Source organism: Salmo salar, chromosome ssa09 (genome assembly GCF_905237065.1).
Source record: "Salmo salar chromosome ssa09, Ssal_v3.1, whole genome shotgun sequence".
In the NCBI taxonomy this organism is placed as follows: Eukaryota; Metazoa; Chordata; class Actinopteri; order Salmoniformes; family Salmonidae; genus Salmo; species Salmo salar.
The window spans coordinates 143,795,892-143,906,451 of record NC_059450.1 but is presented as its reverse complement, the minus strand read 5'-3'; the positions used below and the strand labels follow the sequence as shown (position 1 = coordinate 143,906,451).

The following is a 110,560-nucleotide window of genomic DNA, read 5'->3' as shown; positions in this document are numbered from 1 at the left end:
AACAACCAGGTTCAGAAATAGCTTAGCCTTGAATTCCAGTTCAATCATTCACTATCCATTAGAGAGTTAAAGAGAGGTCCAGCTTGTATTAAAGCATCCATTATATTTCCCTCATTTATAGTATATTGTGGGCCTCCTTAGCCAAATTTGATCAATTTGGCCAAAGTCAACAACATGCGTATTACAACGTACACAAATAGAATGTCAACAGGCTAGATAATATGCTGAAATGTGCTGGATGAAGAATGATATGTTTCGAAACCTCACAACATAATTAAAGTGTCTTGCCTTCTTACCCTGTTGGTAAAGTCACTTCATTTTCTCTAAATGAAAGCAGTCTGTCCTCAAAGGAGACTTCAAAGCTGTTGCTTTTTGCTTAAGCAGCAGGATCTCATGAAAGTTTCAATGGGGTAAAAGTCCTAAGCAATAGCATTACAATCAACACTGCTTGAAACGTATACATTCAGTAGAGAACTATCCCAAAGAGAGAGAGGTCCTCACGTTGCAGAAGTCTTGGATTTGTTTATATAGTGTGTAAATAAACCAACCAAAAACATACCATCCTCTCCCGTAGTTCTGTTAAGTCACCTATTTTTCACACTGTCACTCTAAGTACAGGATTACTACGATCCCCTCAGGGCCAACAGGAAACAGGAGCAGTACATCAGACAACAGGGTTGGTAGTGGAGTCCTGTGGCATGTTGCAGCAGTACATCAGACAACAGGGTTGGTAGTGGAGTCCTGTGGTATGTTGCAGCAGTACATCAGACAACAGGGTTGGTAGTGGAGTCCTGTGGTATGTTGCAGCAGTACATCAGACAACAGGGTTGGTAGTGGAGTCCTGTGGCATGTTGCAGCAGTACATCAGACAACAGGGTTGGTAGTGGAGTCCTGTGGCATGTTGCAGCAGTACCTCAGACAACAGGGTTGGTAGTGGAGTCCTGTGGCATGTTGCAGCAGTACATCAGACAACAGGGTTGATAGTGGAGTCCTGTGGCATGTTGCAGCAGTACATCAGACAACAGGGTTGATAGTGGAGTCCTGTGGCATGTTGCAGCAGTACATCAGACAACAGGGTTGGTAGTGGAGTCCTGTGGCATGTTGCAGCAGTACATCAGACAACAGGGTTGGTAGTGGAGTCCTGTGGCATGTTGCAGCAGGACCTCAGACAACAGGTTTGGTAGTGGAGTCCTGTGGCATGTTGCAGCAGTACATCAGACAACAGGGTTGGTAGTGGGGCCATCTGAAATGTTGCAGCAGTACATCAGACAACAGGGTTGGTAGTGGAGTCCTGTGGCATGTTGCAGCAGGACCTCAGACAACAGGGTTGGTAGTGGAGTCCTGTGGCATGTTGCAGCAGTACATCAGACAACAGGGTTGGTAGTGGGGCCATCTGAAATGTTGCAGCAGTACATCAGACAACAGGGTTGGTAGTGAAGTCCTGTGGCATGTTGCAGCAGTACATCAGACAACAGGGTTGGTAGTGGAGTCCTGTGGCATGTTGCAGCAGTACATCAGACAACAGGGTTGGTAGTGGGGCCATCTGAAATGTTGCAGCAGTACATCAGACAACAGGGTTGGTAGTGGAGTCCTGTGGCGTGTTGCAGCAGTACATCAGACAACAGGGTTGGTAGTGGAGTCCTGTGGCATGTTGCAGCAGTACATCAGACAACAGGGTTGGTAGTGGAGTCCTGTGGCATGTTGCAGCAGTACATCAGACAACAGGGTTGGTAGTGGAGTCCTGTGGTATGTTGCAGCAGTACATCAGACAACAGGGTTGGTAGTGGAGTCCTGTGGCATGTTGCAGCAGTACATCAGACAACAGGTTTTGTAGTGGAGTCCTGTGGCATGTTGCAGCAGTACATCAGACAACAGGGTTGGTAGTGGAGTCCTGTGGCATGTTGCAGCAGTACATCAGACAACAGGGTTGGTAGTGGAGTCCTGTGGCATGTTGCAGCAGTACATCAGACAACAGGGTTGGTAGTGGAGTCCTGTGGCATGTTGCAGCAGTACATCAGACAACAGGGTTGGTAGTGGAGTCCTGTGGCATGTTGCAGCAGTACCTCAGACAACAGGGTTGGTAGTGGAGTCCTGTGGCATGTTGCAGCAGTACATCAGACAACAGGGTTGGTAGTGGAGTTCTGTGGCATGTTGCAGCAGTATATCAGACAACAGGGTTGGTAGTGGAGTCCTGTGGCATGTTGCAGCAGTACATCAGACAACAGGGTTGGTAGTGGAGTCCTGTGGCATGTTGCAGCAGTACATCAGACAACAGGGTTTGTAGTGGAGTCCTGTGGCATGTCTCAGCAGTACATCAGACAACAGGGTTGGTAGTGGAGTCCTGTGGCATGTTGCAGCAGTACCTCAGACAACAGGGTTGGTAGTGGAGTCCTGTGGTATGTTGCAGCAGTACATCAGACAACAGGGTTGGTAGTGGAGTCCTGTGGCATGTTGCAGCAGTACATCAGACAACAGGGTTGATAGTGGAGTCCTGTGACATGTTGCAGCAGTACATCAGACAACAGGGTTGATAGTGGAGTGCTGTGGCATGTTGCAGCAGTACATCAGACAACAGGGTTGATAGTGGAGTCATGTGGCATGTTGCAGCAGTACATCAGACAACAGGGTTGGTAGTGGAGTCCTGTGGCATGTTGCAGCAGTACATCAGACAACAGGGTTGGTAGTGGAGTCCTGTGGCATGTTGCAGCAGTACATCAGACAACAGGGTTGGTAGTGGAGTCCTGTGGCATGTTGCAGCAGTACATCAGACAACAGGGTTGGTAGTGGAGTCCTGTGCCATGTTGCAGCAGTACATCAGACAACAGGGTTGGTAGTGGAGTCCTGTGGCATGTTGCAGCAGTACATCAGACAACAGGGTTGGTAGTGGAGTCCTGTGGTATGTTGCAGCAGTACATCAGACAACAGGGTTGGTAGTGGAGTCCTGTGGCATGTTGCAGCAGTACATCAGACAACAGGATTGGTAGTGGAGTCCTGTGGCATGTTGCAGCAGTACCTCAGACAACAGGGTTGGTAGTGGAGTCCTGTGGAATGTTGCAGCAGTACATCAGACAACAGGGTTGATAGTGGAGTCCTGTGGCGTGTTGCAGCAGTACATCAGACAACAGGGTTGATAGTGGAGTCCTGTGGCATGTTGCAGCAGTACATCAGACAACAGGGTTGATTGTGGAGTCCTGTGGCATGTTGCAGCAGTACATCAGACAACAGGGTTGGTAGTGGAGTCCTGTGGCATGTTGCAGCAGTACCTCAGACAACAGGGTTGGTAGTGGAGTCCTGTGGCATGTTGCAGCAGTACATCAGACAACAGGGTTGGTAGTGGGGCCATCTGAAATGTTGCAGCAGTACATCAGACAACAGGGTTGGTAGTGGAGTCCTGTGGCGTGTTGCAGCAGTACCTCAGACAACAGGGTTGGTAGTGGAGTCCTGTGGCATGTTGCAGCAGTACATCAGACAACTGGGTTGGTAGTGGAGTCCTGTGGCATGTTGCAGCAGTACATCAGACAACAGGGTTGATAGTGGAGTCCTGTGGCATGTTGCAGCAGTACATCAGACAACAGGGTTGATTGTGGAGTCCTGTGGCATGTTGCAGCAGTACATCAGACAACAGGGTTGGTAGTGGAGTCCTGTGGCATGTTGCAGCAGTACCTCAGACAACAGGGTTGGTAGTGGAGTCCTGTGGCATTTTGCAGCAGTACATCAGACAACAGGGTTGGTAGTGGGGTCCTCTGACATGTTGCAGCAGTACATCAGACAACAGGGTTTGTAGTGGAGTCCTGTGGCATGTCGCAGCAGTACCTCAGACAACAGGGTTGGTAGTGGAGTCCTGTGGCATGTTGCAGCAGTACCTCAGACAACAGGGTTGGTAGTGGAGTCCTGTGGTATGTTGCAGCAGTACATCAGACAACAGGGTTGGTAGTGGAGTCCTGTGGCATGTTGCAGCAGTACATCAGACAACAGGGTTGGTAGTGGAGTCCTGTGGCATGTTGCAGCAGTACATCAGACAACAGGGTTGGTAGTGGAGTCCTGTGGCATGTTGCAGCAGTACATCAGACAACAGGGTTGGTAGTGGAGTCCTGTGGCATGTTGCAGCAGTACATCAGACAACAGGGTTGGTAGTGGAGTCCTGTGGCATGTTGCAGCAGTACATCAGACAACAGGGTTGGTAGTGGAGTCCTGTGGCATGTTGCAGCAGTACCACAGGCAACAGAGTTGGTAGTGGAGTCCTGTGGCATGTTGCAGCAGTACATCAGACAACAGGGTTGGTAGTGGAGTCCTTTGGCATGTTGCAGCAGTACCTCAGACAACAGGGTTGGTAGTGGAGTCATGTGGCACGTTGCAGCAGTACATCAGACAACAGGGTTGATAGTGGAGTCCTGTGGCATGTTGCAGCAGTACATCAGACAACAGGGTTGGTAGTGGAGTCCTGTGGCACGTTGCAGCAGTACATCAGACAACAGGGTTGGTAGTGGAGTCCTGTGGCATGTTGCAGCAGTACATCAGACAACAGGATTGGTAGTGGAGTCCTGTGGCGTGTTGCAGCAGTACATCAGACAACAGGGTTGGTAGTGGAGTCCTGTGGCATGTTGCAGCAGTACATCAGACAACAGGGTTGGTAGTGGAGTCCTGTGGCATGTTGATGGCAGGGTGGGTGAGTCGATGGGACAAATAGGGTTGGTAGTGGAGTCCTGTGGCATTTTGATGACAGAGAGGGTGAGTCGATGGGACAACAAGGTTGGTAGTGGAGTCCTGTGGCATGTTGAAGGCAGAGAGGGTGAGTCGATGGGACAACGGGGTTGGTAGTGGAGTCCTGTGGCATGTTGCAGCAGAACCTCACATCATAAAGCAGCACCATCACAATCTAGTTTACCGTTTTCAGATTTTCTTCCCCTTCACCAGCAGACCAGTGAGATGTGTGAATAAACAAGCAATAACTCTGTGACTAGATATCCAATACATATCCATTACACATACACTACACATCCACTACATATTCACTACACATCCACTACATACCCACTACATATCCAATACACATCCACCCATATCCACTACACATCCAGTAGATTTTTTTTATTTATTTTTTTCACCTTTATTTAACCAGGTAGGCAAGTTGAGAATAAGTTCTCATTTGCAATTGCGACCTGGTCAAGATAAAGCAAGCAGTTTGACACATACAACAACACAGAGTTACACATGGAGTAAAACAAACATACAGTCAATAATATAGTAGAAAAATAAGTCTATATACAAAGTGAGCAAATGAGGTGAGATAAGGGAGGTAAAGGCAAAAAAGGCCATGGTGGCGAAGTAAATACAATATAGCAAGTAAAACACTGGAATGGTAGATTTGCAGTGGAAGAAAGTGCGAAGTAGAAATAGAAATAATGGGGTGCAAAGGAGTAAAATAAATAAATAAATACAGTAGGGGAAGAGGTAGTTGTTTGGGCTAAATTATAGATGGGCTATGTACAGGTGCAGTAATCTGTGACCTCTCTGACAGCTGGTGCTTAAAGCTAATGAGGGAGATAAGTATTTCCAGTTTTAGAGATTTTTGTAGTTCGTTCCAATCATTGGCAGCAGAAAACTGGAAGGAGAGGCGACCGAAGGAGGAATTGGCTTTGGGGGTAACCAGTGAGATATACCTGCTGGAGCGCATGCTACAGGTGGGTGCTGCTATGGTGACCAGCGAGCTGAGATAAGGGGGAACTTTACCTAGCAGGGTCTTGTAGATGACCTGGAGCCAGTGGGTTTGGCGACGAGTATGAAGCGAGGGCCAGACAACGAGAGCGTACAGGTCGCAGTGGTGGGTAGTATATTGAGCTTTGGTGACAAAATGAATGGCACTGTGATAGACTGCATCCAATTTATTGAGTAGGGTATTGGAGGCTATTTTGTAAATGACATCGCCGAAGTCGAGAATCGGTAGGATGGTCAGTTTTACGAGGGTATGTTTGGCAGCATGAGTGAAAGATACTTTGTTTTGCGAAATAGGAAGCCAATTCTAGATTTAACTTTGGATTGGAGATGTTTGATGTGAGTCTGGAAGGAGAGTTTACAGTCTAACCAGACACCTAGGTATTTGTAGTTGTCCACATATTCTAAGTCAGAACTGTCCAGAGTAGTGATGCTGGACGGGCGGGCATGTGCAGGCAGCGATCGGTTGAAGAGCATGCATTTAGTTTTACTTGTATTTAAGAGCAGTTAGAGGCTACGGAAGGAGAGTTGTATGGCATTGAAGCTCATCTGGAGAGTAGTTAACTTCTTTGGGATAGGGGGCAGTATTTTCACGGCCGGATAAAAAACGTACCCGATTTAATCTGGTTACTACTCCTGCCCAGAAACTAGAATATGCATATAATTAGTCGATTCGGATAGAAAACACTCTAAAGTTTCTAAAACTGTTTGAATGGTGTCTGTGAGTATAACAGAACTCATATCGCAGGCCAAAACCTGAGAAGATTCCATACAGGAAGTGCCCTGTCTGACAATTTGTTGTCCTTCTGTTGCATCTCTATCAACATTACAGCATCTGTGCTGTAACGTGACGCTTTCTAAGACTTCCATTGGCTCTCTAAAGCCGCCAGAAAGTGGAATGGGGTGTCTGCTGTCTCTGGGCAAAGAACAGCAGCAGAGTTTGTAAGTGGTCAGCCTGGGGACAGTGAGACTGAGATGCGCGTTCACGAGACTTCTCGATTTTTTTCTTTCAGCCTTTGAATGAATACAACGTTGCCCGGTTGGAATATTATCGCTATTTTATGAGAAAAATAGCACAAAAATTGATTTTAAACAGCATTTGACATACTTCTAAGTACGGTAATGGAATATTTTGAAATGTTTTGTCACGAAATGCGCTCGCGCGTCACCCTTCGGATAGTGACCTGAACGCACGAACAAAACGGAGGTATTTGGATATAACTATGGATTATTTGGAACCAAAACAACATTTTGTGTCCATGTACTCTCCTAACATAATCTAATGTTTTGCTTTCAATGTAAAGCCTTTTTGAAATCGGACAATGTGGTTAGATTAACGAGAGTATTATCTTTAAAATGGTGTAAAATAATTGATTGTTTGAGAAAATTGAATTGTGGTATTTTAGTTGGTTTTGTATTTCGCGCCGTGCGATGCATTTGGCTGTTGGCTAGGGGTTCCGCAGGCGGAACGGTGTTCCGCTAGCGGAACGTCTGTCCTCAACAGGTTAACACAGTGTCCAAAGAAGGGCCAGAAGTATACAGAATGGTGTCGTCTGCGTAGAGGTGGATCAGAGACTCACCAGCAGCAAGAGCAACATCATTGATGTATACAGAAAAAAGAGTCGGCCCAAGAATTGAACCCTGTGGCACCCCCATAGAGACTGCCAGAGGCCCGGACAAATGGCTCTCTGATTTGACACACTGAACTCTATCGGAGAAGTAGTTGGTGAACCAGGCGAGGCAATCATTTGAGAAACCTATTGAGTGTGCCGATGAGGATGTGGTGATTGACAGAGTCAAAAGCCTTGGCCAGGTCAATGAATACGCAGCACAGTATTGTTTCTTATCGATGGCGGTTAAGATATCGTTTAGGACCTTGAGCTTGGCTGAGGTGCACCCATGACCAGCTCTGAAACCAGATTGCAAAGCGGAGAAGGTGCGGTGGGAATCAAAATGGTCGGTAATCTGTTTGTTGACTTGGCTTTCGAAGACTTTAAAAAGGCAGGGTAGGATAGATATAGGTCTGTAGCATTTTGGGTCAAGAGTGTCCCCCCTTTGAAGAGGGGGTTGACCGCAGCTGCTTTCCAATCTTTGGGAATCTCAGACGACACGAAAGAGAGGTTGAACAGGCAAGTAATAGGGGTTGCAACAATTTTGGCAGATAATTTTTGAAAGAAAGGGTCCAGATTGTCTAGCCCGGCTGATTTGTAGGGGTCCAGATTTTGCAGCTCTTTCAGAACATCAGCTGACTGGATTTGGGAGAAGGAGAAATGGGGAAGGCTTGGGCGAGTTGCTGTGGTGCAGTGCTGTTGACCGGAGTAGGGGTAGCCAGGTGGAAAGCATGGTCAGCCCTAGAAAAATGCTTATTGAAATTCTCAATTATAGTGGATTTATCAGAGGTGACAGAGTTTCCTATCCTCAGTGCAGTGGGCAGCTGGGAAAAAGTGTTCTTATTCTCCATGGACTTTACAGTGTCCCAGAACTTTTTTGAGTTTGTGTTGCAGGAAGCAAATTTCTGCTTGAAAAAGCTAGCCTTGGCTTTTCTAACTGCCTGTGTATATTGGTTTCTAACTTCCCTGAAAAGTTGCATATCACGGGGGCTGTTCGATGCTAATGCAGAACGCCACCGGATGTTTTTGTGTTGGTTAAGCGCAGTCAGGTCTGGAGAGAACCAAGGGCTATATCTGTTCCTGGTTCTAAATTTCTTGAATGGGGAATGCTTATTTAAGATGTTGAGGAAGGCATTTTTTTTAAATAACCAGGCATCCTCTACTGACGGGATGAGGTGAATATCCTTCCAGGATACCCCGGCCAGGTCGATTAGAAAGGCTTGCTCACTGAAATGTTTCAGGGAGAGTTTGACAGTGATGAGTGGAGGTTGTTTGACCACTGACCCATTACGGATGCAGGCAATGAGGCAGGGATCGCTGAGATCTTGGTTGAAAACAGCAGAGGTGTATTTAGAGGCCAAGTTGGTTAGGATGATATCTATGAGGGTGCCCGTGTTTATGGCTTTGGGGTGGTACCTGGTAGGTTCATTGATAATTAGTGTGAGATTGAGGGCATCAAGCTTAGATTGTAGGTTGGCTGGGGTGTTAAGCATGTCCCAGTTTAGGTCACCTAGCAGCACGAGCTCTGAAGATAGATGGGGGGAAATCAGTTCACATATGGTGTCCAGAGCACAGCTGGGGGCAGAGGGTGGTCTATAGCAGGCGGCAACGGTGAGAGACTTGTTTTTAGAGAGATGGATTTTTAAAAGTAGAAGTTCAAATTGTTTGGGTACAGACCTGGATAGTAGGACAGAACTCTGCAGGCTATCTCTACAGTAGATTGCAACACTGCTCCCTTTGGCCATTCTATCTTGTCTGAAAATGTTGTAGTTAGGGATGAAGATTTCAGAGTTTTTGGTGGACTTCCTAAGCCAGGATTCAGACACGGCTAGGACATCCGGGTTGGCAGAGTGTGCTAAAGCAGTGAATAAAACAAACTTAGGGAGGTGCCTTCTGATGTTAACATGCATGAAACCAAGGCTATTACGGTTACAGAAGTCATCAAAAGAAAGCGCCTGGGGAATAGGAGTGGAGCTAGGCACCGCAGGGCCTGGATTCACCTCTACATCACCAGAGCAACTGAGGAGGAGTAGGATAAGGGTACGGCTAAAAGCTATGAGAATTGGTCGTTTATGACGTCCGGATTAGAGAGTAAAAGGAGCAGGTTTCTGGGGGCGATAAAATAGCTTCAAGTTATAATGTACAGACAAAGGTATTGTAGGATGTGAATACAGTGGAGGTAAACCTAGGCATTGAGTGATGATGAGAGAGATATTGTCTTTAGAAACATCATTGAAACCAGAAGATGTCATGTGGGGGTGGTGGGACTGAAAGGTTGGATAAGGTATAATAGGCAGGGCTAGAGGCTCAACAGTGAAATAAGCCAATAAACACTAACCAGAACAGCAATGGACAAGGCATATTGACATTAAGGAGAGGCATGCTTAGCCGAGTGATCATAAATGTCCAAGTGAGATTCAGACAGCTAGCCGGGCCGTAGGTAGCAAGCTGGCAGAAGATGGAGGGAGGTCTGTTTTTAGCCACCTCGTGCGTTTCCGTCTGTAGATTAGTGGGGTTCCGTGTGGTAGAGGGGACCAGTCCAATTGGCAAAATAGTTATAGTTATCCTGTTAGGGCTAGGGGGCAGTATTTACACGGCCGGATAAAAAACGTACCCGATTTAATCTTATTACTACTGCCCAGAAACTAGAATATGCATATAATTATTGGCTTTGGATAGAAAACACCCTAAAGTTTCTAAAACTGTTTGAATGGTGTCTGTGAGTATAACAGAACTCATATGGCAGGCAAAAACCTGAGAAGATTCTGTACAGGAAGTGCCCTCTCTGACCATTCCTTGAGCTTCTTGACTCTGTTTATTGAAGACTGAGGATCTTTGCTGTAACGTGACACTTCCTACGGCTCCCATAGGCTCTCAGAAGGCGGGAAAAAGCTGAATGATGTAATTCCAGCCACTGGCTGAAAAACATTAGCGCTTTTGGCAAGTGCTCTATCAGAGGACAATGGGCTGAGGCGCGTGCACGAGTCGACCCCATGTTTTTATTTTCTTTCGTCTTTGAACCTAAACACAGATTCCCGGTGGGAATATTATCGCTTTTTTACGAGAAAAATGGCATAAAAATTGATTTTAAACAGCGGTTGACATGCTTCGAAGTACGGTAATGGAATATTTAGAAATGTTTTGTCACAAAACGCGTCGGGCTTTCACCGAAAATGTGCTTTCACCGAAAAGCTATTTTAAAATCGGACATAGCGAGTGCATAGATGAGTTCTGTATCTATAATTCTTAAAATAATTGTTATGTTTTTTGTGAACGTTTATCGTGAGTAATTTAGTAAATTCACCGGAAGTTTGCGGGGGGGTATGCTAGTTCTGAACGTCACATGCTAATGTAAAAAGCTGGTTTTTGATATAAATATGAACTTGATTGAACAAAACATGCATGTATTGTATAACATAATGTCCTAAGATTGTCATCTGATGAAGATCATCAAAGGTTAGTACTGCATTTAGCTGTGATTTGGGTTTATGTGACATTCTATGCTAGCTTGAAAAATGGGTGTCTGATTATTTCTGGCTGGGTACTCTGCTGACATAATCTAATGTTTTGCTTTCGTTGTAAAGCCTTTTTGAAATCGGACAGTGTGGTTAGATTAATGAGAGTCTTGTCTTTAAAATGGTGTAAAATAGTCATATGTTTGAGAAATTGAAGTAATAGCATTTCTAAGGTATTTGAATAACGCGCCACGGGATTCCACTGGCTGTTACGTAGGTGGGACGAAATCGTCCCACTGGCCCTAGAGAAGTTAAAGTGGCCCAAGAAAATTGTCCGATAGACCTATTAAGATAGCAGCCGATAAGACAGCTAACGATTAGCGGGCCGCAGATGGGCGTTCAAATTACGTCGCGACGGAGGGGCCAGTTGGATAACTCCCTCGGGCAGATAACGTCAGTAGTCCAGTCATGAAGGTCCGATGGGGCTCCGCATCGGCAGTAAAATGGGTCCGGATAGGTGATTGTAGCCCAGGAGTGGCTGATGGAACTCTTCAGCTGGCTAGCTCCGGAATAATTGATGTTAGCTCCGGGACCGACGTTAGCCAATAGTCACTCGGGTAGCAGCTAGCTAGCTGCAAGATCCAGGTGTAAATGTCCAGAGCCTGACCTCAATCCTAGAGAACATTTGTGGGCAGAACTGAAAAAGTGTGTGCGAGCAAGGAGGCCTACAAACCTGACTCAGTTACACCAGCTCTGTCAGGAGGAATGGGCCAAAATTCACCCAACTTATCGTGGGAAGCTTGTGGAAGGCTACCCGAAACGTTGGTCCCAAGTTAAACAATTTAAAGGCAATGCTACCAAATACTAATTGAGTGTATGTAAACTTCTGAACCACTGGAAATGTGATGAGAGAAATAAAAGCTGAAAAAATTAATTCTCTCTACTATTATTCTGACATTTCACATTCTTAAAATAAAGTGGGGATCCTAACTGACCTAAGACAGGGAATTTTTACTAGGATTAAATGTCAGGGATTGTGAAAAACTGAGTTTAAATGTATTTGGCTAAGGTGTATGTAAACTTCCGACTTCAACTGTATGTTGTTGCCGTTAGCAAATATGGTGACAACGATGTAGGCTGTGTGTAGAGGTTAGCGTTTATGAAATGTAGGTTTGGCCTGTAAAGATTTTTTTTCCTGGTCACAGACAGCTGATGTGTTGTGCACTGAAGTCTGATGGAAAAAGGTGAGAGAGCACGTAGATGCGAGAAGGAATAATACAACCATCTTGCTGTTATGAAAGTGAAAGTGAATTGTGTTTACGTGCATTCAGGGGTGTATTCATTCCAGCAATTCTGTTGAAAAACTTTTCTTAAACGGAAGCAAACGGGGACAAACATACCTGAATTTGTCCAATAGAAATTCTTGTTTGCAACTGTTGGACTAATGATTACACCCTAGATCAGCTAAATGCAGGCAAGATTGTCCAAGGCAGTATTGAATGTGTCACTGTCACTGTCTTCCTTGATTACTCAAATTTCTCCTGACCGGTAAACTTTTCTTCATAGGATAGGTTGTAGCAAACTCATGATTAATATATGGAAAATGTGAGTATCTGTGAGGTAAGTTGCCTATGTAGCCAAACCTATCCATGTTACATTGAGCTGGGTGAATCAATTATGAATGACAGTCATCCAATATTCTGTAATAGAAATAAGGCCATGCTCATAAAAAAATAATCGTCCTTAAACGGCACCAACCGCCACTAGTGTGTGTGTGTGTGTGTGTGTGTGTGTGTGTGTGTGTGTGTGTGTGTGTGTGTGTGTGTGTGTGTATATGTGTATGCATCTGTGTGTGTAACCGGGGGAAGAGAGGCGGCGGGAAGAGGTGTATGTGTTCCCCATAAATAACTTGACTTTGAAAGGTCAAGCAGAATCCGTCAGCGTAGACTATCACACAGAAATGTGATGTTTAGATGCACATTGGCTATAGGTGAAGTCCTACAATATCTGCACTGAAGGAATCTCCTACAGGAGACTAGGCCTATCCTTTCAGTTTCTGTTCCTTCTCAAATATGACTGAAACAGAAAACTCAGGTACAATACTGCCTATAATCACCATGGCGACATGGAAAGTGATTCCAACACTGGCGAGGACATGTTAGTAAGCCACTGGGAGAACCAGCAGCTGCCAGCACCTTCAGTCTGTGTTTGACCTTTCCTGCCAGGATGGGGGAGTCTTTTAGAGGAGGCTGCCCTGTGTGGCAGGAGCTGATGGAGCGCTGTCTTTAATGAAGTACGCTGGGGATGGGGCCGCAGTCTCTCTCTCCACTTAATTAGACAATTATGCACCCTCCTGGGGGAGCGGGGCCATCTGGGGTCACCAGGGAGGGAGCAGGCGTTGGCTGCCATGGTGCCACCCCGCCTGTCACATAGGTAATGAGATGAAATCACAGGTGAGTCCCTCTGGAGCGGGGAGAGGAGGCCCATCTACTCCCTGTCCTATTGGGAGCCATTATGAGATCATCCCATTGCTGTACAGGTTTAACTGTCTTTGTCTGTCTGGTGGCAGTATATATGTAATGAGATGGGTATAAAACTAATCTGAAGGTACAATAACACCGGTAGAATTATGTTGTTCTATGGATTTTTATTTACCCTTCAGCGACTGACAATAAAGGATATTTCTCCATAGAAGCTGTCTGATTGGTCAACCTTTGGCCAGATAAAAAAATACTTTTGAGAGGGTGCCATTTGACGTGGAGACAAGACTGCATTCCACCAGTCCTCCATTTTCTCACCAGATAATTGTGATTACAGATTCATTGTCATCTGCGCAGCAACTCACTGCCTTCCTGAAGACAAACAATGTATACGAAACGCTTCAGTCTGGTTTTAGACCCCATCATAGCACTGAGACTACTCTTGTGAAGGTGGTCAATGACCTTTTAATGGCATCAGACCGAGGCTCTGCATCTGTCCTCGTGCTCCTTGACCTTAGTGCTTGACCTTAGATTGGAAACCCAAATTGGTCTACACAGAGAAGTTCTGGCCTGGTTTAGATCTTATCTGTCGGAAGGATATCAGTTTGTCTCTGTGGATGGTTTGTCCTCTGACAAATCAACTGTAAATGTCGGTGTTCCTCAAGGTTCCGTTTTAGGACCACTATTGTTTTCACTATATATTTAACCTCTTGGTGATGTCATTCGGAAACATAATGTTAACTTTCACTGCTATGCGGATGACACACAGCTGTACATTTCGATGAAACATGGTGAAGCCCCAAAATTGCCCTCGCTGGAAGCCTGTGTTTCAGACATAAGGAAGTGGATGGCTGCAAATGTTCTACTTTTAAACTCGGATAAAACAGAGATGCTTGTTCTAGGTCCTAAGAAACAAAGAGATCTTCTGTTGAATCTGACAATTAATCTTGATGGTTGTACAGTCGTCTCAAATAAAACTGTAAAGGACCTCGGCATTACTCTGGACCCTGATCTCTCTTTTGACAAACATATCAAGACTGTTTCAAGGACAGCTTTTTTCCATCTACGTAACATTGTAAAAATCAGAAACTTTCTGTCCAAAAATGATGCAGAAAAATTAATCCATGCTTTTGTCACTTCTAGGTTAGACTACTGCAATCAGGGGCGAAAATCTGATATCAACTTTGGAGGGGACAATTACATGAAATTTTCTCAAGAGCAATTCCTGAGGGGGACACCAAAAGTAGTGCTGTAACACTTAGCCTACATTGTAATATGGTAAATGTATATTGAGGAACCAAAGAAATAAGGTGTTTGTCGTACTCCTAACTACTGGTACCCAAAACTACACAACTAATCACAACAGCAATACCATTGCCTTTAACAAATCTTAGTTCAGTCACCAGTTTAAGTTGAGAGTGGGGGTATCCATGGCATTTTCCAATTATGTTCCTATTTTACAAGTCAAAAAAATTGAGAACCTTTCATAATGTTGCCAAACAAAGACTCAACAAACTTACCTGAGACTTCCTGTCTCTGCCAGTCTGTCCCTGCATATCTGTCCCCAACTCTGCTGTCTGTGTGCCATCTGTTGCCTGCTCTGCCCAATGACATCATTGTGAAACATTTCCATTATAATTTAATTTCTTTCTTATGAACATTTTATCAACTAGTCTTTGAGATATTTGGCTACTAGGGTTCTTACTTTGCGTTTTGGTGTACTGAAAAATACTCTGATGTCCGTCTTTTATTTTTCTGCCATTTTTCTACCTGGCTGGCTGGCTGGCTAGCTGGCTACACACACACACACACACAGTGTGTAGGTTATTTACAGTAGGAGATGGGCTTCTATCATCTTATCTTTTATCATTCTATTTGGGCTTCGATCTAAAAGGTAGCTAGCAAATGTGAAACGGATTAAAATTACAAGAGTTGACAGCTGTATGAGTTCACCATTTACACAACATATGCTGCAACCTTTTGTAATTTTAATAGTTTGTTTCATATTGGCTGGCTTCCAACAATAGCTGAATTTGCAAAGCTAGCGAGCACCAATTCCGTTTCAGTGGTGTTTGCTATAATCTTTACGACCCGGGTTAAATAAAATAAATAAATAAAAGTTCCCTTGCGACAATTTAGCTTTTGCAACGAGACCATTAAATATATTTAAGACAATGGTAGAAGAGAGTGTAGTTCTGTTCAGTTTGGACTTCTGTTTATCGCTAACCTTATCACAGGGACTTTGAAGCACTAACTTACATCATCTGCATGCTGATCTTGGAATAAATTGACGATAGCAAAGATTCCATCTTTGACGAGGCCACATAAATGGAATAGGTACTAGCTAGCTTAATAGTTAATATTTGCACGCTAGCTCTGCATATTCAGCTAGTGTGTGTGCGCGATTGACTGGATTAACCTCACGTCAGTTACGTTCGTTGAGTGCCATTCAGACAGTAGATACGACCCCTCTGTTACCTTGCCAACTAAGGAACTGGCCCTGGATCAAACCATTGTGAGGCAAAGGGTGGGGGGGTCGCAATCTTTTGAAACTTAAAAACGCGCTATTAAGTGTCTATAATCAGCACAATTGCTTTCATTGCGTATTATTAATATTATTTAAATTACATAGTTATGTTTCAGTGATATATTGGGGGGGACAAATCATATAAACACGGCTGCTACAATCTTGACTAGAACCAAAATATTGTATCATATTACTCCAGTGCTAGCCTCTCTACACTGGCTTCCTGTTAAGGCAAGGGCTGATTTCAAGGTTTTACTTCTAACCTACCTTTCCGATTTGGTCCTGCCATACATACCTACACGTAGGCTACAGTCACAAGATGCAGGCCTCCTTATTGTCCCTAGAATTTCTAAGCAAACAGCTGGAGGCAGAGCTTTCTCCTATAGAGCTCCATTTTTATGGAATGGTCTGCCTACCCATGTGAGAGACGCAGACTCGGTCTCAACCTTTAAGTCTTTATTGAAGACATCTCTTCAGTAGGTCCTATGATTGAGTGTAGTCTGGCCCAGGAGTGTGAAGGTGAACGGAAAGGCACTGGAGCAATGAACCGCCCTTGCTGTCTCTGCCTGACCGGATTCCCTCTCTCCACTGGGATTCTCTGCCTTTAACCCTATTACAGGGGCTGAGTCACTGGCTTACTGGTGCTCTTCCATGCTGTCCCTAGGAAGGGTGTGTCACTTGAGTAGGTTGAGTCACTGACGTGATCTTCCTGTCTGGGTTGGCCCCCCCTTGGGTTGTGCCGTGGCGGAGATCTTTGTGGGCTATACTCGGCCTTGTCTCAGGATGGTAAGTTGGTGGTTGAAGGTATCCCTTTAGTGGTGTCCGGTCAGGAATCCAGTCAGGCAGAGACAGCAAGGGCGGTTCATTGCTCCAGTGCCTTTCCGTTCACTGTTCAACCTTCCCAAGTTCTCTCACGTCACCCCGCTCCTCCGCTCTCTCCACTGGCTTCCAGTCGAAGCTCGCATCCGCTACAAGACCATGGTGCTTGCCTACGGAGCTGTGAGGGGAACGGCACCTCCGTACCTTCAGGCTCTGATCAGGCCCTACACCCAAACAAGGGCACTCCGTTCATCCACCTCTGGCCTGCTCGCCTCCCTACCTCTGAGGAAGCACAGTTCCCGCTCAGCCCAGTCAAAACTGTTCGCTGCTCTGGCACCCCAATGGTGGGACAAGCTCCCTCACGACGCCAGGACAGCGGAGTCAATCACCACCTTCCGGAGACACCTGAAACCCCACCTCTTCAAGGAATACCTGGGATAGGATAAAGTAATCCTTCTAACCCCCCCCTTAAAAGATTTAGATGCACTATTGTAAAGTGGTTGTTCCACTGGATATTATAGGTGAATGCACCAATTTGTAAGTCGCTCTGGATAAGAGCGTCTGCTAAATGACTAAAATGTAAAAAAAAATGTAAAATGATGGTGTGGGGGCTGTGCTTTGGCAAAGTGGGTGGGGTTATATCCTGCCTGTTTGGCCCTGTCCGGGGGGTATCGTCGGACGGGGCCACAGTGTCTCCTGTCCCCTCCTGTCTCAGCCTTCAGTATTTATGCTGCAGTAGTTTATGTGTCGGGGGGGACTAGGGTCAGTTTGTTATATCTGGAGTATTTCTCTTGTCTTATCCGGTGTCTTGTGTTAATTTAAGTATGCTCTCTCTAACTCTCTCTAGCCCTAGGACCATGCCTCAGGAGTACCTGGCCTGATGACTCCTTGCTGATGACTCCCAGTCCACCTAGCCGTGCTGCTGCTCCAGTTTCAACTGTTCTGCCTGCGGCTATGGAACCCTGACCTGTTCACCGGACGTGTTACCTGTCCCAGACCTGCTGTTTTCAACTCTCTAGAAACAGCAGGAGCGGTAGAGATACTCTGAATGATCGGCTATGAAAAGCCAACTGACATTTACTCCTGAGGTGCTGACCTGTTGCACCTTCGACAACCACTGCAATTATTATTATCTGACCCTGATGGTCATCTATGAACATTTGAACATCTTGGCCATGTTCTGTTACAATCTCCACCCAGCACAGCCAGAAGAGGACTGGCCATCCCTCATAGCCTGGTTCCTCTCTAGGTTTCTTCCTAGGTTCTGGCCTTTCTAGGAAGTGTTTCCTAGCCACCATGCTTCTACACTTGCGTTGCTTGCTGTTTGGGGTTTTAGGCTGGGTTTCTGTACAGCACTTTGAGATATCAGCTGATGTAAGAAGGGCTTTATCAATAAATTTGATTTGAAATTTGATTTAAGTGACTACACATGCTTGTCTCTGCCCATTTCTCGCTGGTCCCAAAGCAGGGGACAAATTCTTCCACACTGCATTACTTTAACCTCGTGCCTGGAGTCCCTATGGGTGTGTACAGTACATGTTCACAAAGCAAGCCGAGAAGAACAGTACGTAAGAGATGTGCAGTTATACTGAGGCTGGAGGCTGAGATAATACAGGTAGATAATACAGCTGGCATGATTCTCTTCCTAAGAGCAACCATAACTCAAATAGATGAATTGTCTGAAATCTAAAGCAACTGATGAAACCAAATTCATTTCAGTGATATATAGAACCTCCCTCTAACCAACTTTATGTGTGTGTCAGAACGACTGGATGCCCTCCATTTCCTTAGTCTGTCTGTTTTTCTTTTCTTTTGTTTTTTGTTCCAAGACCAGATTCACAGGTAAGGTCGAAATAAGTCCACCATGAAATCCTGTAGGAGTAGGTGACTGTAGCGATGCGATCCGTCATTCTCTTCCTACCTTTTATGTGGAGATCACTATATTGGCTCTTTTGGTTATCACTATAATGTTAACAGCCGTTATGGGAATGTGAGTGAAATGTCCTCTTCTCCACACATCACCATTCAGCATCCTCCTAGTGAACCATAAATCATCATCAGACTCCAATCTTTCCTGCACATATTCAAATGCAATCCTGAAGATGAGCAACATGTCCCAGGGAAGCGGTTGCCCAGCAGAGAGCTGTGTATAATCTCTCACCACTGTCTACCTGCCAGTGAGTGGATATAGCTAGGGAGAGACACACAGAACCAAGAGCACTGAATCACTCAATCCCTGTGCATGAAAAAAAAACATCGTCCCCATGACTGAGGAGGGAGGGACACATCCTGGTATATAGAATCCAATCCATCTATCCTTACACCTCTTCCATTCTTAAGACTGACATCAGGGTGAAATGGGGACAGATCCACTCCAAGACTGAACATACATGTGGGCGAAAACGGGAATCCTCAGCATTTGATAGAGTCAGAAAGATACATATTTAAATAGATCCAGCAGTGGGGCATGATGGGGCGATGGAGAGAAAGAGGAGTCTTCAGTAGGCTGCCCTTTTTCTCCACAACACCACAGATACAACAATTCAAATCAAATCACATTTTATTGGTCACATACACGTGTCTAGCAGATGTTATTGCTGGTGTAGTGAAATTCACCTGCAGTACTCCTCTCTGACTCACACACTAACATGCTGTTCACAGTTTACAGAGGCCAACCTGGTATAACTCTCTCTGTTAGCATTCAGGAGAGATAGAGAGGAAAGGTAGAGAGGAGAGATAGAGGGATGGTAGAGAGGAGAGGTAGAGGGGAGAGATAGAGGGAGAGGTAGAGAGGAGAGAGGTAGAGAGGAGAGTTAGAGAGGAGAGAGGTAGAGAGGAGAGATAGAGAGGAGAGATAGAGAGGAGAGATAGAGAGGAGAGGTAGAGGGACTGATTTGCAAACTATATATATTGTCTAAAACTACATGTTTGTAAGTTCAATACAGTTGCACTTCCTTCTGTATAGGGGGAAAGGTAGCCCAGTGGTTAAAAGCATTGGGCCAGTAACCGAAAGGTCGCTGGTTTGAATCCCTGAGCCGACTAGATGAAAAATCTGTTGATGTGCCCTTGAGCAAGGCACTTAACCCTAATTTCTACTGTAAGTCGCTCTGGATAAGAGCTTTTGCTAAATGTCTGAAATGTCAAATAATGGTTAGGACACTATTGTGCAGCTACAGTATACTCTCTTACCTCAGTTAGCTCAGGGGGTAATGTAAACATCCAGAACAACCTCAGCTGCTTTGGAGCAGAACATCTGGACAGAAACCCTTTAAAACAAAGCTGAAAGCTCATTTTCGCACAAAAGCCTCATCCATGAACGGTCCATAAACAAATATACCATGAAACTCATATAATGAACGATGCCTCTCTCTCTCTCTGATCCTGTCGAGTACGGAGTAAAACACAGCCCTGAGAGAAATGTGTCCTGTCTGCAGACATAAAGGCAGAGGGTTTCTTTGTGGGCAGATGGTTGAAATAAACAAACACAAAAGGGAGAGAACCTCGTCCTGCATCCCTACAGAGAGCTTTTCTAATCCCGGTGGCTGGGAGCACCCCTGTGCTATGTGTTTTACATATAAAAGCCCCACAGACAAACCACCACTGGTCCCATTGATAGGGAGGGCTGCAGGGCAAAATTATTCATGTTGAACCTAATTCAGTCAAATGGGCCCAACCAAAGATTTATTTAAATACACACACACACACCAGGAGGCTGGTGAGGGGAGGACGGCTCATAATAATGTCTGGAATGGAGCGAATGGAATGGTATCAAACACAAGGATGTGTTGGATTCAAATCCATTTATTCCCTTCCACCCATTACTATGAGCCTGTCCTCCCTAATTAAGGTACCACCGGCCGCCTATGGCACACTCACACAGACACACAGACACACTCACACCCCCCCCACACACACACACACACACAGACACACTCACACCCCCCCACCACACACACACACACACACACAGACACACTCACTCCACTCACACACACACAGACACACTCACACCCCCACACACACACACACACACACACAGACACACTCACACCCCCCCACACACACACAGACACACTCACATCCCCCCACACACACACACAGACACACTCACCCCGCCCACATACACACACAGACACACTCACACCCCCCCCACACACACACACAGACACACTCACATCCCCCCCCACACACACACACACACAGACACACTCACACCCCCCCCACACACACACACACGGACAGGCAGACACACTGAGCAGTCGCCCCCATTGATTAACAATCTAAATCTAAATATTTTCACTGCACAATACCCTTTGTGGCATATAAGTTACTGCATTCATGAATATCAATTAGGGAAGGATATGAAAAAATCACTAATTTGTTTATCGCTTCTCTCAATGCTGCAGCACAATATCCTGGGCATACACAATAATTCATGAGGGGCTGAATTTAATCCAGTTTGAGCAAAACACCATATGCCAATCAGTGAACACGTACCCTGGGCAGACGGGCCTGGGAGCCCACCTCCACAGTGGGATATGTATTTGAAATGCATTTTTTCTGCTCACGGCTCAAGGTCGTGGTTCTCTCTGCCCTCGGTATTGGAGCTGCACACTGTTCTGTTCCTGTCTGGCCTCTGTATTAGTGCTGCACACTGTTCTGCTCTGTCTGTCCTCGGTATTGTTGCTGCACACTGTTCTGTTCCTGTCTGGCCTCTGTATTAGTGCTGCACACTGTTCTGCTCTGTCTGTCCTCGGTATTGGTGCTGCACACTGTTCTGTTCCTGTCTGGCCTCTGTATTAGTGCTGCATACTGTTCTGCTCTGTCTGTCCTCGGTATTGTTGCTGCACACTGTTCTGTTCCTGTCTGGCCTCTGTATTGGTGCTGCACACTGTTCTGCTCCTGTCTGTCCTCGGTATTGTTGCTGCACCCTGTTCTGTTCCTGTCTGTCCTCGGTATTGGTGCTGCACACTGTTCTGCTCCTGTCTGTCGTCGGTATTATTGCTGCACCCTGTTCTGTTCCTGTCTGTCCTCGGTATTGTTGCTGCACACTGTTCTGTTCCTGTCTGGCCTCTGTATTAGTGTTGCACACTGTTCTGCTCTGTCTGTCCTCGGTATTGTTGCTGCACACTGTTCTGTTCCTGTCTGGCCTCTGTATTGGTGCTGCACACTGTTCTGTTCCTGTCTGGCCTCGGTATTGGTGCTGCACACTGTTCTGTTCCTGTCTGGCCTTGGTATTGGTGTTGCACACTGTTCTGTTCCTGTCTGGCCTCGGTAATAGTGCTGCACACTGTTCTGTTCCTGCCTGGCCTCGGTATTGGTGCTGCACACGGTTCTGTTCCTGTCTGTCCTCTGTATTGGTGCTGCACACTGTTCTGTTCCTGTTTGGCCTCGGTATTGGTGCTGCACACTGTTCTGTTCCTGTCTGTCCTCGGTATTGGTGCTGCACACGGTTCTGTTCCTGCCTGGCCTCGGTATTGGTGCTGCACACTGTTCTGTTCTTGCCTGGCCTCGGTATTGGTGCTGCACACGGTTCTGTTCCTGTCTGTCCTCTGTATTGGTGCTGCACACTGTTCTGTTCCTGTTTGGCCTCGGTATTGGTGCTGCACACTGTGTTCTCAGACAGGGCCGTGCTGTCTCAGCTTTCTGTCTCCAAGTCTGCAAACGCTGCCCTCGCCCTCACGACCTCCCAGAGCTCAGCCTGTCAACACACACACCTCAGTGCCCCAACACTCTGCAGCATTGGGGAATGGAGAGAGAGAGAGAGGATGAATAAAAAGAGAAAGGAGGCGGTAGAAAGAGAGAGATTGAAAGGTCTGCTCCTCTCATTTTCCCCATATACATCAGCTCAGAGGGCAGCCGGCCTCCCATCCCTTCCCATTCACTTCTTCACCATTGGCTGCAGGTGAAAGGAAAAAGGCCATTTGCCCTCAGCCACCTGAACACGCTGCTCCATTCCCCATTGATAAAGTGTACTTTTAAAAGGTGTGGAAGCTAGGGCATTCATCACCAAGGACTCTGGGCTCGTCTGCCTCTCCCCTCTCTGCAGACCAGTACAAGCTGGGAGATGCAAGCACCTCTGATGAATGGTTTTCTCCTTGTGCAGTTAAAGAGTGTGTGGCAGGGCTACTGTCTGTCAGAAAGAGCCAGTGTTAGGCACAGTGCCCACCTAATTTGCTTACTGAGCACCGGGCAGTGTGCCCACCACCCACTGAAGACACAGAGCAGACTGTCTCAGCCTGTCTGACTTTTATCTCTGAGATCCTCCATGCTGGGAATGTTAATGAAGACACCAGGGGTCTGTTCTAAGTCCAACCCACTCTCTCTCTCTCACTCTCTCTCTCCCTCTCCCTCAGAAGTTTAGCCAGAGATGCTGAGGTAAGAGATGGCGTGTGGGAGTCATGGGATGTGAAAGAACGAAAACAAAGTAAGCTGAGGTGTTAGGGTAGTTGTCGATCCAGAAGTGGATTCCTGGATTTAGAATGCAGAGGCCAAACTAGCGTAGCTTCATTATTGTATCAATAATACCTAGAAGCTGCAACAGGAATAAGTACATGATCCCCGTCAAGGTAGCAATACCAAGCCTGCCAACATGCACAGACAAAATATGCATGCTCACACACACGTACACACTTTTATTTCTCTCTCTCTCCCTCTCTAGTTCTCTCACACACATGTTTCCTCTTTCAAACAACACTTCCACTTCAGAGAGATGGAGAGTAGAGAAGGTTCTGGAAGTATAGCTGGATGATTATTCAGGTCCTCTCTCTTCTCTCTCTTCTTCCCATTGATCCCATCAGAGGAGTTATAAATATTCATACCAGGACTTTGTTTTAGAACACTGTGTGAAGATCAGACAGCAGAACAATAGAAATATCTGGACATATATTTTCTGTTGGAAAACCTACAGAGGATCACTGGGGGAGGGGAGTATTGAGGGGGCCCATCCCCAGCCCGTCTCAGGCTCAGTGTGTTAGAGTGAAGGACACCTCAAGGAGACCAGATTCAAATGAGTCACTCACTGGGCTAGCAGACAGACGTGTAGTGAATGTACCCCCACATCACACCATGCACCACACAACACAAGCTTACGCAAACATTACACATAGGTGAATACACACATACAGTACACACTGTATGAATACACACATACAGTACACACTGTATGAATGCACACTTACAGTACACACTGTATGAATACACACATACAGTACACACTGTATGAATACACACTGTATGAATACACACTTACAGTACACACTGTATGAATACACACTTGTACCAAAACAAACACACAGATAAGCAAACATTTGCTCTCTGAACCTTGCACAATAACAAAAAGGGAGAAAAGGAGATAAAAATCAGCACTCAAATTAAAATTGCAATTCTTAGAATAATTCCAATGTAGGTAATAAACCTACATGCACCTTGAGACCAAACTCAATAAGAAGCTAAACACAGCGAGCTGGAAGAGGTCAGAGGTGAGTCCCAGTGGACCTAACCTCCCATTCATCCTGGTGTCATTTAGTCCACAAGCGGTAAAGTGTGTGGCCTCCATTTTCTCCTCATGACCCGGCAAATAAATCCCTGGGTCAAGGTCTGAGGGTGAGGAGCCCTCGGGTCAGCTAAATAATTGAATTCAGCATCTCGCCAGAGATCACACACTAACCACCCTGCCTTGGGTGGAGCCTCTTCACACTACTGAACCAGACCATAATGATGGAGGGTCTGGCCCACTGAGGTTAGGGACAACCAAAGAGAATAGCTTACTAAGACCAAGGCTTTCCACAGCAGCCATTCTATCAAAACACACCTCTGAAGTCTGGTTTCTCTGCTTGATAGGAAATATTATTTACTGCAGGTGTTTCCTCAACCCCTTCTACACTAAGAAATAAGGGTACCAAAAGGGTTGTTCGGCTGTCCCAATAGGCTAACCCTTTTCGATTCCAGGTAGAACCCTTTTTGCTTCCCTTTTGGATTCCAAGAGTTAAACCTGGAACCCATTTAGGTTCTAGACAGCACCTTTTTCTAAGAGTGTAGAAACAATAAGTATGACATGGGGGTGGTTTCTAGAATGGAACAGATCGATGATACAGTAGGGTCCGTGGGATGTTATGCTTGCTCAGCTGTAGAGCATGACTGTTAGGAGTCACATCCACAGGAGCACAGAACCTGTCGGTATGATGTATAGGGGCAGTGAGGGGGGACAGGCGATAGGGAGAGGAGAACAGCTCACAGGAAGGCAATGCTACAGTCAGACAACCCCCCCCCCCTTCACATTTCCCATTTAAAGAGCAAGAGAATAGAACTCCTAAACGGGAATGCATATGGCCTCCCCTCTACTCCACTGTACAGACTGGCAGGTCACGACAAACAGTGATGATTGCCAGAAGGAGATTGACTATGTGGCGATGCATATACACTCCACTGCTCTGACTATATGAGAGGGCTTTTCGGCTGGCTCTGGCTTAAAGGATCAACCCCATTGGGAGAGCCAGGCAAGGTGTGCCACTTGAGAACCCCCAGATAGACCTGAAAACAAGGTTCCCCGCTCCACATCCAGCCCAGGAGTGGGCCAGGCCTCCCATGGCAGCTTGTGACAGTGCCAAGCGGAGCAGAGCGTCACCCATGTCATGCTCCGATGGCTCAATTTAAATGGAAATTGGATGAACTGTTGGAAGTGATCCAGCCATCCAGAACAATTAACCCATATTACTGGCAGAGCCAGTTCTATTTAACACTGGTGGAAACACAATAGCCTGCAGTGCAGAGATTATCTTATTTTCTACTGTCTGCTATGGGATGCTAAACGCAGGCTAACTTTGTTTCTACATCCTCTAAACCTCTCTTTTCAAATGATTTCAGCATTTTGTCTATGTATTGCTACATACCCAACAATATGTATACATGCAGGTACTATCTGTAATGGACTATGTAATGGACGTACACATTCAATCATCCACTTTGAACCAGACCCATTGTACACACATAAACATACTTGGTATATTAACTACACATTATATATATATATATACTAGAGAGAGAAGAAACACTGGCAGTGTATTAACAGCTGTCTCAGAGAAGTCTTCTTATCACTGATTTATAAAAAGCATGCCGGAGTGTGTCAAGAGAAAGTCACCCGCAAATCATCAAGCTCCATCTCGATTTCAGAATCGATAGACATGGTGCAATACACCCGACAGAGAGAAGCCTAATATCACAGAGGTTACAGTTGAGGGCATCCAGACAGACACTGGTCATGTTTTAGAGATGGGAGGAATGAAACATGACATGGAGTCTCACATCAACTCTCTCCATAACAAGAAAATAACTGATAGTGGGTGGCTTCGTGTTCAACCTCTGAACAAAGGAGGCATTTCAAGAACCGAAGACATAAGGGGCCAAATAAAAACAGGATAGACATTGTTCCAACAAAATTGAGTTAGGTGACATTTGTAAAGACCTACACTAAACAGTAAAGACACAAGCACCAAACACAACAGACACTGTAACTTGCATAAACCACAAACTTGCCAGAAATTAAAGATTGGGGAACTTGGTCAGTGCACTAATAGTGTATTCTTTATAGGAAAATTATACGGGTTTAACTTAAGCAACAAAATAATGATTCAATAATCAACAAATGAATAATCCTGTCAAAGCCAACAGTCCAAAGAAAAAATCCACAGTAGAAATGAAAAGCTTAGTCCTACAAGAACCTCTGGTTTGAGTCCTTACGTCCAAATCCAAGGAAGTGTATTGTACATAATCCAAGGAAGTGTCACGTCCTGACCAGTAAAAGGGTCATTTGTCATTGTAGTATGGTCAGGGCGTGGCAAGGGTGTTGTTTCTGTGTGTTTTAGGGTTTGTTTGTTTCCAGGGGATATGTTCTAGTTTTCTTTTTCTATGTGTGGCCAAGTATGGCTTCCAATCAGAGGCAGGTGTCTTTCGTTGTCTCTGATTGGAAGCCATACTTAGGCAGCCTGTTTTTCCTGTGTTTTTGTGGGTGGTTGCTTTCTGTATAGTCTGTGTACCTTGCAGAACTGTTGATTGTTGGTTTGTTGTTTTCGTTTAAGTGTTCACTTTATTAACAATAAAAAAAGATTAGCACTATACCCGCTGCGTTTTGGTCACCTTTCATCGACGCCTGTGAGAGGAAGTGTATTGTATATAATCCAAGGAAATAGATACAATCCAATGATGGCTCTGAACTATTCAATGTTACATTTTTACATAGAGTTAGTTAGAGGACTCATCATGGATATAACCCATTTTTGCATGGACATTGCCATTGAAGGCTTCTACCATTTTAAAGTAGTAAACTGGGTGGCTTGTTTGCCATCAGCCAATCGCCGTTCTCAATGAGTTCAAAGCAAGCAAATGCACTGATCTCATTGGTCCCAGTTTATAAAGTATTATGTTCAGAGTTTCACACTTCTGAACGAGGCCTACTGCTTATTACTTCACAATGTTCACTGGCCAAGTACAAACATTAGCATATTATTTCCATAGTCTCATCATTATATTTATTTTGGAGAATATTTTCTGTTTATGCTTTCATGGTAATGCATGTTACTACACTATCCCACACACCCTAATACATCATCTTTATTATTTCTGAAAGAGAATCAACACTGTGCTCACAGTCTGTTTAGTCTAACATTTCAAATCAGAGCAGGACTGGATCAGCAGGGAGGAGATTGTCATTCTGTGGTGTGGACGAGGGAGAAGAAGGGAGGATAGAGGGAGAAAGGGAGAAGGGAAGAGAGGGTCGGAGAGTCTGTCTGCAGTGGACTCTGTGTAGACCTGTGGGCCTTGTGAACCCAGTCAGGTAATGGGTAAATTCTGTCCGCTGCACAGCTTATAAATCACAGTGCTGGCAGTATTTATCTCTGTCTCAGACATCCTTACTGGGACATGAGGACGGGTGGTGAAATGAGAATCAACAGCCTGGGCCCCCTCCTCTCCAACTTCCCATCAGGTCATTTCATCTCCTTCTGCTACGCCTGACTCTGTATTCCAAAGCCATTCCTCAGGTAAATGTAATGTATTTGGTTTAAACCCAAAAGACCTGGGCTAATGCAGTCTCTGTTGGTGCATTTACATGGAAAGACTTGATTTAAAGGTATTAGTGGATCTTTAGAAAAGTCCCCGCCATGCTCCATCCGCAGCCACGCGCTCCACCCGCTCCGTCCGCAGCCACGCGCTCCGTCCGCAGCCACGCGCTCCGTCCGCAGCCACACTAGGGGCACTCGTCATCAGTTCTAATCCATAGCTACTGTTTTGACTCAGACTTTGCATAGGCCTTTTCCTCATAAAAGTGAAATAAAATTCCCAAACATCACAGATGTTCCTTTCTGCCCATGGCAGGTCTTTACTTGAACAGACCGCTGCTCTGTTCAGTCCCCCAGATCAAAAAGATTACATGCAAGACTGCTTTACTAACACAAAGACCCGATCACAGTGGTGCATGTCAAAATGGTGGTAGTTTGGGTGTGCTAAGACATTGAAATGGAGCAGCATTGGTCTGGTCCTGGTCTGAGGAAGGACGGAGAAAATAAGGAAAGGTGGAAATATAATAAACAATTTCAAGCTTCATTGTCATTCTTCTGTCATTCCTCTCCCCGGAGACAGCCAGTGAGCCGCCCAGGATTATAATCATGCCTGTTGTCAGATTGGTACCCCAAGCGAGATTGAGTTGATTGCTTGAACAAATTTGCAAAGTAACGATGCAATTTGCTGCTGTGTGCCACGAGAGGATTGGGGTCTATGAAACTAGGAGTATCTCTGGAGCAAGATACACCAGAGAATGCGATTGAGAAGACATCTCTTTCTCAAAGAGACTCATGTTTTTACTAGATTCATCTCACTCTTAATGAGTACACCTGTAAACCAATCAACAAGTTCATTTAGGCATGAGCTGAGCTTCACTAGGACTGGAAAGAGATGTGAGGAATCCTGATTTAAATGAAGTATGTGATCTGCAGTACGTCAGTTCTTTGAGCTCACTGACAACAAGGGGTGTTCTCGGGATCCTGTTGTATTTAGAAACGTATCAGACACCGTTTTGAGAGTGTTGCCTTCAAACTAATTAGATGTGTAATTTCTATGAACTATAATCCCTGACCATAACAGACTGACAGTGCTCTCGGAACAGGTTTGATATGGGAATAGGAATTGGTCTGTCATCTTAGTTTAACGATGGAACATTCCAGGGACACAGTGGAACACTAAAGAACAATTAACCGCCATCCACTCATGGACATGAGTTCCTGTTCCCAGAAGTAATTACTCTGCAATAGACTGACCAGTTTTAATACAGAAGAGGTGAAGGAGGTGAGGGAGAGAATAATATTTTCGTCTGGAAACAAAAGGGCGATGTCTGTTGTGAAAGACTTGCGACAGGTTCAGAGGCTGTGTGTGCATACTGGTAGTGGAAAGTAAATGACTATTCATGCATTCTACAGTCACTGTTGTTCACAGCTCATATATATACGCTGTGTCTGAGGCAATACAAGCTGGGTTTTAAGGTAAGAGGCATAGAAATCTAAATCAGAGGGCACATAGATGTCAATTTGTGGCGTGTTTTTCCCAAAATGCATCTTGATTTTCTTCCCCATCTCCACACTTTTCCTCTGACAAAGGATTCAAGGATACATCAATAAGGAGAATTACAGTGCATGCTATGGAGATTTTTTACGTGTCCAGAAAGCATATGCTGTCATTTTGATTCATTCATTTCTATAATGAACACACTGATTGAAGAAAACATTCAGCCTCCATATTAGCGACAACAAATTAAAGTCAGCTTCCTGCAAAGCAGAAGAAAACCAAGGGGGATGTTGATAGTAGGGAAATAATACCTCTACTTAATGGTATGTCACACCCACTAAACTGAATGCCAGAGAGGGTTCAGGAATATGCCCTTTGAACCTTTCACTCAATGCACATGGGACAGGAAACAAAAGACCAAAACCACCAGAGGAACCTTCCACTAATAGGACAAGACACATGCATTTGCATATATTCCTTCATGAACATCCCCAAAATCAAACTGAATCAATCAACCATTTTCAGTCACATTGCATTTTATGTGCTCTGAATATTTGTGACAAAAAAAATCAACCAATGTTATGGGACACATGACAAAGGAAATGTTGACATAAACCCATCAGCCCTGAAGAGAACATTTTAGAGAAAAACTCTGCCATTATATGTAGCCTACATTTATCTTGATTATGTATAGTGCTACCTCAAAATACTAAAAAGCTTTTGACACATAGAATGTCAGAAGATAGAAGTTACATTTTCATTTTGCCATGAAAGGGTAGAAATGTAAACAAAACATCTGAAAGCCAACATCAATACGCCCACATGATGAATTCCTACAAAGCAACAGCTTCTTGTCTATCCCTTTTTCCATCTCTCCAGTACATCCTAGTGTTCTACCTCAGCAGGAGAGAGGCTGCCTGGCGCAGTCCATCCTTTGTTACCTTCCCTCTCTTTCTCTCTCTCCCTCCTGACTCTGTGAAGTTGATCCACCTCTGTGTTGTGCAAATTCCTCTCCTGTGGTTGTGATTGATTCACTGTGACCTGACTGACACTCAGAGCCCAACAGCGTCTTTCCTGACCACCAGAAACTACAGACCTTCAAAAAAAGAGGAAAAACAAAAGTAACCTTCTTAATAAACGCACATTTCCACCGGAAAGCCTCTCAGGGATTTGAGAATCCTCATTCAGTGAAGTGTATATATTCACACCATGAGAACCAAGAGTAGGATGTATCCTACAGGGATTTTGATCATCTCTGTCAGACCTTGATACCAGGTTTAAGATGAAGCTGCTGTTCACTTCCTTTATCCACAATGTTCTACTGTAGATGTGTGATTAGATTAAAGTGCCCAGCAGTGAAGATATGAGCCCACTCCACGGCTCTGAGAGGAGAAGCAATGTTCCACAAGACTACACATTCATTACTCAAAATGAATCTCCATTACACAAATGCTGTATGCATAATTATAAAAATAATTATAATTGTGATTATTTCTCCGTGAGCCGAACTTCTTTAAATTGTGATTGACACAGTGTGAAAGACTACCACAGGCACATGTGAATAAGTAAATCTAGTCAGACACTCACATACACGTGGAATAGCCATCAGAAATGTGTTTCAGCGTGATGGCAAACAGAATAAAGACACACAACAATGGGATTTAAGCATGGACGGTGAAAAACACCACCGCACATTCACAATCATATGGAACAACATGATTACATTTGGGGATATAGGAAAATCAAGAGACAGAAATGATATGTTTTGTTGCTTTTGAAGAGCACATTTTCATGTAAGGATTTATGCAAAATAAATATTATTTTCTAACATAGTACTTAATAATAACCAAGATCAAATCTTTAGCATGTTGTTTGAGCATACAGATGTATAGGCTAAAATAACCTAAAATTAATCAAACTACATCGGAAACATGAGGGACGAGGGAACACAAGCAAAACCCCAAACACACAACCAATCCACAGCGTAAATGGGGCGGGGAGCTGGCCAATCCCTTAAAAAGGACCCAATTACCACCAAGCCCTTGATGTGTCCCACAGCAGTGCAGTCCCGCTGGCAGGGAATAGGAGAGATATCCTCGTACCGACTGAGAGTCCATTATCCGTCTGGGACTGAACCACTTGATGTGCACCTTTCATCCCCAAAATCATCTCCCATGGAAACAATAACCAGCCTATATACAGTATCCTTTCATCCCCAAAATCATCTCCCATGGAAACAATAACCAGCCTATATACAGTATCCTTTCATCCCCAAAATCATCTCCCATGGAAACAATAACCAGCCTATATACAGTATCCTTTCATCCTCAAAATCATCTCCCATGGAAACAATAACCAGCCTATATACAGTATCCTTTCATCCTCAAAATCATCTCCCATGGAAACAATAACCAGCCTATATACAGTATCCTTTCATCCTCAAAATCATCTCCCATGGAAACAATAACCAGCCTATATACAGTATCCTTTCATCCCCAAAATCATCTCCCATGGAAACAATAACCAGCCTATATACAGTATCCTTTCATCCTCAAAATCATCTCCCATGGAAACAATAACCAGCCTATATACAGTATCCTTTCATCCTCAAAATCATCTCCCATGGAAACAATAACCAGCCTATATACAGTATCCTTTCATCCCCAAAATCATCTCCCATGGAAACAATAACCAGCCTATATACAGTATCCTTTCATCCCCAAAATCATCTCCCATGGAAACAATAACCAGCCTATATACAGTATCCTTTCATCCCCAAAATCATCTCCCATGGAAACAATAACCAGCCTATATACATTATCCTTTCAACCCCAAAATCATCTCCCATGGAAACAATAACCAGCCTATATACAGTATCCTTTCATCCCCAAAATCATCTCCCATGGAAACAATAACCAGCCTATATACAGTATCCTTTCATCCCCAAAATCATCTCCCATGGAAACAATAACCAGCCTATATACAGTATCCTTTCATCACCAAAATCATCTCCCATGGAAACAATAACCAGCCTATATACAGCCTCCGTCCCTGGGCATTTTGAACACATCAGGAGGGGGCAGCATACAGTCATGAATAAACAGATGACATGGGGTGACCTCTGCATGTTATTCATGCATGGTAATTGCACCCACAGAGAATGATAGAGGCCTTTATTGGCCAAAAGGCTGTATAAGCATAGGCAGCGCCATTGAGGGCTTCCACAATTTTAATGTAGTCTACTGGGTGGGACTTCCAACTTCATTAACCAATCCATCCTGGTGACCTGTTGGAGTCATGTCCAACTGAGACATAAGCAGGGATCAGCCAATCGTGAAGAAAATGGACTACTTCAAAATGGAGATAGCATGGTCAGCGCCCTTGAGGCTGTCACAGAAGCTATAATGGCACAGATAGAATGAGTCCTCTATCTATCGCTATTCTTGCGCCTCTCACAATACATACGGTAAAACCAGTGTCAGCAGGTTTCATACATATGAAAAGGCTGCCTGGCTTCTCTTCCATTTTAATGGGATTGCAAAGAATTGTCAGATAAAAACCATTGATTGAAAATTTAGGATTTCTGTGGTTCTACCACCGGTTACGAAAGGAGACATAATTTACAGACAGATCTAATCTAATAAACTGCTCTTTGGAATACAATCTCTCCAATCCACATGGCTTCAGTCAGTCACATCACACCAAAACCATGCAAATTGTGCAAAGAAATATGCAACACCAAACATAAGATATGTTGACATTTATTTATTGTGCAGGGACTTTTATATACAGATACATTTTATACACCTAATTTACATACATTGTGAAATAAATGAATAAGCTAGTGTTCCAACACTCATCTTGTTTTTAATGTTGACCTTGGAAGTACTAACATAACAGAATTAGAAAAAGGAGCACAATGATAAGTGAGCGGTGACAAAAGGTACACTATAGTATTATACAATACAATCTAGTCTAATTTCAGATAGTGTTTCTATATTTTACAAGTTTTATTTTGTTATAGGTCAAATAACTATTGCACTAAATACTTCTGACAAACACAATTCATTCATTTTTTAAAACATAAAAACCACAACTATTCTCAGACTTGTGTTCTCTAATACAATCAATAATCAATAATGAGCAACTGCTCCTCAGTAGTGTCCATGACAGTGTATACAAACAATAGATCACATTACTTAAGTGTCCAGGGCCAAACAGAGCAAAAAGTGGAAGAACAGAATCCTAAAAGCACTGGAGTCATCCTCTCTATGTTATCCCTGTCCCAGGGCAGTGACTAAGGGAGACATACTGACCTGCTCTCAGCTACTCAGTGGAAAGGGCCTGACAGTGACAACTAATCTACTACTAGCTAGCTTATATATTGATAGACACTGATACAGGCTAGTGACATGCCTTACAAACACTTAACAGGTACAGAATTCAGCCCTCTTTACCATGAAGTAGCACACGTCTAGTATGTTACAATAACTAAGAGTTCAGCACTAAACCGCTGCAGGCAGATATGACCCTGGTTATTCCTCTAAGCTATTAAAACATGCAGTGTGTGATGAGGTGGTTAAAAGCTGGGGTTGACTAACAGATGGACAACCGAGGCCTTGAGATGCTGTATTTTATAGGTCACTTTTTCATGACCAGAAGTCTATTTTCACCATTGGCTCTTTTTGTTGGCCAAGCACTAGTCAGATATAGCCAGGCCCCTACGTTAAACAACCCACAGCAGTGTGTGCTGCTATATAAGCCTATGGAAGCCATTCTACCAACACCACATACAGGAAAGTCTGATTATTGCACACAAGCACTGAACTTGCAAATGTTCATGAAAATGTATGGGAAACAACTCCAGTATACCCTGAAATCAGTGGTAGTTCACTACGACGTGGCACATGAATCTACACTTATTTAACGGAAGACTACAAAACACTCTACTTGGGCTCTCGGATGGCTAGTGTCAAGAAGCTCATTTGGGCTGGAGTAGAAAGGCTGAGGAGTGTACAGGGTATTGACATGGTAGAAAACAAACATCAGGAGACTACTATACCAGGTTCCCGACAGTGATTTCATGACCTTTAGACACCAGTAGAAAAAGAGGTGTTACTGTTTGGAGGAGCATGGCCCCATGACTCAACCATAATTGCACTGAGGAAGAAATTAGATGTATTTCTGTGTGGAATCGTCCTAACCTCCTACTGTGAAGAAACATGTACTTACATCCCATCATACGAACACTTCCTGCCAGACATGGTTTCTGCTAAAACACAAAAATAGTGACAAACAGATGAAATCCCAGCAACAGAACAAACAATGGGTTGTTGTCAGAGCTCATTCAGTTTGAGTACAAAGCTAAAGGAGAGTTGTACAGTAGAAGTATAGAAAAACACACTTTGCAATCACTAGTAAGTAAGCATTTCCTCAGTTACATAAAACGCCATACACTAATGACAAGACATTCTCTAAGGAAGGCCAAAAAGAGTGCAAGTCCGATAGGAAAGGGAGAATGAGAGTGAGAGAGGAGTAAGCTGGAGCTGCTGTGATGGGTTAGTGTTGGTGGGGAGGAGATCTCAGGGGGACTGGGACCCTGACCTGTACTGCTTGAAGCTTCCCAGCAGACTCTGGACCCCCATCCTGACCCGGCGGGCCACGGAGTCAGCAGGGGGAGTGGGCAGGCAGGAGCCCAGGCTGGGAGGCCTCGCGTCCAGACACTTCTGGTAGCGCAGCTGTGGACAGTACACAGACATACAACAAGACTCCATCAGTAAAGACACTAAAACACATCAATACTATTCAAGGAAACATTGACAGGCATTCATGAAATGTTCTATATTATAGACAACATATCATCCTCCAGGCAGTCTCTCTAGACCACTTGTTAACCTTTTGGGGCTAGGGGGCAGTATTTTCACGGCTGGATAAAAAAACGTACCCGATTTAATCTGGTTACTAATCCTACCCAGTAACTAGAATATGCATATACTTATTATATATGGATAGAAAACACCCTAAAGTTTCTAAAACTGTTTGAATGGTGTCTGTGAGTATAACAGAACTCATTTGGCAGGCAAAACCCTGAGACCTTTTCTGACAGGAAGTGGATACCTGATGTGTTGAATTACCTTTAAGCCAATGCCATTGAAACACACATGGGCTGATTAATGTTTTGGCACTTCCTATTGCTTCCACTAGATGTCACCAGCCTTTACAAAGTGTTTTGAATCTTCTACTATGAGATCTGACCGAACAAGAGCCTTGGAACGGTGATGGCCGATTAGACTCTGGCGCGCGAGGTCATGTTGGGTACCCTCGTTCCAAAACGTTTTAAAAGAGAATGCATTCGTCCACCTTGAATATTATTCATGTTCTGGTTAAAAAAGGCACTAATGATTTATGCTATACAACGTTTGACATGTTTGAACGAACGTAAATATATTTTTTCCCCTCGTTCATGAAGTGAAGTCCGGCGGGCTTAGATCATGTGCTAACAACACGGAGCTTTTTGGACATAAATGATGAGCTTTTTTGAACAAAACTACATTCGTTATGGACCTGGGATTCCTGGAAGTGACATCTGATGAAGAGAATCAAAGGTAATGGATTATTTACATAGTATTTTCGATTTTAGATCTCTCCAACATGGCCGTTTGTCTGTATCGCAAAGCGTATTTTTCTGGGCGCAGTGCTCAGATTATTGCAAAGTGTGATTTCCCAGTAAGGTTATTTTTAAATCTGGCAAGTCGATTGCGTTCAAGAGATGTAAATCTATAATTCTTTAAATGACAATATAATATTTTACCAATGTTTTCTAATTATTTAATTTGTGGTGCTGACTTGACTGCCGGTTATTGAAGGGAAACGATTTCCTGAACATCAACGCCATAGTAAAACGCTGTTTTTGGATATAAATATGAACTTGATAGAACTAAAAATGCATGCATTGTCTAACAATGTCCTAGGAGTGTCATCTGATGGAGATTGTAAAAGGTTAGTGCATCATTTTAGCTGGTTTTATGGTTTTGGTGACGCCTGTCTTTGAATTGACAAAACATTACACACAGCTATTGTCAATGTACTCTCCTAACATAATCTAACTTTATGCTTTCGCCGTAAAACCTTTTTGAAATCGGACAACGTGGTTAGATTAAGGAGATGTTTATCTTTCAAAGGGTGTAAGATAGTTGTATGTTTGAAAAATTTGAATTTTGACATTTATTTGGTTTCAAATTTGCCGCTCTTGAAATGCACCTGCTGTTGATAGGGTGCACCACTGGTGGCACGCTAGCGTCCCACATAGCCCCAAGAGGTTAATCCATAATGGAGTCCACTGTCCAGTCTGGTGACCCACCATGCAGGCGGCCTGCACCGCCTCACTCAGGCTGGCAGCGTTGGGCTCACACCAGAACATGTGACAGATGAAGTCCCCGGGGCCCTCGACCATGATGAAGGCAAAGGTGTGGACGTCCTTCCCCACACCCATGAAAGACAGGAACCGCACCCGGCACTCTGACAAAACCGCCTCAGTCTGGGGAAGACAAGGGGACACATCACGGTCAGGAGAGAGCCATACTGACATGACTCCTACTAACGGTCAGTGTAACGGAGATGACGGTGTGGATGGGTTAGTTAGTAACTACCTCTCTGGTGAGGATGGTGAGAGTGGCAGGGGCCACGTTGACCGAGACGGGGGTCCAATCCTGCTTCCTTGTGCTGTTCATTGCAGCCGCCAAAGCATCATTGATTGTTTCCACACCTAGGAGACGAGAACGTTCTACTGTTAACGGTATCCTCAAGGTAAACTGCATGGGAGGAGCCATCTAGCCATGTATGCAGTGACGCAAAATACAGTCCCACACAGAGCACTGCCAGATGTTTTACTGCACAGATAGACATGACCAAAAGTATGTGGACACCTGCTCATCAAACATCTTATTCCAAAATTATGGACATTAATATGAAGTTGGTGCCCCTTTGCTGCTATAACAGCCTCCACTCTTCTGGGAAGGCTTTCCACTAGATGTTGGAACATTACTACGGGGACTTGCTTCCATCAGGCCTGGCTCGCAGTCAGCGTTCCAATTCATCCCAAAGATGTTCAATGGGGTTGAGGTCAGGGCTCTGTGCAGGCCAGCTAAGTTCTTCCACACTGATCTCGACAAACCATTTCTGTATGGACCTCGCTTTGTGCACGGGTCATTGTCATGTTGAAACAGGGAAGGGCCTTCCCCAAACTGTTGCCACAAAGTTGGAAGCACAGAATCGTCTAGAATGTCATTGTATGCGGTAGCATTAAGATTTCTCTTCACTGGAACTAAGGGGCCTAACCCAAAACATGAAAAACTGCCCCATACCATTATTCCTTCTCCACCCAACTTTACAGGTGGCACTATGCATTGGGGCAGGTAGCGTTCCCCTTGCATTCGCTAAACCCAGATTCGTCCGTCAGACTGCCAGATGGTGAAGAGCGATTCCTCATTCTAGAGAACACGTTTCCACTGCTCCAGAGTCCAATGGCAGCGAGCTTTACACCACTCCAGCCGACGTTTGGCGATCTTAGGATGGTGTGCGGCAGCTCGGCCATGAAAACCCATTTCATTAAGCTCCCGACTAACAGTTACTGCGCTGACGTTGCTTCCAGAGGCAGTTTGGAACTCAGTAGTGAGTGTTGCAACAAAGGACAGATGATTTTTACACGCTTTAGCACTTGGCAGCCATGTTCTGTGAGCTTGTGTGGCCTACCACGTCGCGATTGAGCCGTTGTTGCTCCTAGACGTTTCCACTTCAAAATAAAAGCACTTAAAGCTGACCGGGGCAGCTCTAGCAGGGCAGAAATTTGACAAACTGACTTGTTGGAAAGGTGGCATCCTATGACGGTGCCACGTTGAAAGTCACTGAGTTCTTCAGTAAGGCCATTCTACTGCCAATGTTTGTCTATGGAGATTTCATGGCTGTGTGCTCGATTATATACTCCTATCAGCAACGGGTGTAGCTGGAATCCATACATTTGAAGGGGTGTCCACATACTTTTGTACATATAGTGTATTTACCTAACTACTAAGTAAATAAAAGATTTTCTTACCCATGCGTCCCTTACCTACAGGCTTGGACACAGGTACGTTACCAAGGTAATACACAAGGAAACGTTGGAAATTCTCATTTTTTGGAACGGGAAACTCTGCAGAGGAAGAAGGTGTGCAGGGAGTTAGTGTCTAGTGTTGTACGTCTGTTATAAAATTAACTCTATAACCCTATCACAGGGGTTACCTTGAGCAGGAATCTCCATGGGTTTGCACTGGTCATAATTGTACCTGCTCAGAAATGGCTTGGACAGCTTCCTTTCTGTCATTATCTGAATGTGTGTGTGTGGGGGGGGAGGGGAGAGGGAGAGAGACATGTTCAAGTCATCGTGAAATTAGTCATTCCACAGCAAATAGTATATTAGACACACCTACTCATTCCAGGGTTTTTCTATATTTTTACATCCTGGAATAATAGTGAAGACATCAAAACTATGAAATAACACATACGGAATCATGTAGTAACCAAAAAGTGTTAAATCAAAATAGATGTTATATTTGAGATTCTTCGAATGGCCACCCTTTGCCTTGATGACAGCTGTGCACACTCTTGGCATTCTCTCAACCAGCTTCATAAGGTAGTCACCTGGAATGCATTTCAATTAACAGGTGTGCCTTGTTCAAAGTTAATTTGTGGAATTTCTTTCCTTCTTAATGCGTTTGAGACAATCAGTTGTGTTGTGATTAGGTAGGACTATCTTCCGTATACCACCCCTATCTGGTAAAAGACCAAGTCCATATTATGGCAAGAAAAGCTCAAATAAGCAAAGAGAAACAGTCCATTACTTTAAGACATGAAGGAAGCAAAACACAGTCCCACACAGAGCACTGCCAGATGTTTTACTGCACAGTTTCTTCAAATGCAGTTGCAAAAACCATCAAGCGCTATGGTGAAACTCGCTCTCATTAGGACCGCCACAGGAAAGGAAGACCCAGAGTCACCTCTGCTGCAGAGGATAAGTTCATTAGAGTTACCAGCCTCAGAAATTGCAGCCCAAATAAATGCTTCACAGAGTTCAAATAACAGACATCTCAACATCAAGTGTTCAGAGGAGACTGCGTGAATCAGGCCTTCATGGTCGAATTGCTGCAAAGAAACCACTACTAAAGAACACCAATAAGAGGAAGAGACTTGCTTGGGCCAAGAAACACGAGCAATGGACATTAGACCGGTGGAAATCTGTCCTTTGTTCTGGAATCCAAATTGGAGATTTTTGGTTCCAACCGCCATGTCTTTGAGACGCAATGACCCAACATACCTCCAGGCTGTGTAAGGGCTATTTTACCAAGAAGGGGAGTGATGGAGTGCTGCATCAGATGACCTGGCCTCCACAATCACCTGACCTCAACCCAATTGAGAAGGTTTGGGATGAGTCGGACCGCAGAGTGAAGGGAAAGAAGCCAACAAGTGCTCAGCATATGTGGGAACTCCTTCAAGACTGTTGAAAAAGCATTCCAGGTGAAGCTGGTTGAGAGAAAGCCAAGAGTGTGCAAAGCTGTCATCAAGGCAAAGGGTGGCTATTTGAAGAATGTCAAATATATTTTGATTTTTTAAACACTTTTTTAGTTATTACAGTTATTACATGATAGTTTTGATGTCTTCACTATTATTTTACAATGTAGAAAGTAGTAAAAATAAAGAAAAACCCTTGAATGAGTAGGTGGTTCTAAAACTTTGGACCAGTAGTGTATGTGACATAGAAGTATCACCCTGGAACACATCTCATGCAGACTGGTGGCGATGTTCTTGGCAGGTGAGTCACAGCGAAACACGTGACACTTGAGGACCTGGGTCAGGTTGTCTCGCGCTACATAAGCAAAGTCTCTGTTGTAACAAACACAGAAAAGTACACCATTTACATACTGGTACATGAACCAAATGCATTTCTCTAAATTGAATGATAGCAACAGACAAGAAAAACTTTTTAAAAAACTACAATTATTGCAATGAATCATGTTAGATATGACAACACAATCAATTAAACTATATGTAGGAGAAACACCATGGGACATGAGAGCATAAAGACCAAAGAGAAATGTGTACAATACCTTTCCCTGTATAGGGCAGCAAAATGCAGCATGAAAATAAATAATGATCAGTTAAATCACAGTTATTACAAAAACACTAGTCGAAAATGAAAATCTGATATTAAGTGAATGCCAATGCCTTGAAAGTAAATGTAATTGCAATACCATGGACAACCCACCAGAGGGCAGTAGTGTCTCAGGGTTGCAGTATTTGAGCATGCCATTGGACTAATAGGCTGCATTTACAAAAGCTGCCCCTATTCACACCTGTTTTGAACTAATTGGTCTTTTGACTAATCAGCTCAGCTCTAAAAAGATCTGATGTGATTGGTCAAAAGACCAATTAGTGGAAAAAAGATGAGAACTTGGCTGTCTGTGTACATGCAGCCTTAAATGACTCAGTTTTTAATGGGCAAATACATGGAAAACAGGCCCACATCCAGAGGTCTAGGATGGGAAAACTCGACCCTAAGGCATGAACATTAACATGTTTTAGTAATACTTAAAGTGGCAATATGTAACGTATTTGGTGGATTCAATCAAATTCACATAGAAAAGAGTTATAGATCTCATTCGGATTGAAAGCAAGTCTAAGAAGCAGCAGATCTATTGTATTTGCTAAATTTCTATGCTTCCTGTGCTTCGTTTTTGCATCTTTTACTTTCGGTTTTGTACCCCAGTTTCAAACAGCTGAAAACACAATACTTTTAGTTATGGAAAATATATTTCACTGCGGTTTAGATGGTACAATGATTCTCTACACCAGTGGTTCCCAAACGTTTTATAGTCCCGTACCCCTTCAAACATTCAACCTCCAGCTGCGTACCCCTCTAGCACCAGGGTCAGTGCACTCTTAAATGTTGTTTTTTGCCATCATTGTAAGCCTGCCACACACACACACACACACACACACACACACTATACGACACATTATTAAACATAAGAATGAGTGAGAGTTTTTGTCACAACCCGGCTCGTGGGAAGTGACAAAGAGCTCTTATAGGACCAGGGCACAAACAAAATAATAATCAATAATTTTGCTCTTTATTTAGCCATCTTACATATAAAGTCTTATTTGTGCATTAAAAATGGTGAATAACTCATCACAGGTTAATGAGAATGGTGTGCTTGAAAGGATGCACATAACTCTGCAATGTTGGGTTGTATTGGAGAGAGTCTGTCTGAAATCATTTTCCACACACAGTCTGTGCCTGTATTTAGTTTTCATGCTATTGAGGGCCGAGAATCCACTCTCACATAGGTACGTGGTTACAGAGGGCATCAGTGTCTTAACAGCACAATTTGCCAAGGCAAGAAACTCTGAGCGCAGCCTTATCCAGAAATCTGGCAGTGGCTTCTGATTAAATTACATTTTCACAGAACCGCTTGTTTCAATGAGGCTCTCTTGTTCAGATATCGGTAAGTGGACTGGAGGCAGGGCATGAAGGGGATAATGAATCCAGTAGTTTGTGTCATCCGTTTCAGGAAAGTACCTGAGTAATTGCGCACCCAACTCACTCAGGTGCTTCGCTGTATCACATTTGACATTGTCTGGTAAGCTTGAGTTCATATGATTTTTTGTGTGCAAATAATGATGGAAAGACCTGTGTGATGTCTTTGCTAATGCAGATAGAGAAGAGCTCCAACTTCTTAATCAAAGCCTCAATTTTGTCCCTCACATTGAATATTGTTGCGGAGAGTCCCTGTAAACCTAGATTCAGATCATTCAGACGAGGAAAAACATCACCCAGACAGGCCAGTCATGTGAGAAACTCGTCGTCATGCAAGCGGTCAGACAAGTGAAAATTATGGTCAGTAAAGAAAACTTTAAGCTCACCTCTCAATTCTATTTTTTTTCTCAATACTTTGCCCCTTGATAACCAGCGCACTTCTGTATGGTTTAAAAGCGTTACATGGTCGCTGCCCATATCATTGTATAGCGCAGAAAATACACGAGAGTTCAGGGGCCTTGCTTTAACAAAGTGAACCATTTTCACTGTAGTGTCCAAAACGTCTTTCAAGCTGTCAGGCATTCCCTTGGCAGCAAGAGCCTCTCGGTGGATGCTGCAGTGGACCCAAGTGGCGTCGGGAGCAACTGCTTGCATGCGCGTTACCACTCCACTATGTCTCCCTGTCATGTCTTTTGCGCCTTCAGTACAGATACTAACATGAGCAGCAGCTACGTTTGGCTACATACGGACCGTTAGTGGAAATTCTGCGAGAGAATAACAGTTAATGTGATTGGATGTTAATTATTTGACTAGGCTACCTGTATTTGACATTGTGTTATTTCGCTCAACACTAGATGGTTTACTTTTATTTTTGCCAGTGAAACGAGGCTACTCAGGCAAGATAAAAACCTCACCCAAATGTATAACCCCGTTGGAAAATATAAATGGACCATTTGAAAATATGAAAAAAATTAAATAAAGATATATCTTTAAAAAAAAATGTGAATCACACTTTTATTTGGTGTACCCCGACGGCATTACAATACCTGCTCTACACTATACTTGCTTGTTATGTCACAAACTGAAATTAGGCAAACTATTCGAATTTTAGCAACAATGAGCCATTTCTGAATCTTTAAGAAAATGGAACAAATTACCAGCTATTATGTAATTCCCAGTGCCTAATATATCTTAATTAGGTGTGGATGGTCATGAAGTAATAGTAAGGTGACTGCTAAGACTAGACAGACAATTAACTAATAAAAAGCGCTAAATAAACACTATATAAAATAGTATAATTTCTAGAGTTAAAACAGCATTTTCTGTTCCTGTAAAAGTAGCTACACCACTTAACTGACTGCCACAGTAGTGCAGATGTGGTGCCAAACAGCGCCTGATTGTTCTAGTGGACACTGACCTGCCGTTGTCTCGGCCCACGCCCCACACGCGGATGCTGGCGATGGGTTGGGAGTGCAGCAGAGTCTGTCCCAGTGGGTCGATCAGATTCATAGTGTCATTCTGCAGGACCATCAGCATGTCCTTACCCTGGTAACACAACACAAACATATCACTATCCTCCTGAAGCACCACCATGCACAGCAAATTGAATGGCATAGCGATCAATCAAATTACATTTCAATGTACCCATCTGTGCTACAACTAATAATACTCTAGCAAACAACTGTTAGACTTGATCCTGGTTTAGATGAAGAGACATTCCCAAGCAGTGGTCCATATGGACGACTATAATTACTCTGATATTCAACATTATTCAACACAGAGCAGCTGCAGGGAATGTGAGAGGTAATTGCTTCAGTTGCTGGATAAAAAAAGACAAAGGTAAACAGAGGGTCTCGCCCAGACATCAACCCCACTAGGCTCTTCCCCCAGACAGGAAGAGCCCACCCCAGTCCCTTCCTGTAGTCCTGCTCCTTAGACTAACCTCTCCCCAAATGCCAGCAGTGTCGTGGAGGTTGTGTTTGTGGTAGGACAGCTGTCTGATGCAGTTGTTGACAGCCACGCTGCTCTTTCCCGGTGCCATGTCCTCTTCAGACATCTCCACCCAGCCCAGAGAGCGCACAGCAAAATACTGCCATAGCAATAGAGGCCGGAGAGAACACAGGACGGGCCAGAGAGAGGGAAAGAGCGACAAACGCAGTCCAATTAGGAAAGGGAAGAGCAGTTGTACGTTAACAGGGAAGGGACAGACAGATGACTAGTCTTCCTGCCTCAGCGTTTTAGTGAGAGTAAATGTGAATTTCAAATTTACCTTAGCCTCCAGGTCAGTGCCATGGGGATCAAGTTTCTCTTCTTCCTCGGATTGGGAACAGCTACAAGACAGTTAAAAGACAGTTAGCAGTCCGTTATCATTTGAGAAAGAACGAGAGAGAGAGAGAGAGAGAGAGAGGAGGGTTTAAGAGACTGTTTTGGCTGAGAATGAGATGGCTTATCACATAACTTACTACCACATGACTTACTTGAGGTTGATGGATGCATAGCGCAGGGTTGCCCCTTCAAATTCCTTCAGGCTCTGGTCAGATGCCACCTCTCCCTCCTGCAATCACCAAGACGACAATGAATTAGTCAATTCATCAACACCAAGTTGATCAAAATCCTAATGTGCTGCCTTCTAAACTGTTTCTAAAACTGAAATATTGAGGGTTGAAGCTATGAAATGTCAAGTGCTTCTGCTTCCATGTCAACTATTTCCCACATAATAATGATTTATCCGCAGAGTCTGTTGGGAGGGTTTACATTGAGTATGTTTCAAATTATGTTTTCCAATTAATAATCGGAGACATAAAAAACACTTTCTCCATACACATGAAAATAATGATTCTCTTTTCACTGTGTTGTCAGTGTTAAAGGATATCCTGAATGTGAGGCCTTGGTCATGTCCTGATTCTCATTCGTACTTACTAATATTCATGCTGTCCCTTACCTTCCACAGCTCTCCATCACTAGTCCCTTCATCTGGGTTAGAGAGGTGGCCCCATGTTTCCTAGTAGAGTCAGACAAAAACATGACATTTTTTCTCCAAATATTCTAAATTGGCAGAGCATATATCAAGTCTTCTCAGAACATATACAGTACATTTGGAAAGTATTCAGACCCCTTGACTTTTCCAAATTTTGTTTCGTTACAGCCTTATTCTAAAATTGATTAAATTAATTTGTTTCTTTATCAATCTACACACAATACCCCATAAGACATTTTAGCTAATTTATACAAAATAGAAAACAGAAATACCTTATTTACATAAGTATTCAGGCCCTTCGCTATGATACTCGAAATTGAGCTCAGATCTATCCTGTTTTCATCGATCATCCTTGAGATGTTTCTACAACTTGCTTGGAGTCCACCTGTGGTGAATTCAATTCATTGGACATGATTTGGAAAGGCACACACCTGTATATATATATATAAGGTCCCACAGTTGACAGTGCATGTCAGAGCAAAAACCAAGCCATGAGGTCGAAGGAATTGTCCATATAGCTCCGAGACAGGATTGTGTTGAGGCACAGATCTGGGGAAGGGTACCAAAACATGTCTGCAGCATTGATGGTCCCCAAAAGCACAGTGGCCTCCATCATTCTTAAAACAGAAGAAGTCTGGAACCACCAAGAATCTTTCCAGAGCTGGCCGCCCAGCCAAACTGAGTAATCGGGGGAGAAGGGCCTTGGTCAGTTCCTCTCTGGAGATGGAACACCTTCCAGAAGGACAACCATCTCTGCAGCACTCCACCAATGAGGCCTTTATGGTAAAGCGGCCAGACGGAAGCCACTCCTCAGTAAAAAGGCACATGACAGCCCACTTGGAGTTTGCCAAAAGGCACCTAAAGGACCCTCAGACCATGAGAAACAAGAGTTCTCTGGTCTGATGAAACCAAGATTGAACTCTTTGGCTTGAATACCAAGCATCACATCTGGAGGAAACCTGGCACCATCCCTACTGTGAAGCATGGTGGTAGCAGCATCATGCTGTGGGGATGTTTTTCAGCGCCAGAGACTGGAAGACTAGTCAGGTTTGAGGGAAATATGAACTGAGCAAAGTACTGAGAGATCCTTGATGAAAACCTGCTTCAGAGCGCTCAGGACCTCAAACATGTGCGAAGGTTCACCTTCCAACAGGACAATGACTAAGCACACAACCAAGACAATGCAGGAGGGGCTTGGGGACAAGTCTCTGAATATCCTTGAGTGGCCCAGCCAGAGACCGGACTTGAACCCGATCGAACATCTCTGGAGACCTGAAAATAGCTGTGCAGCGACACTCCCCATCCAACCTGACAGAGCTTGAGAGGATCTGCAGAGATGAATGGGAGAAACTCCCCAAATACAAGTGTGCCAAGCTTGGAGCGGCATACTCAAGACGACTCAAGGCTGTAATCGCTGCCAAAGGTGCTTCAACAAAGTACTGAGTAAAAGGTCTGAAAACTTATGTAAATGTTTCAGTTTTTTATGTATGCATTTGCAAAAAATAATGTTAAAATATTTTTGTTTTGTCATTATGGGGTATTATGTGTAGGTTGAGGAAAATGTAACGTAACAAAATTTGGAAAAAGTCAAGGGGTCTGAATGTTTCCCGAAAGCACCGTATGTCACAAATCATCCCTAAGTCCTATGGGTTAGATCTCACCTCTGGCTCTTCCTCACAGGGTGTTGTCTCCAGGGACATACTGGAGGACATCATGGAGTCTCCCACCTTGTCCAGAGGGGAGGGGGGCTCCCACTGAGTAGTGCCAGTTGGGATGTGCCAGTAATAGGTACCTGAGGTGTCTCGAACCCGCATCCACCCAGAGGGTAGGTCTGTGTCTGCCTCAAAGGCCTCCGAGTCCCAGAAGGACTCTGTGTGGAGAGAAGGGGAGGGTTAGAATGAGGAGTCTTAACGTCACTTGCAACCTGAGAAGCACTTGTTATGTTAGACAATAATCATTATTGTTACAACAAAACAGTCACACAACTGATTTCAACAAACACGCCCTTACCTTTGTTTTCATTTGGAGGGCTTTCAACAGTGCTTTCCTGAGACAGTGCTGACCAGTTGGTTTCTTCATCACTTGGTGTTCCATTCACATTAGAGAACAGCAGACAGGGATTTCTAGCCACCCCACTTCCCTCTCTTTCAGCCTCCGCATTCCTCTGCTCGGACTCCCTCTCTTCCTCTATAAGACTGCAGGCCTCTTCATCTGCCTCAGATGAATCTTCCTTCTCTTTGTTGTCTTCTTCGCCCTCACCATCTTTATCCTCTGCAGACACCAGGGTGTTGATGAGTAGTGGCTCTTTCAGGATGGTATTGGACTCTTCTTCCTTCAGGCCCAGGGTCTTGGCGGTCTTGGGAGATTTGGTCTGCTCCTCCTCGTTGGTGTTATGAGGGGAGAAGTCCTCCTGGTTCCCATTCTGGTCCTGGTCCTGATGTTTCTCAGCTACTTTCCTCAGTTGGTTCTTGCCCTCCTTGACCCACTTAGCATTGTTGCCGTCTGTGGATTCTTGGTCACTCCAAAGGCCGCTGTCATTCAATTTGTTTTTCAGCACTTCATCTTGATGTTGGTTGTTGGCTACATGATAAGATACGTCATCATCATCATGGCCACCCATGGTACTATACAGCAGCTCTGAAGGGAATCGAGGAGGGTATGGTTAGAGAGAAAATGGATAGCTAAGATATGCCTTTGCCCATCTGATCACTCGAATGTTTAGTTACGAGTCAGTTTGAGACAAGTGACCTGGCTGGCTAGCCAACTGTTTGACATTGTAACGTTAACGTTAGTAAGTTAACAAGGTAAAGGTAATGTTAGCAAGCTAGCTCGCTACCCGGCCTAACTAGCGTTGACTCATTAAAGCGAAATTTAAAAAAAATAGCTAGCTAGTAAGCTAGGTAGCTAACGTTCGCTAATGTTAACTGCGCCATTAGCTAGCTACATTGAGATATGACACATCGCTACGCTAGCTAACTTACTGGCTAATATTAGTTGGCTAGGCCTCTAGCTATCTCACTAGTTACTAATTTAGCAAGCAATCAATAACAATGTAAATGACATGATAATATCAAGAGCTAGATACTGCATTATTGCTAATTTAACATACCAGCTGTGGTTTAAGCTAACGTTAAATCAACTAAAAGGTAAGCTAGGAGGCTTCGTTAGCCTCCTTGCTAGCTAGGTGACCATCTGAAATAACAGGCATCATCCGCCATCAACCCATAATAATATGGCCATAATTGGTACACGAGCACAAAGAACAGCAATTCAACATGTGCACCATTAGCTACCAAATCTACTTACTTCTGCTGTATGTGTCCTTCGATAAAAAAAATATATTCTCGTTATTGTTACATATTTACACAATCATTTATGAAGGCGTAGATGGGTCGTTTATCTGGATTCCCAGCAGATGCTGATGCTGCGGTGTTGTGCAGAGTTGTGACAGACGATTTGGTGTTGGGGGGGGGTGTTGCCTCGTACGTATGGATCTCTGACTCAACCAGATTAGGATTATTATGAATTTTTAAAAGTCATTTGACCTTTATTTAACTAGCCAAGTCTGTTAAGAACAAATTCGTATTTACAATGACTTCCAAGCCCGGACGACGCTGGGCCAATTGTGCGCTGCCCTAATAACACTCCCAATCACGACCGGATGTGAAACAGCCTGGATTCGAACCAGGGACTGTAGTGACGCCTCTTGCACTGAGATACAGTGCCTTAGACCGCTTCGCCACTCGGGTGCTATGATCGCTGATCGGAGTTTACAGAATGCATTATCAAAAGAGATTTAAATATGTATTTTAGTACTAAATCAATGACATAGTAGACCTAATAAAAAGTCATGTTGGACAGAACACTAGTAAATGCTGGTAATTCTGCAATAAACACTTCGCTTGTCTGCACCAAGCTGCATGAATGAACCTCCACTATCACTCACCAGATTGAGAAACACACCAATAGAAGATCTTTCAGACTAGATAAATTATTTTTGTTTGTTTTTAATATACTTATATATAAATTACATAGTATTGTATAAGACATGCTCGTTCTTGGCTTTTACCCCGGTGATTCAGCACAAATAAGCAAGCTGGTGGACAGACAGAACAAATGCATATGAAAAAAACAAATAAGTATTACATAGGTCAATAAAGGAGGAAATAACTCATGAGGCTACAACAACGCAGAATGTTAATGTTATCCCCTTATTGTCCACTTCATCTTCACTCTCCTGTGAAATGTTGGGAATTGCCTCTGGCATAAACAAAGCCACAGAATTCAACAAAGCTGGGAGTTGAAGAAAACAAATCCCAATGATCTGAGGGCAGAATATACAGTGGATGAAACGTTAAAAATTATCAATGTTATTTAAGCATGTCAGATTTCTTTAGTTCGTTTTGGTGTTCGGCAGCATTCTGCAGGTTTTTTCCCGGCTGTTCGGCACACATTTTTGTCAAGGCAAGTTTGGTAGCTGAAGTCTACGTCCTTTCATTGGTGATTGGTCAACAGTAGGGATTCTTCACTGACTTGTCGTTCAACAAGATGACACATTTTCAGGCAAAAACATTTTACTTGAGAAATACTGCACAAAACATCTTAGATGTAAAATTGAGCGACTAAGACCTCTGCAAAAAGGTCAACAAACATATTTCTTGATTTATCTTATATTAATTCAGAATATTTTGAGGAAGTGTTATGGATATGTTGTTGTACGGCTTCTGAAGAGGGACAAATAGTAATATTGCTGCTTTTTTCTTGTTTTTCAAGCAAATGTCTTAAGGGTGTATGAGGCACAGATGGTCGCCTAGCCGAGTTCTGCTAGGAGCAACAAGAACCTAGTATGCGGACGCCTAAGCACGTGTAAAAAGTGGTTCTGCTCACTCCCCTGCACTTACTGAAGAATACTGGACATTGAAATGCTTGGTTGGATAAATAGTCTAAGCAGGAGCAGTCCTATAATCCTGTTTGCATACATACAATTTGCCCTTGAAACAAAGGAAACCAGCCATACAGTACACACTCAGTTCCACAAGACAAGCTTCAGGCTAATATAGCAACATACTGTTTTCATAAGAGCTTTCATTAATCAGTAATAACAGGTTACAGGTCACTTTACAGTGTCTGACCCCTAGATAGTGAGACCCCCTCCAGAGGTAAAGAAAGGAAGCAGTGCAACAGACAGATTGTCATCCTGACCTCCACAGGTTATTCAGTCAAAGATAGAGGCTTGTACTCAGTCCACATGATTAGAGCACAACAGTCGGAACAGTCAATTCTTAGCTCCTGCATGGACACGATGAGACAGTGACGTAGATTAAAGTACTGATAACTCATCTTGATAAGTAAAAAAAAAGAAAAGAAAATCAATCATAATCAAGAATAAAACAAGTGACTGTCGCCATTTTAGTTTTCAGAGGCTTAAGTTACAGTGGCACTGAGGGCAGCGGTAAGTAGTGAGAGTAGGTCTAAGGCAATACTGGTAAGCACCACATATCTGGGGCAAGATATCTAGGACAAGATATCTGGGGGTTTAGGAGGGTAATTCAAGGCAGAGCAAAAAAGCAGTTTTCACTTGTCCTGCATTTTCTCCAGGATGGGCACGATCATGTCAAATTTAGGCCTCTTGGCTGGATCTTCGTTCATACAGATCTTCATGAGCTTGCAGATGTGGGGTGAGATGCCGGGAGGGATGGTGGGTCGTAGGCCTTCCAGGGCCACCTGAGGGCAGAACAGAGAGAGGGAACTATGTCAGAGACACTCTGGGAAGAACAAGACTAAACTGAGACTTGTGTTTTGAGATTCCGATGTTGTAATGAATCCTATAACTTCTAGCACCCTGAACTGAAGCGGTCTCACCTTCATGCCTATCTCCATGTTGGAGAGGTCAGCGAAGGGCACCTCCCTGGTCACCAGCTCCCATAGCAACACAGCAAAGCTCCACATGTCTGCTGACCGCCGGTTGATCTCCTCAGGCTTCTTCTGCAGGGCTGCATTGGCACAGGACAGACAGGGGCAGAATCACACATAGGTTCATAGCTGTAGGAGTTCCATACATTATATAGTTAGATAAAGCAAATATTTACATTCTCAAAAAGGTGAAAAGCGGTAAGCAACAGAGAGAAAATGGCTGAGTGTGTGATGTACCTTCAGGGGCTACCCATGCTGGGGAGTACATCCTGCCTGGACACTGGAAGGAGAACTTGACGTCTGACATGCTGATCCTGGCTGTCATGTCCTCGTCAATCTGTCAAGGAATATCAGGTCATTATAACAGTTGGTTTCAAACACAAGGAAGTCATCCACCAAGCCATAAGAAGCATGAGTGAAACACATGACAACTATATCACTGTAGTGCATATGTAATGTTAATGTGAGTCCTTCTCTCACCATGACGCTCTTGCTGTTGAGAGAGTGTCGAGAGATCATGGGCTCGAGCGTGTGTAGGAAGGCCATCCCACAGGCAATGTCCAAAGCAAACTTCACCGCCTGTGTCTGGTCAACCACAAAGTCTGACAGACAGATCCATGGCAGTCATTTTCACACATTAGCAACAGCTGTAACATTGTACTCCTTCTCCAGTCACTAGTACAGTAATATGATTAGCTAGATCTTTTCCAATTCTTAAGCCTGAACTTTAAAAACAGACGTCCAGGCATATTCGATGAATCAAATCAAAACTTTATTTGTCACATACGCTGAATACAACATGTAGACCTTACTGTGAAATGCTTACTTACAAGCCCTTTAACCAACAGTGCAGTTCAAGAAAGAGTTCAGAAAACATTTAGCAAATAAACTAAAGTAAAAAAATGTTTTAAAAGTAACACAATAACGAGGCTATATATACAGGGGGTACCGGTACCGAGTCAATGTGCGGGGGTACAGCTTAGTCGAGGTAATTTGTACATGTAGGTAGGGGTGAAGTGACTATGCATAGATAATAAACAGCGAGTAGCAGCAGTGTTCAAAACAAATGGAAGGGGGGGGTTATTGTAAATAGTCCGGTGACCAGTTGATGATTTGTTCAGCAGTCTTATGGCTTCGGGGTAGAAGCTTTGGTCCGCGCATGCTTTGAGTACACGTCCTGGTAATAATCTGGCCCCTCAGCTTTGTGAATGTTGACCTGTTTAAAGGTCTTGCTCACACCGGCTACCGAGAACGTTATCACACAGTCGTCCAGAACAGCTGGTGCTCTCATGCATGCTTTTTCCCTCAAAGCGAACGTAAAAAAAAACATTTAGCTCGTCTGGTAGGCTCCTGTCACTGGGCAACTCGCGTCTGGATTTCCCTTTGTAGTGCATAATAGTTTAAGCCCTGCCACATCCGACGAGCGTCAGAGCCAGTGTAGTAGAATTCAATCTTAATCCTGTATTGACACTTTGCTTGTTTGATGGTTCGTCGGAGGGCATAGCGGGATTTCTTATACACGTCCGGATTAGTGTCCCGCTCCTTGAAAGCAGCAGCTCTAGCCTTTAGCTCGATGCAGATGTTGCCTGTAATTCATGGCTTCTGATTGGGATATGTACGTACGGTCACTGTGGGGACGACGTCATCGATGAAGCCGATGACTGAGGTAGTATACTCCTCAATGGCATTGGATGATTCCCACGAACATATTCCAGTCTGTGCTAGCAAAACAGTTCTGTAGAGTAGCATCCGCATCATCTGACCATTTGCCAAATAGAGGGCGGGGGAGAGCTTTGAATGCATCTCTGTGTGTGGAGTAAATGTGGTCTAGAGTTTTTTTCCCATCTGGTTGCACATGTGACAAGCTGGTAGAAATGAGGTAAAACGTATTTAAGTTTTCCTGCATTAAAGTCCCCGGCCACTAGGAGCGCCGCTTCTGGGTGAGCAATTTCTTCTTTGCTTATGGCCTTAGAGTTGGTTGAGTGCGGTCTTAGTGCCAGCATCGGTTTGTGGTGGTAAATAGACAGCTATGAATAATTTAGATTAGAACTCTCTTGGTAGATAGTGTGGTCTACAGCTTATCATAAGGTACTCTACCTCAGGCGAGCAAAACCTCGAAACATGTTTAATACTAGACATCGCGCACCAGCTGTTATTGACAAATAGACACACCCCCACCCCTCGTCTTACTAGACATAGCTTCTCTGTCCTGCCGGTGCATGGAAAATCCCGCCAGCTCTATATATCCGTATCGTCGTTCAAACATAAGATATTACCGTTTTTAATGTCCCGTTGGTAGGATAATCTTGACCATAGGTCATCAATTTTATTTTCCAATGATTGCACGTTGGCCAATAGAACAGATGGCAGCGGGGGTTTACTCACTCGCCTATGAATTCTCAGAAGGCAGCCCGACCTCCGCCCCCCTTTTCTCCATCTTTTCTTCACACAAATGACGGGGATTTGGGCCTGTTCCCAAGAAAGCAGTATATCCTTCGTGTCGGACTCATTAAAGGAAAAATCTTCCAGTTCGAGTAGTCGCTGTTCTGATGTCCAGAAGTTATTTTCAGTCATAAAAGACGGTAGCAGCAAAATTATGAACAAAATAAGATAAAAAACAAGATACAAACAACGCACAATTGGCATATAAAACGTCAGCCATCCCCCTCTGGCACCCTTCTCGTCTTTCCATGACCTTAACTCAACGTACTATCCCACATTGGAAGTCTTTAGTACAATGAAGGTTAGTGTGGTACTCACCAGTGCCCTGGTGAAGCACGTTGTAGAGGGAGCCATAGGGCATCCAGTGTGTGATGATGATGGGGTGAGGGGCGGGAGGAGACTGACACGCTCCCAACATTGGCAGCACATTGGGGTGGGAGAATATCCTGGGATGGGCCCGAGGAAGAGGGACACGGGGAAAGAGACAGAGAAATATACATATAGGATGGGACATATGCGGGACAATCTAAACCCAAATAACTTCCATACAGATCAACATGTCAGTAAATAAAAACGTGTGAGAGGAAGACAGACATATCCACAGAACAGGATAAACTACACCTACAATGAACAATAAGCAGGTAAAAAGTTATTACCTGAGTTTGGGATACTCCTCATTGAAGTCTCTGCTCTTTCTGGTGGACCAGTCGCGAACCTTCAACACTTTCACCACAACCTCATTCCCCTGCCAGCGTCCATGCCACAACTAAAGAAAAAAATGATTGAGACACAGTTCCAGCATAACCTCCACAATATAGAGTATAACTTGATGCAAAGCATATGCTGATGTATGTCAGTGTTTCAGAGATGAATCACTTTGTAACATGAGTTGCAGACATCAGTAACAGATAAAAACAGCAGTCATGTAGAAACAGCTCCATACCTCTCCAGACTGGTTCTCATTGATCTTAGCCAGGAGGGAGAGCTGTTTGAAGTCAATGCCCGCTGCTTTGTTCAACGTGCCGTTACCTGCACACATTGACGCACAGAGGACAGAGTTGAAGAGCATAGCTGAAGCCCTAGGTCTGGCAAAAAGCCCTACTACTTCTGAACAATTTAGCACACTGAAAGGTAGTGGAAATGTCATCAGGCACATTGGGGACTACCAGAGACCTGTGGGACATTTACTGGATGTTCATTCCTTCCTGCGAACTGTGCCTGATATTCACTTCTTGTAATGAAAACCAGGCAGCTAGTAAATGGCTTTGTGGCTGTGGGACTTACGGGGTCGAGTTCTGGTGGTGCCTTTCCAAAACGTGTCCTTGAAGGGGACCTTGGTCAAACTCTGGCCCAACTTTTCTGCTTTCTCTGAGAGGGGGGCGAACAGAAAGCACACATTGATTAGGTAACAGGGCTAACACAGATAATAAATCACAGTTTTCTTGCCAACAATGGATGATGCAGAGTAATAGGATGTTGAATACCTTGGAGGGCTTCACACAGGTGAGGTTTGGCTTTGTCCAGAGGAGTTTCTCCATACTTATTACAGATGTTCACCTGAGCTCCGTTAGTCACCAGGTCCTGAGGAAGATAGACATCAATGTAACTCCAGTGGTACATAAACTGTTATTCACATAGAAATAGACAGTACCCACAGTAGGCCACCAGGGGGCATACTGACCTCAGCCACTGGGTCCTGACCCCAGAAGCAGGCGTAATGCAGTGGGGTGTTGCCGTGCTCGTTGGCAGTGTTGACGTCTGCTTTGCACTGGATCAGCTAGGAGACCGAACCACAAGATTAGATTAGACACAAGGCTGTCCAGATCCTGTTTAGATTATATACAGTGACGCTAGTAATCCACCTACGGCAGGCCTGGAAAAGGATTTCTCCTGTCTGCTCATACATTCCAGAGGTATTGTGACATGTCTAATATTAAACCAAATCATAACTGTGGTCTGCAGCACTACGAAACCAGAAACCTGTCATAGACTAACACTACTGCATTGAATGACATAAGATTTGAGAGTTACTAGAAGGACCAGAAAGAAAGATACAATTATTTTAAAGAAAATAACTGACTTGATTACCTATGGAAAAATCAGTGTGTGTGTCATTTTGACTTGCTTAGGCTTGAGTTGAAGATGCTATGTGGCAACTGGGTACAGTTTAAAAACAATATCCACCCAACACTATTTGGGAAATGGTGCCAATGTCTCTCCCTGTGAAATGACTGATGTCAGCACTGCAACAAGAGTAGACAGGTCTTAACCATGCAGTGAGTTTGGGTGTTGAGCAGCCATCAACTCTGGTTTCATAAGTTCCTTCCTGGGCTTTTATAGGGGAAGCTATATCAACCTAAAGAGACCTTCATTGACCTCAAGTGTTTGTTTGTGTGTGTGCAGGTGTGTGTGTGCAGTGTGTGTCCACTCAGTCCCACCTTGCCCACGATGTCTCTGTGGCCGTGGCTGGAGGCCAGGTGCAGGGGCGTGTCATCTCCTCTGTTCATGACGTTGATGCGAGCCCCTCTCATGATGAGCATGTCCACCACACTGGAGCGGCCTTCCCTGCAGGCCCAGTGGAGAGGACTGAATCCATGGTCATCCCTGAGGACAGAATACAGCACCACATTAACATCCCACCGTACTGCTTGCACACCACAGACTGCTTACTACTAGCAATGAGGAAAGGGAAATGATATGAAAACATATTTATTTGTAAAATGACCAGAGGCTAAATATGACACCACACAACCCTGTAACATAACAGCAGCATAGAACTGGAAATGCCTAGCAGGACTCTTCATTACTTAGTAATGGTGTAGGCCTATCTGGATTCTCAGTACTAAAGGGTGCTACTTATTGCTACTTACAGCATAGGCCTGTTAGTAAATGTGAGGTAGGCAAAAACTCACTGTGCCTGTTAGTCCTAATGGCCATGTGTCGATGCCTAATGGCATATAGAAACATTAAAATGCCTATAAGAAAGTCTTCAAAGTGTTTATATCTATTGAAAACAGCAGAGTGGAATTAGGAAGTAGACAGGGGAATGCAGTGCAGCGAACTAGTGGGCAAAAACAGCTGATCCTGACTGATACTGAAATTCAGTCAACATCCAGCCAGAAAACAGGAACTAAATGTGAACTTCAGTCAGTCACAGAGCGACAGAGGAGATGTGCTGCTGGCAGTGGCAAACCATCCCACTCCGCCTTAGTCACAGTGACAGAAACACATGTTAGGACAGTGGCCTGACTGGCCTCAGTGACAGGACAGGAGTGACGCCTCTTCACTACAGCATCCCAGCATTGACCTTGAGAACCTAACAGTGACAACGACAGTCAACCAGACAGAGTGGCAAGAGAGAGCTGGGTTAGTGCGTTCAGTTCGATTGAACGTTTGGTACGTTGTGTAACGCTTTGTACTGAACGACACCTTTCCCCAAAACCTTCAACGTTCTTGAACAGACTGACGTATGTTCGCTCCGTTTGGTGGGTGTGGCTTGAAGAAATGAGTGATGTAATTAAAAAGGGCAGTGGCCATGCTGACAGCGATCCCCAACCTCAGCATGTCCAACACTTCCCAATTTTTCAACTGGTCATCCAGAACAGCACAGGAACCGTTTAATTGAACATTTCACTACATTTGTTCATACTGAACGCAGCCCAGGCAGAGAATGCGTGTATGAAAAGGAAAGCTAAATAGAAAGAGGGACAGTCAGAGGGAGAGCTGGCCAGAGTATAGTAGTGAGGCAGTCAGGAAAGGGGGACTAAAACAACAGGCCAATCTTTCTCTGCAGGCCTTATAAGGGTCGGGCAGACTTCCTTCACACAACTCCCCAGCTGCTATGTCATCCTGCATTTCTCTGGCTACTACTGTGTTCTCCTGTCACTGGCCTTCATCACCTCAGCCCCCCCTCCACAGATCCTTCTCTCTCCCTCTCCCCTAGTCAACTCGTAGAGCAACAGTTGGAGAGGAATTTGACGATGAAATTTCCATTCCCCACTCATTCCGGAATTTCAGAAGAATTTCATAGGGCTCTGATGAGCTTGTGATTTGTGCCAAGGTGTATGAACCTCTGCGTATAAATTAAATCATGCTGCACTTGCTAGAAAGAGAGAGAAAAGTGCTGAATGTTTATATCTGGTGGTTGAGAACTGAGGGTTAGAACTGAGGGGGGTATTGTGATGAAAGCAGACCCCTTCCTGGAGTCCTAACCCTCCACTTCCACAACAACATACACACAGGAGACTGTGTTCCAGGGAAAACAGCCTCAATGAGGCCCACAGAGACCCTGCCTCCCCAGACACACACCATCCGGAAATATGGGTGGATGATGTAGTATAGATGGGCTAAATCTGTTGTGAGCACAATGTGCTCTTACAGAGGCCCTCTCCAACAGACAATGACCTCACGTAGGACAGTAATTGAAATGAATGATCCCAGCAGAGTTCATTCTACAGCTGCACGATATAGGCCCCCCAAAAAAATCTAAATTGCAATTATTTTACCCAAATATTGCAATTTGACACACGATCAAAACACGAGTCAGTATAAATGTATGTACATATTATGTGTGAGTGAGTGTTGTGTGTGTTGGAGTATCAGTGTGTGTGTGTGTGTGTGTGTGTGTGTGTGTGTGTGTGTGTGTAGAGCCCTGTGAGTGGGCATAGAGACAAAAATAAAAAGGTCAATGAGGATACAAGGTCAACTCAGATAGTCCATGTAGCTATTTTGTTAGCGAATTATCAGTGGTATTGCTTGGGGACAGAAGCTGTTAAAGAGCCTGTTGGTGCCAGACTTGATCCACCGGTACCGCTTGCCGTGCAGAAGCAGAGAATAATCTATGGCTTGGGTGTTTGGAGTAACACATTTCTGGGCCTTCCTACCACACCTCCTGATATAGATGCCCTGGATGGCAGGAAGCTTGTTTAATTACCCTTTAAATGCACAGGCACCTAGACCATTTGTTTGGTTAACCTGGACATTTTACTTCATATTATGAGGCATGTATTATCTTGCTTCAAAGTAGCGTATAACCAAAATCCCACCAAAGAAACATGGAGGCAATTATTTGAGACTTCCTCATATGCGTTCTCCTGTTGAATTGCTTCTTTCCACTTTTATTGTCTTGCAGCCAAAGGCAGCATTCCTAGTCATATTAGCAACCCATGATAAATTGTTGCATCTTTAGATCTCTCCTCAACATTTCTAACAGATATTTCCATCTCTGTCCATGAAACTGCGGTGCACATTTTAGAAGTGTTTCCCCACCAATTGCATTTAGGAACGTTCACACATAGACCTACCGCCATGTGCACATTGCTGCGCCTAAAGTGTGAAGAAATACTAGTTTATCAAAGTAGTGTACGTCCACTACTTAGATGCCCATCGTGGGGACTAAGAAGTGAGTATACGCAATACCCACTAAACAATATCTGGGTGGGGCCTCCTGAGTGGCACAGCGATCTAAGGCACTGCACCGCAGTCACTACAGCCGGCCGTGACCGGGAGACCCAAGAGGCAGCGCACAATTGGTCCAGTGTCGTCCGGGTTAGGGGAGAGTCTGGCCGGCCCGGGATGTCCTTGTCTCATGGCGCTCTAGCGACTCCTGTGGCAGGCCGTGCTCGCTGACACGGTTGAGAGTTGGACGGTGTTTCCTCATTGGTACTGTTGGCAGGGAGTGAGTGACAGAAAGGGGCAGCGAATGGATTTACTATCAGAGGAATACATTTCTGATTTCAGGCAGGGCCTTAAATTTGGCAGAAGCAATCAGGCCTGAGTAGTGTAGAGCCTGAATATTGCGGGCATGGGTAGGACTCAGGCTTAAAATTAATGCCTGTGCAGGGCTCTAACCCAGGCCAATGAGTCAGTCAGTGGAGACAGGACAGGGGGGTGTCGCCGACCTTTTCCAGCAGGGTTGCCCAGGCCAGGGGGCTTCAGAAGGGCTTTCTCCTGCCGTCCTGGCTGCCCCCCCCGCGTGGGGTTACTTCAGGCAGTTCCACCTGCCAACAGGGCTCAGATCGGCAGACGGAAGAACCCCGTCTACACTCTGTCTCTATGCTGAGCTCACAGTGAGATCATATGACAAACATCAATGGCCTGATACGGATCTACTCAATCCTCTTTCACACTAGTCTATTTGAATACTGTAAAAAAAAAAACTCACAAGTAACAAGCCATCCACAGAAATGAGAGTCAAGCTACCAATTAAAGAGGCTTGACTGTGATTTGAGAAATCTCATACTTATTTAGTGTGACTGTAGCCTACAGTAGGATTAGTTGCAGCTGGCTCCAGTGGGAGCTGGGAATGCCCAAAGGGTACAGCTGGCTTTACAGTTCACACCCTAGTCCAGGGCCAGCCCCTCCAACACAGACATAACGTTATGTTGGTGACCCTCCCAAGACTACTGTCTGCTCAGCCCAGTCAGGTGCTGGGCTATATGGGTTAACTACACTACTACCCTTCCCCGGGGAATTAAATATAAACAGCATTCTGTGACCGTACACAAGCCACCCTTCCTCTTCACCAAACAAGGAGCTTCTAACTCATAACCATGGTATGTCACAGCACTGACTTTAGGCCTAATGATAGGTTTTCACCCACAGCAGAACTCTGCAGAAGTGAAACTAGAATTCATGTTGAGGATGATTTATTCTTGAATGTGCTTTTATTATAGCTACAGATAGTAGGCCTACAGCTATGGTTGACACTCCTTTACCACCCAGCAGACTGGCAGAACAGTTCACACACACGACGTTATGAAGAGTGGGGATTGAGGCAGAGCCAGGGAGTCATTTTTGTAAAGTTCTGGTGTCGGCTACTTTCTATGCTAAGTGGACCAAATACACTGACTGTCTGAACCACCTGCGTTTACACAGGTAGCCCAATTCTTGTCTTTTGACCAATTTATCAGCTTTTTTGCCAATAAATTGGCCTGTGTAAACGCAGCCAATATTATCTTTAAGAGTTTTGATCTTCAGTGCAGGAATAAAAACTCGGAGACAGGTGTAAGACATAAAATAAGAACTACGGTAGAGTAGGGCTAAATAGAAGACTTCAAGACATAGCCTAATGCTACCCAAACGGACTGCACTTCAAAAGAATACGTCACTCATTAGCATACGTTTGTCCATCATGAGGAAATGTTGAGGGGAAATGAGTGGCACTATCTAATACCACTGGGAGAGGAGTACAGGAAACAGAAGAATGCAAGAGAGGAAGGTGTTATGGCTCTGCCTCTGTGCATTCCTTCTGCAAAAACTGAAGACAAACACGTTTCCATCTACGGTAAAGTCACCCCGTATAAAAGAAAAATCACGAAAGCTGTGATGGAAACAGGAAGTATCGGTACATATACATTTTTTTTTAAAAGGCGCACGATAATTTCCTTGTTTGACACGGTGGGATCATTGTGTCTTAAATTGATTATCCGAAAAATGGTTTTGGAAACGGATTTAAGTGCAAATATTGATATAATAACCATCATTTGGAAGTAAAGTTGGAGTCACGCGATGATATGGTGTGTGGTCCTCCCACTACGACTCTGGACAGCATGCAGTTTATTAGGCTACAGATGAAATAAGTTGATCTTCACAGGGTGGTGAAAGTGAACGGTGATGAGCTTGATGCTCCTCTACAATAAAGAGAGGGTCTTATTCTGGTCGATGCTTGACAAGTACAAATATTATCACTCTTTTCCATAATAATCTCATCATGTAATATAGCCTACCCGCACTGTATCTGCATGCCAAGACCAGAGTAGGCACATTTGCTAGTTAACGCAACAGTTTGTGACAATACTATCAGTGGAGTTGAAAATGCGATGGAAACACATTGAACATGAGAACTTAAAGAGAAAAGGTACAGTGTGTGTACTACATCATCACACAGTGATTTTTAAAATCAGCAACAAGTCCGTTTGGTGGAAACACACCACTGGTGGGAAAATGTGCATATATTTATTTTTGCAGATTTTATAATATTTGCATGAAAAGTTGTCGCGTATTGGAGGGTTTTTTTCTAGATGAAAAATGGTGCTTTGGTGGTGGGCATTGCAGGGGGCATGGTCAGCCAGGCAAAATTTAACAACATTTTAGAGGCCCCCCACCCCATCGTCGCAGAGTCGAGAAATCTTTGCATTTTTAAGCCAATTTCCTGCAATTCTACGCATTTCTCCATGGAGCTGAGAGAACATTTTGCCATATTAAAGCTAATTTCCTACAATTCCATGTATTTTGCTATGGCTGTGTTATTTTGCCCAAACATAACAAAATCAACAGAAAATCAATACTGATTGTTTAGCTTTAATTTTTGATGATTGTTAGTTATTTTTATTATTTAAACCCTTATTTAACTAGGCAAGTCAGTTAAGAACAAATTCTTATTTTCAATTACGGCCTAGGAATAGTGGGTTAACTGCCTTGTTCAGGGGCAGAACGACAGATTTTTACCTTGTCAGCTCGGGGATTTGATCTTGCAACCTTTCGGTTACTGGTCCAACGCTCTAACCACTAGGCTACCCTGCTGCTCCAAAGATATATTCTCAGAGAGAGCGATAGATATTTGGTTCATTATTTTTTCTACAGACTGACCTCCATGTCTTATAGTAATGGACTGTCATTTATCATTGCTTATTTGAGATGTTCTTACTATAATATGGACTTGGTCTTTTACCAAATAGGGCTATCTTCTGTATACCACCCCTACCTTGTCACAACACAACTGATTGGCTAAAACACATTAAGGAAAGAAATTCCACAAATTAAAACAAGGCACACCTGTTAATTGGGCTCCCGAGTGGCGCAGCTGTCTATGGCACTACATATCAGCGTTAGAGGCATCACTACAGTCCCTGGTTCTCAATTGGCTGACTTTTTATTAGGTCTACTATGTCACTGATTTAGTACTAAAATACATATTTAAATCTCTTTTGATAATGCATTCTGTAGACTCCGATCAGCGATCATAGCTCCCGAGTGGTGCAGCGGTCTATGGCACTGCATCTCTGCACAAGAGGCGTCACTACAGTCCGTGGTTCATAAAGGCTGTATCACATCCTGCCGTGATTGCGAGTCCCATAGGGCGGTGCACAATTGGCCCAGCATCGTCCGGGTTTGGCGATCATTGTAAATAAGAATTTGTTCTTAACTGACTTGCCTAGTTAAATCAACAACAAAAAAAAGTATTAATGCATTCCAGGTGACTAACTCATGAAGCTGGTTGAGAGAATGCCAACCGTGTGCAAAGCTGTCGTCAAGGCAAAGGGTGGCTACATCAAAGAAGCTCAAATATATTTAGATTTGTTTAAAACTTTTTGGGTTACTACATGATTCCATATGTGTTCTTCACTAGTTTACAATGTGGAAAATTGTAAAGATAAAAGAAAAACCCTTGAATGAGTAGGTGTCCAAACTTTTGACTGGTACTGTATATCTACAGAAATAAGACAGACCTTGTTTCTGTTGCCTGTTTGAGTGTTTGTTTAATAGCCTACTGATTCCGTGAGCACCAAGCCTCATGCAACAGCAAAATGTCGGATAAAGCATTTTCACAGAGTCAGTGTTTTTAGTCTTTGCTATGCTGTAAAGACTTTACTTTTTCTCTCTCATAAGTACAGACTGGGATGTATTTAGTGTCGTTTACACTGTACCAAACAGGCAGAAAAATATTGTAATCTAACAGCACCTGTTTGTCACACATATGCATGCAGCTCTCGCTCCTATGCTCCCATTTTTCATGATCTCCTTATTGTTATTACAATTATGATCATAATATTAAGTAATGTCGTTATCATTAGTAGGCTTGATATAGTATCCTTGTATAACCACCATTGAGCTGTAGGCTTAAGAGCCCAACCTGTTTAGTCTAAAGCCTATGCTTCAATATATAGGCTACCGTATAAATCATTCATGCCATCACACAGCATACAGAGACATTCATGTATTAGAATGCAATCAAGCATTTTAGTTTTAAAATGAAATAACAAAGGGAGCTTTGAATAATTAGCCTAAAACCACAATTCCCAAATGCATGCAACTGTTTTTAGTATGCTGTAATAAAAGGCTATACATCTTTTTATTTATTGTTAAAAGAGACTCTGGTACACTTATTTAGTGTTGTTTACACAGTGACTGTTTGGCACACATAATACTCACAAAACGCTTGATCCTATACCCTCCCTTTTCTTGATCTCCAGTCATTTCCATGACTAAGTCAAATGTTTTCCACAGATCTGACTTCCCCTTTCCGTCCTGAGCAACAAGTAAACATTTGCCCGTTTCTAATGTATTTTTCACATCACGTGTTACTGTGTTCACAGTTTAAAACCAATTTATTGATGTGATTATAATTAGGCTATTGGTCAGGCCTATTGGTCAGATGCATGCGATGCTTACATGTTTCACATAAAGAGAGCAAGGGTTGAGGGAATAGCAAATGTTTTTCATAAACAAATTAGGGTTTTCATTAACAGAACTTTTCAGTCAGAAACAAGTAAGAAACTAAATGGCTGAACTTGATACATCTGCGGCGTTGTGTGACAAAACTGCACAATTTGGAATGGCCTTTTATTGTCCCCAGCCCAAGGTGCATCTGTGTATTGATCATGCTGTTGAATCAGCTTCTTGATAAGCCACACCTGTCAAGTGGATGGATTATCTTGACAAAGGAGAAATGCTCACTAACATGAATGTAAACAACTTTTTTTTGCATATGGGATACTGCTGGGATGTCTTTAGCTCATGAAACATGGGACCAACACTTTACATGTTGAGTTTATATTTTTGTTCAGTATGTATGCACGCATGTAGGTATATACAGTACAGGTCAAAAGTTATAAAATAACACATGGAATCAAGTGTGCCTTGAATTCTAAACAAATCACTGAGTGTCACCAGCAAAGCACCCCCACACCATAACACCTCCTCCTCCATGTTTCATGGTGGGAACTACACATACAGAGATCAGTTCACCAAAAATCTCCAATTTGGACTCATCAGATCAAAGGACAGATTTCCACTGGTCTAAGGTCCATTGCTCGTGTTTCTTGGCCCAAGCAAGTCTCTTCTTATTATTGGTGTTCTTTAGTAGTGGTTTCTTTGCAGCAATTCTCCTCTGAACAGTTGATGTTTAGATGTGTCTGTTACTTGAACTCTGTGAAGCATTTATTTGAGCGGCCATTTTTGAGGCTGGTAACTCTAATGAACTTATCCTCTGCAGCAGAGGTAACTCTGGGTCTTCCTTTCTTGTGGGAGTCCTTATGAGAGACAGTTTCACCATAGCGCTTGATGGTTTTTGCAACTGCACTTGAAGAAACTGTGCAGTAAAACATCTGGCAGTGCTCTGTGTGGGACTGTATTTTGCGTCACTGCATACATGGCTAGATGGCTCCTCCCATGCAGTTTACCTTGAGGATACCGTTAACAGTAGAACATTCTCGTCTCCTAGGTGTGGAAACAATCAATGATGCTTTGACGGCTGCAATGAACAGCACAAGGAAGCAGGATTGGACCCCGTCTCGGTCAACGTGGCCCCTGCCACTCTCACCATCCTCACCAGAGAGGTAGTTACTAACTAACCCATCCACACCGTCATCTCCGTTACACTGACCGTTAGTAGGAGTCATGTCAGTATGGCTCTCTCCTGACCGTGATGTGTCCCCTTGTCTTCCCCAGACTAACAAGGTGTTGTCAGTGCCGGGTGTGGTCAAAAGACCAACTAGTGAAAAAAAAAAATAAACAGTCCTAACTGGGTTGCCTGTCTTAAAGCTGCCCCACACAGACACACAGGAGAATTCCCTCCCTGCCCCACAGAGACAGGAGAATTCTCTCCCTGCCCCACAGAGACAGGAGAATTCTCTCCCTGCCCCACAGAGACAGGAGAATTCTCTCCCTGCCCCACAGAGACAGGAGAATTCTCTCCCTGCCCCACAGAGACAGGAGAATTCTCTCCCTGCCCCACAGAGACAGGAGAATTCTCTCCCTGCCCCACAGAGACAGGAGAATTCTCTCCCTGCCCCACAGAGACAGGAGAATTCTCTCCCTGCCCCACAGAGACAGGAGAATTCTCTCCCTGCCCCACAGAGACAGGAGAATTCTCTCCCTGCCCCACAGAGACAGGAGAGTTCTCTCCCTGCCCCACAGAGACAGGAGAATTCTCTCCCTGCCCCACAGAGACAGGAGAATTCTCTCCCTGCCCCACAGAGACAGGAGAATTCTCTCCCTGCCCCACAGAGACAGGAGAATTCTCTCCCTGCCCCACAGAGACAGGAGAATTCTCTCCCTGCCCCACAGAGACAGGAGAATTCTCTCCCTGCCCCACAGAGACAGGAGAATTCTCTCCCTGCCCCACAGAGACAGGAGAATTCTCTCCCTGCCCCACAGAGACAGGAGAATTCTCTCCCTGCCCCACAGAGACAGGAGAATTCTCTCCCTGCCCCACAGAGACAGGAGAATTCTCTCCCTGCCCCACAGAGACAGGAGAATTCTCTCCCTGCCCCACAGAGACAGGAGAATTCTCTCCCTGCCCCACAGAGACAGGAGAATTCTCTCCCCGAGTTCCTGCCCCACAGAGACAGGAGAATTCTCTCCCTGCCCCACAGAGACAGGAGAATTCTCTCCCTGCCCCACAGAGACAGGAGAATTCTCTCCCTGCCCCACAGAGACAGGAGAATTCTCTCCCTGCCCCACAGAGACAGGAGAATTCTCTCTCTGCCCCACAGAGACAGGAGAATTCTCTCCCTGCCCCACAGAGACAGGAGAATTCTCTCCCTGCCCCACAGAGACAGGAGAATTCTCTCTCTGCCCCACAGAGACAGGAGAATTCTCTCTCTGCCCCACAGAGACAGGAGAATTCTCTCTCTGCCCCACACAGACAGGAGAATTCTCTCTCTGCCCCACACAGACAGGAGAATTCTCTCTCTGCCCCACACAGACAGGAGAATTCTCTCTCTGCCCCACACAGACAGGAGAATTCTCTCTCTGCCCCACACAGACACACAGGAGAGTTCGCTCTCTGCTTGTCACACACATTTGTTTCCTATGTCCAGCCCACAACAATTCCCTGGCTTACACTCCTCCCCTTTTCTCATGCTCATTTTTGGAGGGTTGCAGACCGTTCCCCAGAGGCTTGAGTGTTATTCCTTGTAAGGACATTTAGCATTCCACTACACTGTGTCTTGCATTTACATTTGTGCACCCACACTGTCACAGAAATGAGCTCACAATCACCTTTACCTTCACTAGCAGTAACTAAGAAAGTGTGGAATAGGGATATATAGGACATGGTGGGATTCAACAGGGAAGATGTGGGTGTATGTACAGTCAGCTATAAAAAAATTTTTCAAAAAAATATGCAATCAGAGTTATTGAAGGGGCTGAAAGGCCCAGTATGGATGTGTTTTCCCCACGAGGAAAAACAAACATCACCCTAACAGCCAATCGGGCAATGGAGACAGGCCACGTGTTCAGTTACCCGTGTACACTCACAAATACAATCCATGCATGTGTATACCATAGGCTACTTACAACAGTATGAACACTGGTCAAAATATCTCGGCATAATGCTCTCTAACGTCTAAGCAAGGTACTCAACAACAATCAAGCCTCTGCATGAAAATGAGAAGAACAGCTTCAGACAGCATGGCCCGGGGGCAACAATTATATGTCTCTATAGTTCTATCTGGATGCAGAGATACCAGGCATGAATATAGAACTCAAGTCACCCTCCTCCAGAAATGTCTGAGCTCCATCAATGGTGACAAGCCCTGCCGAGTTTCCTTTTACTGAGTCACCCGAGGATATTTACAGTGGAAGAGGCCAGGATGCATGATGAAACCTGCTTTCTAATGGACCTCCAACTGCAACCATTAAAGCTAGGCTATAGCTTAGCAGTCTATAATGGTCAAATGAAAACAGCCACATAAAAAGAGCTAAGGCAGGAAGCACCAATTATTTTTGTAGTTGTAGCGTCTTCGCTCAGTCTTTGCCCAGTAACCTAATACAAATAGGAAGTCAACAAAAAGATTTCAGGGCAGTGGTCATGTGAAAACATATCCAAGACATCTGCCATCCTTTAGCTTCATTTAAAGTTCACATTCCAGGCCAAGACACGTGTCCGGATAGCAGTGGGTTCAAATCTCAGGTCAAGTTCACACTGAGTTGGGGAGTCGGGCTGGCTGGGTGCCCAGCAACAAACAACCCTCACAGTCCTCGACGACAACATCAAAAGAAAGACAATGACTATGCAATTAATTACCCAGCAATATTTGCCATCAGATTTTTATGTACTAGTAAACCAAAACAGAGCCATGTCCTCTCGTTGTACATGGGATGATGTGGTGGGTCTCTGCACATTTCTGGAAGCTTTCCCGTTTCAGCTGTGTGGAACTAATTATCGGCACACAACTCAAGGCTCATAACATCACAGGGGATTGGTGAAGAACAGACGTAAAAGTATTAATTGCCTGAATCTGAATCCCTCAACAACAAAAAAACTCTTCCAAGCAACTGGGTCATTTGTGTATTTTGCTATGGAATAATGACTGAGCAGTCCAACATTTGGGTGTGACAACCTATTTTGACATCTAAGGGTGAGTCCAATAGAGATGTAGCTTCCTGATAGCTGGTCACAAGCTGCTGTGATGCCTATATACATGCATGATTCTGAGACTTGATAGCAGGTGACATAACATCCTTGTACATGCAATTCAACATCTGAAACAGTTGTTGTTTTTGAGACGCTCTGAGCACAATAAAAACGTATTTTAAAAAGTACTGATAAGTTAGACTTACCCCTGATTGAGGTCATTCTCTGTGTTGTCCAACCACAGGCGAACAGCTACTGCGTTGCCTTCCCGGCACTGGGTAAAAATATCATCCATGATGGCTCACTCGGCTTCTTCTGTTAAATTTACACTGAGAGGCGGTGATGGGACTGGAGTGGGAGAACTGGAATACACAAGGGAGGCAGCCAAAGGAATTCAGGGGTGGCCTGGAGTGCATTCGTCCCTCAAAGGAGAGAACAGCAACAGTCAGGGACACAACGGGAGCCGTACAGCTACACTACAGCGATCCAGTGGCACAAATCTGAGAAGACAAACATGAGAAGGATGATAGTCGCCGGATATAACTACAGCCAAGGATTCCTCACTGCTTTTAAATACATTCTAAACACGATAGGGAACACTGTTCCAACTTCCAACCAATGCATAGACTAATAGATGTTTTGATTGACCCAACACCTGGTCGTGACTCAAACCATCTGTTCTGGTACAGATGACAAGCTCTGCTGTAACCCACTACATTTAAAAACCCTGTTTGAACAATTTCCTGAAGGCTTCTCAGGACTAGAAGAATACAAACGGTAAAAGAAAAGAAAAAGTCAATGCATATGCCTTGTGGTGTACTGTGGGTTACATAACTAGGCTACATACAATTTTTCATTTTGGTTTTCGTGAAGACTGATTCTAACTTTATAGATGAATGCATTGGTAAAGCCAAGCCATGGTCACATATTAAAGCTAAACACGTATCCTGGATATTAGCTTACATGCATACAGATAAATAAACCATGAGACCCATGGCATGAGCAGTGGCTGTTAGTTAAATGTTATTTGGAATGCTCCCTAACGTTCGTTAATACCATAAAGCTAGCTAATTTATCTGACAGAGTAAGTTAGAGCAAATTTTCTAACAGGGTTCTTGCCCAAAATGCAATTACTAGTTGGCTATAGCCATATAACTATCTAGCCTAGTTAGTGATGCATGACTTATTTGGGACGAATCCAAATGGGACTCTGTAAGTTACAGTGTTCAAGCAAAGTGTATTATTGTGTGAACCATTGTGGACACAGTAAAAATACAGCTACAACCAGGAATTACTAGCCAAAGACAGCCTAACATGAACTTGTCATAACTAGCCACTAAGCTAGCTGGCCCGCTACTCCTACCCGGCTTTCCAGATAGCTTGCTAGCTATTAACGTTAGCAGTAGTTTAAAAGTTTTGGATAACCGTGTAAGATAATAGGCTGCTGAAAAAGTCCAATGCTATGCTGTGGCTAGTTACTGTCCTAGGTAACGAACAACTTTGTTTAACAACAATTTATAGATAGTTTCATTATAAAAGCCCCGTAAGGAGGGAGACCGTTGAAGTTTCAATCAGTTTGTTACTAGTTGACGCTTCTTTGGCCAGTCCTTTTTTCCTCCCCTTCTTCTTTGACTTCAGACCAGATGCCTGAAACTAGCAATCTCGATAGCAAACAAACCCGAGAAATAGGACGATTGAAGTGTGAACACATCAATGTAAAAATACACATTAATTGTACTTACCCGATGGATTCAAACAGCATAGGTAATTCGACTGAGAAACAGTTGGTTAGACTGGGTTTGAAGCAGACTGTCTACGTCCCCAGTGTCCACACCCTCGTCGTCGTTTTACGTGGGAGAGAAAAACTATTTGGCCTCGTCCACTACCAAATGCCCCATACTAGCGCCCTCTACCGGAAAACAGACAATTCTTTCTTGCGTGAAGATACACCTCCGTCCCTCCAGGGCACGTTTTTCCCTCAGGTTTTAATGACACCTTTAATCTCGGCCGAGCTTTATATACTGCTCAAAAAAATTAAGGGAACACTAAAATAACACATCCTAGATCTGAATGAATGAAATAATCTTATTAAATACTTTTTTCTTTACTGACAACAAAATCACACAAAAAAAAATGACAACAAAATCACACAAAAATAATCAATGGAAATCCAATTTGGAGTCACACACAAAATTAAAGTGGAAAACCACACTACAGGCTGATCCAACTTTGATGTAATGTCCTTAAAACAAGTCAAAATGAGGCTCAGTAGTGTGTGTGGCCTCATCGTGCCTGTATGACCTCCCTACAACGCCTGGGCATGCTCCTGATGAGGTGGCAGATGGTCTCCTGAGGGATCTCCTCCCAGACCTGGACTAAAGCATTCGCCAACTCCTGGACAGTCTGTGGTGCAACGTGGCGTTGGTGGATGGAGCGAGACATGATGTCCCAGATGTGCTCAATTGGATTCAGGTCTGGGGAACGGGCGGGCCAGTCCATAGCATCAATGCCTTCCTCTTGCAGGAACTGCTGACACACTCCAGCCACATGAGGTCTAGCATTGTCTTGCATTAGGAGAAACCCAGGGCCAACCGCACCAGCATATGGTCTCACAAGGGGTCTGAGGATCTCATCTCGGTACCTAATGGCAGTCAGGCTACCTCTGGCGAGCACATGGAGGGCTGTGCGGCCCCCCAAAGAAATGCCACCCCACACCATGACTGACCCACCGCCAAACCGGTCATGCTGGAGGATGTTGCAGACAGCAGAATGTTCTCCACGGCGTCTCCACACTCTGTCACGTCTGTCACGTGCTCAGTGTGAACCTGCTTTCATCTGTGAAGAGCACAGGGTGCCAGTGGCGAATTTGCCAATCTTGGTGTTCTCTGGTAAATGCCAAACGTCCTGCACGGTGTTGGGCTGTAAGCACAACCCCCACCTGTGGACGTCGGGCCCTCATACCACCCTCATGGAGTCTGTTTCTGACCGTTTGAGCAGACACATGCACATTTGTGGCCTGCTGGAGGTCATTTTGCAGGGCTCTGGCAGTGCTTCTCCTGCTCCTCCTTGCACAAAGGCGGAGGGAGCGGTCCTGTTGCTGGGTTGTTGCCCTCCTACGGCCTCCTCCACGTCTCCTGATGTACTGGCCTGTCTCCTGGTAGCGCCTCCATGCTCTGGACACTACGCTGACAGACACAGCAAACCTTCTTGCCACAGCTCGCATTGATGTGCCATCCTGGATGAGCTGCACTACCTGAGCCACTTGTGTGGGTTGTAGACTCCGTCTCATGCTACCACTAGAGTGAAAGCACCGCCAGCATTCAAAAGTGACCAAAACATCAGCCAGGAAGCATAGGAACTGAGAAGTGGTCTGTGGTCCCCACCTGCAGAACCACTCCTTTATTGGGGGTGTCTTGCTAATTGCCTATAATTTCCACCTGTTGTCTATTCCATTTGCACAACAGCATGTGAAATTTATTGTCAATCAGTGTTGCTTCCTAAGTGGACAGTTTGATTTCACAGAAGTGTGATTGACTTGGAGTTACATTGTGTTGTTTAAGTGTTCCCTTTATTTTTTTGAGCAGTGTATATTCCTTTCATCGAACCCAACATGACAACTAACATGTCCGTTACGAAGGCTCTGCTGGGGGCTCCTCCTGTGGGGGAAGACGAGAGTTTGAGGACAGAACAGTGAAAGTGCCTTCCAGACTTATTAATGATGAAAAGCATTTTTTGTCTGTGGCCATGGATCTTGGATGGTAATTCAAAATATAGGGGTTAACTTCAAGATGGTAAGGAGTTTTACGCTTTGAGAATTATTGCTGAGGTTTGTCATAAATAACGTCACTGTAAATGCAATGCCTCATCATTTCCACTAGGGAGCAGTATAAACCAGCTCTTCTCTACAGGGATAGGCAGATGAGTTGGAGGCAGAGCCACCAAGCTGCCTGCAGACTTAGATTCACTGAAAGAATTTAAAGAAACAAAAATATGAAATTTAATTTTGCTTGTCTCCTTCTTTCCAGCGGTTTAGGGGTGTTCCACTGTGTTACATTAGAATATCTTATGCCTCAGAAATCAAGGCTACATGCAGTCTTAACCCTTGTTGTCTTAAGGGTCATGTTAAACAGCAGAGAAAACCCCCTAAATTATATTTTTTTAACTTGAAATTTGATGACTTTTCCTAGAGTGACCCCAACATCAGAAAAAGTGAAACATCACCTTGGTTCATATTTGCTGTACACCACCGGGGTACACAGATTGTCTTAGGGTTTCTTGTGCATGTGCAGCATCTCGCCTCCACAAACCCACACACGATTCAAGTTCACAGACAAAATAAACAAAATTTCTGACAAAATAAACACAATTTCATACAAAATAAGCATTTCTTGAAAGCATTGTTTACTAATGGGAAATGCAGTCAGAGGCTATATGGGTGCTGCAGATCACAGTCCCCCCAGTTCTCTCTCTGCTGAAGCCATGAGTGAAACGTTTCAGTGAACAACAGGTTGTAGATCTGTTTTTTTCAGATATCCAGGAGGAACAAGAGAACAATGATTTAGAAGAAGAAGATGGGGAAGAATACAACCCAGAGCACAATGCATCATCTTCAGATGAAGAAGAAATTCCCCAAGCTGAAAGAGAGATATTTTTGTTAATTAAAGAACAGCAAAATAACATGGTCCTTGTCACCATATGACAACCAGGGCAGGATGGCAGCACAAAATGTCATAAGGATGACCCCAGGGCCCACAAGACATGCAGCTGCCCATGTCCAGAACATCACCTCAACATTCTACATGTTCATCACACCAGCCATCGAAAAAATCATCCTGGAGATGACCAATTTGGAGGGTTTCCGTAAATATGGAGACAACTGGAAAAGGATGGATGAGCTTGACCTGCGTGCCTACATAGGGCTGCTAATCTTAGCGGGTGTGTATCGGTCCCGAGGCGAGGCTACATGTAGTCTCTGGGATGCAGAGAGTGGAAGGGTGATTTTCCGTGCCACGATGCCACTGAAAATCTTTCACACTTTCTCAAGAATGCTACGATTTGATAACCGTGAGTCAAGACCTGCAAGACGTGTGAGAGAAACTGGCGGCTATAAGAGGTCTGGGAGAAGTGGGTGGAGCGTCTGCCATACCTCTACAACCCTGGGCCTGAAGTAACAGTGGATGAGCAATTGGTTCCATTCAGAGGTACATTTTTTTTTCTTCATATCTGTAAGTGAGGGTGTTCCTGGAGCAGCTGGGAAAGACACTTGTAACTCCACACATTCAAAGAAGGGAGCGCCTCCCCCACACAGCAGCCTCTGCAGCGCTTGTGAAAGCTGTTCAGGGGGCTGAATCTTGTCCTGATCCACCTGAGGCTGCAGCTGGGGCAGGCAAGAGGAGATGCCAATTCTGTCCCCCAAAGAAGGAATGTAAAACAAATACTATGTGCTGCACATGTGAGAAATACATCTGCAAAGTCCATGCGCACACACTTGCATACTGTCCTACATGTGCTAATTAGAGTTGATTGATTTATGTTCTTCATGTTTTTGTTTTGTATCTATTATCTTATTTTATTGTTATTTATTGTTGTTGTTTATACACCTTGTGGGTGGCGGCAATGGTTAAAAAAAATGGGAGAAGACTAGTATTTTGTAGTTGGATTCCTCATTGTACAGTATATAAGAATATATCACTGTTGCCAAAAAAGTTCAAGACTGTTATTGTTTCCCTTCAATAACATGCATTCAAAACTACTTTCTGCACATTTCTGCTACTTTCTTAGGCTATACAAGCGCTATCTCTTGTTAAAAAAGTCATGTTTACACCTATGCAGTACCTTTAGCAATAATAATAATAATAATAATAAACCTCTACTTTAGTAAAGAAAACAATTATGACAGGAGTGTTGTAATAAAAACGAGTGGTGTCCACTGATTAAATGCAGTCTTTCTGCATTGTGAAGAGGGAAAACCAAGATATTCACAAAGTTTGTGATGAATGACAGGTTCTTTCTTCATGCTAAATAAATTGGGGGTTTAAAATTCAATTAAGCTGCTTTATTTTAGGGGTTTAGTGAAGGCGGGTCATTTGTTACCCTTAGGACAAGGGGAGTATACAGAATGTTAAGACTACACAAGGGTTAATGAGGATGAGAGACCTGGTCGAATGCACTGGTCGAATGCACCGATTCTCTTTGGTTGTAGGACTGACCAGGACAGAGCCTCCACACTTGAGGATGAAAGCCTCTCTGTAATAAACTGAGTAGAGGATACTTTATATTATCTCCTGATTCAAGGACGGCTACAGAATCACATACATACAGTATTCATTTGACAATATTTCAACAAATATACTTTTTTTAACATGTCACCAGTATTGCCAAATCAGCACATTGGAAATAAGAATAATAACCACAAAACTTGCATTTTCTATTTAGGAAATAAAAGACTCAATACATTTCTAAAGCAACATTTATTTGTACTTTTTACATATTCTTCTTCTGTTCCATTTTCTTAAAGAGGGAACGTGTGGGTTAATTAAGCAATAAGGCCCGAGGAGGTGTGGTATATGGCCGATATACCACGGCTAAGGGCTGTTCTTAGGCACAATGCAACGCAGAGTAAGAAAATCCCTTAGCCGTGGTATATTGGCCATATACCACACCCCTTCTTGCCTTATTGCTTAAATGCGGCACTGTCTGAAGGAGAAAAGCCTTTCTGTATTATTGATGTTTGATGAAGTTCTCCTGAACCCATGTAAAGCTGGAATATACAGTGAGGGAAAAAAGTATTTGATCCCCTGCTGATTTTGTACGTTTGCCCACTGACAAAGAAATTATCAGTCTATAATTTTAATGGTATGTTTATTTCAACAGTGAGAGACAGAATAACAACAAAGAAATCCAGAAAAACGCATGTCAAAAATGTTATAAATTGATTTGCATTTTAATGAGGGAAATAAGTATTTGACCCCCCTCTCAATTAGAAAGATTTCTGGCTCCCAGGTGTCTTTTATACAGGTAACGAGCTGAGATTAGGAGCACACTCTTAAAGGGAGTGCTCCTAATCTCAGCTTGTTACCTGTATAAAAGACACCTGTCCACAGAAGCAATCAATCAATCAGATTCCAAACTCTCCACCATGGCCAAGACCAAAGAGCTCTACAAGGATGTCAGGGACAAGATTGTAGACCTACACAAGGCTGGAATGGGCTACAAGACCATCGCCAAGCAGCTTGGTGAGAAGGTGACAACAGTTGGTGCGATTATTCGCAAATGGAAGAAACACAAAAGAACTGTCAATCTCCCTCGGCCTGGGGCTCCATGCAAGATCTCACCTCGTGGAGTTGCAATGATCATGAGAACGGAGAGGAATCAGCCCAGAACTACACGGGAGGATCTTGTCAATGATCTCAAGGCAGCTGGGACCATAGTCACCAAGAAAACAATTGGTAACACACTACGCCGTGAAGGACTAAAATCCTGCAGCGCCCGCAAGGTCCCCCTGCTCAAGAAAGCACATATACATGCCCATCTGAAGTTTGCCAGTGAACATCTAAATGATTCAGAGAACAACTGGGTGAAAGTGTTGTGGTCAGATGAGACCAAAATGGAGCTCTTTGGCATCAACTCAACTCGCCGTGTTTGTAGGAGGAGGAATGCTGCCTATGACCCCAAGAACACCATCCCCACCGTCAAACATGGAGGTGGAAACATTATGCTTTGGGGGTGTTTTTCTGCTAAGGGGACAGGACAACTTCATCGCATCAAAGGGACGATGGACGGGGCCATTGTACCGTCAAATCTTGGGTGAGAACCTCCTTCCCTCAGCCAGGACATTGAAAATGGGTCGTGGATGGGTATTCCAGCATGACAATGACCCAAAACACACGGCCAAGGCAACAAAGGAGTGGCTCAAGAAGAAGCACATTAAGGTCCTGGAGTGGCCTAGCCAGTCTCCAGACCTTAATCCCATAGAAAATCTGTGGAGGGAGCTGAAGGATCGAGTTGCCAAACGTCAGCCTCGAAACCTTAATAACTTGGAGAAGATCTGCAAAGAGGAGTGGGACAAAATCCCTCCTGAGATGTGTGCAAACCTGGTGGCCAACTACAAGAAACATCTGACCTCTGTGATTGCCAACAAGGGTTTTGCCACCAAGTACTAAGTCATGTTTTGTAGAAGGGTCAAATACTTATTTTCCTCATTAAAATGCAAATCCATTTATAACATTTTTGACATGCGTTTTTCTGGGTTTTTGGTGTTATTCTGTCTCTCACTGTTCAAATAAACCTACCATTAAAATTATAGACTGATAATTTCTTTGTCAGTGGGCAAACGTACAAAATCAGCAGGGGATCAAATACTTTTTTCCCCTCACTGTATGAGATTTGCAGTGCGAGCCTATATATGTACAAAAGCCACTTCAATGTCATAAATGTTAAAAGTTTGGCCCTGTGTCAAGTGCTTGCAAACAGAATAGCATTGTTGAAGAGTCTGAGGATGCACGGTGTTGCAATTGTGATGGGAATCATGTTCCCTGACTGCCTTGTTAGGGTGAAGGAGGTAAAAGCAGGAAGGATCAGGGCTGTTGAAGGCATCCTATGCAGAGGCGGTGAAAACTGTCAAAGCAGCAAGTAGAGCTGATGAAGCTATGGCAGTGGATACCCAAGTGTCTTTGGATGTCAGTTAGTTGAGAGATCCTGAAACACTAATCGTGAAGAAGTTTGATTTTGTTGCATTTATTGCGCAGGTGATTCATTGAACAGGACAAACTAACAAAAACATCAAACAAACTGGAGATCATTGTGAAAGTGGCTAAAAGGTTTTTGCATCTACAGGCTAAATAATATGAGTTTATTTTATTTATATATACAGTACCAGTCAAAAGTTTGGACACACCTACTCATTCAAGGGTTTTTCTTTATTTTTAATATTTTATACATTGTGGAATAATAGTGAAGACATAAAAAATATGAAATAACACATATGGAATCATGTAGTAACCAAAAAAGTGTTAAACAATTCTAAATATAGTTTATATTTGAGATTCTTCAAAGTAGGCACCCTTTGCATTGATGACAGCTTTGCACACTCTTGGCATTCTCTCAACCAGCTTCACCTGTAGGTGTGTCCAAACGTTTGACTGGTACTGCATATATCAAAATAATATATATATTTAAGTATCTCAGTTTTTACCCCAGCCAGTAGGTGGCAGCAATACTCAATCTTTGGATGTAGTCCGCCAATAAAACCTTGAAAAATAAGTTGTTTTCCTTCTCAGGTGTCTTTGGGTTATATGAGATTTGGTCATGTGTATGTAGACTGAGAAGTATTATATGCCAGCTGAGCCTAAATGCTGCAATTGTGGTGGTGAACATGCACCTGAATTTCTGAAGTGTCCTGTTAGGCTGAAGGAGACAGAGGTGGTAAAAGTAAAGGCTGTCTCCTATCCGGTGGCAGTGAGAAGAGTGAAGTTGAATAAGTAATGGTATTAAGAGTAGAGAGACAAGATGTTCCTAGTCAACAGAGGGATCCAGACATGTCACATGTTAAGAAGATGGACTTTGTAGCGTTTATTACTTTGGTTAACTGCACAGTGCAAACAGAGAGATAATCAGAGAAAATAGCCATCATTGTAAGTGCCGCTCAGCGTTTTTTGGGACTCAGGGAATTTTTACAGAGCCATTAACAAGGAATCCTGTTGATGAATGCTCCTTCCTCATAGGGATGTGATTTGAATGTGACTAAAGGAGTGGGGTGGGTGTTTGATTCATTTTTGTATTATCTCAGGCCCCCTGCAATGGAATATGATTTTTTTTATTTGTTTCAATACCCCGTACAGAATGCCATAAAACTTTAAAGAAGAAGAAGAGGGATAGTTGGTCTACAACAGACCCATGTTTGGAAAGTCTGTTTAATAATACGTTCCTTTTAGATCTTTTGTCTTAAATTTCCCCGTCATAATGACCAACCATCTTGCCCACCAGCGCAGTAAGTTTAAATGGAGTTGTATTTAACTTTTGGCTTCCCACTGACTGTTTTTGTGGAACCCAATACAATTGAAAACAACGCTAGTGAATCTAAAAGCACCTACCCGATTTCTCGACTTTCGTCTACAGTCGATTGCTTGCCTTACTACTCAAACGCTATGTTTGAGTGTCAGTGATCACTTTCATGCGCTAATGGTGCAACTGGAAACTCTTTTTTTATTTATTTTTTTTATCAACTGGGAACTCGGAAAAAGGATGAGGTGAAGTCACGACGGAAAAGTCGGAGTCCGAGTTTCCGACATCGAATATGAAATTGGATGACCGTTCAAAAGATTTTTCAGTCAGAGATAGTTTTTTCCCAGTTATTTCATGTTGGGAGGCCTCTCAATATGTCATATCCTGTTTGTGCGCGTGTGGAGGGTTGCTGTTCTGTCTGGTTTGGATGGGGCCTGGCCTGCTGATATAAACAAAGATGTTTTATAAATAAACCAAGAGACTACATATTGTCGTTTCCAATGTGAACAAATTAGTCTTAGTGGGCAGAACAAGCTAGGAGAGGGCATGCGCTAGCGATATCTTATTGGCGCGTTCTCGTTAACATCTGCGTATTTCCGTTAGGGAACGCCTACTCCGAAGTGCGGGTGTGAAATAACTAAATTCTTCTTTCCACTCCTTCTAAACAGCGCGATTTTTAAAAACTTTTGCAAATGTTGAAGTCTACCATGCTTAGTCCGTTCTGTTCATAACATATTCTAGTTTTGGGAACAGAACTGTATTGAGATGGAATGTTTAATTGATGCTTTATGTCGGCCAAAATCCATCTCGTTCCATATTATCCCACTGCCCGCCAGTGGGCTTCCTTTCACTACCATATTTGGTAGTGAGTGGAAACGTCAACCGGATGCTTCACATATATACATCCATGAAATATCTGTCTCCTTGTTCTATCTGTGATATAACTGAAGCACCAGCAATAACAAGGGACTGAAGGTAAAAGCAAATATTTCTTATAACGTAAAAGGGAGATCAATAATACATGAAAAATGAATAGATATGAACTGTAACTCAATCATAAAGATTTGTAACTCTTTAAAAGTTGACTGGACGCAACTAACGTACAATTTCGCGAGTTCACCCGACCCATCCGTTTTACTATCTTGTTAGTAGGTAATTAACCTGCGACAACATGCCGCCGTTGTAGGAAGAAAAACAAGCTTAGCGGGCATTCGCTGGTTGTTTTTTTTGGAGGCGGTGTGATCACTGGCAGAGGTCAATTAATTTTGTAAACATCAGTCATTGGTAGCTAGGTACGCTAGCTAACAGCACTACAGTAGGTGGCTAGCTAACCGGCCATTGTTCACAGCAGGTCTGACAGAGACAAACTCAGTTCGAAGAGTGTGTTAACTAACCATTATCCAGGTGTCATTGTTGTTCATTCACCCACACCTCCATGCAGTTGTCTCGTTTTATCTGTCAACAACATGACTGGGGGCAGGTGTAGATATCGACCTAGCCGATTAAACTGAACTCTACGATTTACGATGAGTTGAATCGGCTAATATCGACCCAGGGTCACTGCTCGACATAACGTTACTCTGAAAAGGCCCGGCATTTGAGGCTTGTCCGCTTCAGTGGAAGTAGCCCAATTTCTGTTTCATTCAGTAACGTTATTTAGCTAAGTTATATCACCCAAAACCAAGTTTTGCTTTTAAAAGTAGCAACCCACCTAGTCTATGCTGTTTCAAGTCGTAACTGTTTTTGAATTTGTATCAATTCAAGTGGCTTACTAGTACCGAATTCCATTATCAAAATTAAGCCATTAAATAGCCAACAGATTTACACTTGATTAGTTTAATAATAGATTTGGAATTGACTGAGTGGAAGGGATCCATTGGATTTTATCTCTGCAAACAATACAGTTCAAACAGACACATCAGTCACTTCAGTGTAATGCCAGGCCCCTCCCACTGTTAGTAGTTTTATTGTGGTAACAGATAAACATTGAACATTTGACTACTCTCCCATTACCCAATAGTATATGGTTAGATCGATGTAGCCTAGCCTGTAGCAGAACATGTTGTCCATTGTATGTTTCTAGGCACTGATAATGCTGGTTCCCCCAAAAACGATCACTTATTTTAAATTAGTCTCTATTTTGAAAGTTGAACTTGATTGCTGACATGCAAAACATTTTGGGACTATATCAACAATGGACTAATAGGTTTTGGTTGTAGTTTTCCTTTAAGAGATTTGGGACAGTAACCAAAGGTTGCTGGTTCGAATCCCCAAGGTTAAAAATCTGTCGCAGTGCCCTTGAGCAAGGCACTTAACCCTAATTGTTTCTGTAAGTTGCTCTGGATCAGCGTGTCTGCTAAATGACTAAAATGTATAATGTTATGCTATTTCTGCCATCTTGCAATGATCATGGAGCTGGGAGCAGAATGTTTAGGATCGCCACAGACGACTGACCTATTAGTAGATGTAGGGAAAAGCTCATCCTCTAAAGCGGAACAACTTTGCTTGTGATTCACACCATCAATCTGTTGTCCAAGAGACCAGTTGACATGATGCGCTGCAGTTTGGATTGTGCTTGGTAGATGCTTGAGAGCATCAGCTGTTCCAGACGATTGTGTGATCACTCTCTCTGTAGTCGATGTAAGACCTTTAAACAGGTCAACATTCACAAGGCCGCAGGGCCAGACGGATTACCAGGACGTGTATTCCGAGCATGCGCTGCCCAACCGGCAAGTGTCTTCACTGACATTTTCAACCTGTAACTGACTGAGTCTGTAATACCAACATGTTTCAAGCAGACCACCATAGTCCCTGTGCCCAAGAACACTAAAGTAACCTGCCTAAATGACTACCGACCTGTAGCACTCATGTCTGTAGCCATGAAGTGTTTTGAAAGGCTGGTTATTGCTCACATCAACACCATTATCCCAGAAACCCTAGACTCACTTCAATTTGCATACCGCCCAAACAGATCCACAGATGATGCGATCTCTTTTGCACTCCACACTGCCCTTTCCCACCTGGACAAAAGGAACACCAATGTGAGAATCCTATTCCTTGATTACAGCTCAGCGTTCAACACCATAGTGCCCTCAAAGCTCATCAATAAGCTACGGACCCTGGGACTAAACACCAACTTCTGAACATGTTCCGGTCTGTGTTAACAAAACAGACCTGTAGTTTAGCATCTGCTTCATCTGTCCACTTTTTTATAGATTGAGTCACTGGTGCTTCCTGCTTTCAATTTTGCTTGTAATCAGGAGGATAGAGTTGTGGTTGGATTTACCAAATGGAGGGTGAGGGAGAGATTTGTGCTAGAGGTCGACCGATTATGATTTTTCAACGCTGATACCGATTTATTGGAGGACCAAAAAGGCCGATTTATTATGCTTTTTTAATATATATACGTACATATACACACACACAGCTCTGAAGTGACAACGATACTGAAGTCTGCTTAGGAGACAAATACTCTCAACTGTTTGAATAATAATAGAGTTTAAGTTACCTGTGATGAATGCTGAAAACAAACTAATTTCCATATGCAGGAAATCCTATTTTAATATTGGGCATGGTAAGAATTGACTACCAAAGTGCGAGTCATAATTCCCATGACACCTTCTAGCAAAATCTGAAAATTGGTTCCTTCATTTATTCCATAGGATATTTTTAGATTAACTTAAAATAAGGTTTGTGTTTGGTTTAGGCTTACAGCACCTTGCCAATTTTATAACTGTGTAGATATCCATAGGATATAACTCTGATCAATATAAGCGAAGATCATTTTTTTTGTAGAGTGGATTTATGAAAATATGTTGACAAACATTACCTAGTGAGATTTACACGGGTATCAAAACGCCGAGGCGGTTTAAGCACAAAACGCAGACCTTATTTGAAGTAGATCAAGACATTCTCTATGGAAGACATGAACGGTAAAATAACGAAGGAACCCCTTTCAAGTTCAGCCGCAAGTTATTACAGGAATTATGACGCGTCGACTATTTCTCTCTAAACCATATACCTTTGACTATTACGAGCCTGCTGCTGCCTACCACCGCTCAGTCAGACTGCTCTATCAAATCATAGACTTAACTATAATATAATAAACCTTAGGTCATTAATATGGTCAAATCCGGAAACTATCCTCTCGAAAACATTATTCTTTCAGTGACATACGGAACCGTTCCGTATTTTATCTAACGGGTGGCATCCATAAGTCTAAATATTCCTGTTACATCGCACAACCTACGTTATTTCATAGTTCCGTAAAATTCTGGCAAATTAGTTCGCATCGAGCCAGATTCTGTATACCCTGATTCTGCGTGCAACGAACGCAAGAGAACTGACACAATTTCACCTGGTTAATATTGCCTGCTAACCTGGATTTCTTTTAGCTAAATATGCAGGTTTAAAAATATATACTTGTGTATTGATTTTAAGAAAGGCATTGATGTTTATGGTTAAGTACAGTCGTGCATCCCCGTTTGGTGAAGTCGGCTGTCTTTGTTAGGAAGAAATAGTCTTCACAGTTCGCAACGAGCCAGGCGGCCCAAACTGCTGCATATACCCTGACTCTGTTTGCAAGAGAAGTGACACATTTTCCCTAGTTTAAAATAAATTAATGTTAGCAGGCAAAATTAACTAAATATGCAGGTTTAAAAATATATACTTGTGTATTGATTTTAAGAAAGACATTGATGTTTATGGTTAGGTACACGTCGGAGCAAAGACAGTCCTTTTTCGCGAATGCGCACCACATCGATTATATGCAAAGCAGGACAGGCTAGATAAACTAGTAATATCATCAACCATGTGTAGTTAACTAGTGTTTATGATTGATAGTTTTTTTTATAAGATAAGTTTAATGCTAGCTAGCAACTTACCTTGGCAATGTAAAGCAGGTGGTTAGAGCGTTGGGCTAGTTAATGTAAGGTTGCATCCCCAAGCTGTCGTTCTGCCCCTGAACAAGGGCAGCTAACCCACCGTTCCTAGGCCGTCATTGAAAATAAGAATGTGTTCTTTAACTGACTTGCCTAGTTAAATAAAGGTTAAAAAATAAAATAATAAAACGGCAAATCGGTGGCCAAAAATACCGATTACAGATTGTTATGAAAACTTGAAATCGGCCCTAATTAATCGGCCATTCCGATTAATCGGTCGACCTCTACTTTGTACGCGTCTCTGTGTGGAGCAAAGGTGGTCTAGAGTTTTTTTTTTTCTTCCCCCCTCTGTTTGCACATGTGACATGCTGGTAGAAATGAGGTAAAACGGATTTAAGCTTCCCTGCATTAGTCTCCGACCACTAGGAGCGCCGCCTCTGTGAGTGCTTTCCCCCGTTTGGCGAAGTAGGCTGTGATTCAATGATAAATGAACAGGCATCGGATTGATTATATGCAACGCAGGACAAGCTAGTTAACTACACATGGTTGATGATATTACTAGGTTAACTTGTGATTATGTGAAGATTGATTTGTTTTTTTATAAGATAAGTTTAATGCTAGCTAGCAACTTACCTTGGCTTCTTGCTGCACTCGTGTAGCAGGTGGTCAGCCTGCCACGCAGTTTCCTCGTGGAATGCAATGTAATCAGCATCCAAAATTGCCGATTACCAATTTGTTATGAAAACTTGAAATCGGCCATGTCGATTAATCGGTCGACCTCTAATTTGTCATCATTACTACTAGTATCATGCCATTGTTCCTTTTCAAATAATGTCAGTTGGAAGTCGGAGTAATGGGTAAACAAACCAAAAAGAGGCGGCCTCTCAAGCTAGCTGCAAATGGTCTGGATTTGTTTCAGCCACTAAGGTCATGATTGTTATACTGTTATAGACCTATATCCATCCTGCCCTGCCTTTCTAAAGTCTTCGAAAGACAAGTTATTAATAAACAGATCACTGACCATTTCGAATCCCACCGTACCTTCTCCACTGTGCAATCTGGATTTCGAGCTGGTCACGGGTGCACCTCAGCTACGCTCAAGGTACTAAACGATATCATAACCGCCATCGATAAGAGACAATATTGTGCAGCCGTCTTCATCGACCTGGCCAAGGCTTTCAACTCTGTCAATCACCGTATTCTTGTCGGCAGACTCAACAGCCTTGGTTTCTCTAATGACTGCCTCGCCTGGTTCACCAACTACTTCTCAGTGTGTCAAATTGGAGGGCCTGTTGTCCGGACCTCTGGCAGTCTCTATGGGGGTACCACAGGGTTCAATTGGAGGGCCGACTCTTTTCTCTGTATACATCAATGATATCTCTCTTGCTGCTGGTGATTCCCTGATCCACCTCTACGCAGACGACACCATTCTGTATACATCTGGCCCTTCTTGGGTCACTGTGTTAACCAACCTTCAGACGAGCTTCAATGCCATACAACACTCCTTCCGTGGCCTCCAACTGCTCTTAAACGCTAGTAAAACCAAATGCATGCTATTCAACCGTTCGCTGCCCGCACCTGCCCACCCGACTAGCATCACTACTCTGGACGGTTCTGACTTAAAATATGTGGACAACTACAAATACCTAGGTGTCTGGCTAGACTGTAAACTCTCCTTCCAGACTCATATTAAACATCTCCAATCTAGAATCGGCTTCCTATTTCGCAACAAAGCATCCTTCACTCACGCCGCCAAACATACCCTCGTAAAACTGACTATCCTACCGATCCTCGACTTCGGCGATGTCATTTACAAAATAGCTTCCAATACTCTACTCGGACTGCATCCAGTTTGCTATCACAGTGCCATCTGTTTTATCACCAAAGCCCCTTATACCACCCACCACTGCGACATGTATGCTCTAGTTGGCTGGCCCTCGCTACATATTCGTCGCCAGACCCACTGGCTCCAGGTCATCTATAAGTCTATGCTAGGTAAAGCTCTGTCTTCTCAGCTCACTGGTCACGATAATAACACCCACCCGTAGCACGCGCTCCAGCAGGTATATCTCACTGGTCATCCCCAAAGCCAACGCTTCCTTTGGCCGCCTTCCAGTTCTCTGCTGCCAATGACTGTAACGAATTGCAAAAATCGCTGGAGACTTTTATATTTCCCTCACTAACTTTAAACATCAGCTAACTGATTGCTGCAGCTGTACATAGCCCATCTGTAAATAGCCCACCCAATCTACCTACCTCATCCCCATATTGTTTTTATTTACTGGTGTGCAAAAGAGCAGAAAAGTATCTCTACTTGCACGTCATCGTCTGCTCATTTATCACTCCACTGTTCATTTGCTAAATTGTAATTACTTCGCTACTATGGCCTATTTATTGACTTACCTCCTCTGCTACCATATGGTGCACTAATTGTTTGCTCCTTTGTGGTCGGGGGGCTTGAGGGGTCTGCAGGGGGGGACTCTGTCCGGCTTTTAACTTACTCTTTTAAAGTTTTAATAGTAGAATGAACAAGGTGTAATTTATAAATTGGGTAGTGTATCATCAGTTCTTCTTGTCATGTCAGTCATTGCATACTTCAGAGTTATTTATAACTTGTCAGAAATGTGCCCATAGAAATAGACGTGGATCATGTGTGCGCAGGGGGGTGCGGGATGTCCCCTAATGCGAGAAGGGGGGGCCCTGAGTGGAAAAAGTTTGGGAACCCCTGCTTTTGAGGACCGTGTGTGTGTGTTGGGTAAGTGAAATAAGAAGAAGCAGCAGTGGGGTGGTGGGGAGCTGAGAGTTAGCTGGCAGTTATTTGGTTGTGTAGCCAAGTTGTGTAACAGCCTGGTGGGCAGTGCATCACAAGTTGGGGACTATTTGATAGGGTGGTGCCCATAGTGACCGGGTGTGATGCCAGCCTGTGCCAGGTCAAGCTGCGACAGGTGGCCACTGGGCTCTAACTGGGCAGAGCTGGCTGCAGAACAGACAGACCCAACACTGTCTGGTGATGAGGATCCACATACACACGGCCAGTGGGTGGTCAAAAAGAGGAGGCGTCAACACAGACTTGTCGGTTAATTGAAAAACATGTCAACCTTGATGATCACATTTTTTGCACTCCTCACTTTACACCTGCATGTCTGTGAAGGCGTCTGCGTGCTTCCCATCCAAAACGGTTAGGAACAGTCAGTGGCGTGGTGATATAAGGCACTGCATCTAAGTGCGTCACTACAGTCCCTGGTTCGAATCCAGGCTGTATCACATCTGACCGTGATTGGGAGTCCCATAGGGCGGCACACAATTGACCCAGCGCCGTCCGGGTTTGGCCGGGGTAGGCCGTCATTGTAAATAAGAATTTGTTCTTAACTGACTTGCCTAGTTTAAATTAAATAAATACAGATATATTATGCCAAAATTTGGTGAAGTTTTGGCCTTTGACAAAGGTTTTTTTTCTGGAGGCAAGCTGAAGTTCGGAAGCCGAAGTCTAAACCCCATCGGTGATTGGTCAACAGTAGGGATTCTTCAATGTAGTGTTTGTCATTCAACAATACACAAAACATTTTCATGCACATTTTTTTTACTTGAGAAATACTCTACCAAACATCCTATTTAGGTGTAAAATTGTGAGCCTAAGATCTACTCAGCAAAAACTTCCAAATTAATTACAGATTTCTTGAGTTATCTTACATTCATTCTGATGAGTTTGAAGAAGCCTTAAGAGGCTGCATTTCTGTTTACAACCCTCAGCAGTTCTTCAGTGGAAGTAGGGCAATTCCATGAATTACGTGGACTTCAATTTTTCACTTTAAAATGTATACCTGAATGAATGGTTTTTGTTAGCAATTTAACAAACAATAGAACAATGCACTGCTTTTAACAATGACCACAAAACATGTTACAAAAACATATTTACAGGTAGAAAGTTGGGTAACCATATAAAACTGAGGGAGATTTTACTGTAATTCTGTTACCAAACTTGCATCTGCACAGTTTTTCCAGTAAGTTTGTTTTAGAGTGTAGGCTTGGTACATTTCTTTACCATTGTACAGGTGAGGTGATCAGCACCAAGTAGCTTACAGGGATTTGTATGCCATTGTAGTCTTTGGGTGGGCTGCCTAAGTGTTTTTTTTCGGGTCGCCTAAATGGAAAATGGAACAACACTAGGTGTAAACTTAAACGACTATAACCAGATATAAAGTATGTAGAATAGATGTGTGTGTTATATATATATATATATAACAGTCAGTATCTGGTATGGCCACCAGCTGTATTAAGTACTGCAGTGCATCTCCTCCTCATGGACTGCACCAGATTTGCCAGTTTTTGCTGTGAGGTGTTACCCCACTCTTCCAACAAGGCACCTGCATGTTCCCGGACATTTATGGTGGGAATGGCCCTAGCCCTCACCCTCCGATCCAACAACAATCCCATTGAGCACGTCTGGGACCTGTGATCCGGGGTCTTCGCTGGCTATGGCAGAACACTGACAATCCTGTCTTGCAGGAAATCACGCACAGAACGAGCAGTATGGCTGGTGGCATTGTCATGCTGGAGGGTCATGTCAGGATGATCCTGCAGGAAGGGTACCACATGAGGGAGGAGGATGTCTTCCCTGTAACGCACAGCATTGAGATTGCCTGCAATGACAACAAGCTCAGTCCGATGATGCTGTGACACACCGCCCCAGACCATGACGGACCCTCCACCTCCAAATCGATCCCGCTCCAGAGTACAGGCCTCGGTGTAACGCTCATTCCTTCAACGATAAACGTGAATCAGACCATCACCCCTGGTGAGACAAAACCGTGACTCGTCAGTGAAGAGCACTTTTTGCCAGTCCTGTCTGGTCCAGCGACAGTGGGTTTGTGCCCATAGGCGACATTGTTGCCGGTGATGTCTGGTGAGGACCTGCCTTACAACAGGCCTACAAGCGCTCAGTCCAGCTTCTCTCAGCCTATTGCGGACAGTCTGAGCACTGATGAAGGGATTGTGCGTTCCTGGTGTAACTCGGGCAGTTGTTGTTGCCATCCTGTACCTGTCCCGCAGGTGTGATGTTCGGATGTACCAATCCTGTGCAGGTGTTGTTACACGTGGTCTGCCACTGCGAGGACGATCAGCTGTCTCCCTGTAGCGCTGTCTTAGGCCTGCCTACCGTCTGCAAGTTGTTAGTGTCTTAACGACCATTCCACAGGTGCATGCTCATGAATTGTTTGTTTCATTGAACAAGTATGGGATACAGTGTTTTAACCCGTTTTTGTTTTGCTGTGTGTGTGTGTGTCCACTTAGGTTGGAGTCATTACACATTTCTTGTTAACAAACTATAGTTTTGGCAAGTCGGTTAGGGCATCTACTTTGTGCATGGCACAAGTAATTTTTCTAACAATTGTTTACAGACAGATTCTTTCACTGTATCACAATTCTAGTGGGTCAGAAGTTTACATTCACTAAGTTGACTGTGCCTTTAAACAGCTTGGGAAATTCCAGAAAATGTCATGGCTTTAGAAGCTTCTGAAAGGCTAATTAACATAATTTGAGTCAATTGGAGGTGTACCTGTGGATGTATTTCAAGGCTTACCTTCAAACTCATTGCCTCTTTGCTTGCCATCATGGGAAAATCAAAAGAAATCAGCCAAGACCTCAGAAAAAAATTGTACACCTCCACACTTTTGGAGGCCTTGCAAGCCAAAGAACACCATCCCAACCGTGAAGCACGGGGGTGGCAGCATCATGTTGTGGGGGTGCTTTGCTGCAGGAGGGACTGGTACACTTCACAAAATAGATGGCATCATGAGGTAGGAAAATGATGTGGATATATTGAAGCAACATCTCAAGACATCAGTCAGGAAGTTAAAGCTTGGTCGCAAATGGGTCTTCCAAATGGACAATGACCCCAAGCATACTTCCAAAGTTGTGGCAAAATGGCTTGAGGACAACAAAGTCAAGGTATTGGAGTGGCAATCACAAAGCCCTGACCTCAATCCTATAGAACATTTGTGGGCAGAACTGAAAAAGTGTGTGTGTGTGTGTGAGCAAGGAGGCCTACAAACCTGACTCAGTTACACCAGCTCTGTCTGGAGGAATGGGCCAAAATTCACCCAACTTATTGTGGGAATCTTGTGGAAAGGCTACCCGAAATGTTTGACCCAAGTTAAACAATTTAAAGGCAATGCTACCAAATACTAATTGAGTGCATGTAAACTTCTGAACCACTGGGAATGTGAAGAAAGAAATAAAAGCTGAAATAAATCGTTATCTCTACTATTATTCTGACATTTCACATTCTTCAAATAAAGTGGTGATCCTAACTGACCTAAGACAGGGAATTTTTACCAGGATTAAATGTCAGGAATTGTTAAACTGAGTTTTTTAAAATTGTATTTGGCTAAGGTGTATGTAAACTTCTGACTTCAACTGTGTGTGTATAGCTAGATATATATATATCTATATCTATATATATCTTCTCTCTCAAAGATTGTGAGTTAAATAGCAATCACCAAAATAAAAGCTAGACAGTCAGGGAGAATAGAACATTTCCAAAACCAATTAATTTGGCACTACTAATTTTGTTATGAGCATAAGAACACAGCATTAGCCATGGCAAAATGCATAGAACTGCAGGAAACTAGCTTTTAAAACTGAAAAATCTTCTCTCAGCTCCATGACTGAGTATGTAAAATCGCAGAAAATTAGGTTTTAAAAAATTAATTAAAAAAAATCTCAGCTCCTTGGAGAAATTTGTAGAATTGCATGAAGTTGCCTCAAAAATGCAAAAAATTATCTGCAGCGCCAGGATGGGGGGCCTCTAAAGTTTTCTCTACATTGTTGCTGCCCTGACGGCCCTACACTCATTGCCACGCCCACAACCTAAGCCCCTTTTTGATCCAGTAAAAAGCCCTGGCCTGTGTACCTGGTTGTTAAGTTAAACTGGGCACGGAAAATAGGAGACACACTGTTACACATCTGACCATGCCTCTAATTTAAAGTTTACATTACACACATCTAGGAAAAGTGACATTTACGTAATTGTCATGTGGGCAATCATTTTCCGTTGTCATATACCTACAATGAGTATTCAGGTATTTTCAATTTTTTTTGTTTATTATGAAAATGTATCCTCTTTCCATTGTGGTTAATATCTTGGTATCTTTGATCTTTCTGTCCCCCAGGCATTGTGAGACATTTTCGTCAGAGACCCATCTGACGCCCTTCCCCAGCAGTCGCAGCTCCCCTTCCCTCTATTTCCCCTGTGACCCCACCCTGACCCCCAGCAGTCCTCCGCCCCAGCATGAATGACATCAGTGTGGTCAGAGAGGGCTGGCTCCATAAGAGGGGTGAGCTGAGCTGAGCTCATCGCTGTCTCAGTGTCTCTGTTTCTAGGACACTGTGAGTCCACTCAGAATTAGTTCAACCCTAATATGTTTGGCTCATGTGCCTCTCTCTCTGCCCCTCTCTCTCTTGCCCCTCTCTCTCTCTTGCCCCCCCTCTCACTCATGCCCTTCTCCCTCCCTCCCTGCAGGAGAGTACATTAAAACGTGGAGGCCGCGTTACTTCATCCTCAAGAGTGATGGCTCCTTCATCGGCTACAAGGAGAAGCCAGAGATGTCGTCCGACCACAGCCTCCCACCCCTCAACAACTTCTCTGTGGCAGGTTGGTCTCTGTCATTTCTGGGCCAACTTCTAGAGCCTGGTGGTACTTGGATGATGATGTGAGTTTCCTAGTCATGTTCACACAGATTGGCTCTCCTTTGATTCCTTGTGTCCGTCAGCAGGAAGAACTGTTTCCTCTCCTTGAATCTTCTCCTCACTTCATGAGCTACTGTTTTGAGGTGTAGAGGAAATGGGAGGAGAGGAATCGAGGGAAGACTGTTGAGATTCACCCAGTGTCTACAGTAGCACACTCTAACCTTTCTATTACTCCCTGTCTGCAGAGTGCCAGCTGATGAAGACAGAACGGCCCAGGCCCAACACGTTTGTCATCCGCTGCCTACAGTGGACCACAGTCATAGAGCGCACCTTCCACGTGGAGAGTAACGAGGAAAGGTGAGAACGGAAAGTTCCAGAGGCAGGGACAACGTGGAAGAGTTGAATGGGTATTTGTTTATCTGTAAACTGGGCAATGCCCTCCTTCTCCAAGTTTCAGGATGAGAGGTCTGCAATTGACCCCATTAGTGACCTCACTAGTTAACCTCTATGGGCTAAGTGGGACGCAGGCGTCCCACCCGTGGTGCACTCCATCAACAGCAGGTGCATTTCAAGAGCGGCAAATTTGAATCCAAATAAATGTCAAAATTCAAATTTTTCAAACATACAACTATTTTACACCCTTTGAAAGATAAACATCTCCTTAATCTAACCACGTTTTACGATTTCAAAAAGGTTTTACGGCGAAAGCATAAAGTTAGATTATGTTAGGACAGTACATTTACAAGAGTTGTGTGTAATGTTTTGTCAATTGAAAGACAGGGTCACCAAAACCATAAAACCAGCTAAAATGATGCACTAACCTTTTACAATCTCCATCAGATGACACTCCTAGGACATTATGTTAGACAATGCATGCATTTTTAGTTCTATCAAGTTCATATTTATATCCAAAAACAGCGTTTTACTATGGCATTGATGTTGAGGAAATCGTTTCCCTCCAATAACCGGCAGTCAAGTCAGCAACACAAATTAAATAATTAAAATTAGAAAACATTGGTAAAATATTATATTGTCATTTAAAGAATTATAGATTTACATCTCTTGAACGCAATCAACTTGCCAGATTTAAAAATAACCTTACTGGGAAATCACACTTTGCAATAATCTGAGCACTGCGCCCAGAAAAATACGCGTTGCGATACAGACTAGTCGTCATGTTGGGGAGATCTAAAATCGAAAATACTATGTAAATAATCCATTACCTTTGATTCTCTTCATCAGATGTCACTTCCAGGTATCACAGGTCCATAACGAATGTAGTTTTGTTCAAAAAAGCTCATCATTTATGTCCAAAAATCTCCGTCTTGTTAGCACATGATCTAAGCCCGCCGGACTTCACTTCATGAACGAGGGGAAAAAATATATTTACGTTCGTTCAAACATGTCAAACGTTGTATAGCATAAATCATTAGGGCCTTTTTAACCAGAACATGAATAATATTCAAGGTGGACGAATGCATACTCTTTTATAACGTATTGGAACGAGGGTACCCAACATGAACTCGCGCGCCAGGTGTCTAATGGGCCATCATGGTTCCATGGCTCTTGTTCGGTCAGATCTCCCTCCAGAAGACTCAAAACACTTTGTAAAGGCTGGTGACATCTAGTGGAAGCAATAGGAAGTGCCAAAATATTCCTCAGCCCCTGTGTTTTTCAATGGCATAGGTTTAAAGGTAATACAACACATCAGGTATCCACTTCCTGTCAGAAAATGTCTCAGGGTTTTGCCTGCCAAATGAGTTCTGTTATACTCACAGACACCATTCAAACAGTTTTAGAAACTTTAGAGTGTTTTCTATCCATATATAATAAGTATATGCATATTCTAGTTACTGGGTAGGATTAGTAACCAGATTAAATCGGGTAAAAAAAATGTATCCAGCCGTGCAAATACTGCCCCCTAGCCCTAACAGGTTAATCACCCTCATACACACCATATCCACACACACACTCAGTCAGTGTAGCTTCATGTCTTTTGGGCTTGAAGTGATCTACATTGAACTCCCTCTCCCCTTCCAGGGAGGAATGGATGCGGGCGATCCAAGCGGTGGCCAACGGCCTAAAGACGCGAGTGGAAGAGGCTCCCATGGACATAACGTTTGGCTCCCCCAGCGACTGCAGCGGCATGGAGGAGATGGAGGTGGCCATGTCCAAGTCCCGCAACAAAGTGGTCAGTGTCCTCCTGTCCCCCTACCAACCTAGCAGACCTGTCACTGTCCCCCTACCAACCTAGCAGACCTGTCAGTGTCCCCCTACCAACCTAGCAGACCTGTCACTGTCCCCCTACCAACCTAGCAGACCTGTCAGTGTCCCCCTAGCAACCTAGCAGACCTGTCAGTGTCCCCCTAGCAACCTAGCAGACCTGTCAGTGTCCCCCTACCAACCTAGCAGACCTGTCAGTGTCCCCCTACCAACCTAGCAGACCTGTCAGTGTCCCCCTACCAACCTAGCAGACCTGTCAGTGTCCCCCTACCAACCTAGCAGACCTGTCAGTGTCCCCCTACCAACCTGGCAGACCTGTCAGTGTCCCCCTACCAACCTAGCAGACCTGTCAGTGTCCCACTACCAACCTAGCAGACCTGTCAGTGTCCCCCTAGCAACCTAGCAGACCTGTCAGTGTCCCCCTACCAACCTAGCAGACCTGTCAGTGTCCCCCTACCAACCTAGCAGACCTGTCACTGTCCCCCTAGCAGACCTGTCACTGTCCCCCTACCAACCTAGCAGACCTGTCACTGTCCCCCTACCAACCCAGCAGACCTGTCAGTGCTCTTTGTGTTTGTCCAACAGCCCTACTGTAGATGTGGCTGCTTTTGTCCATTGGAACCTCTGCATTCTAGTTCAGAGTATCTACTACTCCTTAGTAACAATGCCTCATCACAGCTGCTTTACCATCTCCCTATGTGACCTGGGCCATAGTGTGTTGGTGCGTTTTCTGCTCCATTCTCTGCCCGTTCTTCATCTAAAACCATTGTGCAGGTCTATGTAAAGTCTTTATTACTCATAAGCTGTAATTGTCATGGTCAAATAAATCCTGTCATCCAAACTGTTTTGAAGAAGACTGAGATTTGAACCCTTATGGTGTTTGTCCCCCCCACCCCCCCTCCACAGACCATGAGTGATTTTGACTACCTGAAGCTGCTGGGGAAGGGAACGTTTGGTAAGGTGATCCTGGTGAAGGAGAAGGCCACAGGGATGTACTACGCCATGAAGATCCTGAGGAAAGAAGTCATCATCGCTAAGGTAACCATCTGACATCAAAGGAAATGGCAGTTGCTCAGACAGACAGTTCCTTATATAAGGCACTACTTTTGACCAGAACCCATAGGGCGCTGGTCAAAAGTAGTATTGCACTATATAGGGAAAATACTACTGGGCCCAGATTCACAAAACCTTAAGAAATTACATGTTTTTCCTTAACTATAGACTTAAGAAGAAAGTTGAGCAAAGTTTCTATTCCTCAAAAAGATTCTTGGAAATTTGCTTTAGCTGTTTCTAATGTTTCTCCTTAAGCAAAACGTTAAAAAATATAGATTATTGAAAATAAAGTCCTTGGAAATTAATTCCAAGATGGCTAACCCTTGTCTTAAACTCAGGGTAGTGAGAGAATACGCTCATGAAAGCAATTGAACATGTTTAATTCACTCACAAACTTCATCTGAAAGTTTCAGTATTGATTATTTTAAACCCAAGAACATGTTTTAGAACAGTGATCTCAGTACGAAATATGTGAACATGATTGCCATTGCTAGCTAAACTGGTTGCCTAACAACACACATTAAGTCATTAAATATTAAGATATTGTTGAGGAATTGCACCTACGAACGTATGTTTTTAATTTCTTAATAAGCTTCTTAAGTTTTTGCGTAAGTGAATCTGAGCCGTGCAACATATCCCTGGAAGTCTTGATTTTGATGACATTTTTCATTTCAGTCATTTAGCAGACGCTCTTATCCAGAGTGATTTACAGTAGTGAGTGCATGCATTTTCATATTTGTTCGTACTGGTCCCCCGTGGGAATCGAACCCACAACCCTTGCATTACAAGCGCCGTGCACTACCAAGTGAGCCACAGCACTAATTATGCATTTCAAGGTTCTATTGTGGGGTCTTGAGTGACTCAGAAGTCCAAGTCCAGTTGTACACTGCTGAGTGGATCTGTCCCTCATGGTGTGTTTTTATGTGATGTGTTCCATCAGGATGAGGTAGCACACACGGTAACAGAAAGCAGAGTCCTTCAGAATACGAGGCATCCCTTCTTAACAGTGAGTTCCTATCTGACATCATCTGACCTACTGAACACTGATTACATTTCACCAAGCAGCCACCGGATTCAAAAGTGGTCACTAATTCTGACTGTGTCTTGTCCCCCCACACACACAGACACTAAAATACGCGTTCCAAACACATGACCGGCTATGCTTTGTGATGGAATATGCAAACGGAGGAGAGCTGTTCTTTCACTTGTCGCGGGACCGCGTGTTCACAGAAGACCGGGCACGGTTCTACGGTGCAGAGATTGTGTCTGCGCTGGAGTACCTCCACTCACGGGACGTTGTCTACAGAGACCTTAAGGTAATGGCCGCTTCCCTGTCTGTCTACCAAATGGGACTGGAAGTCTGGCTGATGTTTCCCTGACTCACCTTTACACGTACCGCCTCACATTGAAAGTATATTCTCAAGACTAACATTTCGCACAATAGGAAATATGGGCTGATTTTAAGATTAGGCCCAGTCTTAGATTAAAAGTGCTTGTGAATTAGTCCAGGTCTAGGCTCAATCCTACCATAGACTGCACTAGAAGAGCACCAGTCTCTTGGTGAAAAGCCTGTAAGTCTGTGGCACTTATTACAGTCAGCTGTCATGTTAGCAGTGGTATTTTCTGCTGCTGACTCTCTCCTGTGGTCACTCACTCACTCTTGTTCTCATCTCTTTCTCTTCCAGCTGGAGAACTTAATGCTGGATAAAGATGGACACATAAAGATCACAGATTTTGGACTGTGTAAAGAGGGAATCACAGACGGGGCTACCATGAAGACCTTTTGTGGTACTCCAGAATACCTTGCGCCTGAGGTAACTACAGCACAGTGAACAAAATCATACGTTCTAGTTGTGCTTTGAACAGTACAAGGCAGTGTGTCCCGTTACCAATTCCAGATGCATTCCTTGCTGGTTTCTTGTCTTGGATTGGTTTACAGTCAATAATTGTCTATCCAGCAAAGAATGCTTAACATACAGGTTAATAACTCTACTTTGCCATTGGAAAGTAAATGATTATCAACAGGAATAGACAGCCGGGCTGCAAATACACTGTATATACAGTACCAGTCAAAAGTTTGGACACCTACTCATTCAAGGGTTTTTCTTTATTTTTGCTATTTTCTACATTGTAGAATAATAGTGAGAACATCAACACAATTAAATAACACATGGAATCATGTAGTAACCAAAAAAGTGTTAAACAGATCAAAATATTTGAGATTCGTCAAAGTAGCTGCACACACGAAAGTTTGTGGACACCCCTTCAAAATTAGTGGATTCTGCTATTCCAGCCACACCGTTGCTGACCGGTGTATAAAATCGAGCACACAGCCATGAAATCTCCATAGACAAACATTGGCAGTAGAATGGCCTTACTGAAGAGCTCAGTGACTTTCAACGTGGCACCGTCATAGGATGCCACCTTTCCAACAAGTCAGTTTGTCAAATTTCTGCCATGCTAGAGCTGTCCCGGTCAACTGTAAGTGCTGTTATTGTGAAGTGGAAACATCTCGGAGCATTAACGGCTCAGCCGCGAAATGGTAGGCCACACAAGCTCACAAAACGGGACCGCCGAGTACTGAAGCGTGTAGCGCGTAACAAATCGTCTGTCCTTGGTTGCAACACACCCCACTGACTTTCAAATTTCCTCTGGAAGCAACGTCAGCACAAGAACTGTTCATCGGGGGCTTCATGAAATGGGTTTCCATGACCGAGTAGCCGCACACAAGCCTAAGATCACCATGTGTAATACCAAGTGTCAGCTGGAGTGGTGTAAAGCTCGCCGCCATTGGACTCTGGAATCACCCTTCACCATCTGGCATTCCGACGGATGAATCTGGGTTTGGCGGCTGCCAGGAGAACGCTACCTGCCTGAATGCATAGTGCCAACTGTAAAGTTTGGTAGAGGAGGAATAAAGGTATGGGGCTGTTTTTCATGGTTCGGGTGTCCACATACTTTTGGTCATGTAGTGTAGGTAATCATTTACATTGCAACCGAGGTGGAAAGAGACACAGTGCCTTGGCTTCCACATAATTGGATTTGCTATTTCTCTTTTTGTTCTCTCCCTCTTGCTCTCTCCCCCTCTCCTGCAGGTATTAGAGGACAATGACTACGGCCGAGCGGTGGACTGGTGGGGTCTGGGTGTGGTCATGTACGAGATGATGTGCGGTCGACTACCCTTCTACAACCAGGACCACGAGCGGTTGTTTGAGCTCATTCTCATGGAGGAGATCCGCTTCCCCAAGAACCTGGCCCCCGAAGCCAAGGCCCTGCTTGCTGGCCTGCTCAAAAAGGACCCCAAGCAGAGGTAGGTGGTAGTGTCTTTTTTTAAAATAAGTTTTTTATATATACACTGAACAAAAATGTGAACGCAACATGCTACAACTTCAAAGATTTTACTGAGTTACAGTTCATATAAAAAAATCTGTCAATTTAAATAAATTCATTAAGCCGTAATCTATGACTTTCACATGACTGCAATACAGATGTAGATCTGTCGGTCACAAATACCTTAAAAAAAATTATAATAATAAAGTAGGGTTGTGGATTGTAAAACCAGTCAGTATCTGGTGTGACCACCATTTGCCTCGTGCAGCATGACACAGCTCCTTCACATAGAGTTGATCAGACTGTTGATTGTGGAATGTCGTCCCACTCCTCTTCAATGGTTGTGCGAAGTTGCTGGATATTGGTGGAACACGCTGTCATACACGTCGACCCAGATCATCCCAAACATTCTCAGTGGGTGACATGTCTGGTGAGTATGCAGGCCATGGAAGAACTGGGACATTTTACACAATTCCTGGAAGCTGACAGGTCCTTGTAACATGGGGCCGTGCATGATCATGCTGAAACATGAGGTGATGGCGGTGGATGAATGGCACAACAATGGGCCTCAGGATCTCGTCAAGGCATCTCTGCATTCAAATTGCAATCGATAAAATGCAATTGTGTTCGTTGTCCGTAGCTTATACCTGCCCTTACATAACCCCACTGCCACCATAGGGCGCACTGTTCACAACGTTGACATCAGCAAACCACTCGCCCTCACAAAACCGGGATTCATCCATGAAGAGCACACTTCTCCAGTGTACCAGTGGCCATTGGAGGTGAGCATTTGCCAACTGAAGTTGGTTACGACGCCAAACTGAAGTCAAGACCCTGGTGAGGACGACAACCGTGCAGATGAGCTTCCCTGAGACGATTTCTGACAGTTTGTGCAGAAATCCTTCGGTTGTGCAAACCCACGGTTTCATCAGCTGTCTGGGTGGCTGGTCTCAGACGACCCCGCAGGTGGAGATTCTGGACTGGCGTGGTTGTGAGGCCGGTTGGACGTACTGCCAAATTCTGTGAAACGACGTTGGAGGCGGCTTATGGTAGAGAAATAAATCTTCAATTCTCTGACAGCAGTCAGCATGCCAATTGCACGCTCCTTCAAAATTTGATACATCTGTGCATTGTGCTGCGTGACGAAACTGTACTTTTTAGTGTGGCCTTTTATTGTTCCCAGCACAAGGTGCACCTGTGCAATGATCATGCTGTTTAATCAGCTTATTGACATGCCACAACTGTCAGGTGAATGAATTATCTTGGCAAAGGAGGAAATCTCACTAACAGGGATGTAAACAAATTTGTGCACAAAGTTTGAGAGAAATACATTTTTGTGCGTATGGAACATTTGAGATCTTTTATTTCAGCTCATGAAACATGGGACTAACACTTTGCACGTTGCGTTTATATTTTTGTTCAGTATACATTGAGTGAAGAATATAATGGTGATGCTGATCATTCTGTAGGCTTGGAGGTGGACAAGAAGATGCCAAAGACGTGATGACACAGAAGTTCTTCATCAGCATCAACTGGCAGGATGTGGTAGAGAGGAAGCTCTTGCCTCCCTTCAAGCCCCAGGTGACGTCAGAGACGGACACCCGCTACTTTGACGACGAGTTCACAGCACAAACCATCACCGTAACGCCCCCGGACAAGTGTAAGTTGAGGAGTGTTTGTGTGTCTGTCGGTTTGTTTGTCTCACTGTTAAAAATGTCTTCAAATCTGGATGGTGATTTATTTATTTGTTGTGAAAACAGGTTTTGTAAAAACAAAAAACAAAAAAAGTCGTTTGTAGTAAATCTCATGTTTTTGTCTTTCTCTCTCTTGTGTTATCTCCAGACGATAGCTTAGACTCAGAGGACCACAACCAGCGCACACACTTCCCTCAGTTCTCTTACTCCGCCAGCATACGGGAGTGACATCTCTCACACTCGTGCACACACACACTCACATGAGCAAGCAGGCTAACACACGTTCACACACACTCGCACTGCTGGGGAATTGGGATGACACATAAACTGACACTCTCTCAAACAAACAAACACACACACTTGCACAACACACACACTCTGACACCGAGAAGTTGCGAAAACATGGATCCTAGAGCATGACGTGATGACTGACCTCCGCAGGCCTGTGTGGATAGACTGGCGGCCTTGTCTCTCATTCTGACAGGACCAGGTGGAACCGGAGCTCTTAGCCATGCCAGCAGGACCCCGTCTGTCTACCCACCACACCACTACTACTACACTGGGCACATCAAAGCATCAACAGCACTTCACCATCCCTGGGTTATGCCAGCAGATGCCACCTCATCACCAGCCGAACGCATGCTTCACCTATTCAACACACACACTCTGACAAGCAACACCTAAAACCTCCCATACACTGCAGATTTTTTTTACTACTGGATAAAAAATAAGTCCAAACAAATGTAGAAACACATGAAAGGAGAAAAATATTTGTAAACTTATTTTTCTTTTGATTGTTACGGTTTTAAAAGCCATATTTCAGCTTTTTTTTTACGAGTGCTCTTACTGAAAACTTGCTGTTACAAATCGTGTGGACTGTTCCTACAGAGGGAAAGCGGGTTGGGGAGAGAATGAGGGGTAAGAAGGTGTGTGTACCTCGGATGGTAGCCATTTCCCTGCTTGCACTGTGCATGTGTGAATGAATGTGTTTATGTTTTAGTGTGTGGAAGGAGAATGTATGAACAACCATTTGAATCTCAACATCTGTTTTACGTTTATGCATTTGCATGTATCTGTTTTGGATTCTGTATGACGGCTAAACGAGGAGAGTTTTAAAGGGAAAGAAGAGAGCTGGTGGAGTTGTAGCTTCCCTGTGGATTGACTTGTTCCTCTGGTGGTTAGAACGCTCAGGATGAAAGAAGAGAATGGGGAAGAGTAGAATTGACCACAGCAATTAACATTGTTCCAGTAGCTGTCACGTTCTCAGCAGAAATATCCAGGAGAATAGCTGTCAGGTTCTGAGCAGAAATATCCAGGAGAATAGCTGTCACGTTCTGAGCAGAAATATCCAGGAGAATAGCTGTCAGGTTCTGAGCAGAAATATCCAGGAGAATAGCTGTCAGGTTCTGAGCAGAAATATCCAGGAGAATAGCTGTCAGGTTCTGAGCAGAAATATCCAGGAGAATAGCTGTCACGTTCTGAGCAGGAATAGCTGTCAATCATTTGTTCCAAACTTTTCACTTTTTATTTTGAATTATCGATGTAAAGATCTTATTTTTTTTTTTTACACTTTTTTTTTGAAGATCATTTGGATGTTCCCATATTTAAGAATGCAAACTATTAAATCATGGATCACTGATTATTTGTAATGAGGCTAGACTGACTGATAGAAAATTGACACTTCAGTTATTTAGCGGTCGATATTGAAGGTTGTGGTTCGTATTTTCAAGGTAATGTAAGTGACAGATTAAGTCCTTTGTCAGTCCGTCAGAGTAGGACCATTGAACTAGGGTTGGGGTTAGTTCAATTCAGTTAATGCAGGAAGTCAACTGAGTTAACGTCATGGATTGAAATGTAATTGACCCCAACCCTGGTGTGAAACAGATGCTGTATATAATGACAAGATGGTCTTGTCTCTGTCCTAACAATGGGAGTTGTTGTCTCAAAGGCAGGAAGGCAGTCGTTCTGCTTATCGGTGTATTCCCTTGTTGACAGATTTTTATATTTTTATATCTTACCTCACCTCTTCCTCTCTGTGTGAACTTCCCACAATTCACCTGTCCTGAATGCATGTGTACACCCCTGTCTGGCCTATAGAGGAGTGGTTCGGGTGAAACAACCATTGTGTTTCACAGTCAAGTGCTGTGATGGATTTCATTTTTGTTGCCCTTTTCAAAGATTCCTTCACTCAAGGAACATTAAGACCATGTTTCTTTTCATTGATTTGTTTTTGATTTGTGGTCCACCTATTCCTTACTTTGGGAGACATTGTCTCATTTAATTTTATATTATATAAAATAAGTTTAAACATGTTTTTCCTTTTGGTTGTTTTTCATTTTGATCATTCATGTGTTTCTTTTTTTAAAGTGTGTGTGTGTGTGTGTGTGTGCGTGTGCGCACATGCTGTGCTCATGCACAGCAGCATGTTGATGGGGCATTGTAGAACAGCTCTCTAGTCTGTGCTCAATGCCGGTTTCCTTTAGCCTCTGTACCTCCCAGTAGGGTAGTACAGTCTGACTGTTGTCTGGAAGGGCTGAGGCTATGGGAAACATCCCTATCTTCACCAGCCCATAATCAGGCCATGTGAAGGCAGCTTCAGAAACGGCAGGATTGGATTTCAGGAACAACCTCCCTCTGATGGATCTCTCTCACGCTGCCTTCAATGTTAGGATGGCCACCAGAAGGTGCTGTAGACTTTTTCTAAAGGTGGCAGTAAAGCCACACAGGCGACAACAACGTGCAGAGACGTCTCAATAAAGTGACCACGCTTTGTCTAGTGTGTACATCTAACATGCAAGCCAACACCACTGACCTCTCCTGTAGGCATTGCACACAGACAATCGATATGGAACTCTTCACTGGCTATGTAAATACCAAAAAGGCTTGATGTGTAGGATGATCTGTTGGCTAGAAGGGGAATCGGCAGCTTTGTAGATGGAATTTGAGTTGGAGCTTACCTTGCTTCTCTGTATTTTGAATGTGATCAGTAGTCACGAATGTCATATCTCAATGCTGAAGTACCAAGAATTCTTTGCTCCTCCCCAGCTATTCTTTATCTCCTCCCCAGCTAAACCTCCAACTCAATAACAAGCAATCTTTTAGGGAGAAGACTATGTCCTGGTAGACAGTTTCAGCCCCCATGTTGCAAGATTTTACATTGTAACAGGTGTTACCTGCTACAGTATATGGTAGCTTATAATATTTACAATTATGTGCCAGTAAAGAATTTTACTGAATTAAGTGTGTCTCATTCTTCATTAGGGTTACCGGGTTCAATATCCCATATGCTACCTTCTGGGAGATTCTGGAAGGCACTTTACCCCTAATTCTCTAGGGACACTGCTCTCCCCTGCTCCCAGGCTGTGATGTGTATGTTGTGTGCCTATTTGGGTACAATGACAGCAAAAAAGTAAGAATTTCCATGCAAATAGACCAATAAAGCAAGCATAGTATTGTGAAAGTTTTGAATTTCAAGTTGATTGATGTAGGCTAATTGACTCTGCCCAGTTTACCAAACACCTAATTGACCAACCTTATTCCTCATCAGCCAAATTCATACTGAATATATAAGGCTGTGAACTGATCAGGCATCAGTCACGCACATGCAAGTAATGATATCTACGTCCCCACCACCAATTAGTCAATCACGTGTGTTTATTTGTGGACCCTAAAATAATGTTGACTGTTTTTATCTCTAGTTTCTCATCCGCCGTCCCTCGTCGTTTCAAGTAGCTGCAGGGCCTCTTAAGTGAAGTTGCAGTCTCCGGTTCGAAGCATCATGGCCAAGACCGTATTCTGCGATTCCATGCCATGCTGGACTTACACAAGAAGGTGAGTTCAAAGTTTAAATAGGATGCGTAAAGTTTAGTATATTCAACGTCCCATAAAGTGTCCAAACATTTAAATACGCGCAGCGCAGGTGGCCCACAGCTGCGTGTTTGTTTATCCCTTTCCAAGTAAAAAAATGGAATATGAACTTTCTGGGGTTGGGACTGGTTTCATAGAAAATGTGTAGCCCTTGATCATGACGCTCAGTACCATTACACGAAGGCATCTTCTGTACGGGGGAGTTTTAAGGGTGTTTTCACATATAGTCCTCTTTAAAATAACCGATCTCAGTCCTCTTAAAGTGAACTCCGGGGTAAAAAGAATAAGGCTGTTTATGTACTACCCTTGCCTTTGAATGAGGACTCCATTTTTTTTCCAGTTCACATCAACTTTTTTGGGGCCTTTGCTTTCACATTGCTATGTTAAGAAAATAACCAATATATTTTTTTCAACATCACCTCAATGCACTCTAGGTTTTTACCAAGTGCAGGACAAGCCATTCCACCAGAACATGTTATAAACAGCTATATATACGCTAACCACTTACATTTTGGAAGAATTACTACAGATAATGCTGTAATGAAAAGTGTTCACCCAATGTAGGCTAATACCCCTTTAATGCCCCTATTGTCTTCTCGCGGTATTCAGACCACACAATCGAATAATCAGTTTATGAAGCTGTGTTGGCCTCTATGTCACATAATGCAAACAAATAATCTGAACTAAATTGGGCAATCACTAATCAACATCCAAAAACTGCACACTTTTTTAACCCTTCGAACCTGCACATGGTCATCCAACACAATCTCACATTCAATTCGAGCGAATATGTACAAAAAGTATTTCAGCAGATTGTGTTTTTGTGCCGCTTGTTTCGTGTGAAAATTCATAGGAAAAGGCTTTTTTTTTGTGCGACTGGATTCATAGGAAAATACATTTTTGGGGGGCAAACTTTGGAACCATTTTTGGGAAGTTATTGGAGCAATGCATTTTGTGCAATGGTGTTCTACACTGCCTTTTTGTGTCCCACATTCATTTTATTTTTGATTAATGCCAATGCTGTTTTCTATGCTTGTTTTCACTTAATAGTTTGGGATGCTGATGCTATGTTGGATTTTATGAGGGTTGCCATATTGGAGTAAAAAGCTCTATTTGTGTTATTTCAATTTTGGGGGTATTGATGAATGTATTTGATTGGGGAATTGGGATACATGTTCATGATGGGAAATGAATTCAACAATAAATGTAGGGAAACAGAAGACCTGAAAAAAAAATTGCAACTATAACAAGGCTGGACTATGATCAATTAAGCTATATCAATGCTGTTAAACAGGTTCATGTAAAATAATGAATTATGTTGGCTTACACTTATGGCACTCCCAAAGCCGTTTCATTATGATTATTATGGTCATGTGAATCATGTTATATACTTAGGCTATTGTAACAAGGCATATGCCAGCATTGTAGGTCTACTGCCTCTGCCCAGAGGAATACTAGGCTTTCGTGACAACGGCCATTAGAGTTCACTTTACCACATATGAGCCCTGGTTAGAGTCCCTGTTGCAGCTCACTTTACCACGTATGAGCCCTGGTTAGAGGGGGTCACGTCCAGCTCACGTCTAGTTATGTGATCTAGTGGTGGGAAGCATTGTGTTTTTCAACATTGTGTTGGGTGTAATTACATTCATATATCTAGTGAACAATGGATAAGCAACAATGGGCGTGACGGATGGAAGTAGTCACTACAGGTATACATCCAAGTTGCCTGAAGCTGAATGGAAAGTGCTATGCCATGACCAGTTATTCAGAAGAAAATCAACCTTTTTAAAGTGTTATTACAACCATGGCGTTCTGCTACTGAAGCTTGTATATCAGATAACCTGACAATGATCCACATCATATGGGTAGACAAAGTGTGTTATGCAGCAGAACACAACTATCCTTGTTTTAGGATGAAAACCAGTAATATGAATCACTGTTGATCCATCCTGTTCAGATCTAATGAGATGGATGTAGGATTTCCTATGGCCTAGAATCAAGGCCTTTCTCAGTCATGAAGGACACAGTTAGGCCCCTCTTGGTTCTCATTGGCAAAGACTGAACTCAAGTTAGGGGTTATATCACTTGTATTGCTGCTGACTTTGAACATAGCTTAGGGTTAGGGTATTGAATCAATTTCAAACTCCTACACCACTATTCCCAACATATTATAACCCTGTAGATTGTAAATACATTTTTTTTGTAATTAAGCTGATATAACTTGTCATTTTTATTATAGCAGAATGGCTTCAGACTGAGCATTTCTGACCATTTATTTACGGAGAGCAATTTGTCTTTATAACATGTAGTGTCCATTTATTTACAGTAGTGTGTTGATTTAATTATTGCTTTCTTCAGTGGAAATACAGAATGTGTGTAAAAATGCCAAATATACCAAAAGCTAAATCATGCAGGGATTTACAACTATTTAAGCATGTTAATCATTATTGAAACATGCAAACTACAAACATTTAACCAGTTAAAGATAATGAATACATACAACTAGATACAAATATTTGATAAAAAGTAATTCATACTTATGTGTGTGTATAAGTGTTTGGAAATTATAATACACTCAGTCTTAAAAATGTATCCCCATTCCCCAAATACCTTCATTGATTCCACAACAATATATATATATATATTTTTTATATATATTTATTATTATTTTTTTTTTCCAATCTGGCAACCCTCATAAAATTCGACATAGCCTTGTATAAAATGCATTATGAAAAATGGTGTAATGTTTAAGAAAAAGTGGATCCTTGTGTAATGTAGGCTCCACAAAATAATAAATGCGTTATGAATAAAATAATGTTGCCTTCACAAGATAAGGGCCTTTCTGACTACAAGTGCACCTGTATCCCAAATAATTAAGCAAAAACAAGCATAGAAAACAGTATTGGCATAAAGAAAAAAAACTAAACAAAGTAAGGCTACTATTATAATTATTTCGGTGACAACCTGGTTGATTAACAATATTGTCTTGTTAACTTATTTATTTTATTTATTTCACCTTTATTTAACCAGGTAGGCAAGTTGAGAACAAGTTCTCATTTACAATTTCGACCTGGCCAAGATAAAGCAAAGCAGTTTGACACATACAACAACACAGAGTTACACATGGAGTAAAAAAACATACAGTCAATAATATAGTAGAAAAATAAGTCTATATACAAAGTGAGCAAATGTGGTGAGATAAGGGAGGTAAAGGCAAAAAAGGCCATAGTGGCAAAGTAAAACCAATATTGTCACATCCTGACCATAGTAAGATGTCATTTTCTATATTAGAGTAGGGCAGGGCGTGACGGGGTGTTTTGGGTTGTTCTATGTTTAAGTTCTAGTTTTTCTATTTCTGTGTTGGGATTGTTTGGGGGTTGATCTCTAATTGGAGGCAGCTGATCCTCATTGCCTCTGATTAGAGCTCATATTTAAGTAGGGTTTTTTCACTTCCTGTTTGTGGGTTATCTTTTGAGTAGTGTGTTGTCCTCTCTGCGTCACGGTTTGTTGTTGTATATTCAAGTATTTAGGTGTATTGCATTCAGTTTCACTTTTAATAAATATGTGGAACTACGAACACGCTGTATTTTGGTCCGCTCCTTCGAACAGCCGTGACAGAATAACCCACCATAAAAGGACCAAGCGGCGTGAGGAGAAGTACTTGGAGTCGTGGACTTGGGAGGAAATATTAGACGGTAAAGGACCCTGGAGCCAGGCTGTGGAGTATTGTCGCCCGAAGGAGGAACTAGAGGAAGCCAAGAGGGAGTGACGTTACTACGAAGCGCTATATCCACCTATAATCAAGGTGGAGAGGCAGCCCCATACATTTTTTTTTTGGGGGGGCATAAGGGGAGTTTGTCAACATCAGGGGGGAGCCCTGATCGAACTTCCCGTGCCTATCGGAGAGAGCCGTGGAGCAGACAGAAGTCAGTACAGGAGTCAAGCGCAGAGCTCGACACGAGATTCCGAAGGGAAGTACTGGCAGAAAGAGCACAGCGGAGCGGGCGTGCGGAGGAGCGAGGGATGAGTTACGGTGTGGCGCCCACTATATCGCCCATACGCACTCACAGCCCGGTGCGGTCGGTGCAAGATCCTCGCCGGTGTAGGGCGAAGATGGTCATTGAACCCGGAAGGAGTAGGCCTGCTCAGCATGCCAGGTCCCCAGTTCGCCTACATAGCCCGGTACGTCCTGTTCCTGCTCCCTGCACAAGTCCTGAGGTGCGTGTTACCAGTCTGGAGCCACCCAAGCCAGTACCACGCACCAAGTCTCCAGTACGTATCCATAACCCGGTACAGCCAGTGCCTGCTGTGAGCACTCGGCCCTTAGTGCGTCTCCCCAGTCCGGTGAGACCGATTCCTGCTCCTCGCACTATTCCTCCAGTGCGCAGCCATAACCCGGTACAGCCAGTGCCTGCTGTGAGCATTCGGCCCTTAGTGCGTCTCCCCAGTCTGGTGAGACCGATTCCTGCTCCTCGCACTCTCCATCCAGTGCGCCTCCGTAGCCCAGTATGTCCTGTGCCTGCTCCCCGCACATGCCCTGAGGTGCGTGTTACTAGTCTGGCGCCTCCTATGCCAGCTCCACGCATCAGGCCTCCAGTGCGCCTGCCCAGTCCGGGGTGTCCTGTTCCTGCTCCCCGCACTCGACCTGAGGTGCGTGTTACTAGTCTGGCGCCACCTATGCCAGTCCCACGCATCGGACCTCCAGTGCGCATCCCTAGTCCGGAGCCTCCAGCGACGCTCTTCAGCCCGGAGCCTCCAGCGACGCTCTTCAGCCCGGAGCCTCCAGCGACGCTCCTCAGCCCGGAGCCTCCAGCGACGCTCCTCAGCCCGGAGCCTCCAGCGACGCTCCTCAGCCCGGAGCCTCCAGCGACGCTCCTCAGCCCGGAGCCTCCAGCGACGCTCCTCAGCCCGGAGCCTCCAGCGACGCTCCTCAGCCCGGAGCCTCCAGCGACGCTCCTCAGCCCGGAGCCTCCAGCGACGGTCCGCAGCCCAGAGTCTTCAGCAGCGGTTGGCGGTCCGAAGCCTCCGGCGATGATCCATGGTCTGCTTCCTCCGGACATACAGAAGTGGGGGGATCAGCGGGCGGTGGGGGTACTACGCCCGGAACCAGAGCCCAGTTGCCTCCATTCTTAAAGGGAAGAAGTTTGGAACCACCACGACTCTTTCCTAGAGCTGGCCGCCCGGCCAAACTGAGCAATCGGGGGAGAAGGGCCTTGATCAGGGAAGTGACCAAGAACCCAATGGTTGCTCTAACAGAGCTCCAGAGTTCCTCTGTGGAGATGGGAGAACCTTCCAGAAGGACAACAATCTCTGCAACACTCCACCAATCAGGCCTTTATGGTAGAGTGGCCAGATGAAAGCCACTCCTCAGTAAAAGGCACATGACAGCCTGCTTGGAGTGCCAAAAGGCACCTAAAGGACTCTCAGACCATGAGAAACAAGATTCTCTGGTATGATGAAACCAAGATTGAACTCTTTGGCCTGAATGCCAAGCATCACGTCTGGAGGAAACCTGGCACCATCCCTATGGTGAAGCATGGTGGTGGCAGCATCATGCTGTAGGGATGTTTTTCAGTGGCAGGGACTGGGAGAGGAGTCCGGATCAAGGGAAAGATGAATGGCGCAAAGTGCAGAGATCCTTGATGAAAACCTGCTCAGAACCTCATGCCGGATTCACCTTCCAACAGGACAATGACCCTAAGCACACAACCAAGACAACACAGGAGTGGCTTTGGGACAAGTCTTTGAATGTCCTTGAGTGGCTCAGTTAGAGCCCGGACTTGAACCCAATCGAACATCTCTGGAGAGACCTGAAAATAGCTGTACAGTGATGCTCCCCATCCAACCCGACAGAGCTTGAGGATCAGAGAACAATGGGACAAACTCCCCAAATACAGGTGTGCCGTGCTTGTAGCATCAAACCCAAGAAGACTTGATGCTGTATTTGCTGCCAAAGGGGCTTCAACAAAGTACTGAGTAAAGGGTCTGAATACTTACGTTAATGTGATATTTAGGTGGGTTTTTTTAATACATTTGCAAAGATTTCTAAAAACCTGTTTTTGTAACGTAACAAAGTGGAAAAAGTCAAAGGGTCTGAATACTTTCTGAATGCGCTGTCGGGTTCTTCCAGACCTGCAAACTGACGGGGGGGGCTACAGGAGAAGGGGATTGGGCAGGGATGTTTTTTATATTCTCCAACTCCCTCCCTCTCCTCCAGGTGTCTGAGCTGTGCTTACTTATGGAGAAAGGCTACTCCAATAGACAGCTGCCCTGTATGGAGCGCTGGGTCCTCACTGAGCTGAAGCTTGAGCTTTCCCATTGCTCTCCGCTGCACTTCCTGCTCCTCTCTGCCTCAATCGCCCACTGCAATGCCAAGGTGGGTGAACCCTCAGCACTTTAACCCAGAGCAGAGTTCGGACAGGTTTTAGAATGGACGCCATGCTGGCTCCTTTAACCCAGAGCAGAGTTCGGACAGGTTTTAGAACGGACACCATGTTTGCTCCTTAACACTCTAAATATTGGTGATGTAATACGAGAGCACCTCTGACAATTCCCCATGAATTGACCCACAATCAAAACAGAGCACTGAATTTAAGACGTTTTTATTGATTAGCATTCGGGATAATGTGTCTCCATATTGCTACTGTTTTGTGGTGTCAACACATGGTTTCTGCCTTAACTGGACATCTTCATAGGGAATGAAAACGTACAGAAATAAAAAGCACAATGTGGAAGGGTCAGTTATCACTTAGTAAGTGCTATGGAGGAGAAAGTGGAACCCTTGGAAATTTGGCACTGCTTTAACCTAGTTGCGAATCAAACTGCTCAGATTATCAGATCCACATGAACATGTTAGTCTTCTGAGACGTGCTGCACGTCGGCATTAAAGACCTGGACCATCCCCCTTTACTTGTCTCAACATCCAAGTGGTGTGGATCGCTCGTTACCTGCTGGAGCTCTCTCTGCTGGAGGGACAGTGTGTGGTGTTCCTGGCTGCCCACCTGGCTGGTGCGGCCCTCTGTCTGGCCCGCAGGGTACTGCAGGAGCCTCTCAACCCAGAGGAAAAGACTGCCTGGTGTGTTGCTTCCAGTATCCATGTAGGTAGGTGAGAAGAGGCTTTCTCAATTGTCAAAAAAATGTTTGATCCATGTCTCCACGCTGACTGACAATATACTTGACAGATGCCCAATAATTTTCACTATCAGACTTTGAACTTCTTCTCTGTTGTGATTTGACCCCACCTCTTTCTCCTGTCTGCCTCTTTCAGTGAGACAACCCTGCTGAGAATAATGCTAATCCAGGCAGTCTGCAGCCCAGTCCCAGAGCAGAGAGACACGCGCTACTTTCCTCAAGTACTCCGCACCATGGACCATGCATGTCAGCAGCCACCCGGCCCTGCTGAGTGCCCCCAGTCTGCTGGGCCTGCCCACTGCACACACCTGAAGCCCCACAGTAGCCTACACATAAAGATGACGAGAGTGAGGTGTCACTGTTTTTTTCTATGGGAATGAACCATTTTAGGAGGAATGAATGAGGATCATAGTAATGAATTCAGCGAGGCAGATATCTTAAATGAGGATTGACTTTGATGAGAGCAGAGGGTTTGTTGGACCATAGTCACTTTTTACCACTGATAGACATTTCATATTGTAAATGGGCATGCTTGAGATGAAGGCTTTCTAGACTACATTTGACCCACCACATCAAGGAGAATTGTGTGTGGGAGGAAGGGGATGTCAATATAATATGCAGCACCAAAATTACTTGTTTGGTTAAGCAGGACTTGAGTGCCTGTTCTGGATTGGCCAGTGCTACATTTGTTTTTTGTTCTTCGACGTAATTGTGGAATAAAACAAATTACATGTTTTTTCTTCCGATGAATCTGTCATTTCTTTACTTTTACTTGTAATTTGTTCAGTTAAAAGTTTGGGACAAAGCAGGCTTCCGTTGTTTTAAATGTGACAAATGATTTATTGGAACTTCTGCTGCAAAAATGTTTTTTTTTTCTTCACCTTACTTCAACCAGGTATGCCAGTTGAGAACAAGTTCTCATTTACAACTGCGACCTGGCCAAGATCAAGCAAAGCAGTGCGACACAACACATGGGACAAACAAAAGTACAGTCAATAACACAATAGAAAAATCTATATGCGGTGTGTGCAAATGTAGTAAGATTAGGGAGGTCAGGC

At 43.9% G+C, this 110,560-nt stretch overlaps 3 protein-coding genes across 13 annotated transcripts; 1 reads left to right on the top strand and 2 right to left on the bottom strand.

Annotated features, from left to right (window-relative positions):
- Positions 1 to 32,905: 32,905 nt before the first annotated feature.
- LOC106613141 (amyloid beta precursor protein binding family B member 1) lies at positions 32,906 to 48,310 on the bottom strand. Of its 8 annotated transcripts, none has more exons than XM_014215107.2 (17): positions 48,007 to 48,310; positions 46,711 to 47,337; positions 46,362 to 46,570; positions 44,665 to 44,724; positions 44,201 to 44,277; positions 43,993 to 44,053; positions 43,666 to 43,812; positions 43,141 to 43,268; positions 40,294 to 40,299; positions 39,955 to 40,069; positions 38,432 to 38,516; positions 38,247 to 38,342; positions 36,805 to 36,920; positions 36,516 to 36,692; positions 34,760 to 34,893; positions 34,388 to 34,427; positions 32,906 to 34,243 (listed from the first exon to the last, which is right to left on the bottom strand). In XM_014215107.2, exons 2-16 carry the CDS (start codon positions 47,318 to 47,320, stop codon positions 34,394 to 34,396), a joined length of 2,055 nt encoding a protein of 684 aa, XP_014070582.2. In that variant the 5' UTR covers positions 47,321 to 47,337; positions 48,007 to 48,310; the 3' UTR covers positions 32,906 to 34,243; positions 34,388 to 34,393. The 8 variants fall into 8 exon arrangements, with proteins under 8 accessions (XP_014070582.2, XP_014070584.2, XP_014070581.2 ...); XM_014215109.2 differs by having other exon boundaries at positions 34,388 to 34,424; XM_014215106.2 differs by having other exon boundaries at positions 32,906 to 34,427.
- A 381-nt stretch (positions 48,311 to 48,691) lies between these two features.
- On the bottom strand, positions 48,692 to 69,534 carry ilk (integrin linked kinase). Of its 4 annotated transcripts, none has more exons than XM_045723251.1 (13): positions 69,379 to 69,534; positions 67,843 to 68,136; positions 55,494 to 55,659; positions 54,737 to 54,832; positions 54,540 to 54,636; positions 54,340 to 54,423; positions 53,999 to 54,084; positions 53,712 to 53,821; positions 53,374 to 53,501; positions 51,094 to 51,215; positions 50,851 to 50,950; positions 50,563 to 50,693; positions 48,692 to 50,424 (listed from the first exon to the last, which is right to left on the bottom strand). In XM_045723251.1, the coding sequence occupies exons 2-13, from the start codon at positions 67,929 to 67,931 to the stop codon at positions 50,275 to 50,277; spliced, it is 1,359 nt and encodes a 452-aa protein (XP_045579207.1). In that variant the 5' UTR covers positions 67,932 to 68,136; positions 69,379 to 69,534; the 3' UTR covers positions 48,692 to 50,274.
- Positions 69,535 to 78,514: 8,980 nt separating this feature from the next.
- Positions 78,515 to 100,816, top strand: LOC106613111 (RAC-beta serine/threonine-protein kinase). The gene is made up of 12 exons (XM_014215042.2): positions 78,515 to 78,613; positions 89,688 to 89,852; positions 90,038 to 90,169; positions 90,450 to 90,561; positions 92,245 to 92,395; positions 93,334 to 93,465; positions 94,421 to 94,486; positions 94,605 to 94,796; positions 95,166 to 95,294; positions 96,576 to 96,790; positions 98,280 to 98,470; positions 98,653 to 100,816. Exons 2-12 carry the CDS (start codon positions 89,807 to 89,809, stop codon positions 98,730 to 98,732), a joined length of 1,446 nt encoding a protein of 481 aa, XP_014070517.2. The 5' UTR covers positions 78,515 to 78,613; positions 89,688 to 89,806; the 3' UTR covers positions 98,733 to 100,816.
- The last annotated feature ends 9,744 nt before the right edge of the window (positions 100,817 to 110,560 follow it).

Bases quoted from the DNA above. Each gene is read 5' to 3' on its own strand.
- LOC106613141 (XM_014215106.2), bottom strand. From the start codon at position 47,320: ATGGGTGGCCATGATGATGATGACGTATCTTATCATGTAGCCAACAAC. The intron at 43,269-43,665 runs GTTAGTCTAAGG...TTGTGTTACCAG, and splicing joins CTGCTGGCATTTGGGGAGAG to GGTAAGGACATGCTGATGGT. The intron at 34,894-36,515 runs GTGGGTCACCAG...TACTGTCCACAG, and splicing joins CGGTGCAGGCCGCCTGCATG to CTGCGCTACCAGAAGTGTCT.
- ilk (XM_045723251.1), bottom strand. From the start codon at position 67,931: ATGGATGATATTTTTACCCAGTGCCGGGAAGGCAACGCAGTAGCTGTT. The intron at 55,660-67,842 runs GTAAGTCTAACT...TTCTGTCCTCAG, and splicing joins GAGAATGACCTCAATCAGGG to GGATGACCATGGATTCAGTC. The intron at 53,822-53,998 runs GTATGGAGCTGT...TTTTTTCTTTAG, and splicing joins ATGAGAACCAGTCTGGAGAG to TTGTGGCATGGACGCTGGCA.
- LOC106613111 (XM_014215042.2), top strand. From the start codon at position 89,807: ATGAATGACATCAGTGTGGTCAGAGAGGGCTGGCTCCATAAGAGGG. The intron at 93,466-94,420 runs GTAACCATCTGA...GTGTTCCATCAG, and splicing joins AAGAAGTCATCATCGCTAAG to GATGAGGTAGCACACACGGT. The intron at 94,487-94,604 runs GTGAGTTCCTAT...CCACACACACAG, and splicing joins CGAGGCATCCCTTCTTAACA to ACACTAAAATACGCGTTCCA.